Below are 120,456 nucleotides of genomic sequence, written 5' to 3' on the forward strand. Positions count from 1 at the left end.
GAGAGTAAATTAACTTGTGGACAGTTGTAACCAGTTTCCCTGACAGGTAAACAGACACTTGCAGGTGTTATATTCCTTCACTTCTCTTTCCAAAAAATGCCATAAATGCTTCAAACAGTATTTCTTATTTTCACTGTAACCCTAAAATCTATTCCTAAATCCCCAAATTCAGATCTTAATCCAAATCCTAAAGCTAACCCTTAAACTTAGCCTAACATTCCAACCCTTAATATGAACGTACTCATTATTTTGATGAAAATTGCATCATTGCTCTGATCCTAGCACCATAAAACGTATGTCAAGGGCGCTCAGAATGTCAGGACCAGATAGTATCTTTTTTGTATGGAAGAAGTAGTCTTCAAACACTAAGGCCGCGTACACACGTGGGGACTGTTCGCTCAACTTTGTCCGTCAAACAGTTTCAGCGGACAGTCCGCTCAAAATTAGCATGGACGGACTTGCCCACACACGACGAACGAACAGTCCGCTGAAACCGTGCGCGATGACGTGAACGGCACGTACGACGGGACTAGAAAACAACGTCCTATACACTGCAATGCAACCTTCGGCGTGAAAATCCTTTCTGAGCATTCGCGAGACTTAGTTTGACGAACAAGCCTACACACGGGCGGACTGTCCGCTCAAACCAAGTTTCAGTGGACAGTTTTTCGGAATTTCCGAAAAACTTTGTTCGTCAGACTGTCCGCTGAAACTGTCCGCTGAAAGCACACACACGAGCGGACTGTCCGCTGAAACACTGTTCAGCGGACAAAGTTGAGCGAACAGTCCCCGCGTGTGTACACGGCCTTAGGGCACTTTAATTCAGCACATAGAGGTGCCTTTTTTCTTTCATCTACATTGAAAATTGTTGGTGCTGAAAAGAAACCATAAAACAGCAAAAAAAATAAAAAATAGGTTCTGAAATGTTGGCACCTGTTGTACCTTAACCACTTTAGCCCCGGAAGACTTTACCCCCTTCCTGGCCAGAGCACTTTTTGCAATACGGCACTGCATCGCTTTAACTGACAATTGCGCGGTTGTGCGACGTTGTACCCAAACAAACTTGATGTGTTTTTTTTAACCACAAATAGAGCGTGCTTTTGGTGGTATTTGATCACCTCTGGGGTATATATTTTTTGCACTATAAACAAAAAAAGAGCAGCAATTTTGAAAAAAAAAGCAATACTTTAACTTTTTGCTATAATAAATATCCTTAAAAAATATATAAAAAAACAAATTGCTTTCTCAGTTTAGGCTGATATGTATTCTTCTACATATTAAAAAAAAAACGCAATAAGGGTATATTGATTGGTTTGTGCAACATTTATAGTGTCTATAAAATATGGGATAGATTTATAGCATTTTTATTCATTTTTTATTAGTAATGGCAGTGATCTGTGATTTTTATCGTGACTGCAACATTGCAACGGACACTTCGGACACTTTTGGGACCATTGACATTTATACAGCGATCAGTGCTAAAAAAAAAATGCTCTAATTACTGTATAAATGACACTGGCAAGGAAGGGTAAAATACTAGGGGGCGATCAAGGGGTTAAGTGTGTCCTAGGGAGTGATTCTAACTGTGAGGGGATGGGCTCACTATAACATGACAGAGATCACTGACCCGATGACAGGAAGCAGTAAATCCTTGTCATGTTGCTAGGCAGAACCGGGAAATGCCTTGTTTACATAGGAATCTCCCTGTTCTGCTGCATTGTGTCACGAGTGTGTGAATTTTACTCGGTGTAACTTCATCTTTTACATTATGCAAAAACATTGGTCTAAGTTTACTGGGGTTTTTTTTGTTTAACCACTTTCAGACCGGACAATTTTGCTGGTCAATGACCAGAGGTTTTTTTACAATTTGGCACTGCGCTGCTTTAACTGGTAATTGCACGGTCATGCAATGTTGTACCCAAACAAAATTTGCGTCTTTTTTTTCCACAAATAGAGCTTTCTTTTAAAGGTATTTGACTGACTCTACGATTTTTATTTTTTGCGATATAAACGTAAAAAGACCGCAAATTTTGAAAAAAAATGATATTTTCTACTTTTTGTTATTAGAAAAATCCAATAAACTCAATTTTAGTCATACATTTAGGCCAAAATGTATTCAGCCACATGTCTTTGGTAAAAAAAAAGTCAATAACTGTATATTTATTGGTTTGCGCAAAAGTTGTCACATCTACAAACTAAGGTACGTTTTCTGGAATTAACGCAGCTTTTAGTTTATGACTGCCTATCTCATTTCTTGAGGTGCTAAAATGGCAGGGCAGTACAAAACCCCCCCAAATGACCCCATTTTGGAAAGTAGACACCCTAAGGAAATTGATAAGAGGCATGTTGAGCCCATTGAATATTTTATTTTTTTGCCTCAAGCGATTGAATAATGACAAAAATAATTTTTTTTTTTTTTTTTTTACACAAAGTTGTCACTAAATGATATATTGCTCACACATGCCATGGTTATATGTGGAATTGTACCCCAAAATACATTCTGCTGCTTCTCCTGAGTACGGGGATACCACATGTGGTCGAGTTTTTGGAAGCCTAGCTGCGTACGGGGCCCCGAAAACCAAGCACCGCCTTCAGGATTTCTAAGGGCATACATTTGTAATTTCACTCCTCACTACCTATCACAGTTTTGAAGGCCATAAAATGCCAAGATGGCACAAAACACCCACAAATGGCCCCATTTTAGAAAGTAGACACCCCAAGCTATTTGCTGAGAGGCATGTTGAGTCCATGGAATATTTTATATTTTGCCACAAGTTGCGGGAAAGTTACAAACTTTTATTTATTTTTTATTTTTTTCACAAAGTTGTCACTAAATGATATATTGCTCACACATGCTATGGGCATATGTGAAATGACACCCCAAAATAAATTCTGCTGCTTCTCCTGAGTACGGGGATACCACATATGTGGGACTTTTTGGGAGCCTAGCCGCGTACGGGGCCCCGAAAACCAAGCACCGCCTTCAGGCTTTCTAAGGGCGTAAATTTTTGACTTCACTCCTCACTACCTATTACAGTTTTGAAGGCCATAAAATGCCAAGATGGCACAAAACCCCCACAAATGACCCCATTTTAGAAAGTAGACACCCCAAGCTATTTGCTGAGAGGCATGTTAAGTCCATGGAATATTTTATATTTTGTCACAAGTTGCGGGAAAATTACAAACTTTTATTTATTTTATTTTTTTGTTTCCCAAAGTTGTCACTAAATGATATATTGCTCATACATGCTATGTGCATATGTGAAATGACACCCCAAAATAAATTCTGCTTCTTCTCCTGAGTACGGGGATACCACATATGTGGGACTTTTTGGGAGCCTAGCCGCGTACGGGGCCCCGAAACCAAGCACCGCCTTCAGGCTTTCTAAGGGCGTAAATTTTTGACTTCACTCCTCACTACCTATTACAGTTTTGAAGGCCATAAAATGCCAAGATGGCACAAAACCCCCACAAATGACCCCATTTTAGAAAGTAGACACCCCAAGCTATTTGCTGAGAGGCATGTTGAGTCCATGGAATATTTTATATTTTGCCACAAGTTGCGGGAAAGTTACAAACTTTTATTTATTTTTTATTTTTTTCACAAAGTTGTCACTAAATGATATATTGCTCATACATGCTATGTGCATATGTGAAATGACACCCCAAAATAAATTCTGCTTCTTCTCCTGAGTACGGGGATACCACATATGTGGGACTTTTTGGGAGCCTAGCCGCGTACGGGGCCCCGAAACCAAGCACCGCCTTCAGGCTTTCTAAGGGCGTAAATTTTTGACTTCACTCCTCACTACCTATTACAGTTTTGAAGGCCATAAAATGCCAAGATGGCACAAAACCCCCACAAATGACCCCATTTTAGAAAGTAGACACCCCAAGCTATTTGCTGAGAGGCATGTTGAGTCCATGGAATATTTTATATTTTGCCACAAGTTGCGAGAATATTACAAACTTTTTATTTTATTTTTTTCACAAAGTTGTCACTAAATTATATATTGCTCACACATGCCATGGGCATATGTGAAATGACACCCCAAAATAAATTCTGCTGCTTCTCTGAGTACGGGGATACCACATATGTGGGACTTTTTGGGAGCCTAGCCGCGTACGGGGCCCCGAAATCCAAGCAAACCCCCCCAAATGACCCCATTTTGGAAAGTAGACACCCCTAAATTTAGGGATACACTAGTGAGACTCACAGGTAAAAAAGCACCTAGGCTGTCAGCGACTGTATCAAAACACTACAAAAAAAACTGTTAGCGATCGCAGGGATCAGGCCTGACTCTGCGAACGCTGCAGTTATGTGTGTTGTGTTTTGTAAGTGACAGTGATCGATCGATCGATCGATCGATCGATCGATACTGCACTTGGGTGGGCTGGGCTGGGCTTGGCGGAGAGGCTAAACGCAGGTGCTAGCAGGTATCTGGGCTGATCCTGCTAACAATGCGTTTTGGGAAACCTAAACTGCTGGGGACGCTAATATAGATCTGATCAGATACTATATTACTAAGGGAGGTGTATGCTTTGCGCGTGGGTGTTAGCGGTACTGGCACTAACCTGACGCTGCCTGGGGCGACGCAGACCTTATCTGACCCTCAAACTTATATCACCCGCCGAGTGATCAGGGGGTTAAACCTTTATTAGGTAATAAATGCCGGGTGCCCTGAAACTATAAAAAAAATAACTAACCAACCAGCGTCACCTGTAACAGTTATATGGTGATGACTGGTGAAAGGGTTAACTAGGGGGCAATCAGGGGGCTTTATGCGGTAGTATATGGGGGTCCCTGGCGCTATAAAAAGCTGCGGCGAACCTAAATACCTACCTGCCTAACTAGCGTCACCTGTGACACTAATACAGCGATCAGAAAAACGATCACTTATTAGGCTTGCTTCATACTGGAGCGATGCGGGAACGCCACGAATCCGCGGCAGGTTCCCGCATCACACTGCCCTATGCGAACTGCTGGGAGTGTCAGTGAAATGTTAATGACACCCCCAGATCAGTTCGCATATCGCAGTGCGATCTGCAAACTCGGACAGGAATCGGATCGCATGGTGTGAACACCCATGCGATCCGATTCTGCAGCGGACCAAAAAAAGGGTCCCGTGCGAGTTTGCGGCGGGTGCGGCGGGTGCGATGCGAATTCAGCCATACTATCTGTATGGCTGAACTCGAATCGCACAGAGATCGGATGTGATTTGCACTGCAGTGCGGTGCAAAATCACATCCGTTCTCATAAACCGCTGCAATGTGAACCCAGCATTAGTGACACTGGCGACGGGGGGTGATCACGGGGTTAAACCTTTATTGGGGGGGTAGGGGGTACCCTAGAACTAAAGGGGGCTAACCCTAACTGCCCTAACAGTTATTACAGTCAAAAATGACACCAATGCAAAAAAAAAAATGCAATTGGTGTCACTGTGACTGGGGGTGCAGGGGTGATTGGGGGGGGTGATCGGGGGGTGAAGGGGGGGTGAGAGTGTGCCTGGCATGTTCTACTGTAAGTGTAGTGTGTTGGTGCAACTCACCGATCCTCTCTCCTCGGTGCCGGAACGAAAAATACCGACACGGAGGAGAGATTACATCACTTCCTCTGCCTGTGTTTACATTACAGGAGAGGAAGTGATGTCACGCCTCACTTCCATTCGTCAGGAGCGATCGCGAGATTGTGGCCATGAACGAATGGCCGCCCCCTCATCCCGGATCGCTCCTGAACGGATACCGACCGCCGCTGGCACCGGGGGGGGGCCCGTTCGGGCCCCCCACCCGCGGGAAGGCAGGGACGTACATGTATGCCCATATGCCTGCCCGTGCCATTCTGTCGACGTACATCGTCGTGCTGCGGTCGGCAAGTGGTTAAAGCACAAAACTGTTTTTTTTTTAAAAATGCGTTTGAAAAATTTCTGCACAAATACCATGCAAGATAAAATGTTGCAACAACCACCATTGTATTCTATAGGGTCTTTGCTAAAAATATATATATATATATATATATATATATATATATATATATATATATATATATATATATATATATATATATATGTTTGGCCTCTGTATGTGGCCACGCTGTGTAAAAGTCTCACACATGTGGTATCGCCATATTCAGGAGTAATAACAGAATGTGTTTTGGGGTGTAATTTGTGGTATGCATATGCTGTGTGTGAGAAATAACCTGATAATATGACAATGACAAATCTTGATTTTGCAAAGAATTGTGGGAAAAAATGACAACAAATGAAAACTCACCATACATCTTTCTAAATACCTTAGAATGTTTTCTTTCCAAAAAGGGGTAATTTGGGGGGTATTTCTACTTTTCTGGCATGTTAGGGTCTCAAGAAATGAGATAGGCCGTCAGTACTTCAGGTGTGATCAATTTTCAGATATTGGCACCATAGCTTGTGGACTCTATAACTTTCACAAAGACCAAATAATATACAACAATTTGTACTTATTTTTACCAAAGATATGTAGTAGTATAAATTTTGGCCAAAATGTATGAAGAAAAATTACTAATTTGCTAAATTTTATAACAGAAACAAAGAAAATTTTATTTTTTTTACAGAATTTTCTGTCTTTTTTTCTTTTATAGCGCAAAAAAATTAAAAAAGCAGTGATTAAATACCACCAAAAGAAAACTCTATTTGTGTGACAAAAAGGACAAAAATGTCATATAGGTACAGTGTTACATGACTGAGTAATTGTCATTCAAAATGTGAGAGCACCGAAAGCTGAAAATTGGTCTGGTTATTAAGCGTATTGCCCAGTGGTCAAGTGGTTAATGTAACATTTTAGGACAATAATAGTGATAAACTGTAGGGCAAAGAAGTCCAAAATTTACAAAAATAACTGAATTCTTAAAGATATGTATACATGTTCTTGTTTAACTGTTTGGCAGTTGAAAGTTTTTTCCACCACAATTTAAAGTGGGAAATATCTCCATGTACTTGAATTCTCATGATTCCCTTTCCCAACAAATTTGAATTACCTTCCCTTCTACCCCATTTGATTTGCTAACCTCTATGCCAGTTTTTCTCAACTCCAGTCCCCAAGGGGCCCCAACAGGTCATGTTTTCAGGATTTCCCTCAGATGAAATGGCTGATGATGAAACTAAGATAATTACTAGGGATGAGCCAACACTGGGTGTAGGGCTGCAACTAAAGATTATTTTCATAATCGATTAGTTGGCCGATTATTGTTTAGATTAATCGATTAATCGGCTAATAACCCTTAAAAAAAAGTGGGGTGTATAATTTAGTTACTATGTCAAGTTTAAAAAAAAGGTACTTTATTCTTAAATGTCTCTATGCAGTAGTAAATATAAATAACCAACTATATGGTTAGGGAGCAAAATATCTAATCCACTCTTAGAATAACAGACAGAAGAGATATACTGTGTTAATACTAATAGAGGAGATATACTGTATATACTATTAGTAGAGATATACTGTATTTACTATTAGAGGAGATATACTGCATATACTATTAGAAGAGATATGCTGTATATACTATTAGAGGAGATATACTGTATATACTATTAGAGGAGATATACTGCATATACTATTAGAACAGGTATGCTGTATATACTATTAGAGAGTGAATCTGGTAAATATCATCAGACTCGGAGATCAATTTTTTATAATTAAAAACAAAGTCTTCCTTCAAAAAAAAATGTAATTTTAAGAACGGTCGCTCTTTTTTTTAATCATTAGCGGGGTCAAATTGAGGTTCATTTTCAACCACAGTGATGGGAAAATTTGGAAATAGAAAACCGCTTGGTCAAAGAAATTTTCAGCATATGTGGTTTTCATTCAGAAATTACATTCATTTTAAAAACAGAATGTTAAAACAAGTGAGAATTTCTAAAAAAAAATTATTCAGCGAATGTACAAAGATTTTTCCTCTGAATACTCCTGTCCGAAAATTGAGCCGTGTGTGGCCAGCATAAGGCTCAGTACACACCTATGCGGTTTGTGTTTTGATATGTTTCTGCTGTGCTTTTTGCTATACATTTTGATTTTTGCACGTGTGATTTTGCTGCGATTTTGCATATTTTTTCGCCCAATTTGTTGTTGGGCAGAAAAAAAACACAATTTGCTAAAAAAACGCATTACATGCTTCTCTGCAGCTTATCTATTGAAGTATAGCACTGTTTTGCGTGAACGTGTCCCATAGGAAATCATGTAGATAAACTGTAAAGCGTTTCTGCAAAAAACACATAGATGTGAACCAGGTCTAAAATGTTTAGTAACATAATGGTGTTAAAAAAACTAAAATTAGCTCTTTATAGTACAAAAAAGCAGATGATCACTACTGTAAGGGGGTTCATTTTATTTTTAACTATAGAACTGTGAAAGTAATATTTACAGTAGCAATTATTTGCTCTTTTTGTACTATAAAGGGTTCATTTTATATATTTTTTTAACCCCATTATGTTACTGGCCGATTAATCGATTATGAAAATAGTAATCAATTAATTTCATAATCTATTAGTTGTCGATTAATCAATTAGTTGTTTCAGCCCTGACTGGGTGTTCGCCGAATAGCGAACAATTTGGGGTGTTTGTGGCAAATTCGAAAGCCACGGAACACCCTTTAAAAGTCTATGGGAGAAATCAAAAGTGCTAATTTTAAAGGCTTATATGCAAGCTATTGTGATAAAAAGTGTTTGGGGACCTGGGTCCTGCCCCAGGGGACATGTATCAATGCAAAACAAAGTTTTAAAAACAGCAGTTTTTTTGGGAGCAGTGAATTTAATAATGCTTAAAGTGAAACAATAAAAGTAAAATATTCCTTTAAATGTCAAACCTGGGAGTGTCTATAGTATGCCTGTAAAGTGGTGCATGTTTCCCATGTTTAGAACAGTTTGAGAGCAAGATGACATTTCTAAAGGAAAAAAAGTAATTTTAAAGTACTAGCGCTAGCGGTAGTGCCTATAATGAATTGTCGGTCCTGGCAATACACATAAAAGTTCATTGATAAAAACGGCATGGGATTCCCCCACAGGGGATCCCCTAACCAAAATTTAAAAAAAAAATGCTTGGGGGTCCCCCCAAATTCTATACCAGTCCCTTCAGGTCTGGTATGGATATTAAGATGAACCACGTGCCAAAAAAAATAAAAAATGGCATGAAATCAAAATCCATATCAGAGTCTTCAGCTCTGGTATGGATATTAAGGGGAAACACGTGCCAAAATTTTTTAAAAAATGGCATGGGGTCCCCCAAAAATCTATACCAGACCCTTATCTAAGCATGCAACCTGGCAGGCCACAGGAAAAGAGGGGGTAGCCCCCCAAAACCCTTGCCCGGTGGTTGTGGGGGTCTGTAGGCAGGGGGCTTGTCGGAATCTGAAATCCCCCTTTAACAAGGAGACCTCCAGATCCCGGCCCCCCTGTGTGAAATGGTAATGGGGTACAAATTTACCCCTACCATTTCACAAAAAATGGGTGAAAACAAAAGACAATACACTCCTTGGGACAAGTCTTTTATTTAAAATAAATAAATAAATAAATAAATAAATAAAACTGTCCCACAGAGTCTTCTTCTTCTTCTCGTGCTCCGACAGACCTAAAAAGAAAAGAAAAAAGTCACACGCCGCCTACGATCTGCATCCATGGGAGGCACCCACCGTAATGACCAGCCTCTCTCAGTTGACAGCTCTTTTATAACTGAGGATGGGGCCACACGATGATGTTGCTGTAGCGGCAGAGGGAGGGGGCGGGGTCACTCGGTTACGTAACTAGTTTTTTTTACAATTTTCACACATTTTTTGTGAAATGATAGGGGTACATTTGTATCCCATTACCATTTCACACAGGGGTGGGTGGGATCTTGGGGTTCCCTTGTTAAAGGGGACTTCCAGATTCCGATAAGCCCCCCACCAGCAAACCCTGGCCAACGAGCAAGAGTTGTGGGGATGAGGCCCTTCTCCCCATCAACATGGGGACAAGGTGCTTTGTGGGGCTACCCCAAAGAACCCTCCCAATGTTGAGGGCATGTGGCCTGGTACGGTTCAGGAAAGGGGGTGCTCTCTCGTCCCCCCCTCTTTTCCTGTGGCCTGCCAGGTTGCGTGCTCAGATAAGGGTCTGGTATGGATTTTGAGGGGGACCCCATCCCATTTTTTTTCTATTTTGGCATGGGGTTCCCCTTAATATCCATACCAGACCTGAAGGGCCTGGTATGGAGTTTGGGGGGACCCCCACACATTTTTTTCTTTTAATTTTGGTTTGGGGTTCCCCTGTGGGGGAATAAAATGCTGTTTTTATCAGTGAACTTTTATGTGTATTGCCCGGACAGACAATTCCTTATAGCTGCTACCGCTAGTACTTTTAAATGACTTTTTTTTCCTTTTAGAAATGTAACTTTGCTCTCGGACTGTTCTAAACAGGGGAAACATGCGCCACTTTACAGGCATACTATAGCCACCCCCCAGGTATGAAATTTAAAGGAATATTAAACTTTTATTGTTTCACTGTAAGCTTTATTAAAATGATTGCTCCCGAAAAAACTGCTGTTTTAAAACTTTTTTTGCATTGATACATGTCCCCTGGGGCAGTACCCAGGTCCCCAAACACTTTTTAAGACAATATAAACCTTTAAAATTAGCACTTTTGATTTTTCATGTTCGTGTTCCATAGACTTTAACGGTGTTCGCGTATTCGAACAATATTTTTGCCTGTTCTCATGTTCTGGTGCGAACCGAACCAGGGAGGTGTTCGGCCCATCCCTAGTAATTACTGATCAAATCACCTGTGCAAAATAGTGGAAAGCCTGAAAACATGATCTGTTGGGGCGCCTTGAGGACTGGGGTTGGGAAACACTGCTCTATGCCAGTACACTTTGACTTAAGGACTAGAAGCAAAGCATTAATATTTTCTGATAGCAGCTTGGTCTAAGATATATGGTTAAAACATTCTGGTTAATAAGTTTGTACAAATGTTTAATCAAATATGATTTAAATGTCAAAATCTTGTTAAGTTAGTATCTTACTCCACATCGCATATCCAGATTTGCCCCAGGTGTGTCTCCCTTGTGCTGGAGAAATTGAGGGGAGCCCGGAGCTTTAATACACCTTCTGTGGTCTTGCCCAATTATAACCCTATACTTGTACCTAGTATTTAATCTCATAACGTAGCTCCTAAGACTCAAATTAAAGCAAACACTGGGTATGGCACTGTTATCCTTGGAGGTGGATTCTGTTCCTTCCCTTCTGAGGATAATGATACCCCACATCCTTTCGGCAGCCAGACTTAGCCTGATCAGGAACAGGAAAGACCACAAGACCCCCTGATATCCAGGTAACTATCCAGCTGATTAACACTCATGGTGCCTGTAAATTACTCTTTGCATCCAGTGTAGGTAGATACCTAATCACTGACAAATTCTGGCAACCATGGAGAGAGTGGTAAAAAAGTTCTCCAACTCTTGACCTAACCTCAATGTTTGATAAACTTACAAGGAAGTCACGACTATAGTATCTAACTGCAATTACTATTGTTACTGTTAATGTTTGTACAGTTTCTTACTGTCTTTCCTTTAACTTTGGGAGTTCATTTAATTATCAGTTTTGCAGAACAAATTCATGCACTGACCTCTCGTGGTCTGTATGACACCATAAATACTATCTGTTAATGGCAGACGTTGATTCAGGTATATTTACAGCATTAGGTACCTTTTGTTCCAATGTACTGTTAGGACTACAAAGTTTACTGCACTATCACTATGTTATGTATTCTTTACTCTATATTTGTAAAAATCCAATACAAACTTATTGAGGAAAACATCAATAAATGTAAATTTTGTTTCCTGTGAAATAATATGCATATTTTTTCACATTAACCGTAGCACTTTCTATTCCCACAATAGTACAAAACCAATCTAATAAATAATGAAATGAAATACAATTCACTACAGGGCTGAATTATAAGAGGGTAATGTTTACTCTGTCTCTAAATTATTTTGAGTTGATCATCATTATTCATTTAAAGTGAGTAAAGGCTAGGCAGATCATTTCTGTATTTGTAAATGATCCCCTATACAGTATGTGAAATAGTAATAAGAAGTACATTATGGTCTCTAAAGTCAACTTTTATAACTATCCAATTGTGAACAAGCAACAGCAGGTTCCTGAGTGTAGGGTTGGTATAAAAAAAGGAAATGCAAACTGCTAATAATATTAATAATAATAATTATTAATAAGGGATTTTTATTGGTCAAAAGCAGGGAATCCCAGCTACATACACATTGCAACCTACTGTATATATTAACTGTTTCATTGATTTTCTTCTATATTGCCAATATATAATTACAAATTGGGATTTTGGGGAAGTTTGCGATGTGTGCCTAAGTTTTAATATGACACATCAACCGGTGCCTATCATGCTTTCTCAGTAGCAGATGTGTTTGTTGCCCTTTTCACAGATCCTATCCAACAAGAGCCCACGCTAACCTTACTTGCTCCAGTCGCACAACAAAATGCAGATCCTAGGACAACGGTATTGCTCTGTATTGCACTCAACTGGTCCAACAAATGGAGTCTGCTTAAGTGGTCTATCGATGAAAAAGAACTTGGTGGTTGGCTAACTCTTGATCCAGATGGCAGTTTGAGAAATCTGATTTTTCTACCCACCAGCAGTGACATTGAAAAAGCTGTCTGTTACATTAAAAACCTTCAAGAAGGCAAAAATATCTCTGCCCGTTATTCCCCTACATTTGAGTATGTAACAACTGAAGGTAAGTGTTTCAAGATATTTTTGTCACAGATATTTTAAAACATTTGTTTGTTGGTAAACTTTTTTTCCAAATGACTGTGTACCAGAAGGTTTGGACTGAAGAAGGACTGTCTGTATGCTTTTTGGCATATTGTAAGTGGGATATTTTGTGGCATTTGCGTACTAATGGCTTTCTTCTGGCAACTTGACCATACAGCCCATCTTTCTTCAAGTGCCTCCTTATTGTGCATCTTGAAGCAGCCACACCACAAGTTTCTGTTTCACTTGAAGTTATTTGTGGGTTTTTCTTCGCATCCAGAACAATTTTCCTGGCAGTTGTTGCTGAAATTTTAATTGGTCCATGGACCATGGTTTGGTTTCAATAGAACCCCTCATTTTACACTTCTTGATTAGAGTATGAACACTACTGATTGGCATTCTCAATTCCTTGGATATCTTTTTATATCCCTGTCCTGTTTTATACAGTTCATCTACCTTTTCCCGCAGATCCTTTGACAATTGTTTTGCTTTCCCATGACTCAGAATCCAGAAACGTCAGTGTAGCACTGGATAAAAGATGCAAGGGTCTATCAGAGGTCTAGAAACGCATTGACCTTTTATACACACACACTTATTACAAGCAAACAGATCCCAGGTGAGGATGGTTACCTTTAATAGCCATTCAAACCCCTTTGTGCGTGCATGTTATCAGGTCAAAAGCACCAGGGTATGTAAACTTTTGATCAGGGTCATTTGCATAGTTTCTGTAGTAATTATGATTTAAAAAGAGTAAACACGGTTGATTGATAATAAATGGCTTCAGCCAAACACTAACCATAAGGAAAAGAAAAGTTTTTGCGTTATCATTCATATTCTCTGAAAAATGGCCAATAAATCATAAATTCTGGCAGGGTATGTAAACTTATGAGCACAACTGTGTGTGTGTGTGTATATATATATATATATATATACACACACACACACACACACACATACATACATACATACATACACATATATATATATATACACATATACACACACATATACACATATATATATATATATATACACACATATACATATATACATATATATATATATACACACATATACATATATACATATACACACACACACATATATATATATATATATATATATATACATATATATACATATATATTTATCATTTTAATCATGGTTTATATGATGTGATGTTGATTGTCTGATTTTTTATTTTACATTTTTATTATAATTTACATACACACTATACTCTATATCAGTGTAGGGTAATTAATTTTCCTAAGGGGGCTACGTGATGAACTAGGACTGTTGTGGAGGGCCAAATTTTTTCCTGTTCAATAATAATTTTGGGCCATGGAAGGTCTGTAAATATATAAACATATAGAAAACACCTGGCGGTAGGAATAATAGGTACTGAATAGGTCATGAAATAGGTCTCTTTCAGACAGGTGGTCGGGGTCATGGTTTTACCGGCATTCCTGTATTATACATAAAAAATGCGAATGAGAGATGGAAGACATTATCACTGTGTAAGCTCTAACATTATCCGACATGGACCTCATACTGGCTATGCACTCCCATCACTAATGTAGGAATAGAGAGTCGGGGGATTACAGAGAAGGTAAGTATCAGTGCTGAAGGGTATTCAATAGAATCCCCCACTTTGCTGGAATTTCTTTAATAATCTTTTAATGAAAATATAACTGAAATAAACAGCAATTGTTTATTTCTAGCTACAGTTTTATTTTATGGTACTTATTTATCAGCTACACAAGTGGCCGAACACCTGTAGAAAGTGGCAATGTCATTCAGTTTCCTGTTACTGAAATGACGGAAGCCAAATAGCGTTTGACTCGGTGTAAAGTACTTTATTACTGGACATGATGCAATGAATTTTTCCATTCTGTTAACCACAGACCACAGAGGCTGAACATCACAGTCTCCTTTTGCTTTTCTGTGTTTGAGTGTGTTACTTATTTGACTTATTTATTGCAAACGAATGAGCAAATTTTGCTATAGCATCTTGTTGAAGAGAATGTATAGTTTTATATACAGGTATATTTCTGTAGCAAGGTCCCGGGTCCCCTTTGGTCTAATAAGAACCTCCAGAGTCAGGGACAGATGGCATCTTTCTGTGTAGAGTAGGTTATAAGGCATTGTGGGTGTAATGCAAGATAGATTTATGGGCACCAGACACTTCTTGAATGCAAAGATTTATTTTCTCTTGAACAGAACTGTAGGAGAGAAGGTTTAGGGCCAGGACACCCTTTAGTAGTTGCAATGATAATTAGTAGACACCAAGACTTCTATAGATAGACAGCTATGCAGGGAATTGCACCAAGCAGGACACCAATCTACATATGTAGGATTGCTGTCTCCTATGGCAACAGTCTTATAACAGTTTCTAACACAAGTTGTAACAAACTTCTGTGCTTCCTCTACAATCACTTCTTGTAGATCTTCACTCCACTGAGCTCCCAGTCACTCTCACTAGACTTGCTGATCCACTGCTACTGGATCTCCTGAGCTCTTTCAACCTTCTCACTGAGTATCTTCCTCTAGCATCACCCCCTGCTGGGTCCCTAGCTTTGCACTTACGGTCACAGATACTCCTCAAGTGTCACCCCACTGGCCTGCTTGGTCCCTGGCTTGGCACACAAGGCTGCTCTTCAAGTGTCACCTCCGCTGTCTGGGTCTCTGGCTTGACACCTACTGAAGCTTCCCAATTCTTCACCATTCCCAGTTGGTGAGAATACTGCTCCGGTACTTGCTTCAGCTACTCACTGTGGTCCCTGGTAGTAAAGTGGTTGGTCCCTTAGTGGTGACAGCTTCCCCTTTACCTCCAACAAGGGCAGAACCATCACTTCTGGTTGGACTGCAAGCTGCAATCCCAACCCTACACTCCACTCTTGCTTCTGGATAGGCCCTCAGACAGCCTAGAAGCCAGATGTCCCAAGGATAGGCCTCAGACTCTGGCCTAGCAGCCTGGGCCAGCACAACACATGTCCACCCAGACAGCCGTCAATGTGGCACAGAACCCTGATTGCCTGACCTCACCCAAATAAATAGGCTCTACTAGCAGGCCAAGGGACCTAAGAAGATCCCTGCCCATTGGCTGAGATACCCCATCTATTCATAATCTGTCCTTGCTAGGGATGAGCCGAACATCCCTTGTTCGGTTCGCAACAGAACATGCGAATAGGAAAAAAAAATAGTTTGAACATGCAAACACCGTTAAAGTCTATGGGACAAGAACATGAATAATCAAAAGTGCTAATTTTAAAGGCTTATATGCATGGTATTGTCATAAAAAGTGTTTGGGAACCTAGTTCCTGCCCCAGGACACATGTATCATTGCAAAAAAAAAAGTTTTAAAAAAAGACACTTTGTTCGGGAGCAGTGAAAAAATAAAAGTGTAATATTCCTTTACATTTCATATCTGGGGGGTGTCTACAGTATGCCTGTAAAGGGGCACATGTTTCCCGTCTTTAGAACAGTCTGACAGCAAAATGACATTTATAAAGGAAAAATGTAATTTAAAACTACTCGCGGCTACAATGAATTGTCAGTCTGCAATACACATAAAAGTTCATTGATAAAAACTGCATGGAGATTTTCCCACAGGGGAACCCCGAACCAAAATAAAAAAAAGATGCATGGGGATCCCCCTAAATTCCACACCAGGCCCTTCAGGTCTGGTATGGATATTAAGGGGAACCCCACACCAAAATGTAAAAAAAATGGCGTGGGGTCCCCCCAAAAATCCATGCCAGACCCTTATCCAAGCATGCAAACTGGCAGGCCGCACGAAAAGAGGGGGGGCGAGAGAGCTCCTCCATCCTAAACCATACCAAGCCACATGCCCTCAACATTGGAAAGGTGCGTTGGAGTAGCCCTACAAGGGCCTCATCCCCACAACCCTTGCCCCGTGGTTGTGAGGGTATGCGGGTGGGGGACTTATCAGAATCCAGAAGCCCCCTTTAACAAGGGGAGCCCAGATTCTGGCCCCCCTCTATGTGAATTGGTAACAGGTACATTGTACCCCTACCATTTCACCAAATAAAGTGTCAAAAATAGTAAAAAAGACAGGAGACACTTTGAGACAAGTCCTTTATTAAAAAAAATCGCCATCTTGAGGATCCATGTTATCTGTAATTGCAGGATATAGAGACTAATATATTCCCCAACTGTACAAAGTTGGTCAGTGGGGATGAATGCTCCTCAGTTTCAGCAGTTCAAAAGCAGGCAAAATATTCCTGCAATAAGTATAAAAATTAAGTATAATATAAATGGACACATCAAGGAGCCATAATATGAATAGGTAGTGAGGTGAACCATAATAGATCCAATAAGTAATCACATACCTGGTTTGCAGATGTCATGAGTGAAACTGAGGCGCAGCAAAATTCCAATCCACCATATAGAGTGCAGACCCATAACTAGCGGTCAATCCAGACTGCTGTTATATGGGATCCCCAACAGGATGTGATGTCAGACAATCAACACACTGTCAACACCTCCACACTGAACAGGTGGACTCCAGGAAGGCGTCACACAGGAAGTGTGCTAGGGAAGGGGGGAAGACAACAGATGTACTGATGTCTAGCCCTTAGAACCTGCAAGCCAAAAGGGGAAAGAAACAAAGGTGACTGCCCCTCCTGGCCAGGAGGTGTACATGTCCGCCAGGGGGAGAAAGAGGAAGGAAACGAACGGCTAAAACAGAAAAAATGGGGAAAAAAAAAGAATTAAAAAAAAAAAAAAAAAAAAGGAAAGATATATCAAAAAAGTCTACGTAACAAAGACTCCAATAATACACTTATAATGAAACAAAGAATATAATAAACAACATAATAACCAAATTGTATAATTCATATACATATATGTATATATAATGGATGAAAAAAAGAAAAAAAAATTATTTTACATTATTACAAATTAGGGGTTGTCAACGATATCAACAAGGGGGGGGGGGAGGAGGGGAAGGGGCGATCCAGGAGGAGAACAAAAAGAAAAAAAAAAAAAAAAGGAAATTCTTAGATTTATTGTAAAAACGAAATTTTTGAAATAGCGCTAGGGTTATAAGGGAAATTGGGTTGTGGTACATCAGGAAATTGGGAAGGTGACGACAGTGGGGAAGGAGATTCCTCCACACTGCCCTCATCATATAGGAGCATGCGGTCGCAAAGTGCCCTAAATTCAGCTATAGTGAAATGTTTTTTTTTTTTTTCCAATTTTACCATGTTCCATCACGTGCATTATATCCCGCATGCCCGCCGGGGTGAGAAAATTTGAGGGGACTCGGACGTCTGCTTCCCCCTTCTTTCTTTTTTTTTTTTTTTTTCCGATTTTACCATGTTCCATCACGTGCATTATATCCCCCATGCCCGCCAGGGTGAGAAAATTTGAGGGGACTCAGACGTCTGCTTCCCCCTTCTTTTTTTTTTATTTTTATTTTTTATTTTTTTTTGCCCCTTTGTTCTTCGTAACAAATTCCCCTACAATCCCTTCTTTTTTGTAAATTTAATTGTATATTTCTTTTGATCTTGCTTATTTTGCGATATATATCTATATGACTGTATAAGTTTATGAATTTTCTAATGTATATTTTAATTCTCAGACTACCTCCAGATGAAGCGGATAAATTCCGTGAAACTAGTCGAGGAATCTCCAAAATGTACTCCTAGAACGGAACTCGATTATGAGTAACTGTACACAAGAAATCTGGGATACACTAGCTTTTTAAATATAATATGTTTCGCTGTATCAATATATTGTTTTTTGCTTGTGAAAAAATTCTTTCCTTGTATTAAAATTTGTACTATTTTATTATATATTTTCTGAGTTTTATGTATTGAATCAAGTACCGGTATAGTCCAACATGCTTTTGGTATGATTGAATTTGGAATTGGTATAGGGAGCTCTTTATCACATCTCCCCTACCTTCACAATTTTCAATCTACCTCCTTTCCCCTTGAATTATTACTGGATGATGGTACTTTCTATATGAATAGTTATTATATGGGAGGCTATACTTCATTATTTTTTGGCTATCAATTTGTTGTATGTTGAGAGAGGGGTCATTGTTGAGAAAGTGGGCTACTGCCCAGAGGCCAACTGTATGGGGTATCAAGGTGTATAAAGAGCAAACGTCCAGAGACACCCAAATATATCTTGGTTCCCAGGTATATGGGCTAAGTAGGTCTATCAAATGAGTCCCCTCTTGAATAAAAGAGGGGAGACCCTGGGCCAAGAGCTGGAGAAATGGTCTATGTAAAGTGAGTAGCTGGTAGTAATACTGTCCATAGAGGCTACTACAGGATTATGTGTCCTGTAAATTATATAAATAAGGTACTTGAAAAAATGGTTTCTGAAAAAAAGCAGCCTCAATTTTACTGAGTGTGCCTTCAGCAAGAGCATATGTGACTATAGCATTAGATTCCTCTATGAATCTCGGCAGGGGGTCTGGTTTCAGTTTCTCATAAGTGTTGCTATCATCAAGGAGTCGGTATGCCTCCATCATATAGTCAGCTTTATTTTGTAACATTATTCCTCCACCCTTATCCGCAGATCTTATAATAATGTCCTGATTGTTGCTGAGGGATTTCAAGGCTTGATATTCCAGGAGGCTAAGATTATTAGGGAAATGGTGAGAATAATTGGGCCTGGAGGATTCAGATGCACAAAGATCTGTAAGTTGTTGAAATATGACTTGATAAAAGGTGGATAGATAGGGGCCTTTAGACTGAGTGGGGTTAAAGATAAATTTTGGCCTAAACAAGGTATGTACTATAGAAGGCGTAAACTTGGAATATTGGGACCATATTAGAAGATCATCATCTTCATCTGAATTCCAAAGATTGCAAAGATCTTGAAATGTTTGTTGTTCAGCAGGCGTATCCATAAAACTGTTTTTTTTTTCCGGAAACCGCACTAGTGGTAGTATTAGATTGAACCTAATACCGCTTTGCACGCATGTTCTTTAGACTGAGTTCTTTCCCTTTATACATATTAACTAGGTCATATACAAGGCCCGAAAGCTTTTTCCATAATGTTTGTATATACAAGGCCTATGTACATATATAAATTATTTATTAAAAAAATGTCTATATATATTTTCTCCATATATTTTTTTTAAACTTGCTATATTTATAATTGGTTGTTCAGTTCCCCCCCCCCCCCCCCCGAACCCCCTCCCTCTCTCCCCCCCCCTTTTTCTCTTTACATATACATATACATTCCCATTAATTATGCATTTTCTTTTATACATATACACATAGTTTGTATGATTTATTGGAATACTAAATTACATTTTTTGGTGCTATTGCTCCCCTTGTTTAAAAAAAAAAAAAAAAAATTAAATTCATCTAGCAATTCCCTTACATCATTTTCCAATTACTAACCTCTATTCATTATCATCCCCTATTAATTTGCATATTACTAGCCTTTATTACTATATTAATTATCTTTTCCAATTAATTTGCATATAAACAATTTCTAAATAATATAGCTTCAATACACAATTTTCTCACCATCAATTTTATTATTTTACATATTCATATGGTTATTTATATTGAATTTCTTTATTAAGTTCATTTTCCATTTGATTTATATGAATTCTTCTGGTATTAATTCATTGTAATTACATGTGTCATCTGTTCCGCTATTTAAAACAATCCTGTGCTCGTCTATATATGTCTCACTTCCTTCATAACCTGATAGAACTGAGGAAACAATGGATATTGTGAAACGTGTCTTCTGATTGGTCGTTACGTCACCTCCGGTCTATGGAGCCTGCGTTCCACGCTGAGGCGCACTTCAGGTTCCGGCCTCTCGGAGCACCGGACGCTGAACGCATTACAAACCACTACAACCAGAGTATCCGCAAGGCGGCAAATTCAAAAACAATTGCAGAGGTTGTACTGCTTCTTCTCTTGGGCTTACCAGCGACTTATCATCTTCGCTTCTCCATGGACCAGGGACTCTGGATACCTCCCCTTTACTCTATAGATATGCCTGATTACAACCAGCTTTTGTGAGTAGCCATATGGCTGTGTGATTTTATTATATTAAAAGCTTTTTTATATATACTGCACTTAGTTTTGGCACACTTCTCCTTTCTTTGTATGACATCATTTGCCTAGGCCAGCAAACCAGGAAGTAACTAAAGAATGAGAAAAAAAAAAGTTTAAGACAAGTAAATAAGAGTAAATAAGATTTACTTTCTTATCTATTTACTAATGCTAGCAGCATAAGGATTAAAAATAGTCAGGGCTTTTTTTAGGGGAACTTGGTGGAACTCAGTTCTACCACTTCTGGCTTTGACCCTTTGGGGGAGGGGGGGTGGGGTGGCTGCTTACCACAATCACTTGTAAACACAGAAGTCCAGTTTCTGTGTTTACAAGTGACAGCTCTGCACTCTCGGTGTAACCTCCCTGAACTCTGCACTCTGTATGTAATGCAGTGCTGGTATTTAATGCCCCTTTAAGACCCTTCTACGGTTCATGAAATTTGACTGACCACACCCAATATTTGGTGTGATTTGGAGGGTTTGTGTGGGTGGAGCGGTTTTGGGGGGTCGTGGTTGAGTTCCAGCACCTATCGTTTGAGAAAAAAAGCCCTTAAAATAGTCATTGTTGATTGAGAGAGTGAAGTTCAACTTTACTTTAGGTTAGTATTGTTATTTATTTTTAGTATGTGGGTGATGATGCGTTTTATACATGTAGTTAATTTTTTTTATATGGAGTAGGGGGGAATTTCATTGTATAATGTATAATGGTCATATAAGTTGGAATCCTTTGCTCAAGTACCCTTAAATGCAAAGTTCCTGACTCACCACCCCAACAGTCTTTTTTCTGCCATTATCAAAAAATGTCTATGCACCCCTAACTTTACTGTTGCATACCCCAGGTTGGGAATCACTGATTTAGTGGATTAAACCCAGCTGGACATTTATGCACATGTTCTCTTAGGCTCCATGCACACTGGAGCTCATAAATGACCGTTTTTTGGAGTTTGGGCATTTTTTTTTAACAGCCCATAAACTTCACTCTATGTTTTCCTATGTGTCCGTGCCCACATGGATGTATTTTAGCTTTTATCAGCAGTGGAGCTTATGAACTGTTCTCTGAATGCCATAAAATCACATTCAAAGTGCAGTTTTTCTGACCACAAAAAAACGCAAAAAAATGGCAAACGCCGATAAACGCTTATAAACGTGCATAAACGCGTGTTAATTAGCGTTCTATTTTTTCAATGCATTATGGGCATTTGGGAATGCATTGTGGGATTTTTGGAGTGTCCTCTGTATTTTTATTAAAAACACCCATAAACGCTAATGCTAAAAAACGCTCATAAACACTCATAACCACTAGTACAAAACGCTGTTAAAATCTCGTTTTTCTACCAGCGTTTTCTGCCAGCAATCTGGTGTCCAGAAAAAGCTTTTTTGAGCTCCAGTGTGCATGGAGCCTAAGCTGATAAATGTGTGAATCAGCCCCTCTGTGACCAGCAAAGGACAGGATGTTCAATACACAGAAAATATATATATATATGTGAGACGGGCAGGAAGTCAAACACAGATCACACAAGTTGTCTAATCTACAACAGGTAACAAGCAAAGGAATCATGACAGCCAAAACGGTGATCGTGTTTTATATTTATCTTAATGGTAAGTAACCTGTTCCTTCATTCAGCAGTGTCCTTCATTCGGTGTCTATCAAGAATGTTTAATTAGCAGGTTGTATGAGATTCTTTTTGTGAATGTTCTTTAGTCAAAAAAAACAACTATGTGGTTGGGTTTGTATGTCAGACTTTTCATTAAAGTATTTATTTAGTATTTTCTTTCTTTTCTATCATTTAAAGGCGGATGATAGATAGCTAGATAGCTAGATAGATAGATAGATAGATAGATAGATAGATAGATAGATAGATAGATAGATAGATAGATAGATAGATAGATAGATAGATAGATAGATAGATAGATAGATAGACTATTGGGATTGGTTACCTAAAGGGGTTGAGAATGTTCATGATAAATGGTAGCTGTGTTAACATTTAATAACCCAATCTTGCAGAGGATTAGATACCTTTCCTAAGGGAGCATTCTCTCCTCCTTTAGTAAATCGGTAAGGGACTGATTTACTAAAAGATTTGAAGATGTATCCACCACAAAATGTGTAAAGATTTGCTTCAATTATCCAATCCTGTGCATTAAGTACTAAGAGATGTTCTATTCACATGGTTGGATAACTGAAGTAAATCTTTCCGCATTATTGTGTGTGAATATTCTCAAATCCTTTCAGTAAATCAGCCTAATGCCCCGTACACACGATCAGAAATTCCGTCAGAAAAAACTTGGATGGTTTTTCCGACGGAATTCCGCTCAAGCTTGTACACACGGTCACACACGGTCACACAAAAGTTCCCTGAACTGTCGACCATCAAGAACGCAGTGACATACAACACTACGACTAGCCGAGAAAATTAAGTTCAATGCTTCCAAGCATGTGTTGAATTGTTTCCGAGCATGCATGATTTTTTTGCGCATCGGAGTTGCATACAGACAAACGCATTTTCGGATAGGAACTTTTTCCGACTGAAAAATAGAGAACCAGCTCTCAATCTTTTGTTGGCTGGAATTCGGCCAGCAAAAGTCCGATGGAGCATACACATGGTCGCATTTTCTGACCAAAAGCTCACATCAGTCTTTTGCTGGCGGCATTTCCGATCATGTGTACTAAAATGTTTACTGGGCACATTACTTTTTTAAGCAATTTTACAATAGCCAACCAATTATTACAAAGCAAGCAAGTATATTTTCTAATCTTTTAGTTAGGTTGAATAAAGACACCAGTCCAACCTGAGTGAGTGTCTACAATTGTCCTTATCCCTGTATCGGTCCCTGCTCTCAAGGAGCCCACAATCCAAGGTCCCCATTCATATACTAGGGCCAATTTTGGACAGAAGCCAATTGGAGTGTGGGAGGAAACCCATGCAGGCACAGGAAGAACATGCAAGCTCCAGGCAGTTAGTGTTGTGGTTGGGATTTGAGCCAGTGACCCTTTTTACTGCTAGGTGAGAGTGCTAACGAGTATACCACTGTGTCCCCCCAATTTTGAATAAATCTTTTACTTTTTTTTATAACACTGGTGTTTTCCATTGCCTGAAATGGTGTGTATTGTGATCAGAGTCATCTTTAGGTTAACAAATATGTCTGTAATGCAAATGTATAGGTCAATTATAAGACAAACGGCAAGGTACAACTTTCTATTGAATGAATGCAGGATAACCGCACAAATCAAAGAAGATGGTAATAGGGGTTTGCAATAAACACAGAACAACTAACAGTCAATGCAACTATCAGAATAACAGGAGCTGCCTAAATACTGGGTGCTGCATAGTACAGTCAGACTGAATTTTACAACAGCCTTTATTAAATTAAAATGAAGTTAAAAAAGGCTATTGTTTTATGCATGTAAGTCCATACTCCTTAAATGAAAATCTCACCAGGCATCTACCTTAGTTTATTGGATGTCTATTGTTAAAAAAGTGGTCCCATTGTACAAATTTACTTACAAATCTAGGGGATGCCCACAACAATTCTCCTAGGTGTGGGATATTTGGACAAAGTCCAGGGATACTGTTGGGTTATCAGCAACGCCTCCATAGAATGCACTGTTTTACTCCTAAATGTAACCCTATTCGAGTTCTGTGCATTAAGGGAAAGATGTCTAATTCGCACTCCCCAGCTATGGCAAACAAAGTCCTCTTAGGCCTTAGTTACCAAATACCTTGTTTGATAGGTTTTATCATGTTTGGTTGTTCTTTTACCTTGTTTTCAATTCAAGCCATGGTATTCTCAATAGGCTTTGTTGATATAATTCTTATCTTTTAAGCTTAATAAAAAATACATTTCAAAAAAGGCACAAATGGCTACTTGGGTTTCCCTTGGAGAAACAGCTCTTCACAAGTAGGTAGGCTCTCTCTAATAGCCCAGGTGACCAGTTGAAGGAAATTTGTTCTACAGAAAAGTGGCATGAAGGGATTGTTATATGTCACATTTACTGCCACTGACTAAAAGATTCTTATTGGTACATTTCTCATTGTGATAATTCTTTGCTCAGTGATGATTATATTTCGTTTTTAGTGTTTGTTGGGTTATCTTATGTTAAAGGCCGTATTTAAGGTTTAAAGGTTAAATATAAAGATAGGTTTATGTTAAGGATTACATTTAGGGATTTGGCCTATGGATTAGAATTATTCCTCTTTATCACTATAACAATTAGCGGTTGATTGTATGATTGCTTGTTGAGCACATGGAATGATACAATGAATAACATTTTGTATGTTTCATGTCTCTTCCAGGTGTATTCACAAGTGAACTTGCCCAGAAGTTTCCTCATGTCCAATTTGTGAAAGCTGGAGAGACAGTCACCATTCTTTGTAACAAGACTTTAGACGATAAATTTGCTAACTGGCAGTGGTATAAAGAAAAGGAAGATGGAGGGTTACAGGATGTGGGACGAAGCACATGCTCATCATCATCAGCACCATCATCACCATCAGAAAAAATTGTACCAAACTGCAAAGAAAAACAGCTTGCTGTGGAAATTAAAAACGTGGACAAATCTGATTCCGGAGTATATTACTGCTCCGAGCCTGGACTGGACCAGACCTTTTATGCGGCCAACACATTAATTGTTACAGGTAAGAGATCATGTTCTACTCACCGCACATTGCCCGACTAGCATAAAATCTATTATTTTAGCAAAATCTTACCCTCAATCTTCCAACTACTATACAGAGGACCAATAAGTCCACCCATGCCAATACTCCCAAAATATATAGTATATGGTTGGTTGGAACTTCAAAGGTGACAAAATGTGTATCTCCCTGTGAGCGTCCTAAATGCTTTTATAATTATGTTTATTAAATATTCACAAAGACAAAAAAATGGTTGTAAGAAAGCACCAAGTACCTTCTGATAATAAGTGAGAAATAGAAGAACCTTGTGCTATGGAATAGCTAAATGAGCTAGTTCTAGAAAATTATAAATATATAGTGCTAACCTTATCTGATTTGGGGTGTATAGTAACAGGGGCCGCTGTGAACTTTGACATTTGGGAAATTATACTACATTTTGTGCATAAACAAATAAAGTACATGGTGATTAGCTAAATAGTAATTAATGATTAATTAATAATTCAGTTCTGAAATAACAGTGATTTAAAATATTTCTTTAAAACCAATATTTCATAAAAAGACAAATATGTCATAAAAAAATAAAAGTCCATGAATCTTTTGTGATGCAACTTCAATCTTTACACCATCACCAATGGCAAAAATTCATGAGAAAACACCCTGTGGATGTGAGTGAAATTCCTACTCGCCAGATCACAATGACCTCTTTAACTCTGTAATGCTGTGGGAATGGTGCGCAATAACTTATATAGCCATTGGACAGGGTCACGGGGGATGTCACCCGACATGCTGGAACTGTGATGTCATAAGGGGTGAGGTCACCCGGTGACATCAACCGGTGACCCTTCCCAATGCCTATATAAGTCGTTGCGCACGATGTCCACAGCATTACAGCGGGAGAAAGCGTTGTGTCAACATCGGAAGAACAGAAGAAGAAGAAGAATAGGCAGCACTGCTAGGTGGCACTAATGAAGCATTAATTGGCACCACTGGTGGGCATTGATAGGTGGCACTCGTGGGAATTGATATGTGGCACTGATATACACTGGTAGGCACTGAATGCACTGTGGGCACTGGCAGGTGGCGATGTCCCTTACATAGAAGCCTTTGAGCGGCTTTTTTTCTCCTCACGCTGTCAGTGTGAGGAAAAAAAAAAGAAGAGATTAGCGATCTTCTGTTTACATCACGTGATCAGCTGACAGCTGATCACATGATGTAATCAGAAGATTGGCCCCTTACTCTGATCGGTGATCATCTGGGTCTTATTGACTCGGTGATCACAGAGCGCGCAGTAACGCCCTGCAGAGGGCGCGCAGGGAATGTGCAAAGGGGAGGAAGTCTACTGATGGCTTCCTGGCAATGTAGGTCTGCGCTGTAGCCGTCATTTGGCTATAGTGTGGACAGGAAGACGTTAATCCCAACCCATAATCTAATTTTAAGAATAAAATGTGTATATAGCCACACTTTTTTTCAATTTGGATAACAGTAGGAAAGTTAAAGCCCTTGTCGTTTTTGCTTCCTGTGTCCCATTGTAGAGCTTTCCTTTCACTTCTGGTGCCAGAGATGAAATATTTAAAAAGTGAGAGTAAATTACCTCATAGACAGTTGTAACCAGTCTCCCCAACAGGGAAACAGACACTTGCAGGTGTTATATTCCTTCCCTTCTCTTTCCAAAAAATTCCATAAATACTTCAAACAGTATTTCTTATTTTAACTGTAATCCTAAAATCTATTCCTAAATCCCCAAATTCAGATCTTAATCCAAATCCTAAAGCTAACCCTTAAACTTAGCCTAACATTCCAACCCTTAATATGAACGTACTCATAATTTTGATGAAAATTGAATCATTGCTCTGATCCTGGCACCACAATCACATTGAAAATTGTTGATAAAACATATGTCAAGGGTGCTCAGAATGTCAGGATCAGGCAGATAGTGTCTTTATTGGACAGAAGAAGTAGTCTTCAAACACTTATGCCGCATACACAAGACCGGACTTTTCGACATCAAAGGTCCGACGGAACGATTCCGGCGGACCATTCGATCGTGTGTGGGCTGCAGCGGACTTTTGATTTGCAAAAATCCGACAGACTTTAGAAATGGAACATGTTTCAAATTTTTCTGCCAGAACTCCGCCTGACCCAGTTCCTACCGAGAAATCCGCTCGTGTGTATGCTAGTCCGACGGACAAAAACCGAAGCGAGGGCAGCTATTGGCTACTGGCTATGAACTTCCTTATTCTAGTCCGGTCGTACGTCATCACGTTCGAATCCGTCGGATTTTGGTGTGATTGTGTGTAGCCAAGTCCGTTCATTCGGAAAGTCCGTCAGAACTCGGCCGAAAGTCCGTCGGACCTAGTCCCTCGAAAAGTCCGGTCATGTGTACGCGGTATTAGGACACTTTAATTCAGCACTTAGAGGCGCCTTTTTTCTTTCATCTACATTGAAAATTGTTGGTGCTGAAAAGAAACCATAAAACAGCAAAAAAAATAAAAAAAATAGGTTCTGAAATGTTGGCACCTGCTGTACCTTAACCACTTCAGCCCCGGAAGACTTTTCCCCCTTCCTGACCAGAGAACTTTTTGCAATACGGCACTGCATCGCTTTAACTGACAATTGTGTGGTTGTGCGACGTTGTACCCAAACAAACTTGTGTTATTTTTAACCACAAATAGAGCGTTCTTTTGGTGGTATTTGATCACCTCTGCGGTTTATATTTTTACACTATAAACAAAAAAAGAGCGACAATTTTGAAAAAAAAAAACAATATTTAAACATTTTGCTATAATAAATATCCTCAAAAAATATATAAAAAAACAAATTTCTTTCTCAGTTTAGGCTGATATGTATTCTTCTACATATTAAAAAAAAAAAACATTTATACAGCAATCAGTGCTAAAAAAAATGCTCTGATTACTGTATAAATGACACTGGCAGGGAAGGGTTAAACACTAGGGGGCAATCAAGGGGTTAAGTGTGTTCTAGGGAGTGATTCTAACTGTGGGGGGGATGGGCTCACTATAACATGACAGAGATCACTGACCCGATGACAGGGAGCAGTAAATCCCTGTCATGTTGCTAGGCAGAACAGGGAAATGCCTTGTTTACATAGGCATCTCCCTGTTCTGCTGCTCTGTGTCACGAGTGTGTGAATTTTGAAGGGTGACATGTTAGGCATCTATTTACTCGGTGTAACTTCATCTTTTACATTATGCAAAAACATTAGTCTAAGTTTACTGGGGTTTTTTTTGTTTAAAGCACAAAACAGTTTTTTTCAAACTGCGTTTTGCGTTTGAAAATTTCTGCGCAAATACCGTGCAAGATAAAATGTTGCAACAACCACCACTGTATTCTATAGGGTCTTTGGTAAAAAAAAAAAATATATATATATATACATATATAATGTTTTGGGGTTCTATGTAATTTTCTAGCAAATAAATTTAGATTTTTACATGTAGGAGAGAAATGTCAGAATTGCTCTGGGTGGTTCCTGCATGTTGGGCCTCTGTATGTGGCCATGCTGTGTAAAAGTCTCACACATGTGGTATCGCCATATTCAGGAGTAATAACAGAATGTGTTTTGGGGTGCCCGGTGGTCAAGTGGTTAATGTAAAATTTTAGGACAATAATAGTGATAAACTGTAGGGCAAAGAAGTCCAAAATTTCCAAAAATAAGTGAATTCTTAAAGATATGTATACATGTTCTTGTTTAACTGTTTGGCAGTTGAAAGTTTTTTCCACCACAATTTAAAGTGGGAAATATCTCCATGTACTTGAATTCTTATGATTCCCTTTCCCAACAAATTTGCATTACCTTCCCTTCTACCCCATTTGATTTGCTAACCTCTATGGCAGTTTTTCCCAACTCCAGTCCCCAAGGGGCCCCAACAGGTCATGTTTTCAGGATTTCCCTCAGATGAAATGGCTGATGATGATGAAACTAAGATAATTACTAGGGATGAGCCAACACTGGGTGTAGGGCTGCAACTAACGATTATTTTCATAATCGATTAGTTGGCCGATTATTGTTTCGATTAATCGATTAATCGGTTAATACCCCTTAAAAAAAAGTGGGGTGTATAATTTAGTTACTATGTCAAGTTTAAAAAAAAGGTACTTTATTCTTAAATGTCTCTATGCAGTAGTAAATATAAATAACCAACTATATGGTTAGGTAGCAAAATATCTAATCCACTCTGAGAATAACAGACAGAAGAGATATACTGTGTTAATACTATTAGAGCAGATATACAGCATATACTATCAGAGGAGATATACTGTATATACTATTAGAGGAGATATGCTGTATATACTATTAGAGGAGATATACTGTATATACTATTAGAGGATATATACTGCATATACTATTAGAAGAGATATGCTGTATATACCATTAGAGAGAGAATCTGGTAAATATCATCAGACTCAGAGATCAATTTTTTATAATTAAAAACAAAGTCTTTAAAAACAAATGTAATTTTAAGAACGGTCGCTCTTTTTTTTAATCATTAGCGGGGTCAAATTGGGGTTCATTTTCAACCACAGTGATGGGAAAATCTGGAAATAGAAAACCGCTTGGTCAAAGAAATTTTCAGTGTATGTGGTTTTCATTCAGAAATTACATTCATTTTAAAAACAGAATGTTAAAAACAAGTGAGAATTTAAAAAAAATATATATTCAGCGAATGTACAAAGATTTTTCTTCTGAATATTCCTGTCCGAAAATTGATCCATGTGGCCAGCATAAGGCTCGGTACACACCTATGCGGTTTGTGTTTTGATCTGTTTCTGCTGTGCTTTTTGCTATGCATTTCGATTTTTGCACACGTGATTTTGCTGAGATTTTACATATTTTTTTTGCCAATTTGTTGTTGGGCAGAAAAAAAACACAATTTGCTAAAAAAAAACGCATTGCATGCTTCTCTGCAGCTTCTCTATTGAAGTATATTGAACCAAAAAAGCACTGTTTTGCGTGAACGTGTCCCATAGGAAATCATGTAGATAAACTGTAGAGCGTTTCTGCAAAAAACACATAGATGTGAACCAGGTCTAAAATGTTTAGTAACATAATGGGGTTAAAAAAAAAATAGCTCTTTATAGTACAAAAAAGCAGATGATCACTACTGTAAGGGGTTTATTTTTATTTTATTTATTTTTTTACTATAGAACTGTGAAAGTAATATTTACAGTAGCAATTATTTGCTCTTTTTGTACTATAAAGTGTTCATTTTATATTTTTTTTAACTCCATAATGTTACTGGCCGATTAATCGATTATGAAAATAGTAATCGATTAATTTCATAATTGATTAGTTGTTTCAGCCCTGACTGGGTGTTCGCCGAATAGCGAACAATTTGGGGTGTTTGGGCAAATTCGAAAGCCACGGAAAAAAACCTTTAAAAGTCTATGGGAGAAATCAAAAGTGCTAATTTTAAAGGCGTATATGCAAGCTATTGTGATAAAAAGTGTTTGGGGAACCGGGTCCTGCCCCAGGGGACATGTATCAATGCAAAACAAAGTTTTAAAGCAGCAGCTTTTTTTTCTGAAGAAGTGATTTTAATAATGCTTAAAGTGAAACAATAAAAGTGAAATATTCCTTTAAATGTCAAACCTGGGAGTGTCTATAGTATGCCTGTAAAGTGGCGCATGTTTCCCATGTTTAGAACAGTCCGAGAGCAAGATGACATTTCTAAAGGAAAAAAAGTCATTTAAAAGTACTAGCGCTAGCGGTAGTGGCTATAATGAATTGTCGGTCCCGGCAATACACATAAAAGTTCATTGATAAAAACGGCATGGGATTCCCCCACAGGGGAACTCTTAACCAAAATTTTAAAAAAATGCTTGGGGGCCCCCCCAAAATCTATACCAGTCCCTTCAGGTCTGGTATGGATTTAAAGGGGAACCAGGTGCCCAAAAAAATAAAAAATGGCATGGGGGTCCCCCTCAAAATCCATATCAGAGCCTTCAACTCTGGTATGGATATTAAGGGGAACCACACGCCAACATTTTTTTTAAAAATGGCGTGGGGTCCCCCCAAAAATCCATACCAGACCCTTATCTGAGCATGCAACCTGGCAGGCCACAGGAAAAGAGGGGGTAGCCCCCCAAAACCCTTGCCCGGTGGTTGTGGGGGTCTGTAGGCAGGGGGCTTATCGGAATCCGAAAGCCCCCTTTAACAAGGAGACCTCCAGATCCCGGCCCCCCTGTGTGAAATGGTAATGGGGTACAAATGTACCCCTACCATTTCACAAAAAATGGGTGAAAACAAAAGACAATACACTCCTTGGGACAAGTCTTTTATTTAAAAAAATTAAAAAAATAAAACTGTCCCACAGAGTCTTCTTCTTCTTCTTCTCGTGCTCCGACAGACCGAAAAAGAAAAGAAAAAAGCCACACGCCACCTACGATCTGCATCCATGGGAGGCACCCGCCGTAATGACTGGCCTCTCTCAGTTGACAGCTCTTTTATAACTGAGGATGGGGCCACACGATGATGTTGCTATAGCATCAGAGGGGGGCGGGTCACTCGGTTACGTAACTATTTTTTTTTACCATTTTCACACATTTTTTGTGAAACGATAGGGGTACATTTGTATCCCATTACCATTTCACACAGGGGTGGGTGGGATCTTGGGGTCCCCTTGTTAAAGGGGACTTCCAGATTCCGATAAGCCCCCACCAGCAAACCCTGGCCACCGATGCAAGGGTTGTGAGGATGAGGCTCTTCTCCCCATCAACACGGGGACAAGGTGCTTTGGGGGGCTACCCCAAAGAACACTCTCAATGTTGAGGGCATGTGGCCTGGTACAGTTCAGGAAAGGGGGTGCTCTCTCGTCCCCCCCTCTTTTCCTGTGGCCTGCCAGGTTGCATGCTCAGATAAGGGTCTGGTATGGATTTTGAGGGGGACCCCATCCCATTTTTTTTCTATTTTGGCTTGGGGTTCCCCTTAATATCCATACCAGACCTGAAGTTCCTGGTATGGAGTTTGGGGGGACCCCCACGCATTTTTTGCTTTTCATTTTGGTTTGGGGTTCCCCTGTGGGGGAATAACATGCTGTTTTTATCAGTGAACTTTTATGTGTATTGCCCGGACCGACAATTAATTATAGCTGCTACCGCTAGTACTTTTAAATGACTTTTTTTCCTTTTAGAAATGTAATTTTGCTCTCAGACTGTTCTAAACAGGGGAAACATGTGCCACTTTACAGGCATACTATAGCCATCCCCCAGGCACGAAATTTAAAGGAATATTAAACTTTTATTGTTTCACTGTAAGCTTTATTAAAATTATTGCTCCCGAAAAAACTGCTGTTTTAAAACTTTTTTTTGCATTGATACATGTCCCCTGTGGCAGTACCCAGGTCCCCAAACACTTTTTAAGACAATAGCGTGCATATAAACCTTTAAAATTAGCACTTTTGATTTTTCATGTTCGTGTCCCATAGACTTTAACGGTGTTCGCGTATTCAAACAATTATTTTGCCTGTTCTCATGTTCTGGTGCAAACCGAACCGGGGAGGTGTTCGGCCCATCCCTAGTAATTACTGATCAAATCACCTGTGCAAAATAGTGGAAAGCCTGAAAACATGATCTGTTGGGGCGCCTTGAGGACTGGGGTTGGGAAACACTGCTCTATGCCAGTACACTTTGACTTAAGGACTAGAAGCAAAGCATTAATATTTTCTGATAGCAGTTTGGTCTAAGATATATGGTTAAAACATTCTGGTTAATATATTTGTACAAATGTTTAATCAAAAATTGTTTAAATGTCAAAAGATCTTGTTAAGTTGGTATCTTACTCCACATCGCATATTTAGATTTGCCCCAGGTGTGTCTCCCTTGTGCTGGAGAAATTGAGGGGAGCCCGGAGCTTTAATACACCTTCTGTAGTCTTGCCCAATTATAACCCAATACTTGTACCTAGTATTTAATCTCATAACGTAGCTCCTAAGACTCAAATTAAAGCAAACACTGGGTATGGCACTGTTATCCTTACAGGTGGATTCTGTTCCTACCCTTCTGAGGATAATGATATCCCACATCCTTTTGGCAGCCAGACTTAACCTGATCAGGAACTGGAAAGACCACAAGACCCCCTGATATCCAGGTAACTATCCAGCTGATTAACACTCATGGTGCCTGTAAATTACTCTTTGCATCCAGTGTAGGTAGATACCTAATCACTGACAAATTCTGGCAACCATGGACAGAGTGGTACAAAAAGTTCTCCAGCTCTTGACCTAACCTCAATGTTTGATAAACTTACAAGGAAGTCACGACTATAGTATCTAACTGCAATTACTATAGTTACTGTTAATGTTTGTACAGTTTCTTACTGTCTTTCCTCTAACTTTGGGAGTTCATTGAACTATCAGTTTTGCAGAACAAATTCATGCACTGACCTCTCGTGGTCTGTATGACACCATAAATACTATCTGTTAATGGTAGATGTTGATTCAGGTATATTTACAGCATTAGGTACCTTTTGTTCCAATGTACTGTTAGGACTACAAAGTTTACTGCACTATCACTATGTTATGTATTCTTTACTCTATATTTGTAAAAATCCAATACAAACTTATTGAGGAAAACATCAATAAATGTAAATTTTGTTTCCTGTGAAATAATATGCATATTTTTTTACATTAACCGTAGCACTTTCTATTCCCACAATAGTACAAACCAATCTAATAAATAATTAAATGAAATACAATTCACTACAGGGCTGAATTATAAGGGGGTCATTTTTACACTGTCTCTAAATTATTTTGAGTTGATCATCATTATTCATTTAAAATGAGTAAAGGCTAGGCAGATAATTTCTGTATTTGTAAATGATCCCCTATACAGTATGTGAAATAGTAATAAAAAGTATATTATGGTCTCTAAAGTCAACTTTTATAACTATCCAATTGTGAACAAGCAACAGCAGGTTCCTGAGTGTAGGGTTGGTATAAAAAAAAGGAAATGAAAACTGCTAATAATATTATTAATAATAATAATAATAATTAATAATAAGGGATTTTTGTTAGTCAAAAGGAGGGAATCCCAGCTACATACACATTGCAACCTACTGTATATATTAACTGTTTCATTGATTTTCTTCTATATTGCCAATATATAATTACAAATTGGGATTTTGGGGAAGTTTGTGATGTGTGCCTAAGTTTTAATATGATACGTCAACTGGTGCCTATGATGCTGTCTCAGTAGCAAATGTGTTTGTGGCCCTTTTCACAGATTCTAACCAACAAGAGCCCACGCTAACCTTACTTGCTCCAGTCAAACAACAAAATGCAGATCCTGGGACAACGGTATTGCTCTGTATTGCACTCAACTGGTCCAACAAATGGAGTCTGCTTAAGTGGTCTATCGATGAAAAAGAACTTGGCGGTTGGCTAACTCTTGATCCAGATGGCAGTTTGAGAAATCTGATTTTTCTACCCACCAGCAGTGACATTGAAAAAGCTGTCTGTTACATTAAAAACCTTCAAGAAGGCAAAAATATCTCTGCCCGTTATTCCCCTGTATTTGAGTATGTAACAACTGAAGGTAAGTGTTTCAAGATATTTTTGTCACAGATATTTTAAAACATTTGTTTGTTGGTAAACTTTTTTTTTGACAATCATTACGGTAACCAAGAGTATATTAAAGTGGTTGTAAACCCCATTCATAATATCTGGCCTAGACACATACATCTGTAGTGTTTACTTATCTCTTTCCAAGTGCCATGTCTTTCTGCTGTTCTGTTCCTCCAGCATGAGTCACTGCTGAATGAATGAATGAAATACTTGTATAGCGCACAATGCGAACTGAATGGCCTCTAGCGAAAAACCCCGCAATAAGCTGACAAGTTCTCCAACAAATGAGATAACATGCGCTGAAAATTTGTGTCGGGGAGGCAGCTTAGAGGTAGATAAGCAGAGAGCTTGTCTATTCAGACTGCAGCTCTGCATGTTCCTTTGTTCTTCTGCCTATGTGGAGTGGAGGTGTGTTCCTTTGCTCCAATCAGCTTTCACACAGTGTAAACCCAGACTCCACACCTACTGCTGACAGAGGAAACAAGATTTCTAACATGATCTGCACTTTCCAAAGAGTGTAGAAAGTAGGGCTGTTACTGAATAAAATTGTCGTGTTCGATTAATCAATTTTTTTTTATTGATTAATTGACTAATTTCGATTAATTATAACTCACATATAGATCCAACTACTTTTAGCTGATCTCCTTGCATTGCAACTATGCATTAGTCAGTGGTAAATGTGGTATACACAATATACAATCACCCGACAGTGACCCGATTAGTTAGTTAGTTTCCACAAGCCATGACTTAACTTCACAGTTCACACCAATACGTTTTAAATTCAAACTGTAGCACTGATGTAATTTTTTTTCCCACAGTACCTCCACCACCGGTCTAACTAATCTCACCTTATGGCACGGACCCCTGTACAAACAGGTGGTCATGCAAGCAGGTATCAAAAGAGTTAACACGGACCATAAACTTCTCTCACGTCTCCTTAGATCTCAGCAAGGACGCCAGGTCATGGGTAGAAAGAAAAGATCTCACCGCTTAAGTATAAGATTTTATTTTTGTGTTCAAACACAAACTACTCACATAAAGATGATAAAAACACAGCATGTAAAGCCGACAATCGTGTTAGTTCCGTAGGGCAGCAGCGGGTGACGTCATGCGTAGCTCCTCCCCCATATGCGCTACGTTCAATCAGAACTTCAACGTCACCGGAGTAGTCCAGTGACGTTGATGTCCGTGACGTCACCGGATCTCCGATGGAACTCCCTGAAGACCTGGAAGCTGGCGTAGAGGTGAGTACCGATCAAAAGAATTTTGATCGATCAAAAAAAGTATTGATTAATTGAGGAATTCATCTTTAATTTCCACAGCCCTAGTAGAAAGGGAAATACAGCAGATATACAAATAAAACGTATGTAGGGAGATTTGTTTCATATCTGTGTATCATCTGAGGCTGTTCACTTCATTGGGTATAGGAGAGGGTTTACATCCACTTTAGCTTTGACCAGACCATATTTTACGATATAAAGCACTGTGTTACTTTAACTGACAGTTACGCTGTACCAAAAAAAAATGTATATTGTTTTTTTTCCCCCACAAATAGAGCTTACTTTTGGTGGTATTTAATCACCTCCAGACCTGGAAGTGTCAGATCATGTACTAGGCATGTGATCTGGTGCAGAGTGGTGCCCTGCCTCAGTATATCTATGGTGGGCTGTCCGCAAGTGGTTAACCACTTCAGCCGCGGACCATTTTGTTGGTCAAAGACCAGACCACTTTTTGCAATTCGGCACTGCGTCTCTTTAACTGACAATTGCACGGTCATGTGCCGTGGCTCCAAAACAAATTTGGTGTCCTTTTTTTCCCACATATAGAGCTTTCTTTTGGTGGTATTTGATCACCCCTGCCGTTTTTATTTTTTGCGCTATAAACAAAAATAGAGCGTCAATTTTGAAAAAAACGCATTATTTTTTACTTGTTATAATAAATATCCCCAAAAATATATAAAAAAAATTTTTTTCCCTCAGTTTAGGCCGATACGTATTCTTCTACATATTTTTGGTAAAAAAAAAACGCAATAAGCGATTATTGATTGGTTTGCGCAAAAGTTATAGCGTTTACAAAATAGGGATAGTTTTATAGCATTTTTATTAATAATTTTTTTTTTTTTTTACTAGTAATGGCGGCGATCAGCGATTTTTATTGTGACTGCGACATTGTCTGGGACCCATCGGACATTTTAGACACATTTTTGGGACCATTGTCATTTATACAGTAATCACTGCTATATAAATGCAGTGATTCCTGTGTAAATGACACTGGCAGTGAAAGGGTTAACCAGTGGGTGGCAGTGTAGGGGTTAAGTGTTCCTAGGGGAGTGTTACTAACTGTGGGGGGGTTGGGCTTTCATTTAGTGTACACTGATCTCTGCTCCAATCACATGGAGCAGAGATCAGCGTCACTAGTTGCTAGGCAGAATAGACAAATGTTGTTTACACAGCATTTGCTCTATTCGGCCGCTCCGTGAGACGATCGCGGGGATGCCCGCGGCGATCGAGTCCGCAGGTCCCGCGACCGGACTCACGGGGGTCCCGACCAGCGCGGGAGCGCGCCGCCGGTGGCGCGCTCCCGATGGCAGGGCGGCATCGAATATTGGACGTACCTGTACGCCAATATGCCTGCCCGTGCCATTCTGTCGACGTACATCGTCGTGCGCTGGTCGGGAAGTGGTTAAAACCTTTTTAGAAACTTTATTTTGTAATATGTTTATACTGTTTTGTCAAATTCAAGTACTGTTTACATACCTAATACATAGTGCACATAGATAGTACCCCACTCCTTCAGACTACCCCTCTCAACTGCTTCTAACATGAAAGAACCATTGAAATAATTTTTTGGTCTTAAAGAACAATTGTAATAATGAATATAGGTACAGCTCATGGTACACTAGTTTGGAAGTCAGTGGGAAATATGGAGTTTACATTTGTGGTCAATTGGAAGCATTGCCCCCCTCACAGATTGCTAAAAATATCTTTAATGTCAGTGGGAAACTCACCTTAGAGGCAGAAATTGCTCATTGCTCAGGGAACACCTAGAAACCTCAAAAGGAACCTTAGAGTTTTACAGAACCCCTTTTGAGAGAGGCTTCCCTTGGGTCACATTTATAAAATGGTAAGTGACTGGCTCTCTGAATATTTTCTAGTTATACACTACTGAATGGCTAGCCCAATCATTTCAGATATCTGGCACATTTGCTATCTGTGTGATCACCTGATTCAAATTATTTCCCACATATCTGGATTTACTATTCTGAGAATAGAAATTCATGGCACAATTAAATGTGTCTTCTGTATAGTGGGTATTACAGCCATAGGTCCCCATATGGGTTTGGACAAGGGTAATTGTCAATTGTATAATGTATTCCTATTCAGAAATGGGCCAATGTACTTTACAAATAAGAATATTAGTCTTAAGCCCTGATTAGGATTGTTAGGTTCCACTTTTAGGAACTGCCAATGATTTTCACTATCATGGTGGTGAACGGCTAGCAAATGAACATACTTTTAAGCCCTACAAATGGCCATATTTATCTGCTATACATAAACATGCTGTTTTCTGTAAAAGCATAGTATATTTTTGACCTTTATATTTTTTAATAGATTTGAGCTGATAAATATGGCCTCACTTACACCTCTAACTTATGTTTGTTTTGTTTTTTTTATATTGTTTGTATGCTAATCCAAAAACTCTTTAAAAGCAATTATTGTTGTAGTGCATCATCTAACTCCATCCTGTGTCTTTACTTTTCAAGATGACCAAAGTCAGTGTTATATTGTCCTGTATGTGGGATTAGGCTTTGTGGTCCTTCTTCTAGTGATACATCAGATCATTCTTGCCAAAAGACGAGGAAGCATGTGTAAAAAGCATCCAAACAAGCAAACTCGTCCTGGTAAGTTTATGCCAAATATTGATAGTAAATTGCCTAAATTTATCTTAATGCAGCCATTGAGACTAAAGTCATTTGATAAAAAAGTGCCTATTTTCTCACCATACTCAGATGCAGGTAGAGGCCTCTTTATTTCCTTTCCCCCGATGCTGAACATACTCAGGGTTTCTCTGCTTCAGAGTAAGGAAATATTTGATTCGGGGGATCAGGAAGGAATTTTTTCCCCTGCTGGAGCAAATTGGATTATGCTTTGCTGTTTTTGCCTTCCTCTGGATCAACTGTGGGTATAGAATTGCGTATATGGGATTGTATGATTTTTTTAACCCCCTTTTAATGGTTGCACTAGATGGACTTATGTCTTTTTTCAACATGACTAACTATGTAACTATGCTTCCCTCTCTCAGCAGCTCAGGCCAAATCAAATGAGGCAGAGGTAGTTGGGCAAATGAGATGCAACCAGGCAATAGGGCCTCCACTGTCATAACTGGCATGCGGGCAGGAGACTAATAGCACCAAGCTTCTCCAAAAGACCCAGTTACCGCTCTTCAATTGCTACCAAAATCCTCTAGTTTCAGTATCATTGGGCCAAACCATGTACTTCATTGAGAGGGTTGCTTTTTTTTAGAAGAATAACTGTTAAGAATAACTGAATAAACTGTTTTACTGAAGTTGTGGTTTCCATTTATACTCTGTGTAGGTAAATACAGACTGAGAACAAAGTTCAGGTTATGCATACATTTAACACCCCTTTCCTCCAAGCTATCACTTATCCCTAACAGTTGTCCCCTTATCACATAAGACATCCTTTCCCCTAACCTTAACACCTAACCTAAATTACCCCATAAAAAAGGAAGTCAATGTAAAGCCAAAATGTTTTCATTTTGAAAAGAGTGAAGATCTCCCAAAGTTAGGATATGCCTCTTAAATAACTGTCCCTAGAACAAGTTTCATCATTAGATTCTTTTCCTTCAACTCCTGTGACAACTTGGGGTATTTCTTTGCTTTCTGAACTTGTCACCATGTCAAATGTAGAGAGAGAATCTTCCCCATGAGGCCATAGTATAAAATACCCAACATAGGTTCCACCCCTTCTATATTCTAACAAAAAAAAAAAGCTAACTCAGATCCTTGACATTATTCTTAGGATTTACCACTTTAAGCTATCCTAATTCTGAAATGCAATCCTTCACAGCTATTTAACCTTAAGCTAAGCTTTACATTTATAGTAATACTCTGCTTTGCTCATATGGGCATACTGAAGTCCCCCTATATACAGTACTCTATCTTTTGTTCCTCAGCATTTCCATTTTGTTCCTGGGAGGGAAGAGAGAGGTAAACCAGTTCTTCTGGTATGGAAAGATATGGTGATTGGGCCATCACATGGGGTGGAGGGAGAAACCTCAGCACTCTGTAAGCTCAACTGCAATTTGGAGCTTGCAAAGGGCTTTCTTTCCTCACTCCAAGACCTCAATATAATTTAAGCTTTAACCCAGATAGTGCCATAACCATACCCAACACTCAAATGTTTGAGTCAACATCTTATTAGGTTAATATTTTCCATATGTACTGTAAGTGTCCACATCCCAGTAAAGCTCCTGGTATGCCCTAAGTGTGAGCATACCATTGGCAGTTGGCACCCTGCATTGTATGCTCCTTCAATGTGTAAAGTGTGAGAAAAATGCTTTTGATCTTGACTACTTAACACTTGAGAGTCACCAGTCCTTTCATTTTAGAACTTCAAGTGTAAGTCCACCTTTACAGAAAATCTGTAAGGTAGACTTACACTATACCCTTCCCCATCCCCCCGTCCCGCTGACCTGAAGTCCCATGATCACCCGCTGTGAGACATTGGATTGGTGCTTTACCGGTCCAGGGATCCCACGTGACCTGATGAGTGCTCAGTCAGCACTGAACTGCAGGGGGGGGGGGGTAGGAGAGAGTCATGTGTCAAATGCTCCTTCCATACCTGGAAACACCAAATGTGGGGGGGGAAATTAAATTAGACCTTGCACTATAATGCAAGGTCTTGTTATATCAGGCCTCTACCATCTTATATAGTCACATGATAGTGTAAAAAAACTGGGAAACAAGAAAATATACCTAATTTACAGCTGGCTTCCGCAATGCCGAGAGTGACTTCACAATCCTTCCTACATGGTCATTGGAAACCCAGGTATGCAGAATCTCATAAACAATGCTTCAATACAGCGAGGAGATTTAGTATTCTAAGTACTCTCAGAATCTTGCAAGAAGGATTGTGATATCACCCCTGCCTTGGTACCACAGGAAGCTGAGTGGGAGGAAGGTAAGTATATTTCCTTTTTTTTCACAGGCCTAAAAAAGTCACACAACAATTGGATTTGGGGCTGATATAATAAGCATTCCTTGCATTTTAGTGCAAGTTCTACTTTAAGTGAATATAAGGGCGCACTGTATAATAGAGAGTGAGCACCTAGACCAGATGATTTTTACTAAACAGGATTGTAGAAAGATGGAAAGGATGCTTTTAAGGTTCTATACTTATATATTATGACTTATTTAACTAATGTTACTCTTTATTTTTGTCTCTAGAGCGAGCAGTGAGATTTCGTCCAGAGGATGAGATGGTAAGTCAAGAAGCATCTCTAAATTAAGGTGACCAGATTTTTTTATTTGAAATCTGAAGGAACCTATTGACCATGTCCACTTTGAATGGGGTGGCACAGTGGTAAAGCAACAACAAGGCCAATAGCTGCACACAAAGCACTCTATGTCGAATGGCAAGTTTGACCATATTGTGCTGACTGTGAGAGGTTTTAAAGGGGTATGTTAAATAAAATCTGAGCCCACTCTGCTTTAGGTCAAGAGTGCATTAAGTACAGAGTTCAGGGGTGAGAAGTGTGTAAGGTAGATTACCTTACAAACAAAAATTCCCCTACCATCCCTGCTCCCCTTTACCTGGCAATGCTTATTTACAAACACACATGTCCACAAGGAAGGACCAGACAGCATCTACTTCATGCCATATTTGAAAAAAGGTTAAAGATATTTAAAATAAGGACCAAATCAGGGACACTTGGCAGGTGTGGAAAGCATCCTCAAATCAGGGACTGTGCCCAGAAACTGGTGATTTCTGGTTACCCTGCTCTAAATGGTATTAATTTACTAAGCAGAAAAAAATTAGGCTGGCATCTCTATACTTTCTTGTTCTCTGTTTTCTTTTTCTGACTCTTTTTTTACTCTCCCCCATCCCTCCTTTTCTTCTGTGTGTCTTTTTTAGACTAGTTCCTTCTCTCTCTTTCTTTCTTTTGCTCTTTCTCTCCTCTACCTCCTTTTCTTTCTCTACCAGAAAAACATGAACATAAGTCTAGTGCACACCATTTGGCACATTAGTTATATTTTGCTGTGTTTATTTTGCAGGTCACTTATGCTCCTGTAAAAGGATGATCAACCACTTGAAGCCTCTACAAGTTCCTTTGGGGTTGCAGGGTTTAATTGAAGGGAAATTTTCAGACTTGTATTGCCATTCTTTCTTTCAAAAGTGACAAATTGTAGACCTGTGTGAATCGTTTCGTACGAATCTCAAATTCGTACGAATTTCTCTAAAATCGTACGTTCGGGAGGATCCGAAATACGAAATGCCATGCGTCCGAATTTTGTATGAAATATGAACTTTTGTTTACGAATCCCCAGGAGGAAGTCAGAACAGCACAGGGATGGTGGGAGCCCCTCATCTAACGAAAATTCGTATTTCAGATAGGAAATTCTTCAACGGAATTTCGTATTTTGGATAAAAACCAAACTTCCATCAGCATTGACTGCCATGTTGAGGTATATTTTTGCCTTTAAATTCATCGTAACGAACGTTCGTACAAGTTAACGAACCTAACGACAATTCATATTTTGTACGAATTGAAATTGAATTTCGGATCTGAAATACGAAGTACGAATTCATTTAAATACGAACCGTAATGGAACAGAACAAAACAAATTTATTGACGGCGCCCATGTCTAACAAATTGTGGAGAAATTCAACCTCCAAATTCAATCTGTACTAAAAAGCTGGAAGTAAGGATATTGTTTACTCACCAGGTGTAAAACTGGAAAACCTATGAAAGAATTAAGAAGCATTTTGTTTGGTAGACATTTGAATGGTAACCACTTTTGTACCCAGAGATGCTTAACTCCCAATCTTGATCCGGATGAGGAAGCACTGTGCTGAAGTAATGCCCAGTGAAAATGACATGGCATTAGGGCAAAGCAGAGGAAACTGAAAGCTGGTATAAATCTGAGTGCCCGCACGCCATACTTGTTAGAAGCCTTCAGAGTCTCTGTAAACAATGCAGCTTAGTTCCCTCACTGCCCCTAGCTTGTGGTTGGCCAGTCAGCACCAAACTGATAAGGTCATCCCTCCCTTCTCTCCACGTTTCAATATGCTCCTTGTTAGCACATGTACATTCAGCAAACCTGATCGGCCCATAGCCAATTCCTTCTCTAGTCTATCAAGTTCTATCAAATGGAGGATTATAAAAACCCACTGATTATAAAATCATAGACTTTAACCACTTCAGCCCCAGACCATTTTGCTGGTCAAAGATCAGACCACTTCTTGCGATTCGGCACTGCGTCATTTTAACTGACAATTGCGCGGCCATGCGACGTGGCTCCCAAACAAAATTGACGTCCTTTTTTTCCCACAAATAGAGCTTTATTTTGGTGGTATTTGATCACCTCTGTGGTTTTTATTTTTTGCGCTATAAACAAAAATAGAGCAACAATTTTGAAAAAAAACGCATTATTTTTTACTTTTTGTTATAATAAATATCCCCCAAAAATATATAAAAAAACATTTTTTTCCCTCAGTTTAAACCAATATGTATTCTTCTACATATTTTTGGCAAACAAAATTGCAATAAGCGATTATTGATTGGTTTGCGCAAAATGAAAAGCGTTTACAAAATAGGGGATAGTTTTATAGCATTTTTATTAATAATTTTTTTTCACTAGTAATGGTGGCGATCAACGATTTTTATTGTGACTGCGGCATTATGGAGGACACATCGGACATTTTTGATACATTTTTGGGACCACTGTCATTTATACAGCAATCAGTGCTTTATAAATGCAGTGATTCCTGTGTAAATGACACTGGCAGTGAAGGGGTTAACCAGTGGGTGACAGTGTAGTGGTTAAGTGTTCCTAGGGGTGTGTTACTAACTGTGGGGGGCTGGGCTTTCATTTAGTGAACACTGATCTCTGCTCCAATCACATGGAGCAGAGATCAGCGTCATTAGTTGCTAGGCAGAACGGGGAAATGCTGTTTACAACGGCATTTCTCCGTTCAGCTGCCCCGTGAGATGATCGTGGATATGCCCATGGCGATCGAGTCCGCAGGACCCACAACCGTACTCACGGGGGTCCCGACCGGCACGCGAGCGATGGCAGGGCGGCATTAAAGATTGGATGTACTTGTATGCCAATATGCCTGCCCGTGCCATTCTGCCGACGTACATCGGCATGCGCCGGTCGGGAACCGGTTAAAGTAGTTCAATTTATTAATTTAGCAGTATTAAAAAAATAAAAAAAAACATTTTTTGGTGTTTTAATGACCATTTGGAGTTTAGCGTTTATAAAAAATATACAACAAATATATATTTTTCAAGTGGTAAAATTATACAACATGCATCTACAACATTGCATGTGTGTTTATTTGGTTAGATTTGTGGTCAATTGAACTATATGTTCAATATGTTACAGGATTTACAGAACCTTTGCAATCTATTTTAACCTTTTTTTTGTTTCCATACATGTTTATAATGCCATTACAGTATAATGCCCCATATACATGATCGGACTTTTCAACGGAAAATGTGCGATCGGATTATGTTGTCTTAATGTCCGACCGTGTGTACGGGGCATGAGAAGTTGTAGCAGTCATGATAGATTGAACATTAAAACACCAAGAAATTATTTTGAATACTCTTTTTATTGCATTCTAAAACTTTTAATGTTTAACATTTTAGTAACAACATTTCAAATAATTTTCACTCCCCAAGCTCATTATCCAGCTAATATGTGTAATTGTATTTCTCTGTTTGCTATAGTCTACAATGAATGTAATCTATTACAGCAGATCCCTTTAGGTTAAATTAGCCATATAAAGAAAACAAAGACTAGAACTTTGCGAAAGGAAAAACAATGAAAAAAATAAAGCCAGACATAGTTGCTATTCTATATTCTTTGCATTTTATGACTTATGGTTGGGCTCTTCCACTGCTTCTCCTGCAACTTTAGAAATTAAAGCCTAACAAGTGTTATAACCCTTTCCTTTCTCTAAAGTGAAAAAAAATATTTGTCTTTAGATCCATTTTTATTATTATTTAAGGTACTTATATAGTGCATATTGTACATTCACATCAGTCCCTACCCTCAAGAAGCTTACAATCTAAGGTCCCTAACTCACATTCATATACTAGGGTCAATTTAGACAGAAGCCAATCAACCTACCAGCATGCCTTCGGAGTGTGGGAGGAAACCGGAGTACCTGGAGAAAACCCACGCAGGCACAGGGAGAACATGTAAATTCCAGGCAGGTGGTGTCAACAAACATTCTAATGGTAAAGTCTCCATAAGCAGTTTGGTGGTTGGGATTTGAACCAGTGAACCTTTTTACTGCTAGGTGAGATTGCTACCCACTACGCCATCCAAAATTGTAATTCTTGATCCGGATCAAGATGTGGCATGACCTCTGAAATGTATGGGCTGTGTTACAAATAAATCAGAGGGTAAAACTTCAAGGTACGGTAACCAAAGCTCCTAAACTGCTTATGGAGACTTTACCATTAGAATGTTTGTAAAGGCAGAAGGTTTTCTGCATGCAGCTCCCCTAAATACGTACCTGAGCTCAATCCAGCTATCTGTATGAGAGCCGGGGCTCTCTCAGCTCTCTCCCTCCTCATTGGCTCATTTAGTGGAAGCCATTGGTTCTTGCTGCTGTCAATCACAGCCAGTAACGAGGGAGTGAGAGGTGGTCCTGAGCCCCGCTCTGTGTGTCTTATGGACACACAGAGTGGAGCTCGGGAACAGGAAAGCATGAGTTCCCCTATAGAAAGGGGCTTGCTATTAGGGCACTTAGTGGGGGGCAGATCCAAGAGTGCCAGTGGGGGGTCCCCAGAAGAGGAGAATAGCAGCTGCTGTGTGCAAAAACACTGCACAGAGCAGCTAAGTATTACATGTTTGTTATTTTAAAAAAATTAAAAACAAGCTTTTGCAATTACTTTAATATATAAATGGAGCCAGGGGCTTATCGTACCTACTAAATATTAAACTGTATATTAGGTTTGGGTTCAAAGCCCTTTAAAAAGAGTCCCTCTTTCATATGATGAATTCTCTTCAGTTTTTTTTCCAGTTAATGATATTGTCACTCCTATTATGCTTTGCGTATGGTGGGTAGTGCCAATGCTAAGTATATAGAGTCAGCCCTGTATACCCTCAATGTCCTGTAAATGGTCATTAGTGGTATATAGCTTCACTACATTAGATACTACAACTGATGAATAAAATTATATTGAAGTTCCCTGCAACAGTATTTACATTTTCTTTATTTGTGGACCGTATTTACTAAAAAACAGTAAAGGGGAGCAACAGATAATTATTATTGTCAGGTCCTGGGTCACCCGCTGACGGAACTGTGCTTCCCAGAGCGGAAAGTTGTAGTTCCAGTGTCCACCAGAGGGTGTCTCCCAGAAGCCAGCAGTTGCTAATAATTAGTCTCCTCCTGATGCTGGTTTCTGGGAGGGTATTTAGTCTCTCCTCTGCTTGCATATATTGCACGTACAGTATCTCACGAAAATGAGTACACCTCTCACATTTTTGTAAATATTTTATTATATTTTTTCATGTGACAACACTGAAAAAATGACACTTGTCTAATATGTAAAGTAGTGAGTGTACAGCTTGTATAACAGTGTCAATTTGCTGTTTCCTCAAAATAACTCAACACACAGCCATTAATGTTTAAACCGCTGGCAACAAAAGCGAGGATGAGGACACCCTTAAGTGAAAATGTCCAAATTGGGACCAATTAGCCATTTTCCCTCCCTGGTGTCATGTGACTCATTATTGTTACAATGTCTCAGGTGTGAATGGGGAGCAGGTGTGTTAAATTCAGTGTTATCGCTCTCACTCTCTCATACTGGTCACTGGAAGTTCAACATGGCACCTCATGGCAAAGAACTCTCTGAGGATCTGAAAAAAAGAATTGTTGCTGTACATAAAAATGGCCTAGGCTATAAGAAGATTGCCATGACTAGGGATGAGCTTCGAGTTTGAGTCAAACTCATGTTCGACTCGAAAATTGCCTGTTTAAACAATTTGGGGTGTTTGCGGCAAATTCGAAAAGCCGCGGAACACCCTGTACAAGTCTATGGGAGAAATCTAAAGTGCTAATTTTAAAGGCTAATTTGCAAGTTACTGTCCTAAAAAGTGTTTGGGGACCCGGGTCCTGCCCCAGGGGACATGTATCAATGGAAAAAAAAGTTTTAAAAACGGCCGTTTTTTTTGGGAGCAGTAATTTTAATAATGCTTAAAGTGAAACAATAAAAGTGTAATATTCCTTTAAATTTCGTACGGGGGGGGGGTGTCTATAGTATGCCTGTAAAGGGGCGCATGTTTCCTGTGCTTAGAACTGTCCCTGCACAGTGTAATTTCTGCAGGAAAAAAGTAATTTAAAATCACTTGCAGGTATAATGAATTGTCGGCTCCCCGTGATATAGAGAACAGTCATTGAAAGTCATTGATAAAAAAAAAAAAAAAGCGTGGGGTTCCCCAAAATTCAATTACCAGGCCCTTCAGGTCTGGTATGAATATTAAGGGGAACCCCGCATCAAATAAAAAAAAATGACGCGGGTTTCCCCCAAATAACCATACCAGACCTGGAGGGATTTTAAGGGGAACTCCACGCCAAATTTAAAAAATAGAATGGTTCTTTTCTTACAGTAAAGAACCCTCTATGTAGTTTAAGGTTAAACCTCTTTTCTTCTAATTTTAATGAGTGAGTCTTGTTAAACACCCTATTGCGAAAAAGTTTTATCCCTATTGTGGGGTCACCAGTATGGTACCTTCTCTATCCTTGCGATAAAGCGTATACCCTTGACTGTTTGCCAGCCAATCATGAGAGCTGTTGAACCAGGTCTCTGAAATTCCCACAAAATCCAAATCCTCCTTGTACAATAGTATCCCTAGTTCACCTATCTTGTCCGCTAGGCTCCTGGTATTGGTGAACATGCCACGTAGTTTAAACTGGTCACATATTATCTCTCTTATTAGGTATTCTGAGATTGCAACTAGGACTTGCTACTATACTTACCTTGGGTTTATGTGCTTTGGTCAACCTACCACTAATGCCCCCAATACTACCCTCTAAAATATATTCTGCGTTGACTATCTCGGCCTCTGGACCCTCCCCCATCGCATTTTTTAAAAACCCCTCTACCTTTTCAGCCTTCTTCATTCCCAGCTGATCTGCACCCTCCTCATTTAGGTGCAGTCTATCCCTTCTATAGTACTGGTTATCGACTGAGAAGTCGTCCCAGTCCTCCAGAAACACCAACCCCTCCTTAGTACACAAGCTCTTCAGCCACTTGTTTACTTCCCTAATCTCCCTCTGCCTTTCTAGTGTGGCTCGATGTACCGAAAAATACTACCTTGGAGTTCCTTTTCCTCAATTTAGCTCCTAAGTCTCTAAAATCGTTCTTTAGGACACTCCATCTGACTCTGACTTTGTCATTGGTGCCAACATGCACCATGACAGCTGGGTCTTCCCCAGTCCCTCCCAGTAATCTGTCCACCAGATCCATGATGTGCTGAACCCGAGCCCCCGGTAGACAACATACTGTTCGGTGCTTCAGGTCTTTGTTACAGATTGGCCTCTCTGTCCTTCTAAGAATTGAGTCCCCTACCACCAGAATAAGTCTTTCCCTTCACTTCCCCCCCACTCTCACTGGAGGAGTTCTTCCCCTGGCAGCTAGGAGAGTCACTCAGCTCCAGCAGCGCTGGTCCCTGACTGGTTTCACCAATGTAACTCAATGGAGCGTACTTATTAGGATGCTCCAGCCCTGGATCGGCCTCCCTGATACTTCCCTCTCTACTCTTCCTGACTGTCACCCATATACTCTTTGCTAGTGCTAGCACCTCTTTGCCTACACCTGCATCTGTGCTGGCCCCTGCCGTGTACATTCCTGGCTCTCTTTTAGTATGGAGGGACTTCTCAGTGCTGACAGGTGCTTCCCCATATTCAGAAACTGTGTTTCCAGGGAAACAATGCACTTACATTTTGCACAGCAGTATTCATCCTCGATCGGATGGTCAAGGAATGCATACATGCCGCAAGATGTACAAGTTGCCTCTCCAAACCCGCCGGGCATCGTATTTATTAAATTTAATGAGGATTGGGGATTATACCATGTCCAAAAGACCTAACAACTAGCTTCCTGACAATACTCAAGACAATACACAGTTACTGAACAAGACAACACGCAGGTACTCAAAGACCCCTCGCAGACCACTCACAGAACTACGTGCACTCGAAGACCACTCGCAGACCTATGTGTACTCGCAGACCTACGTGCACTCGCAGAACACTCGCAGACCTACGTACACCCGCAGATCTATGTGCACTCACAGACCTATGTGCACTCGCAGACCTACGTGCATTCGCAGAACACTCGCAGACCTATGTGCAGATATACGTGCACTCACAGACCACTCGCAGACCTACGTGTACTCGCAGACCTATGTGCACTCGCAGACCTACGTGCATTCGCAGAACACTCGCAGACTTACGTACACTCGCAGACCTATGTGCACTCGCAGACCCACGTGCATTCGCAGAACACTCGCAGACCTATGTACACTCGCACGCGCACTCACAGACCGCTCGCAGACCTACGTGTACTCGTAGACCCACATGCACTCGGAGACCGCTCGCAGACCTATGTGCACTCCAGATAAACCAGATAAACTTATTTGGTTCAGATGGTGTCAAGTGTGTGGTGGTGGTAACCAGGTGAGGAGTACAAAGACAAGTGTGTCTTGCCTATAGTGAAGCGTGGGGGTGAGAGCATGATCACCTCCCTTCGGAGACTGGGCCTCAGGGCTGTATTCCAACATGATAACGACCCCAAACACACCTCCTAGATGACCACTGCCTTGCTAAAGAAGCTGAGGGTAAAGGTGATGGACTAACCAAGCATGTCTCCAGACCTAACCCCTATTGAGCATCTGTGGGGCATCCTCAAATGGAAGGTGGAGGAGCACAAGGTTTCTAAAATGTACCAGCTCTGTGATGTCATCATGGAGGAGTGAAAGAGGTCTCCAGTGGCAACCTGTGAAGCTCTGGTGAACTCCATGCCCAGGGGGGTTAAGGCAGTGCTCGAAAATATTGGTGTCCACACAAAATATTGACACTTGGGGCCCAATTTGGAAATTTTTACTTAGGGGTGTACTCACTTTTGTTGCCAGTGGTTTAGACATTAATGGCTGTGTGTTGAGTTATTTTGAGGGGACAACAAATTTAAACTGTTATACAAGCTGTACACTCACTACTTTACATTGTAGCAAAGGGTCATTTCTTCAGTGTAGTCACATGAAAAGATATAATAAAATATTTACAAAAATGTGAGTGTTGTACTCACCTTTGTGACATACTGTAAGTGTTTTTCTTTGCTGTACTAAGTCAGATGCTACAGTACTTGCCATTTGTCCTGCTCCTGATCTTGCTCTTGCTCTGCATCCTGTATCCTGTATCCTGCAACCCTGATGCTTTTTATATCTGTTCCCCTTGTTCCTGATTCCAGTCCTGGTTTCACCCTTCCTTACATCTCTGGTATTCCCTGTGACTTGTGTTCCTCATTTTGTATATATTTTATTATTGTTAGGTATTTAGCCATTTTGTCATTCTGATAATTGTTCACTTATATCTTTATGTTAGCTGATTGTTGGTGTTCGGATGTCTTTTGTTTTACTATTAATAAACTCACTTTAATACATACTGTATATATGGTTTGGTCTCATGTTTCTAAGTGTAGCCACACAGATCTGACCACCTCTGCTGCTGATTCCTGACGATTATATTGATCCATGAATGTCCTGCAGAAACAATGCAGTGGACAATGATGCTTTCCATCCTATACTAGGTTTGGGGTCTGCTGTTTATACTAGTTATCAAAATGATACTGTAAATAATATAAAAAAACACTCCTAAGGCCACATCTGTATAAAGTTAACTTGGGGGGAAAAATGGGAGTAAGTTCCAAAAGGCCCTTGTTCGGACTTTACAGGCAAAATGGACAAGAGTATCAATTTTACTATACTCTTGTGCATTTTGCCTGTAAAGTCCGAACTAGGGTCTTTTGGCTCTTACTCCCAAAATTAGACTTTGTTCTGCTTCCAAAAGTCAGGAATCCTAAACGGAGTTGAAACTTTAAAAAGCTGAACCCTAACATACCACACGCACTACACCAACTGCTTGCCAACATATTTATAATTCTGTAAAGTTAGTCTCATAATTCGAGCATCCCTTCTAGAAGGCCTAGCTAGAATGGTGACCTCATGCTTTTATACTGCTGTTAAGTTATACAGCCGGTCTCATCCCTACCCCCAGCTGCTGACTCAACAGTAAGAAAAATAAGCACACTAATAGGCCTCATTTACGCAGGCGGTTGGGACAGTGGTAAAAATAAGCTATTGTAATTTTACTGCGCTTTGACCACCCAGCTGCACATTAAAAAAGCTTCCAGCCATGTTTGTGCTGCAGCCTTCAAGGGTAAAACAAGCAATAAGAAACAGACATTTTGCCTCTGAGTTGCCTGTGTAATGCCTTTAAAGTGGTTGTAAACCCTTACAAACCACTTTGACCTACAGGTAAGCCTAGATTAAGGCTTACCTGTAGGTCCAAGAAATATCTCCTAAACCTACACGGTTTAGGAGATATTTGGCGAAAGACAGGCACCACTGTCTAGGGCGCATGTGCTGTAGACAGCGGCGCGCAGGCACGGGAGTGACGTCATCGCGGCTTCGCCGAACGACAGCAGCGGAGCAGCGAGACACACCAAGAAGATGGAGGCTCCGGACTACAGGGGACAGCGGTGACTTCGCTTGCTCTTGTGTCAGGTAAGTGACACATAATGGACTACTGCATAGTAGTCCATTATGCTTTACCTTTGCAGGGAATCAAAGAGGAAGTAAACCCATCAGGGTTTACTTCCTCTTTAAAAAGCAATCCAATGTGGATGTCCCATCTTCCGACACAGCATGATCCCATTTGGGGTGTCGGGGGTGGGGCCCGGTGTTCCCCCGAGGACGGGCCAACTCTCCAGAACCAAGTACCTTTCACCCCTGGCGGCTTCCTCAGCCTGGAGTGTCATATGTACAAGTCTTTCATAGTACGCCAACGGCTGGTGGACAAAATTGCTCAATCTTCTGACTTCTAGCCAAATCCCATCTCTTATACGTCTACTGACAATACATGACTTGTATACTACATATCCTTACTATACTTTATGAAAGAGTTTAGTTGTTATGATTTTTTCTGAAAAATAAAATACTTTGACAGATAAAAAGCAATCCAACATTACTTATTTAATTAAGTAATGTTAATTAATTAAGTAACCGGTTCTCTTTAATGCTTCTCTTTAGCTTTGAATATTCATGCTTGTTTTAATTCAATTTTAACTGTCACAAGTGTAAATGAGCCCCTAAGCCCTTCCTTTCATGCATTACACATGTTCTCCTAACCTGCAAAATGGCTAGCTGAACTGTATTTAACCAGTTGCCGACCGCCGCACGACGATGTACGTCGATAGCATGGCACGGGCAGGCATATTGGCGTACATGTACGTCCCTTGCCTCCCGCGGGTCGGGGGCCCGATCGGGCCCCCGCCCGGTGCCTGCGGCGGTCGGTATTCGTGCGGGAGCGATCCCGGACGAGGGGACGGCCATTCGTTCATGGCCACCCCCTCGCGATCGCTCCCGACGAATAGGAATCCCCCGTGACATCACTTCCTCTCCTGTAATGTAAACACAGGAGAGGAAGTGATGTATTCTCTCCTCCGTGTCGGTATTTTTCGTTCCGACACGGAGGAGAGCGGATCGGTGAGTTGCACCAACACTCTACACACACAGTAGAACATGCCAGGCACACTCACACCCCCCCTTTACCCCCCGATCACCCCCCCAATTACCCCTGCCCCCCAGTCACAGTGACACCAATGTCATTTTTTTTTTTTTTTTTTTTTTTTTTGCATTGGTGTCATTTGTGACTGTAATAACTGTTAGGGCAGTTAGAGTTAGCCCCCTTTAGTTCTAATGTACCCCCCTAACCCCCCCAATAAAGGTTTAACCCCGTGATCACCCCCCGTCGCCAGTGTCACTAAGGCTGGGTTCACATTGCAGCGGTTTATGAGAACGAATGTGATTCGCACCGCACTGCAGTGCAAATCACATCCGATCTCTGTGCGATTCGAGTTCAGCCATTCGCCGCACCCGCCGCACCCGCCACACCCGCCGCACCCACCGCAAATTCGCACGGGACCCTTTTTTTGGCCCGCAGCAGAATCGGATCGCATGGGTGTTCACACCATGCGATCCGAGTTTGCAGATCGCACTGCGATATGCGAACTGATCTGGGGGTGTCAGTAACATTTCACTGACACTCCCAGCAGTTCGCATAGGGCAGTGTGAACTGCCGCCGGGAGGCATGCGATGCGGGAACCCGCCGCGCATTCGTGGCGTTTCCGCATCGCTCCAGTGTGAACCCAGCCTAATAAGCGATCATTTTTCTGATCGCCGTATTAGTGTCACAGGTGACGCTAGTTAGGCAGGTAGGTATTTAGGTTCGCCGCAGCTTTTTATAGCGCCAGGGACCCCCATATACTACCGCATAAAGCCCCCTGATTGCCCCCTAGTTAACCCTTTCACCAGTGATCACCATATAACTGTTACAGGTGACGCTGGTTGGTTAGTTATTTTTTATAGTTTCAGGGCACCCGCCATTTATTACCTAATAAAGGTTTAACCCCCTGATCACCCGGCGGGTGTCATTTGTGACTAATAACTGTTAGGGCAGTTAGGGTTAGCCCCCTTTAGTTCTAAGGTACCCCCCTAACCCCCCCAATAAAGGTTTAACCCCGTGATCACCCCCCGTCGCCAGTGTCACTAAGGCTGGGTTCACATTGCAGCGGTTTATGAGAACGGATGTGATTCGCACCGCACTGCAGTGCAAATCACATCCGATCTCTGTGCGATTCGAGTTCAGCCATTCGCCGCACCCGCCGCACCCGCCACACCCGCCGCACCCGCCGCAAATTCGCACGGGACCCTTTTTTTGGCCCGCAGCAGAATCGGATCGCATGGGTGTTCACACCATGCGATCCGAGTTTGCAGATCGCACTGCGATATGCGAACTGATCTGGGGGTGTCAGTAACATTTCACTGACACTCCCAGCAGTTCGCATAGGGCAGTGTGAACTGCCGCCGGGAGGCATGCGATGCGGGAACCCGCCGCGCATTCGTGGCGTTCCCGCATCGCTCCAGTGTGAACCCAGCCTAATAAGCGATCGTTTTTCTGATCGCTGTATTAGTGTCACAGGTGACGCTAGTTAGGCAGGTAGGTATTTAGGTTCGCCGCAGCTTTTTATAGCGCCAGGGACCCCCATATACTACCGCATAAAGCCCCCTGATTGCCCCCTAGTTAACCCTTTCACCAGTGATCACCATATAACTGTTACAGGTGACGCTGGTTGGTTAGTTATTTTTTTATAGTTTCAGGGCACCCGCCATTTATTACCTAGTCTCACTAGTGTACCCCTAAATTTAGGGGTGTCTACTTTCCAAAATGGGGTCATTTGGGGGGGGTTTGTGCCATCTTGGCATTTTATGGCCTTCAAAACTGTAACGCCCTTAGAAAGCCTGAAGGCGGTGCTTGGTTTTCGGGGCCCCGTACGCGGCTAGGCTCCCAAAAAGTCCCACATATGTGGTATCCCCGTACTCAGGAGAAGCAGCAGAATTTATTTTGGGGTGTCATTTCACATATGCCCATGGCATGCGTGAGCAATATATCATTTAGTGACAACTTTGTGAAAAAAAAAAAAAAAAAAAAAAAGTTTGTAATTTTCCCGCAACTTGTGGCAAAATATAAAATATTCCATGGACTCAACATGCCTCTCAGCAAATAGCTTGGGGTGTCTACTTTCTAAAATGGGGTCATTTGTGGGGGTTTTGTGCCATCTTGGCATTTTATGGCCTTCAAAACTGTAATAGGTAGTGAGAAGTGAACTCAAAAATTTACGCCCTTAGAAAGCCTGAAGGCGGTGCTTGGTTTTCGGGGCCCCGTACGCGGCTAGGCTCCCAAAAAGTCCCACATATGTGGTATCCCCGTACTCAGGAGAAGCAGCAGAATTTATTTTGGGGTGTCATTTCACATATGCCCATGGCATGTGTGAGCAATATATCATTTAGTGACAACTTTGTGAAAAAAAAAAAAAAAAAAAAAAAGTTTGTAATTTTCCCGCAACTTGTGGCAAAATATAAAATATTCCATGAACTCAACATGCCTCTCAGCAAATAGCTTGGGGTGTCTACTTTCTAAAATGGGGTCATTTGTGGGGGTTTTGTGCCATCTTGGCATTTTATGGCCTTCAAAACTGTAATAGGTAGTGAGAAGTGAACTCAAAAATGTACGCCCTTAGAAAGCCTGAAGGCGGTGCTTGGTTTTCGGGGCCCCGTACGCGGCTAGGCTCCCAAAAAGTCCCACATATGTGGTATCCCCGTACTCAGGAGAAGCAGCAGAATTTATTTTGGGGTGTTATTTCACATACGCCCATAGCATGTGTGAGCAATATATCATTTAGTGACAACTTTGTGTAAAAAAAAAAAAAAATTTTTTTTTTTGTCATTATTCAATCGCTTGAGGCAAAAAAATAAAATATTCAATGGGCTCAACATGCCTCTTATCAATTTCCTTAGGGGGTCTACTTTCCAAAATGGGGTCATTTGGGGGGGTTTTGTACTGCCCTGCCATTTTAGCACCTCAAGAAATGAGATAGGCAGTCGTAAACTAAAAGCTGCGTAAATTGCAGAAAACGTACCTTAGTTTGTAGATGTGACAACTTTTGCGCAAACCAATAAATATACAATTATTGACTTTTTTTTTACCAAAGACATGTGGCTGAATACATTTTGGCCTAAATGTATGACTAAAATTGAGTTTATTGGATTTTTCTAATAACAAAAAGTAGAAAATATCATTTTTTTTCAAAATTTGCGGTCTTTTTACGTTTATATCGCAAAAAATAAAAATCGCAGAGGCCATCAAATACCATCAAAAGAAAGCTCTATTTGTGGGAAGAAAAGGACGCAAATTTTGTTTGGGTACAACATTGCATGACCGCGCAATTACCAGTTAAAGCAGCGCAGTGCCAAAGTGTAAAAAGACCTCTGGTCATTTACCAGCAAAATGGTCCGGTCTGAAAGTGGTTAAGTAACCGGTTCTCTTTACCTTTGGATATTCATGCTTGTTTTAATGCAATTTTAACTGTAGTCACATGATGTGTGGTTGCAAACTATAGAAATAGTGGATGTTAAGCACAACATCCTGTTTGCTGATACAATGATATGATTTTTTCTGAAAAATAAAATACTTTGACAAATAAAAAGCAATCCAACATTACTTTTTAAAGGAGTGGCAATGACTGCCACAAGTGTAAATGAGCCCCTAAGCCCTTCCTCCCATGCGTTACACATGTTCTCGAATGGAATGCAATGCTGTAGAGACTTTTTGATCCCTTCCCCAAATGAGTCCTAGAAACTTTTGGGTAGAACTATCACATAGTTTAAATTGAATACAATTAAAGAGAATTCATCTGATTCACCACCCATGACAAAGACATTTCCCCTGGGGTGAGCTACTCTTTAAATATTGTCTTAGCCTGTAAAATGGCTAGCTGAACTGTATTTAAGTCTCCGGTTTTCTTTAATGCTTCTCTTTAGCTTTGAATATTCATGCTTTTTTTAATGCAATTTTAACTGTAGTCACATGATGTGTGGTTGCAAACTATAGAAATAGTGGACGTTAAGTGCAACATCCTGTTTGTTGATACAGGTCCTTTGCAATCAGAGGTGTTAGCCAAAAACAGTAAACACATTGCTAAAATAGAAGAGGCATAGAAGAGTGACAGCAGAAAAAGACTAAGTGGACCATCAAGTCTGACCCTATTTTAATGTTGTTTTTTTATTTTTTTATTTGCTCTGCATTAAAACTGTAGTTACATACTATGCAAGATTCTCACATATAGCCGATGAACTGGTAAATGTATTCATTCTAGACCAGGGATATGCAATTAGCGGACCTCCACCTGTTGCAGAACTACAAATCCCATGAGGCATAGCAAGATTCTGATAGCCACAAGTATGACACCCAGAGGCAGAGCATGATGGGACTTGTAGTTTATCACAATTGGTTAATCATTGGCGCACTTTATGCACTTTATGCACACGTTCACTTTACTTCACGCTATATAGTACTATTCTAGGTACTCAATATTAACATTGTTACATGTTTTGCACGTCACTTTATTCCATGTTATATGGCCTTAATCAAGGTATATATTAGAATCACATAAGCACACCCTATCACACATTTGTTCATGAATAAAGAATGTTACAAAAACATCCTCAGAAAGCAACTTCTCCCAACTATCCAAGAACAGTTTGGTGATGGACAATGCCTTTTCCAGCATGATGGAGCACCTTGCCATAAGGCAAAAGTGATAACTAAGTGGCTTGGGGAACAAAACGTCAACATTTTGGGCCCATGGCAAGGAAACTCCTGAGACTTTAATCCTATTGAGAACTTGTGGTACTTCCCGAATTTTGGACTATTTTTTGGGCTAAAAGGGCCATGCGTGCGATTTTGGTCATTTTGGACCCATTTTGGGATAAAAGGGCCGGGGGTGAAATTTTGGGTCGTTTTGGACCCATTTTGGGATAAAAGGGCCGGGGGGTGCGATTGTGTCATTTTGGACCCATTTCAATATAAAAGGGCCGGGAGTGCAATTTTGGACCCATTTTGGGATAAAAGGGAAGGGGGTGCAATTGGTCATTTTGCACCCATTTTAGGAAAAAAGGGCCGGGGGTGCAATTTTGGTCATTTGACCCATTTTGAGATAAAAGGGCCGGAGATGCAATTTTCTTCATTTTGGGGTAAAAGGGCAGGGGTGCGATTTGTCATTTTGCACCCATTTCGTGGTAAAAGGACCAGGGGTGCAATTTTAGTAATTTAACCCATTTTGGGGTAAAAGGGCCGGGGGTGCAATTTTGGACCCATTTCTTGGTAAAGGGTCCGGGGGTGTTATTTTGCACACAATTCAGGATAAAAGGGCCAGGGGGGCAATTTTGGACCCTTTTTGGGATAAAAGGGCTAGGGGTGCGTTTTTTTGTCATTTTAGACCCATTTTAGGAGAAAAGGGCCAGGGGTGCGATTTTGTGTCATTTTGAACCCATTTCGGGGTAAAAGAGGTGGGGGTGCAATTTGTCATTTTGGACCCATTTTGGGGTGCGATTGTGTCATTTTGGACCCAATTTCAGGAGAAAAAGGGCCGGGGTGTGATTGTGTCATTTTGGACCCGTTTCGGGGTAAAAGGGCAGGGGGTGCAATTGTGTCATTGGACCCATTTGAGTAAAAGGGCAGAGGGAGACATTTGGACCCTTTTCGGGGAAAGAGGGCAGGGGGTGCAATTGGTCATTTTGTCCCATTTTGAGGTAAAAGGGCAGGGCTGCGATTTTGTGTGTTTTGACTCATTTTTGGATAAAAGGGCCGGTGGTGCAATTTTGTACATTTTAAACCCATTTCGGTATAGAGGGGCCGGGGTGCGATTTTGTGTCATTTTGGGATTAAAGGGCCGTGGGTGTAATTTGACATTTTAAACCCATTTCAGGATAAAAGGGGCGGGGGTGTAATTTGTCATTTTGGACCCATTTCATGGTTAAAGAGCCAGGGTTGTGATTTTGTGCCATTTAGGAGCCATCTCGTGATAAAAGGGCCGGGGGTGTGATTTTGTATCATTTGGGACCCATTTCAGGCTAAAAGGGAAGGCGGTACAATTGGTCATTTTGGACCCATTTCGTGGTAAAAGGGCCGGGGGTGCAATTTTGCTCATTTTGGACCTATTTCGCGATCTCTAGACACAAAAGAGGGCAAGCAGGCTCTATCGGCTCGTGCCTGTCTGCCTTTCCTTGTTGGCCTTCCAGACCTGGTAATGGCCTGAAGGGAGATTGGAAAACCAGCAATTGGGTAGTGTATACTGTGCTGGAGGCACACAACACCCACTAACTCCTGCAGATGGCTCAATTAGATAAGAGCAAAAGAGGTAGATACAGGTGTATACTGCACTCAGGTCACAGACAACACCCAGAAACTCCTGTGCAGATGGCTGAAAGCTCAATTACAGAAGAGCAAGAACGCTAAATCTGTGGATAACGGACGGTGTAGACTGAGTTGAAGATACAGAGAACACCCGCTAACTCCTGCAGACACCAACACACTACACCAGGCCACCGCGCGGGCGGTCTTATATAGTGTGGGGCCTGTACTACACACAGCCTGAAATACGATTAGCCACAGGCATCCTGTGCATCCATGTGGCCAATCATGGCTCTCCTCGCTGCCGGCGCTGTGATTGGCCAAGCATGCAGCGTCACAATGCATGCTTGGCCAATCACGAGCCAGCAATCCACTGCAATGGTGCAGTGCATTGTGGGCCGTGAGCGCCACACGAATTTGGCGTGAACGGCCCACAGAGTTCTGGCTTCACTGAACACCAAGCTCATCCCTATTGGAGAGTAATGTGGCAGAAATCGGACACTGTTGCCGTCTCACACTGGTGGGTTTAGAGACTGATGTGGCAGCTCTGGTATTGTATTTCTATGGTGGTGATCAGACAATGGTTGGCAGCACTGGCATCGGAGTAGACAGCAATCACATAATTTCAAGGTCAATCAGTGGCCCAGTACAATGGATCAGTAATCTGTCCCCAGCAGTGATCTCACTGCACATCAACACCAGAAACAGGCTGCACTGGTGTGTCCTTTTAGAATGATGCCCGTCCTACACGGGCACATGAGGTAGTCAATGAACATTCATGAATTTGTATGTCATCTGGTTGTACATTGATCCTATGAGCTTTATTAGGATTTGTTACCTGCCTGTATGATCCTTAACCAGTCTTGCTAATTGACAAAACACATTGACTTTAAGGGATCCCCCATAACCAGGCCATATGAGAATACTTGGCCTATGTATTGTATGTTAGGTTATCCTGCAGGGTAGTTGATATAAAATTTAAGGTCATGCAAATGTGAATTTTAACCAAACTGGAATAAAATGATGTTTTAATATGTGCATGCTCTCATTCTGTACCAGTGAAGTCTAATGAAAGTGTAAAAAAAAAAAAAAAACTATGTTAAAGTTGTACATTTTACAAAGTTAAGCAAAGGTGGTTCCTTCCCCCCCCCCTCAATTGTCTTTATAGGATTTAATTACCATGTAATCTAAGTACAAGCACACTACACATCTAGTTATAAAACATAGTAAAGGATGGACGACATTTCTCATGTTTAATAATCATGTCAACATTTATTCTTTAGCCATGTACAATTGTTTTTATTTCACATTGCAATCAGAAGACGCTGGCCCTTTAAGCAATCAGAAAGGCTACTGCCCAATAGTGATTGGGAACCTTTGCATTTCAGATGTTTTGGAACTACATTTCCCATAATGCTCAACTACACAAGCATCATGGGAAATGTAGTCACATCTGGGGTGCCAAGGTTCACCATCACTGGCCCAATACCACCAATAGAAAATAAAAATAAAAAGCAAGTTAAAAAAGAAGAAATCAGATTAATTGATAAAATGAGGTCTCTGGGATAATTGAAGTTCACCTCGGCCTTGCTTGCAAACGAACACTCCAAGTATAGTAGCAAAAGTTGTAGACAACAGCTAAAAAACAAAAAGGAGGAAAGGTATAGTGTTAGAGACAAAAGATTTGAAAGTACATTTCCAGCCATATTTGCATTACACCTACTTTTAAATTCGTTAAATGTTGCCATTAATATAGCATAGCTTAGGAAGGTAAACCAGTAATATTTAAAAGCCACCCAACTTTCTTAATTCCTACATGCTCTCCCCACTTTGGTACAGTGTATATTCAGACCCCTCCTAAACATAACAGTTCCTGGACATCTCCATCAACTTATCAAGGATAGGCAAAGTGTAAAAAAGGTTCATTATACCAGATGCTGATGGAAATTGAATAGAGCCAATGTTGGCTTAGCCCTTCTATAGTCTGTATGCAATCAGTTTCCAGCCATAGGGTTTCCATAAATGACCTGCAGAAAGACAGTATTGACCATTTATAAAGATTCTGAATGGAAGAGAGCATATGGACCAGACACTTGCCAAAAAAAACCCAACTCTCTGCCCCCCCCATGCTTTTGTTAAGCTTATGCGCATTGTCTAAAGGACAGATCAAAAGATAAATTAATTTACCATTGTACCCTTTACAAAGATTTCCTGGAAATATTGTGTATGGATGCTTACCAATCTCCCACACCAGTCTTGCCAGAACCTAGCAGTGTTGCTCAGCCAGCCATCTGAATGAAATGGAGGTACCGTTAAAAACACAAAGGATAAAAGGCCTCTAAAACAAGTAAACAAACTCCACTGCAAGGCCTGGCTCACATGGATGTGACAGACATTGTAAAACCACAATATGCATTCCTGGCTGGGCTCTTGAAGAACCAGCAGTGAATCAACCAATATTTTTAAAATCCCTTTAACTGCTCCAGTGTCTCAGATTAAATAAATAGCTGCGCTAATGGGACCAAAGCCTGCAACCAACAGAACATTTGCATTCTTCACTGCATCAGGGTGGGCATAAAATGACCAGCAAAGGGGAATCATTGGCATTGTATACAACCACCACTAGAATGAGCTTCAGGGATCTACAAGAAAATACTCCACATGAGGACAAGGTGCGCAGAGGACAAGGTGCGCAGAGGACAAGGTGCGCAGAGGACAAGGTGCGCAGAGGACAAGGTGCGCAGAGGACAAGGTGCGCAGAGGACAAAGTGCGCAGAGGACAAAGTGCGCAGAGGACAAAGTGCGCAGAGAACAAAGTGCGCAGAGAACAAAGTGCGCAATCTGTTTAACTGCCTTCGTGTAGTTTCACAGCAAGACCAACCATTTAAACCTATTTGTTAGATGGGAATGGCACATGTTAGAACACTTATGCCCTTAAGGGAAAAGGTCTAACACAATACCAAAAAGTCTGACCCAAGAATAAGAGTATTGATGTTGGCTTGGTCCAAAGTGTTCCTTGACTCTAGTATGGTGCCCTCACACTTTAACCAAAAAACACCATGGAGCATTCCAAATCAACACTCTGTATTCCCAGGAAGAAAGAATGTGCAGTCAAAGAATTCCCCCAGTCGCATCATGAGCTATGATTGAGTCCCTAGACCAACTTCCAAGCCGCACTGCAGCAGAGGGCAAGAAGACTGAATCAGCCCTAGAACTGACCTTCATGAAGAGCTGGGCACTCGCCCTCAATCAAGCAAGGACTGAGACTGGCCCAGTCTCCAAGCCCTCTGCTACAGAGAAGCCCATCGACCAGCCCAGTTTCCCAATCATAGCTCACAATAGGAAAGGCAAGACAGTCTCAGAACAGCAGACCCTTTTACTTGCAGAGAGCAGGGGCTCTCTGGAGACTTTCCCAAGAGGTTTTAGAGTAAAATAAATGCTCAGCCATCTATCCCCGTATATGGCAGAAAGAAGCTTCTAGAAACCGATAACCTGCAAGGTAAGCACAAAAGGTGGATTAAAGAGGCCAACAGAGTCTGAAGGAGCAGTGTTGCAGTGCCCTGCCCTGCTCCAACAAAGCTCAACCCACAACCTAGGAGCAAATTTCTACCCAGGGACTTCCAACTGAACAAGTACTTTGCTCTTAGACCCCAACATCTAAGGGTTATGATTAAAAGCTCATAACCCTGCTGAAACCTAGCAAACCAAGCTAGACTAGTATCCTAAATTCATTTGTGGGTCCACAGTGTGGCTAACTCAAGCCAAGAGTTCGAATAAAAGCTCAGAACTCTGGTGAAACCTAGCAAACCAAGCTAGGCTAGTATCCTGAATTCATTTGTGGGTCCACAGTGTGGCTAACCCAAGCCAAGAGTTCGAATAAAAGCTCAGAACTCTGGTAAAACCTAGCAAACCAAGGTAGACTCGTATCCTAAATTCATTTGTGGGTCCACAGTGTGGCTAACCCAAGCCAAGAGTTCGAATAAAAGCTCAGAACTCTGGTGAAACCTAGCAAACCAAGCTAGGCTAGTATCCTGAATTCATTTGTGGGTCCACAGTGTGGCTAACCCAAGCCAAGAGTTCGAATAAAAGCTCAGAACTCTGGTAAAACCTAGCAAACCAAGGTAGACTCGTATCCTAAATTCATTTGTGGGTCCACAGTGTGGCTAACCCAAGCCAAGAGTTCGAATAAAAGCTCAGAACTCTGGTGAAACCTAGCAAACCAAGCTAGGCTAGTATCCTGAATTCATTTGTGGGTCCACAGTGTGGCTAACCCAAGCCAAGAGTTCGAATAAAAGCTCAGAACTCTGGTAAAACCTAGCAAACCAAGGTAGACTCGTATCCTAAATTCATTTGTGGGTCCACAGTGTGGCTAACCCAAGCCAAGAGTTCGAACAAAAGCTCAGAACTCTGGTGAAACCTAGCAAACCAAGGTAGGCCTTCATCCTTAATGAGTTTTGGTACCCACCATCCACAAATGCTGCAGGACAATAGAAGGGATTCCATCATGCTTGAAGTGTTCAGCCGTCAACTTGAAGTGGTCAAGGCTTCCAATAGAAACCAAGTTGTTAATGTCAACATGTCTACAAAAGATAGAAGTTTGAGGTTAAGGTTAAATATAAAAAGGTTAATAAAGTTTATAAAAACTAATGAAAGGGGCTCACTGACTACCCAAATTGACCTGCTGTTCTGCTCAACACCTGGCTTCATGTGTTTCAGGTCACCCTCAAGTGGGCAGATCATGAAAGTCTAGAAGTCTCTGCATACTTGTGTAGAGTATTAGTATGACAGCCAAGCAACTGAAATTTTCAGGAGAAAACCACAATAGAAGCCTCTATGGCTTCCTATGCCTAGTCCCAAAAACACACAAATAAAACCACCCTAGATAATTCCATACTGGGAGCATAGTGAAGATGTTTTGCTTCACTTTGCTATGGCTTACTGAACAGTACAGGAACTAATGGACTTGTTACCTGGCTAATGTGGCTTTACAATGTTAATCAAAAAGAAAGCATTCTGCAATTGTCAGAATCTTCTATTTCTCAGGTCACACTCAGTGTTGAGGCCAAAGCACCAGAGAGACAGAACAAACCCACAGACTTGAGCAATGGCAGCCTCCATACTTCATGATTAAGGGAACCCCAGGCGTCAGGTAGAAATAAAAAACCCACCCCCACTGAATCCTGGTGCTTGAGCTGCCACAAAAATGCTCAACACCACACATACCCCAGGCTCCATTTGATGATCTGTGGGCCTGAGACTGGCATAGATGAACATCTGCTGTCCCCTTCTTGCTGCTGACCCATAAGTGACATCACTCTTCCAGGCCCCACTGACAATTTACCTAGCCGTCAAGGCCAGGGCAATGTGCATTGCTTTACATTCAGTGGAGCACAGGACAACATGCAGGGTCTCAGACCCTGGGTGCCTCATTTAAAGAGAAACTTAAAACATAGGCGATTGTTCCGCCTATGATTGGCTTTTGTAAAAAAATTAATTGGGTAACTTTTTTTAAGGCGTTTTTTAACTCAAATTGGGATTTCCTAGTCTCCTGCAGCATTATCGTGTGACAAATTGAGGAACATGTTACACCCATAATCTTGACTGGCAACTAACTTTATCTCCTACAGAATTGCACACAGTGAGTGTGGTGTTAACAAGCTGTACTAAAGCCAAAAAAGCTCACCAATTTTTTCCCAAAGTGGTGGCTGCATTAGTTTAGGTTTTTATTCCTATACAGATTAGTTTTATCAAGACTGAAGTTATAGCTGGCTATTGTAGCAATATATGTTAATACATTTGAAGCAAACTTTCATACCCATGCAATAGGTCTACGCACTTTCTAAAATTACAGTAAATTGACCTTTAGAATCTAGGGCCTGGAATGTGCCCACTGAGAATAAACCATGCCAAATAGTTAGGTATTAGGGGAGAAATTGTTGGTGTCATGGGAGAAATAGTGTCCCATGTTTGTGAGTGAAGAGATACTGCCTCATGGCCTTGAGGCATAATTTATGACACTGACAAAGGCAAGCAAAAGGAGCACATCTGGCCCCAGGCTGCAGCGAGAGCGCTGGTCTATTGTAACCCACTAGTTTGAGAAACTGCTTCAGGATAGACTTTCTAGTAGTGTTAAAGATGTATATAATACCAGGATTTGGTACCTAAAAACTATCAAAACACAGTTCACTTAAACTGTCCAATAGATTACTGCATTTATAAGCCAAATTTGACCCATACCTCCAATTTTTCATCTGTTCACCATTTTCATATTTCACCCTTGATGGGCACCTCACCAGCTACAAAACAAAGGCAGTCATTAGAACCCCATAAAACACAATTTAAAAAAAACATTTTGCAAGTACTATAAACTTGTCAACTACTTACCAAACTTGCAGTAGACAATTAAGTCTTTTAAAGAGACGCTAGAAAAGCAAAAAAGGTAAAGAGAAAAAAAAAAAAACACACACACACCACCACCTCCTTATTTCCTCCAATAAAGCCTCAAAAAGGTGCATTTCAGTATGGTGAGCACAGTTACAGAGGTGAAAGGAGCAGCAAATTTAATTAATTAGAGTTCCACTTGTACTCCTCCCCCTCTGGAGCCACATTTGGCACCTTTTGGTTAGGGGGTGTGGTAGGGTTCCTTTACTTGCAATAGAGGTTCCATGCACTTGACATTGTTGGACTCCAGGACAGGCAAGTGTACAAAATTAAAAGTCAGCAGCTGTAGTATGTGCAGCTGCTGGCTTAAATTTTTTTGCAGCGGTGGGCAGACTGCTGCTTTAAAACAAGATATTTCAAAATGGCAGTCTCCAAACTTTCTAAAATGTCAATTTACTGTCCATGAGAATCTAAGGTGGCTAAAATGAGCCCGAGCATAAACCATGCCAGATCTTTAGGCATTATGGGAGAAAAAAAGTGCCCCAGGTTTGCGAGTGGAAGGAATACTGCCCCAGTGTCAGTAATTATGCCTCAAGGCCCAGATAAGGAAAGCAAAGGATCACATCTGGTCCCAGTGAGACCACTGGTCTATTAGTAACCCAACTAGTTTGAGGAACTGCTTCAGGATAGCCTTTCTAGTAGTGTTAATCATGGAAAGGAGGGGGGGGCCTCCACAGGATTTGGTACCTAAACTATATCAAAACATATTTTCACTTAAAATGTCCTATAGATTGCATTTATAACCCCAATTTGATACATACCTCTAATTTTTCATCTGTTTACAGTGTTGCCATAGTTCACCCTTGAAGGGCACCTCAGCTACAAAATAAGGTAGGCATTAGAACCCCATAAAACAATTTATAAACCATTTTGCAAGCATTTTATATTAAAGCAGAAAGGCTTCATGAGATCTTTGAGTGAAGTTAGCCAATGAAAAGGTTGATATTTTGCCATTTTGTGGGAATGGCACGTGCTAGACCCTTATCCCTTAAGAGGATAAGGCATCTAACCCAATACCAAAAAGTCTGACCCAAGAATAGAGTGCCAGTGTTAGCCTGGCCAAAGTATCTGTTGACTCTAGTATGGTGCCCTCATACTCTAACCAAGAAAGACCAAGAACCATTCCAAGACCGACACTGTATTCCCAGGAAGAAAGGATGTGCAGTCAAAGATGACCCTCCCATTCCCATGATGTCCATGATTGACCTCCTAAACCAGCTTCCAAGCCGCACTGCAGCAGAGGGCAAGAAGACTGAATCGGTCCTAGCCCCGACCTTCACAAAGGACTGGGCACTAGCCCCCCGATCCAGCAAGGACTGAGATTGACCCAGTCTCCAAGCCCTCTGCTACAGAGAAGCCCATCAACTAGCCAGTTAGCCAAACACAGTACAAAATAGGAAGCTCAGACCATTTAAGAACAGCAGACCCTTCACTTCCAGAGAGCGAGACCCAGGGCCCAAGCTCTCCGTAGACTTCCCAAGAGGGATCAGGGAGTTAAAAGCCTAGCAGCCGGCTATAACTTGCAGAAGGATCCAGAGGAGAGCAAAAGAGACGAATCGGGACTCTCGGTAGGACAGGCCGGGGCAAGCAACACTGCCAAACCGAACTGCAAGACAAGCTCAGTCATTCAGCCTAGGAGTGCAATCTGAAGAGATATCAAACTGAACTAGGACTCGTCACTCCTAGACCCCAGAACCTGGGGACCACCAACAAGTGGTTAAACCCAAGCCCATGAGTTACGATAACAGTTCATAACTCAATTAGCAGTTTAACACTGGGTCCACATAAATGTGTGGCTAAACCCAAACGACAGTGTTTGTATGGGAACCTACCATTTGATGCTGCGGGGCCACAGAGGAAATTCCACGTTGCTTTGAGCTTTTCGTTCTCAGTAGTACCTAAACAAATAAATAAATGGCATCATGCCCACTGAAATCAAATGCTTAGCTCAAAATAGCTACTATAAACTTATGATAAATGTGGGCTCTAGCATTGCCGACAACGCTGGCTTCCTAGAGCTCATTATCACTTATCAAGTATGCAGATCTTGGATAAAAGCCCCAATCTGCATACTTGACTGGAATTAAACACCAGCATGACAGCCTGGTAACTAGTCTTGTCATATCAAATCATTTCATATACAAATATCGCTTTAGCAAAAAATGAAAAGATAATGCATTCAAAAAGGCAAAACAAAGTTGTGCTTTGAGTCATGCGTACACAGCCTTGCAACACAAAGTAATAACCACTGCCACACCTGCATGATATTGCAGCTTAGCCCATTATATTGGTCTGGCCAGTAAGGATGAGCTCAGGCATGTTCATAACCCGCACATGCAGAGCCCGCCAGGAAGTCAGCACTGCACAGAGATAATCACAGGCAGCGAGACATATTCCCACTCTACGGCTGTAGAGTTGGAGAAAGGTCTCACTGCCTATGATTAGCACTGTGCAGTGCCAATTTCCTGGCGGACTCTGCACATGTGGGTTGTGAACATGCCTGAACTCATCCTTACTGGCCAGCAGCCATCACAGATCCTTCCCCTTATGTCAGTGCTGCCAGTCCTACTTCAGACACCAGGAGGCTCAGGAGGGCAGGAGTCTGGTCATATGTTCATGTTAAGTGGCCAATTAGTTGCTAGGATAAGAGATAGTCCTAGAAACGAGCCACTAGCAACATGAAAAGTTGGCCAGTTTCTGCACCCCATCCAGACCCACTATGTGCCCTGCTGTGTAACATAGGACTATAAAAAAGAAAAAAAAAAAAAAACTGGGGGGGCGAGCATGCGTCCCACAAATTCACAATGATGGTGGGGGGGGGGGGGTGCAGAGCATGCATCCCACATTCAAAATGAGGGTGGTGGTGGGGGGGGGGGGGGGGCGCAGAGAGCATGCATCCCATATTCACATCCTTGATGCAAAGCCTGTTTCCATGTGTTCATCTCTAGAAACTCTCTAGAGATGAACACATGGAAACAGGCTTTGCATCAAGGATAAAGGCTGTGTGGCTCATGTGACAGTTCATCCAGAACTTCTGTGCTTTTGCCCTGTTGATCTCATTGACACAGATCTATAATTCTGGTAAGCGGCCCCCCTTCTCACTGGTGGAGGTGATTGCTTGGATTCCCTTTAACACAGAGCATTGTGGGTGTCAATTCCATATTTTCACTTTGGAAGAATCAACACTATCCTTTGGATATTATTTCTGGGACTCTTTCTGATTTTTTTCTCTAAAAATTTTTTATGTTCATTTATTACAACTAATTGGTGGTGTGTCGGTTTATTTTCTTTAATACTGACAATTTATGTGATTTATATATAAGGGATATGTAATTTATGCTAACTATATTATGGGCACTGATTACATTTTTTGTCCCTTGTATGTTTAAAAGATATTACCCACTAATTTAATTTATTTTCTTAAATTTTTCAAGCTAATTGTTTGTATCCCTTTTTGTCACTATTTTTCCTTGTGATTAGAATTTTTTTTTTGATTAGAGTTTTTTTAAGCGCAGCTCACTTTTTTCATCTATTCAGTCTATTATCGGAGTATTACAATTAGGGTTGCTGCTTGTAGGGAATTTTATATTTTTTAAACTTTTTTGAATAGCGCGGTTTACTCTTTATATCGTGTTTATGATTCCATATTATAAATAGTAGAGGACAGTCATTAAAGTGATCAGAAAGAGGCTACATCTTCATGCACACAAATCGAAAAATTGGGAAGGAAGTCCGGTAAAAATCAATGAAGACATCTTTGGGTTGATTGCTTTTCTTCGACCTTGCTGGCACACCAACACTGCTAGAAGTTCAGTTGAGCAAACTCATTGAAACGTAGGCAGGAGCTAAAAAAAGAGGATAAAGGGTTAGAGATGAGACATTGATAAGCAATCCTTAAAGCCCATTTCCACATTGGCAGCTAAATTGTGTGATTTAGGAGGGGCACTGTGGAGACCATTAACGAAGTGGTGGTCAACTTTGACACCGAGGGCCTCAAGTGCATATGTATTGCCCATAAAACTCTGCTCTGTTGGGACCACAAAGCCCGCAATCAAAAGGGAAATCCTTTGCAACTACATTCTACTCTCCTCCAAGGTGGACATTAAATGAGGTTATACCCTGTCCAAACTAACAACTAGCTTCCTGACACCAATACATCCGGTGTGAACTTGCAGACTTATTCCAATAAATTAAATTCGGGAAGATTAAACCTATTAGTGTGGGAACGACATGTGTCATACCTTATCCCCTTAAGGGGACAAGGCATCCTGACTCCATATCTTAAGCCTGACCCAAGAATAGGGAGCGTTGATTTTGGCCTGGCTGAAGTGTTTGTTGACTGTAATATAGTGCCCTCATACTCCAACCAAGAAAAACAAAGAACCAATCCAAAGAACACCACTCCGTATTCCCAGGAAGAAAGGATGAACAGTTATAAGAGAATCCGCCATTCCCACTGTAAGCCATAGTTAAACTTCTAGACTAACTGCCAGGATGCACTAGAGCAGCAGACAAGGAGACTGAATACAAACTAGCCTCGGCCTTCTCGAAGGAGTGGGCACTCCTCCCCCAATCCAGCAAAGACTGAGATTGACCCAGTCCCCAAAGCTGCCACTACAGAACAGCCTGGCAACCAGTCCAGATGCCCAACTACAGCTCACAGTAAAAATTTAAGACCGTCTTGCAACAGCTGACCCTTTACTTGCAGAGAGCGGGGGCTCCCTGTAGACTTTCCCAATAAAATTCATAAACTCAGCCATAGAATATATTGACTCCCTGTATACTTTTCCCAAAGGGATCAGATTAACATTCTTGCTCAGCCCTGCAGAAACCAAATCCTTGAAACCGATGACCTTCAGGGTAAAGCACAAGCTGTGAGTGAATGAGGCAAAGACTCGGGTGAAGCAGTGTTGCAATGCCCTGCCCTGCTCCATCAAAGCTCCTTAACGCCCCAATAACCCACAACCCAAGGAGGAAGAGACTTCAGACTGAACAAGAAGCTCTGAGCCCAAAACTTAAGAGCTATGATAAAATTCAATGCACCCGCAGAGACTTACAGAGAGCGGGGAGCTCCCTGTAGACTTTCCCAATAAAATTCATAAACTCAGCCATAGACTATAGTGGCTAAAATAGTATAAGCCAATATAAAGCTTTGGGTCCACAAAAAAACTGAGTGGCTAAACCCATGCAGCAAGTTAGGATGAAAGCTCATAACTCTGCTTTAGACCTATCCTACTTGGCTATCTCCTTCCTAACTCAGAGTAACAAAGTAGTACATTCATTTTTGGGTCCACAACATTGAGTGGTTAAACCCAAGCAATGAGTTATGATGAAAAACTCACAACTAAGACAGATGATTGAGCTCTAGATTCTCGCTCTACTTCCTAATCCTGCGTAACCAAGTACATTCATTTTTGGGTCCACAACATTGAGTGGTTAAACCCAAGCAATGAGTTATGATGAAAAACTCACAACTCAGACAGATGATTGAGCTCTAGATTCTCGCTCTACTTCCTAATCCTGCGTAACCAAGTACATTCATTTTTGGGTCCACAACATTGAGTGGTTAAACCCAAGCAATGAGTTATGATGAAAAACTCACAACTCAGACAGATGATTGAGCTCTAGATTCTCGCTCTACTTCCTAATCCTGCGTAACCAAGTACATTCATTTTTGGGTCCACAACATTGAGTGGTTAAACCCAAGCAATGAGTTATGATGAAAAACTCACAACTCAGACAGATGATTGAGCTCTAGATTCTCCCTCTACTTCCTAATCCTGCGTAACCAAGTACATTCATTTTTGGGTCCACAACATTGAGTGGTTAAACCCAAGCAATGAGTTATGATGAAAAACTCACAACTAAGACAGATGATTGAGCTCTAGATTCTCGCTCTACTTCCTAATCCTGCGTAACCAAGTACATTCATTTTTGGGTCCACAACATTGAGTGGTTAAACCCAAGCAATGAGTTATGATGAAAAACTCACAACTCAGACAGATGATTGAGCTCTAGATTCTCGCTCTACTTCCTAATCCTGCGTAACCAAGTACATTCATTTTTGGGTCCACAACATTGAGTGGTTAAACCCAAGCAATGAGTTATGATGAAAAACTCACAACTCAGACAGATGATTGAGCTCTAGATTCTCGCTCTACTTCCTAATCCTGCGTAACCAAGTACATTCATTTTTGGGTCCACAAAATTGTGTGGCTAACCCAAGCCATGCTACCTACCATTTGCCAGTACTGCAGGAGCAGAAAGGGGATTTCATCTTGCTTTGACTGTTCATGGCCTTCCAACTAGTCATGGAAAAGAAAATTTTTTTACAATGGAGTCATGCCTATGTATTCAGAGATAATGAAATCTGAGGTCCAATCTAAACCATGTCATGCAATACAGACTTTTACTGTGAACCCAAAATGCTTGCTGTATGAAGCCAGGTTTAACCAATGTGTTCCAGGGTCACTTAGCCCTGAATCTCTAGAGCCGTTAAAGCAGAAGTCAGTTTACGTTTAACCAGTGGGTTAAATGAAAAAATAAAAAATAAATAATTGGATTCCTCCATCCAAATGCGGGAAGCCTCCCCGCTCATTTTATTTTGACAGCAGGGAGACTCCCTTGCTGTGAGGCTAGGTTCACACAATGCGATGCGAACAGCGTGATTCTTGTGCGAGTTCCCCCATCGCATGTCTCACAGGCAGGTCACAATTCCCTCTGCGAACCTCTGTGGGTGTCAATACAAAGTTAAAGTGGAAGTAAACTCATGGATTTAAACAGTTAAAAAAATTTAAAAAAAAGCATGCCAGGAATGCCAACTGCACATTGGCTGTGCTCTCAGCCAAACTATCAAACCATCCAATGGCTGGTGTCATAACAAATCACATGTGCAGCACCATAGCAGTTGAAGATTAAAACAGAGGCAAAGAAGGCAGCTTCCTTGGCTGAAAACGATAGGGGAGTTTACTTCCACTTTAATGACACCCCCAGTTCGGTTGTCAGTACGCGCTGTGAAATGGTGCAGGAATCGGATCGCATTTGATCCGATTCAATTCCAGTGCGGAGCAAAAAAGGGTCCTGCACCCTTTCGATCCAAATGCGATGCAAATTCAGCCATATATAATCTGTATGGTTGAATTCACATCGCACAGACATCATATGTGATCTGCACAGCAATACAGTGCGAAATCGCACGTGGATGTCCAATGCCGAGATCGTGTGAACCCAGCCACAAAATATACAAATCAGATTTGAATCCTACTGCCTCTGCAGCACTTATCGAGCCGGGATAAACCGACTTCTGTCCAGCCACAGTGGTCACACATTTAATTTGATACATACCTCTCAGTTTACTCTGACAGCATTGTGTTGCCATAATTCAGCCTTGGTGGGCATCTCGCCAGCTACAATATAAAACGTAAGCCTTAGGATCACATGAAAACATAAGCGGTTGATTTTGTATAGAAAAAAGGAAGGGGTTTATCAGAACATCAATATTAAATACATTAGCAATACTGGTTCAACACTGAACTAGGGGGAAGGCTCGCGCACCTCATCCACACCCCCAGGAGCTCAATCCATGCCAGACACTACCAACTGAACCATAACATCTCACTCTTAGGCACCAGGAACCTGGTCAGCACCAGATCGCGTGGTTAAATCCAAGCCCATGAGTCACGAGAAAGGCTCATAACTCAGTTTAGCAATGAAATTAGCAACTCTGGTCCACAAAAACCATGTGGCCAAACTCAAAACTCAAGTAACGATAAAAGTTCATAAACTCGTCCCGTGTTTATAAAAAAAAAAAAAAAAAAAAAAAAAAAAAAAAAAAAACTTACCATTTGCTGAAGTGGCAGGGCCAAAAGGAAATTCCGTATTGCTTTGGGCTTTTTTTCTCCCGCTAGAAAATTTAAAAAGATCATAAAATGATTACAGTAAGCTTGATCGCGCAACATGCCATTTGCATTTCACAGGAGGTCAGTGCGCAGAGGCCTCAGAAACAGAAGTAGCGTGAGCAGAGACAGCGTGAGCAGAGACAGCGTGAGCAGAGACCTCATACGCAGGCGCAGCGTGTGTCCCAGCACGCTTGTTGCCGCATGCGTCCCGACTTGTATGTGGCCTGCATACATCCCGACTCGCAAGGGTCAACATGCGCCCGACACAAAGGCCAGTGTTGGGGAAGCTCTCCGCAGACTTCCCCCAAGTGGGATCAGAGTGAAATTCGCCACCTGCATCTCTTTACAGAGAAGGAGCTCCTAGGAACCGGTAACCTTCATGGAATGCTGAACACTGATGTGAATGAAAGCCAACCAAGTTCTCCGCTGTGACAGGGCAGGGCATGCAACACTGTCGACTTTGAACTTGGGGGGGAAGGCTCGCGCACTTCATCCACACCCCCGGGAGCTCAATCCCTGCCAGATGCTTCCAACCGAACCGTAACAGCTCACTCCTAGATCCCCAGAACCTGGCCACCTCCTGTGCTTTCTCATCTTACCATTTGCTGAAGCTGCAGGGCCACCAAGGAAATTCCACATTGCTTTGAGCTTTTTTTCCTCCCACTGGAATTTGAAAAAAAGATCATAAAATGAACGATGGGGTCAATTTCACCAAAGTCGATTAAACCAAAATAGATACCATAAACCTACCAAGAAATAAGGAATCTAGCATTACCGACCTACCGAAAGATGCTTCCTAAATCCCTTATCTCCCCAGAAAAGTATCCATATTGGGGGAATGCCTAAACCTGCATACTTGTCTGGGGTTAAAGAACAGCATGACGGCAAACTGGTCATCCACCAAAATATTCCATGACTGGAGTAAACAGACATAAAACACTCCCGTCCCCTCTGAGGAATTACCCACAACTACAGCCCCACTTAATCCAACCATACAAGAACAGACGTCTGGAGTGAAAATTGGCTGTAGCGGCCATTTATTAACATATAACCAATAAAACACATTCCTTGAACGTGGAGTGGAGGCAACTTGGGGGCGCTCAAGCTGGTGCAGAACTACAAGTCCCATCATGCCTCTTGGAGTCATTTTAAGTGCCAGCAATGCCTCATGGGAAATGTAGTTCCACAACAGCTGGAGGGCCTACCCCTGCTTTAACAGAAACATAATAATCACAATGATACATAATTACAAAGATACCCAGAGAAAATGGAGGCTGGACTGGAGGTAATAGAAGGCATTACAATGACATTTAAAGTAAACTTTTACCAGTATTTTACATATTTAAAATGATAAAACACACAACACAAAAACACACAACACAAAATCAGCCTTTACTACTACTTTAATCTAAAAGATTTATATCTCCCTTCATGTCTGACCCCTAGTTAAAATGCCCATATATCCTACTTCACTATATATTACTTTTACTGTTCTACAGTATAAATGAGCCCCTTATAGTAGCGATTTTCTGCTATAAAAAAGGACTCCATTTTAGTTTTGTTTTTTTTAAACACATGACAAAAAAAAAAAAAAAAACATGCTGCTGCTACTAATCGTCTTAGGCCTGGTTAACACCAATGCATTTTTGGTGCTTTTTTTTTTGCAGAAACGCACTACAGTTAATTTATCGCTGTTTCCTATGGGACACGTTCACATATTAATTAATCAATTACCATTTTCATAATCGATTAATCGGCCAGTAACAAAATGGGGATAAAGTTCATGACTCTAATGATATTTACCAGATTGACCCTTTAGTAGTATATGCAAAATTATATATATATATCTATCCCCTCTAATGGTATATGCACTACATATGTCCCCTCTAATGGTATATGCACTACATATAGCCCCTCTAATGGTATATGCACTACATATAGCCCCTCTAATGGTATATGCACTACATATAGCCCCTCTAATGGTATATGCACTACATATAGCCTCTCTAATGGTATATGCACTACATATAGCCCCTCTAATGGTATATGCACTATATATATCCCCTCTAGTGGTATATGCACTATATACATCCCCTCTAATGGTATATGCACTATATATATCCCCTCTAATAGTGTATATAGCTTCTAATAGTATATACAGTATATTGTTCCTCTAATGGTATATACAGTATCTCTCTCCTCTAATGGAATATACAGTATATCTTCAATAGTGTAAATACAGTATATCTCCTCTAATAGTATATATCCCCTCTAATATATACAGTATATCTCTTCTGTGTTATTCTCAGAGTGGATTAGATATTTTGCTCCCTAACATAGTTGGTTATTTATATTCACCACTGCATATAGAGATTTTTAAAAATAAATTGACTTTTTTTAAACTTTACACATTAACTAAATTATACGCCATCTTTTATTTATTTTTTTTTTTTTTTTAGGTCATTAGCCGATCAAAACAATAATCGGCCAACTAATCGATTATGAAAATAATCGTTAGTTGCAGTCCTAGTTTATAGTGCGGCCGACTGCTCAGTATACATCGGGGTTTGGAAACAAAAATAAATAAACGGTCCTATAGGAAAGTGCGATAACCAGAGCAGCCAATCAGCAACTGACCGCCATACGGTTTTACAGCAGTCATGTGATTGTTTGCTAGAAGGACATTATCCATTGATAATTGGGGCTTATTTAATATTCAGTACACTGAGCTATTAATGCAACAATCCCCCTCTAAAATTAATTCAATCGATGGCCCATGGCCAAGGCCAGCGCCATGCCTGCCATCGATCGCCAGCGGCCAGAGCCATCAATCGCCAGCGGCCAAGGGCCAGAGCCATGCTTGCCATCGATCACCAGCGGCCAAGGGCCATGCTTGCCATCGATCGCCAGCGGCCAAGGGCCAGAGCCATGCTTGCCATCAATAGCCAACGGCCAAGGGCCAGAGCCATGCTTGCCATCGATCGCCAGCGGCCAAGGGCCAGAGCCATGCTTGCCATCGATCGCCAGCGGCCAAGGGCCAGAGCCATGCTTGCCATCGATCGCCAGCGGCCAAGGGCCAGAGCCATGCTTGCCATCGATCGCCAGCGGCCAAGGGCCAGAGCCATGCTTGCCATCGGCCAAGGGCCAGAGCCATGCTTGCCATCGATCGCCAGCGGCCAAGGGCCAGAGCCATGCTTGCCATCGATCGCCAGCGGCCAAGGGCCAGAGCCATGCTTGCCATCAATAGCCAGCAGCCAAGGACCAGAGCCATGCTTGCCATCGATCACCAGCGGCCAAGGGCCATGCTTGCCATCGATCGCCAACGGCCAAGGGCCAGAGCCATGCTTGCCATCGATCGCCAGCGGCCAAGGGCCATGCTTGCCATCGATCGCCAGCAGCCAAGGGCCAGAGCCATGCTTGCCATCGATCACCAGCGGCCAAGGGCCATGCTTGCCATCGATCGCCAACGACCAAGGGCCAGAGCCATGCTTGCCATCGATCGCCAGCGGCCAAGGGCCATGCTTGCCATCGATCGCCAACGGCCAAGGGCCAGAGCCATGCTTGCCATCGATCGCCAGCGGCCAAGGGCCAGAGCCATGCTTGCCATCGATCGCCAGCGGCCAAGGGCCATGCTTGCCATCGATCGCCAGCGGCCAAGGGCCATGCTTGCCATCGATCGCCAGCGGCCAAGGGCCATGCTTGCCATCGATCGCCAGCGGCAAAGGGCCATGCTTGCCATCGATCGCCAGCGGCAAAGGGCCATGCTTGCCATCGATCGCCAGCGGCCAAGGGCCATGCTTGCCATCGATCGCCAGCGGCCAAGAGCCATGCTTGCCATCGATCGCCAGCGGCCAAGGGCCATGCTTGCCATCGATCGCCAGCGGCCAAGGGCCAGAGCCATGCTTGCCATCGATCGCCAGCGGCCAAGGGCCAGAGCCATGCTTGCCATCGATCGCCAGCGGCCAAGGGCCAGAGCCATGCTTGCCATCGATCGCCTGCGGCCAAGGGCCAGAGCCATGCTTGCCATCGATCGCCTGCGGCCAAGGGCCAGAGCCATGCTTGCCATCGATCGCCTGCGGCCAAGGGCCAGAGCCATGCTTGCCATCGATCGCCTGCGGCCAAGGGCCAGAGCCATGCTTGCCATCGATCGCCAGCGGCCAAGGGCCAGAGCCATGCTTGCCATCGATCGCCAGCGGCCAAGGGCCAGAGCCATGCTTGCCATCGATCGCCAGCGGCCAAGGGCCAGAGCCATGCTTGCCATCGATCGCCAGCGGCCAAGGGCCAGAGCCATGCTTGCCATCGATCGCCAGCGGCCAAGGGCCAGAGCCATGCTTGCCATCGATCGCCAGCGGCCAAGGGCCAGAGCCATGCTTGCCATCGATCGCCAGCGGCCAAGGGCCAGAGCCATGCTTGCCATCGATCGCCAGCGGCCAAGGGCCAGAGCCATGCTTGCCATCGATCGCCAGCGGCCAAGGGCCAGAGCCATGCTTGCCATCAATCGCCAGCAGCCAAGGGCCAGAGCCATGCTTGCCATCGATCGCCAGCAGCCAAGGGCCAGAGCCATGCTTGCCATCAATAGCCAGCGGCCAAGGGCCAGAGATATGCTTGCCATGAATAGCCAGCGGCCAAGGGCCAGAGAAATGCTTGCCATCAATAGCCACGTGCCAGATCTATCTATCACCAGTGACAAAGGGCCAGAGCCATGCTTGCCATCAATCGCCAGTGGCAAAGGGGAGGCATGCTTCCTAATCACCAGCAGTGGCAAGAGGAATGCATGCTTCCCATTGATCAGCAGTAGATTTTAGCATGGATTCCCCTGGAGTTGAGCTCTGCAGCTTTGTGTTCAGGCTTGAATACAATTCATAGGGAAGATTGGACATTCAGATTGGAACATTTAAACAAAGTGCAGTAAAAATGAATGTAACCCAGAGCTTCTAACCCAACATATCAAACATCACTTACCAAACAAACATGGCAGCAGCAAGCCATGTGCTCCATCTGTAGACCAACAGGGCAGACTGCTCCAAAAGTGGGCGTATTTATATGGAAAGCAGACATTTTTTTTTTCAACTTTATTTGTGACAGCACATACCTGACAAATCTAACAAACTCTCCAAATAAGTTCAAATAACTCTTATTTTCTTTTGCAAGCAGAGTTGGGACTTGTAGCTGTTCCTGGACAGCTGCAGATAAGAGGAAATAAAGTAAAAATGATACAAAAATAAAAAATAAACTGCAAACTGCATGGGGGACTAGAAAAGGTCAGCTGACACAGCCATGCCCTCTTCAACTTTAACCCCTGATTGCCCAGATTCAGTGTTGCTTTTGCAAAAAAAAAAAAAAAAAAAGGCAAAATAAAAAATAAAAAATAAAGAAGAAAAATTTAAATAGAAAAATAAAGAACAAATAAAGAAGAAAAAAGAAAATAAAAAAAAAGAAGAAAATAAAGAAAAAAAAAAGTTTGTCCTTTTTATCCGGTAAAAATTCAGCAACCAAATTATACAAATAGTTTCATTCAGTAATGCAGAGTGCGTTATGGGGCCCTGTTGTGAGACGCACATTGCCTTTTTAGTGCGTTTTTTTTTTTAATCTGTTGTGTAAAAAAACAAAACAAAAAAAGAAAAAACGCATAATGCGTTCTTCATGCTTTTTTTCTCCATGGTGGGGGGGGGATGGATATGTGACTCAAAAAGCACGCTCAAAAACAAGTCATGTTGCTTTTTTTTCATTGCGTTAACATAGTGTCAAGTAGTCAAGTATACTACTACAACTATAGTGGAAGATGTATTTTTTTGGTGCGTTTTTCACAAAACGCGCTAAAGACGCAAAGCACACAGGGCTTTTCAAAAGGAGAGCCCACAGGTTCACATCAAATACATAGTATTTAAAGGGGATTGGCACCTCTGGCACACTGGAAAGCTGCCGGAGCTCAGCAAAGGCCTTAAACTTATAGAATTAAGTCATACCGAGGTCTCTATAGTAACATCAAATGTGATTGGTCGGTATGGGTTGGCTGCCAAGCATCCCAGATCACACGGGACAGCCCAGGGATTGTGGACGCGGTTTGAAAAGGTCGGTGTCCTGCAGGGTGTCCGGATTATGGGGTGGCGGTGGGGTGATAGTGTAGGGAATGCAGGGTGCCTGGCACTGTAGCCGAGGTTTAGTTGCAGCTTCAATAAAGAGGCAAAACACCATGATAAGGAAAGCCACCACTGACACTAATGATATGGAGCGTCTTTATATCAGTCACCAACCATATGGTTTATTTTATCTCACATACACCAATAATGGGGCTAATTTCTACTCCCAATGGCACCAGGTGCCAGTCAAGGGGAACGGTTGGTTGTAACATGGGGATGTGATGGGCCTGAGCTCAGGGAACGTGTGCCCCAGGGAATTCTGGGGTCTTTCAGAGGAGTCGGTTGGAAGAGCTGCTGTGGACACTGCACCTCTGGCCATGGACACTAACATTTTGTTGGCCAGGGTCCACAAGCTGGCCCTCCAAGGTCAGGCTGAATGGCTTTTCTGTCTCCTTACACTTGAGATGTCCCCCCCTCCACTGCCACCTACAGGGGCCCCCGGATGCTAGGGCCAGCAGACGCACCCATCCTCCTTCCCGTCTGAGCCCCATTCCTTCAAGGCCTTCCTATTCCCCTTCCACCACCCACGTCCCCCTGGAGCTGCTGTGGCTACTGATCCTGGCTCTCCCCCCCCCGCTGCCACCCGCCGCAGAAACTCTCCCCGGCGGGTCCCCCCACCATTTGAACACAGCCCGGGCCGGGGCTCCTCTTGCCCAGCCCGCTCCCAGAGCCCAAGAGTCCTCCGGCGGTCCGTTCGGGCTCCTCTGACTGTCCCTCCACGTGGGTGCCCCGCCCCTGCTCACTGCTTGTGGGTGCCGGTTACCGCTGTCCTTGGTTCCCCCCGGGGGGTGGGAGGGCCACCCGGAGATTGTCCCTCGGCACCAGACCCCAGGAATGCCAGCCCAGAGCTGCTGCATGGGCCTCACATCTTTCTTCCTCCACGCTACTTGGATCTGCTGGCGTGTCACTGCCAGCGTCTCTGCTTGCGCCCAGCAGGGTTGGAGAGTCAAATTTTGATGCTCTCCACTCTTCCTATGCCAGATCCACTGTGCATCCACATATCCCTGTGGCATGTACATCCCTGCCATCCCCTGTACCCGGCTGGGTGGGGGATGGCAGGGATGTACATGACACTCACCCCCTGCAGTGTACCCACCTGGGTGAGGGATGTTAGAGCTGCCCATGCCGCTCACCCCCTGCTGCTGATCCCCACCTTCCCACATCCCCCTGCACCCAGCTCACTGACCTCTGACCATCAGCAGCTACCTGCACCCGGCTGGGCTGGAGCTTCCTTCCAGACGCCTGCTGCCACAGCCTCGCCCCACCATCTCCCTGCGCCCGGCAGGGTGGGAGATTCCCATTGTGGGCATGCCAATGAGACCTTGCCCCTGCCTGCTGCGCGGCAGCTTCCTTGGACATTCGGGAACTGGCTGCAGGGGTTCTGTGCTTATGCTGGGAGTGCTTTGTGAGCATTTTCCGGAGTTAGCTGCACCACTTTGTTGCTACCTTGATCTCATTTGTGGTGCCTACAAAGTGTATGGGGGCCAGTGTTGGTTCCACTATGACACGCAGTTCCATCAAAAAAGTCATCAAGTAAGGAGTTCCGCTTTGATTGCCCGGACGGTAGCCTGTGGTTATAGCTCATGTGCCCCCACAGGCCTTCCTCCTTTCAGTCCCCAGCTTGGCGATCCCTCCGGAGCATCGGCTGCCCCCCAAAAAGGTCTATGCTGGCTATTCAATGAGAGCCACTTGAAGTGGTACACTGTGTGCGGTTTTAAACACGACTGCTTACTTTGCGGGGCTGCTCACCCAGCCAGCCGGTGCTTCCAAAAGGGAAAACAACCTATTTCCCGGCTGGGGCCAAGCCTGAAATTTCTAAACCGGAGGACCCCGGTGATTGTCTCAGAGAAGCTTCCCTGGCTAGACTGGTACTCCATAGCGAAGCCTTGATCTTAAGGGATGGTTTAAACCGTGGTTTTTGGATGCCCTTTACTCCTTCGGATGTGCCGACCATGGCACCCAATTTGAAAACGGGCGTTCAATTGAAGTCTGTGGTGGCCGAGAATCTCCAGAAGGAATTGGACTTGGGGCCCTTTTGATCTCCCCCCCTTTCCACAACCTGAGTTGTTTCCCCCCTCGGTGTGGTCCCCAAAAGGGCTGAGGGAAAATTCCACCTTATCCACCACTTGCCCTATCCTTCTGGCTCCTCGGTCAATGATGGCATCGACAAGGCGCTCCACTTGATCAGAGTGGCTGGTCCTTCGGCCTTGCTGGCCAAGGCGGACATTGAGTCCGCCTCTTCCCGGTCCACCTGCTGGGATACTATTTTCAGGGAAGCTACTTTTTTGACATGTGCCTTCCCATGGGCTGTGCCATTTCTTGCTATTTATTTTTTTTTACTTTTCAGTAGTTTACTTGAATGGGTAGTTGTCCAGGCAGCTGGTTTGCATTCTGTATTACACCATTTGGATGGCTTCCTCTTTGTGGGCCCAGCTGACAGCAGCAAATGGTTTTCTATCCCGCTGTCAGCTGACAAGACTGAATGCCCTGTGAAGGTTCTGGCCTTCTTGGGTATTGAAATCAACACCATGGAGATGGTTTTCTGGCTGCCCAGTGACAAGCTGGCTAGGCTACTCACCCTGATCTGCTTGGCAAAAGGGGCTAAAAAACTGCAGTTAAAACAACTTCAGTCTTTGCTGGATCACGTGGTCTTTGCATGCCGCATCATCTGCATGGGGGGGGGGCTTTCTGTAGACGCCTGCATAGGCCACAAAGGGAGTAGCTGCCCCCCCACCACCATGTGGGATGACTTGGGGATGTGGCTATCCTTTCTCCAGTCCTACAACGGGCAGTCTTGTTGGTTGCTGGAGTAGGTACCGAACTTACAGCTGGAGCTATACACTGATGAGGCAGGCTCCTGTGGTTTCGGTGCCTTTTTCCAAGGGGAGCGGTCTGCTGGCCGCTCCCCTTGTTGGCTGGCCTCATGGGCCTGCATGGATCTTTTGGGCAACCTCACACTGCTGGAGCTTTTTCTGATTATTGTCACCATTGAGTGTTGGGGGGAAGCAGATGCGTAATCACCAGATGGTTTTCTGGTCCGATAACATGAACGTGGTGCAGGTGGTCAGTCAACAGTCTGCCAGATCCCCTCCTGTCATGTCGTTGCTGCATTTTTTGGTTTTAAAGTGCCTTCAGTTTAACGTTTGCTTTAGAGCTAGGCATGTCCCTGGAACTGCTAATAATATTGCTGATCCTCTCTCTCACAGCTCGATCGTTTCCACGCCCTCGCCCTGTCTGCTTCCTTGGAGGGCCTCCCCTGTATGGCCTACTTGTGGAACCTTGTTTCCGAAGTTTGCTTGATATCCTACTGGCGTCACTGTCCCCTTGGATGCAGGCGTCGTACTGTCATGCGTGGGACAAATGGGTCCAGGTGTAGTGAGATTTCCATCCTGTCTTTACAGGAAAGATGTGTGGCTTTATTTTCTTACCTTGTTTATTTACTACAAAAAGGTTCTTCTGGTTCCACGGTTTAGTCGGCCATGTCTGCTTTGTTGTTCTGGTTTCAGATCCTTGGGTGAGGGGACACCACAAAGATGTTTCCCACCCGTTGGGTTCTGCGGGGTTGGAGATGTACAACTCATTCCCTCCATTTCCAGCGTCCAGTTTGCCTCCCTATTCTCTTTGGTATCCTTTACCTCTTGCTGTCCATTTGCTTTTCCTTGTTCGAGACCCTCCTCTTCCAAGTGGCTTTCTCATGGGCATTTTTCGGGGGGCCTTTCGCATCAGCGAACTGGTTTTGAAATCCACGTCCTCGGTGGGCGGAGTCCGGGAAAAGGACATTACCTTCTCTGAGCGCTGCATGTAGGTTCTGTTGCACACATCAAAAACCAACAGCTTTGGCAGGGGCAGAAGGGTTGTTTTGTACCCTTGCAGGGGCCCCTACATTCGCGTGACTTTGCTACCCGCTCTTTTCTAATCAGCGCTGCCAGTGAGGCTTTGGGCATGGATTTCTCTGATATGGAACTCCAGCGTTTGGGTAGGTGGGAATCTGGCCAACTACCCTCTCTGCAGTAGTGCGATGGGCATCACGGGAGAGCCGGGAGCCAAGAGAGCAGAGAGATTATTATCTGTCAATTTCCGCCCTCTCTCTGGAGCTGTGTGAAGTTGGCACCCCATGTTTGTAAAACCTAAATAAAAATATACCATTCCTTTGTGCCGTGTTTGTGAGAGGTTTCTGAGATATTAAACATTCAATGTAATGCAAGCCCCGCCCATTTTGCACCCCATGTTCTTGAATTTTAAAAACGACCGCGCCATTCGTTTGTGCCGCGTTTGTGCTGATTTGTGCTGCAAAAATAAACGTTTGTGCCGCTTTGGTTGCGGAGACATTGTGTGTTATAGTTTCTGAAACCCTGCCCACTTTGCACCCCATGTTCTTGAATTTTAAAAACAAACGCGCCATTCGTTTGTGCTGCGTTTGTGCTGCAAAAATAAACGTTTGTGCCGTTTTGGTTGCGGAGATATTGTGAGTTATAGATGCTGAAACCCCGTCCCATATTGCTGAATTAAAAATAAAATGTGGCACAAACGAATGGCGTGTTTGTTTTTAATATTCAGCTGGTTTGTGCAGATTTGGTGGATATTGTACATGTTTTACTCCACATGGATCCCCCCCTTCCGATTCTCTAGTGCTGACTGGAAGAACAGACGGAGGAGGAAATCTGGGGAGGGGGAGGGTCAGCTGTCAATCAGGCGGCAGGATGGATCTCAACAGTATTGTCAGGATCTGTCCCGGCTGCATCGCGGCTCTGTGCTGTCAGGATATAGTGGGCCATAGCCCGCCACATGCACATGAGTTTTTTTTTTGTCACGGGAGAACATCCTATATGTCATCTTGTGAACAAAAACAACCTAAGGCCAAAAAAGGTTGGGCCATAGTTCTCTTTTTAAACCAGGTCTTAACCAAGCAAAACAGCACTCCAGCAAATTCTCTTATATAAGTCCCTTCTTTTTTTTTATTGCTTTTTTGAAAAACATCTATGTCAGTAAACATTCTTTTCCTGACAACCCACATATAGTCTGCCATGGAATCTAACACCGCCTCCTCTCCAATGCTATAGGACCCCACATAAAATTTGAGCTCCCCACTAGAGACTGCGTTCCGTAATTAGCCAACTCATCAGCAAAGGGTGGGAACTCCGTCTGCCATGGAGTCCATCAGGAAAGTAAAATTACTGTAAGTATTTGATAATAATAAATTTTCCATTTTCCTGACAGCCAAACCACACGGGTGGGTATGCTGATAAAAAGAAGTTTAGTTCTCCCCGCTAGGGATGAGCCGAACACCCCCCTGTTCGGTTCGCACCAGAACCTGCGAACAGACCTAAACTTTGTGTGAACTTTAGAACCCTATTAAAGTCTATGGGACTCGAACGTTCACAATCTAAAGTGCTAATTTTAAAGGGTAATATGCAGGTTACTGTCCTAAAAAGTGTTTGGGGACCCTGGTCCTGCCCCAGGGGACATGGATCAATGCAAAAAAAGTTTTAAAAACGGACGTTTTTTCAGGAGCACTGATTTTAATAATGATTAAAGTGAAACAATAAAAGTGTAATGTTCCTTTAAATTTCATAGCAGGGGGGTATCTATAGTATGCCTGTGAAGGGGCGCATGTTTCTGGTGCTTAGAACTGTCCCTGCACAAAGTGTCATTTGTGCAGGAAAAAAAGTATTTTAAAATCACTTGCGGCTAAATTGTCGGCTCCCCGTAATACAGAGAACACTCAATGAGTGTTCTCTGTATTAGCCGACAATTCATTCATTCATTGATTTAAAAAAAAAAAAAAAAAAATAACACGTGGGGGTTCCCCTAAATTCAATTACCAGGCCCTTCAGGTCTGACATGGATATTAAGGGGAACCCCGTGTCAAATTAAAAAAAAAATTGACGTGGGGGTCCCCCTAAAAATCCATACCAGACCCTTTATCCGAGCACGCAACCTGGCAGGCCGCAGGAAAAGAGGGGGGGACGAGAGAGCGGCCCCCCCTCCCTCCTGAACCGTACCAGGCCACATACCCTCAACATTGGGAGGATGCTTTGGGGGTCTGTGACCCCTCAAAGCACCTTGTCCCCATGTTGATGAGGACAAGGGCCTCATCCTCACAACCCTAGCCGGTGGTTGTGAGGGTCTGCGGGCGGGGGGCTTATCAGAATCTGGAAGACCCCTTTAACAAGAGGACCCCCAGATCCCGCCCCCCTACAAAAGTATCCCTACCATTTCACAAAGAAAGTGTCAAAATGGTTAAATAAGACAAACACACTTTTGAAAAATTATTTTATTAAAAATAAAAAAAATAAAAAATAGATTCCAGCGGTGCTAATCCACTCTTGCTATCCAGCGACGAATTTTTTTTAATCAATGAATGAATGGTCGGCTAATACAGAGAACACTCATTGAGTTTTCTCTGTATTACGGGGAGCCGACAATTTAGCCGCAAGTGATTTTAAAAGACTTTTTTTTCCTGCACAAATGACACTTTGTGCAGGGACAGTTCTAAGCACCAGAAACATGCGCCCCTTCACAGGCATACTATAGATACCCCCCAGCTACGAAATTTAAAGAAATATTACACTTTTATTGTTTCACTTTAATCATTATTAAAATCACTGCTCCTGAAAAAAAGACCGTTTTTAAAACTTTTTTTTGCATTGATCCATGTCCCCTGGGGCAGGACCCGGGTCCCCAAACACTTTTTAGGACAGTAACTTGCATATTACCCTTTAAAATGAGCACTTTAGATTACTAGTGGGTCCTTTTTGTGATATTCGAAGTCTGATGGGCTTGTAAGATTTCTCGGGATTCCTCAAGCGCATCGCCAAAAAAGTATCGGGCTTGTTGGCTTTGGTGTAGGCAGTGTGGGAAGATCTACGTATTTGCTTGTCAGCCTCTTCAGTCAAAAGTAGGTCCAACTCTAATTTCGTTTTCTCAAACGCCAACCTATTAGGGACCGTGGGGTCAGATTGGAAAGAGAGATAGTGTTGGTGGAGGGTAGCCTCTAGTTGGCAGGATCTCTCTTGTCCAATCTTCTTGAGGTGCGAGGCGACAGAGATACATGTGCCCCTGATGACCGGTTTATGGGCCTCCCAGAGGAGAGTGGGGGAGATATCTGGGGTGGTGTTATGGGTGAGATATTCCGTGAGGACTACCTGGACATCCAAGCAATATGATTGATTGGAAAGGAGAGTTTCGTTCATGCTCCATTCTCTACCAGCGGGTGAAGGGATAATGGAAGAAACAGTCGTGATTGTAGCACAGTGGTCTGACCAAGTGATGGGATATATACGTGAGTGAAGGAGAGTGGGGCAGATGCTATGGGTATAAAAATATGGTCTATTCTGGAGAAAGACTTATGGGGGTTGGAGTAGAAGGTAAAGTTTTTCTTAAGGGGATTGCATTCTCTCCAGGTGTCCACCAATGCCGCCTTTTGGAATTGTTTGCGGAGTTTCATAGTGGGGGCGAGTTGTTCTGGGGAGTAGGGTGACCTATCCAAGTGTGGGTACAGGACTAGGTTGGAGTCGCCGCACATGAATAGGGTACCGACTTGGTGTGTTTGAATGATCTGAAGGAGGTGGGAGAAAAACGGGTTGGGATTTGTGTTAGGAGCATAGTAGGAGACTATTGTGACATCCGTGTCCTGGAGTAGACCTGTGACAGTAAGGTACCGACCCTCAGGGTCTTTAATTTCAGTTCTGGGGGTGAAAAGAAGGGTATGATGGAAGGCAAGAAGGACCCCTCTGTGTTTTGTGTCTGCAGAGGCCGTAAAGACTTGGGGATATTTGGAGTGGAAGAATTTGGGGGTAGTGTGCGAGGAGAAATGGGTTTCCTGGAGAGCCACTATACCGGCTTTCAAAGTAAGAAACGTGCGAAATGCCTTGACCCGTTTCTGCGGCGAGTTGAGTCCTTTAACATTCAAGGACAAAATATTTAGGGGGGCCATAGTGTGGAAGAGAGGGTATGCCCAAGAGACCACTTAGGGCCCGGGCGGGCCGACCAGCCAAGGGGAAAGAGAGGGAAGGGAGGGGCAGGGTAAAGGGAAAGAAAATGTAAGAGGAAGGGAAGTTTGTGTGGGGGGGGGGGGGGAAGAGAGGTGTGAGGCGGTGTGAGCAAGGGCGCACCGCCCAACAAGTTGGTGTTGCAGTCCGCCCAACCAAAGGCCAGACAGGCGGAGTGTGCATCAACAAATGGGGGGGGGGGGGGGGAGCAGTGACGGCTCACCGTCGCATGCCCGTAAAACTATAAACAATATAAAAAAGAAATTAAAAAACTTAACATCAACAAACTACCAGATAGATGCGGCAGTATAAGTGCAAATAAAGGGGGTGTCAAGGAGTTTCGGTCACAGTAGAAAAATTTACTGTGAAGAAACAGTATGGGAGATAAAAATAGATCAAAGAATATTTAGATAATAAAAAAAAAAAAAAAAACAGGGGGGGGGGGGTATATAATTTCCTTTGTGATATAGCTTTAGTAAAGCTGTCGGAAAAGTCGTATGACGGGTAGAGATGTCTATGCTAGAACAAAAAAAACATGAAATAAACAAAGTTCTGTGGGGAGATCAGGATTTGCAAGTCCCAAGAACTGGCGGCTCAAAAAAGAGAAGACGCCAGAGCAAAAAACAGAACAAAAAAAACTGTAAACGGCGTTCGTCAGCGGGGGATAAAAACCTTCGGGCTAGGGAAGCCTATGCTGGAGGAGCGTTTAGGGGTGTCCCGCTTGACAGAAGAGGAGCTTGGAGTAGTTTGGTGATTCCGCCGTGGTGTGGCTGCGTAAGAGTAGGGAGCAGGACGAGCTGGTGTGCGGGGAACAGATGTATCTTGAGGTTCAGGTGCGACAAGGTGGAGAGTCTCCAATAGATTTTGTAAGGCCTCGGATGAGGAACAGGTATGTTGTTGACCTTGGTAGGAGAAGTGGAGCGCAAAAAGGGAAGCACCAAGCATATTTTATCTGGTGTTGCATCAATATTTGGAGCTGCGTTTTCATGGCACGTCTCTTCGCAATCGTCGAGGGTGCAAGATCGGTGAAGAGCTGATATGCGTGGCCTTGGAACAGTAGGTCTTGCTTGTTTCGTGCGGCCGAGATCAATTGCTCTTTCGTTCGGAAGTAGTGAAGTTGCACGATTATATCTCGTGGGGGACCTTCGGGTTGACGACGCGTTAGTGCTCTATGGATCCGATCGAATTCAAGTCGTTCGATCGGAATCGACGGGGACAGTTCCTGGAAAAGAGCTGTAGTGAAAGATTGCAGATCGTCCACGGTCTCGGGGATGCCCCGAAGGCGAAGGTTTGACCTCCGTGAGCGATTTTCCGCATCCTCCAAACGGGATAGGAGGACCGCGTTGTCGTCGCGGAGGCTTGCTTGATCACGGGCCAGTTCTTGTATAGTGAGCTCCGTGTCATCCGCCCTTGTTTCGAGGTCGGCCGTGCGCTGGCCTAGGTCACGGATCTCGCGGGTGAGTCTGTCTGTTATTTGGTCAGATGTGGCTTTGAGGGCCTTGTGTAGCATGGTCTCCATGTGTTTCAGAAAGTCAGCCTGAGACATACCTGTCGGTGAGTTAGATTGTGCTACGTCTGTGCACTCTGCTGGAGGTGTCCTCCTCCTCGCTGCTCTCATGATGTTGCGGGTTAGTGGTGAGCTGGGCCGCCGCTGAGGCCTTCGCCGCCATCTTGGAGGAAGCATGCGCCAGTGCTTCTTTGATCGGTTTCGGCTTATTTTTGCCCCGGTGGCCGGTCAAAAACATTCCGGGAGAAGCGTAGGTCGATCCGCTACGGGGATCCACAACGGTGGAGGTGATGGTCGCCTGGGATTGCAAATTTATAGCTCGGGATCGCGGCGTGAGAGCGGAGCTCTAACGGGATGTGTCCGTCATGGTGAGCTTCGCGCATGCGCCCCCGGGGATGGCCTTCATCTTCAGACTTCTGTCAGGTCTGAAGATTCTCCATGGCAGCAGTTCTTGTATGTAAAAGCTCCCTGTTTGTTTTTCCCTCATGTGCCTTGCTGTCTTTTTTTTTTTTTGCTTCTATGGCACCTGGAACTCAAGTGCATCTTCCAGGTGGCAGCTCCGGCTTGCTACTGTGCATGTGTGATCCTCGGATGAAGCCGAGGCTTGGTTTTCCGCATGCGCTGTGTGGCAGGGACCCGGCGGCCATGCAGGCACTCTATGGCAGGTCACCACTGCGCAGGCGCAGTCCAGGCATGGCAGTGATGTCATTCCGGGGGGATGTTTGAATCCCTGAGAGCCCTGTCATTACACTACAGGCAGTTTGCATCCGATCCTCAGGCCCCAGGTTCCCAGCTCATGGTTAGCTTCAGCCTGGGGCTATGGTAAAAGATGGAAGGGGGGCTAAGATGCCTTTTAAAGGGGAAGCTGCACTGCTATTTCTACTCCTTTGTTCCAGGACGTGTGAGTGTTCCTACAATGCTGCAGAATCACCTCCTATTTGTCCGCCAGGGTGCCATGGACAGATCACCGCCTCAGTACGGCCAGCCCTCGTGCTTCAGGTATGTGGGGCATGAGAAGGGGTATGACGGCTTCGTGGGCAGCAGCCCGGCATGTAGCTCCTGATCTCATCTACTAGGCGGCCTCATGGACCTCCATTAATACATTTATCTCACACTATTGCAATCTTTGCATCTTTCGATCTTTGGTTTAAGAATCCAGTCGGTTGACGGGGAGAACTAAACTTATTTTTTATCAGCATACCCACCCGTGTGGTTTGGGTGTCAGGAAAATTGAAAATTTATTATCAAATACTTACAGTAATTTTACTTTCCTGATGGACTCCATGGCAGACGGAGTTTCCACCCTTTGCTGATGAGTTGGCTAATTACGGAACGCAGTCTCTAGTGGGGAGCTCAAATTTATGGGAGTGGGGTCCTATAGCATTGGAGAGGAGGCGGTGTTAGATTCCATGGCAGTCTATATGTGGGGTGTCAGGAAAAGAATGTTTACTGACATAGATGTTTTTCAAAAAAGCAATAAAAAATAAAAATAAAAAAATAAAGTGCTGTTTTGCTTGGTTAAGACCTGGTTTAAAAGAGAACTATGGCCCAACCTTTTTTGGCCTTAGTTTTTTTTTTTGTTCACAAGATGACATATAGGATGTTCTCCCGTCACAAAAAAAAAAAACTCATGTGCATGTGGCGGGCTATGGCCCACTATATCCTGACGGCACAGAGCCGCAATGCAGCCGGGACAGATCCTGACAATACTGTTGAGATCCATCCTGCCGCCTGATTGACAGCTGACTCTGCCTCACTAGAGCTAGAGCCAGCGCCAGCTGTGCCCTCCCCCTCCCCAAATATCCTCCTCCGTCTGTTCTTCCAGTCAGCGCTAGAGAATCGGAAGGGGGGGGATCCATGTGGAGTAAAACATGTATAATATCCACCAAATCTGCACAAACCACTAACAAACCAGCTGAATATTAAAAACAAACACGCTATTCGTTTGTGTCACATTTTTTTTTTTTAATTCAGCAATATGGGACGGGGTTTCAGCATCTATAAACGCACAATATCTCCGCAACCAAAAACGCCACAAATGTTTATTTTTGCAGCACAAACCAGCACAAATGAATGGCGTGTTTGTTATTAAAATTCAGCACCATGGGGTACAAAGTGGGCGGGGTTGCAGCAACTATAACGCACAATATCTCCGAAACCAAAGCGGCACAAACGCGGCACAAACGCGGCACAAACATATGGCGCGTTTGTTTTTAAAATTCAAGAACATGGGGGTGCAAAGTGGGCAGGGTTTCAGCAACTATAACGCACAATATCTCCGCAACCAAAGCGGCACAAACGTTTATTTTTGCGGCACAAACCAGCACAAACGAATGGCGCGTTCGTTTTTAAAATTCAAGAACATGGGGTGCAAAGTGGGCGGGGCTTGCATTACATTGAATGTTTAATGGGGCACTTCTCGGATAGCAAACAGGAGAGCTGGTAACAGGCAGTCCCAGTCTTTCCCATCCCTTTGTACCACTCTCTTGAGCATAGACTTAAAGGTCTTATTAAAACGTTCTACCAATCCATCTGTTTGGGGATGGTAGACCGATGTGCACAGCTGTTTAATCCGGAACAGTTTGCATACATCAGCCATAACCTTTGACATAAACAGGGTGCACTGATCTGTGAGTATTTCCTTGGGAAAACCTGTCCGTGTAAACAACTGGAATAGTTCCCGGGCAATTGCCTTAGAGGAGGTATTCCACAGGGGTAGCGCCTCAGGATATCGAGTGGCATTTTCGAGGATCACCAGTATGTAAAAATGACCTTGAGCCGACTTTACCAAGGGACCCACTATATCCATGGCTATCCTCTCGAATGGGACCTCAATTATGGGCAGAGGGACCAACGGGCTCCGGAAATGGGTCGCCAGAGCGGTCAACTGACAGGTGGGACAAGAGGTACAGTATCCCCTTACTTCTGCTTTCAAGCCTGGCCAGTAAAACTGGTCGGCGATCCGTGCCTCCGTCTTTTCAACTCCCAGGTGTCCCCCTAAAACATCATCATGGGCCAGGTCCAGGACCTTGCGTCTATACTGTTGGGGTACCAATAATTGTTCTACCACATTTTCTCTCACTTTAGTAACCTGATAAAGCAATTCATTACATATTGCAAAATGTGGCCACTGCTCATTATCACCTGGCTCTTGGGGCTCCCCATTTATTACTACAACCTGTTCCCGTGCCCTGGCCAAAGTGGGGTCCTGCATCTGAGCAGTACCAAATGCCCCCTGGGGGACACACAAATCTGGCAAGGCAGGGGTAGAGGCCACGTCCTCATCCTCTTCCCCCAGCATTACCTGAAGCGGGGGAAGGTTCCCCCCCTTAGTGTTCAGGTAGGTCTGTGAACCCCACATTTTGGCATCCTTAACAGTATCAGCACTACTTTCATCACCATTAACCAAATCCTTGGCATTTTTATCAACTGGGTCCATATTACGAACATGCGGCATCTCAGGGTTATTACCCTCAACAACAGGAACAGAGGGACTAATTTCTTCCCAGTCTCTGGACCTTTCAGATAGTTCTCCTTGTCCCCACAGTTTTGCAAATAACGGACAGTCTCGTCCTATGATAACGTCATGTACCAAGTTCTTTACCACCCCCACCTCTTGAGTACCAGTGCCACATGCTGTGGAGATGGACACCGAGATGAGAGGGTACTCTCTAGTGTCCCCATGAATCCACCCAACCCGAAAAATTTTGCTTACCGGACCGATCTTCCCAATTACTCTAGGGTGAACCAGGGTTACCATGCTTCCAGAGTCCAGCAAAGCCCGTGCAGGGTGGTGGTTCACTTGGACTTCACACTCAAATTTCCCCTCTCCAAGTTCAAGATGTGTTGTACAGGCTTTATGGGCATAAAAAGACCCCCTTCAAAGAATCCCGCATTCCATGGGCTCTTCCTGCAATGGGCAGTGGGCCCGGGTATGGCCCCAGGCATGACATCGCCAACATTGTACATCCCCTCCTCTCCGAACAGGAACAGGTCCCTGAGGGGGTAACGGGTGTGACTCTTGGCCTTCCGGGGTGTTGGTTCCAGGGCTCCTGGGGACATCCTTTCGAAGGGCGGCAGTTGGTCGGAAAGGCCGTGGCAGACTGGGCCCTTGACGCTTGGTAGGGCCAAGCAGATCCTCCACCACTGTATATCGTTCCACCATCTCAACAAGGAGGTTCACCGTTTTGGGGTCTCCATGGCTGACCCACCGTTGAAGGTAGTCTGGCAGTGACCTCAAGTATCGGTCCAGCACGACCCGCTCCACAATTTGGGGGCCAGACAACACTTCGGGCTGCAGCCATTTTTTTACTAGTTGCACCAGGTCATGCATTTGAGATCGCGGTGGTCGGTCTGAACGATACTTCCATTGGTGCACTCGTTGGGCCTGAACAGCCGTAGTCACCCCCAACCGAGCCAATATTTCTGCCTTTAGTTTTTGATAGTCTTTAGCATCTTCTGGTGGTAGGTCGAAATAGGCTTTTTGAGGATCTCCGGTGAGGAAAGGAGCAATTAAGCCGGCACACTGGTCCTGGGGCCACCCTTCTCTCTCTCTGCCGTCCTCTCAAATGTAGCCAGAAACGCCTCTACATCATCACTCAGGGACAATTTCTGCAGAAAATGGCTTGCCCTTATGGTCACCTGGTTGCCAGGGGCAACGGCCACTTGTTCACGGCCCTGAGAAAGCTGCTGCACTGCTTCTTTTAAGGCAGCCATCTGAGCCTGCATAACCCCTTGTTGGGTCGCTTGCTGGGCTGCTAATTGGGCCACCAACAGGCGAGTATTTTCTTGCTGCAGAGCCAGCGCCTCATTGTGCTGCGTTTTTTGTACCTCCAGCTGGGTTGCTAAGCGCTGATTAGCTTCCTCATGGCGAGTCTGCGCTTGCATATTAGCCAAGGACAGCTGTTTAATTAGCTCCTCCATTGTTTCAGCTTTCAACAGTTGTGCAGCTTTAACCCAGGACATAAAGTCACTGTACTGTCCCTTTAAATGTCAGTTTAAATCCAATGCAAAAAAAAAATAAAACATAGCAAGAAAAACGCCCGTTACTTTGTCCTGCCCCCATTCGAGCGCCACTTGTAATGTTCGGGGGGACCAGCAAGATCGCAGGACACAGGCTTTTCACACAACAAGGGGTTTATTAAACTTAAACAGCTTTACAGCAGCCCAAAAACAAAAGAAAAGGTTTTTAGTCTCACCGACTTGCAAAGTCCAGAATAGCTGTCTCAATCAAACAGTACTTGATTTTTTATGGCAGGTAGCTTCCCCTGCCAGGAGGCTTCCAGGCAGGACACTGCTGTCCACTTCTGTTGCTGCAACCCAAAAACCAAACACCATCCACCATGTCCTCTACACTCCTCCACACCCATCTACCACTTCCTGTCTTGTTTTTAAACCCACTTCCTCTGACAGGTGGGTTAATCAATTTTATTCCCTTAAAGGGACCACAAACCAAACAGAGGGGAAACATAGCATCCTTCCAGGACCCAGCCACGTCGTCCTGTACAATATATAAAGATAGGGGAGCTCCCTGGGGGCCCTGATGTAAGAAGAGGCTCTCTGGGGACCCAAATGTAAGGGGGGGCTCTCTGTGAACCCTGTTGTAAGTGGGGGGGCTCTCTGGGGATCCTGGTGGAAGTGAGAAGCTCTATGAGGACCTTGATTTTAAGGGTGAGGATCTCTGGGGACCCTGATTTAAGGGGGAGGCTCTCTGGGGACCCTGATGTAAGGGGGGCTCTCTGGGAACCCTGATGTAAGTGGGGGGGGCTCTCTGGGGACCCTGGTGGAAGTGGGAAGCTCTCTGGGGACCCTGATGGAAGTGGGAAGCTCCCTGGGGACCCTGATGTAAGGGGGGCTCTCTGGGAACCCTGATTTAAGTGGGGGGGCTCTCTGGGGATCCTGGTGGAAGTGAGAAGCTCTCTGAGGACCTTGATTTTAAGGGGGAGGCTCTCTGGGGACCCTGATTTAAGGGGGAGGCTCTCTGGGGACCCTGATGTAATGGGGGCTCTCTGGGAACCCTGATGTAGTGGGGGGGGGGCTCTCTGGGGACCCTGGTGGAAGTGGGAAGCTCTCTGGGGACCCTGATTTTAAGGGGGAGGCTCTCTGGGGACCCTTACATAAGGGGCAGCTCTCTGGGGACCCTAATGTAAGGTTGACCCTAATGTAAGGGGGGCTCTCTGGGGACCCTGATTTTAAGGGGGAGGCTCTCTGGGGACCCTGATTTTAAGGGGGGGCTCTCTGGGGACCCTGATTTTAAGGGGGAGGCTCTCTGCGGACCCTGATTTAAGGGACAGCTCCATTGGGACCCTAATGTAAGGGGGCTCTCTGGGGACCCTGCTGGGAGTGGGAAGCTCTCTGGGGACCCTGATTTTAAGTGGGAAGCTCTCTGGGGACCCTGATTTTAAGGGGGAGGCTCTCTGGGGACCCTGATTTTAAGGGGGAGGCTCTCTGGGGACCCTGATTTAAGGGGCAGCTCCCTTGGGACCCTAATGTAAGGGTGCTCTCTGGGAACCCTGATGTAAGTGCGGGTGGGGGGCTCTCTGGGGACCCTGGTGGAAGTGGGAAGCTCTCTGGGGACCCTGATTTTAAGGGGGAGGCTCTCTGGGGACCCTGATTTTAAGGGGGAGGCTCTCTGGGGACCCTGATTTTAAGGGGGAGGCTCTCTGCGGACAATGATTTAAGGGGCAGCTCCCTTGGGACCCTAATGTAAGGGGGCTCTCTGGGGACCCTGGTGGGAGTGGGAAGCTCTCTGGGGACCCTGATTTTAAGTGGGAAGCTCTCTGGGGACCCTGATTTTAAGGGGGAGGCTCTCTGGGGATCCTAATGTAAGGGGGCTCTCTGGGGACCTTGATGTAAGGGGAGGCTCTCTGGGGACCCTGGTTTAAGGGGGCAGCTCTCTGGAAACCCTTATGTAAGTGGGGGGGCTCTCTGGGGACCCTGGTGGAAGTGGGAAGCTCTCTGGGGACCCTGATTTCAAGGGGGAGGCTCTCTGGGGACCCTGATTTTAAGGGGGAGGTTCTCTGGGGACCCTGATTTAAGGGGCAGCTCTCTAAGAACCCTAATATAAGGGGGGCTCTCTGGGGACCCTGATGGAAGTGGGGGGCTCTCTGGGGACCCTGATTTTAATTGGGAAGCTCTCTGGGGACCCTGATTTTAAGGGGAGGCTCTCTGGAGACCCTAATGTAAGCTCTCTGGGGACCCTGATGTAAGGGGGCTCTCTGGGGACCTTGATGTAAGGGGAGGCTCTCTGGGGACCCTGATATAAGGGGACAGCTCTCTGGGGACCCTGGTGTAAGGGGGGCTCTCTGGAACCCTGATGTAAGTGGGGGGAGGGCATTTTGGACCCTTTTTAGGATAAAAGGGCCGGGGTGCAATTTTGTAGCATTTTGGACACTTTTACAAAAAAAGGGCCGGGGGTGCGATTTTGTGTCATTTTGGGCCCATTTTGGGATAAAAGGACTAGGGGTGCGATTCTGTAGCATTTTAGTCCCTTTCTAGGATAAAAGGACCGGGGTGCAATTTTGTATCATTTTAGACCCATTTTGGGGTAATAGGGCCGGGGGTGCAATTTTGGTAATTTTTTACCCATTTTGGGGTAAAAGGGCCGAGGGTGCAATTTTGGTCATTTTGGACCCTTTTTGTGGTAAAAGGGCCGGGGGGTGTGATTTTGTGTCATTTTGGACCCATTTTGGGGTAAAAGGGTCGAGGGTGCAATTTTGGTCATTTTTGACCCATTTTAGGATAAAAGGGATGGGGTGCAAATTTGGACCCATTTTGGGGAAAAAGGGCCGGGGTTGCAATTTTGGTCATTTTAGACCCTTTTTGGGGTAAAAGGGACGAGGGTGCGATTTTGTGTCATTTTGGACCCATTTTGGGATAAAAGGACCTGGGGTGAAATTTTGGTCATTTTAGACCCTTTTTGGGGTAAAAGGGGAGGGGGTGCGATTTTGTAGCATTTTGGACCCTTTTTAGGATAAAAGGGCCAGGGTGCAATTTTGTAGCATTTTGGACACTTTTTACGATAAAAGGGCCAGGGGTGCGATTTTGTCTCATTTTGGACCCATTTTGGGATAAAAGGGGCGGCGGTGCGTTTTTGTATCATTTTGGACCCTTTTCGGGGTAAAAGGGCCGGGGGTGCGATGTTGTGTCATTTTGGACCCATTTTGGGGTAAAAGGGTCGAGGGTGCAATTTTGGTCATGTTTGACCCATTTTGGGATAAAAGGGCCGGGGGTGCAATTTCGGTAATTTTGGACCCTTTTTGGGGTTAAAGGGCCAGGGGTGCAACTTCAGTCATTTTGGACCCTCTTCGGGGTAAAAGGGCCAGGGGTGCGATTTTGTGTCATTTTGGACCCATTTTGGGGTAAAAGGGCAGAAGGTGCAATTTTGGTCATTTTTGACCCATTTTAGGATAAAAGGGATGGGGTGCAAATTTGGACCCATTTTGGGGAAAAGGGGCAGGGGTTGCAATTTTGGTCATTTTAGACCCTTTCTGGGGTAAAAGGGCCGGGGGTGCGATTTTATAGCATTTTGGACCCTTTTTAGGATAAAAGGGCCGGGGTGCAGTTTTGTGTCATTTTGGACCCATTATTTTGTGTCATTTTGGACCCATTTTGGGATAAAAGGGCCGGGGGTGCAATTTCGGTCATTTTGGACCCTTTTTGGGATAAAAGGGCCGGGGGGTGCGATTTTGTGTCATTTTAGACCCATTTTGGGGTAATAGGGCCGGGGGTGCAATTTTGGTCATTTTTGACCCATTTTGGGATAAAATGGCCGGGGGTGCAATTTCGGTAATTTTGGACCCTTTTTGGGGTAAAAGGGCCAGGGGTGCAACTTCAGTCATTTTGGACCCTTTTCGGGGTAAAAGGGCAGAAGGTGCAATTTTGGTCATTTTTGACCCATTTTAGGATAAAAGGGATGGGATGCAAATTTGGACCCATTTTGGGGAAAATGGGCTGGGGTTGCAATTTTGGTCATTTTAGACCCTTTTTGGGGTAAAAGGGCCGGGGGTGCGATTTTGTGTCATTTTGGACCCATTTTGTGATAAAAGGACCTGGGGTGAAATTTTGGTCATTTTAGACCCTTTTTGGGGTAAAAGGTGCGGGGGTGCGATTTTGTAGCATTTTGGACCCTTTTTAGGATAAAAGGGCTAGGGTGCAATTTTGTAGCATTTTGGACACTTTTTACGATAAAAGGGCCAGGGGTGTGATTTTGTGTCATTTTAGACCCATTTTGGGGTAATAGGGCCGGGGGTGCAATTTTGGTCATTTTTGACCCATTTTGGGATAAAATGGCCGTGAGTGCAATTTCGGTCATTTTGGACCCTTTTTGGGATAAAAGGGCCGGGGGTGCGATTTTGTGTCACTTTGGACCCATTTCAGGATAAAAGGGCCAGGGGTGCAATTTTGGTCATTTTGGACTCATTTCAGCATAAAAGGGCCAGGGGTGTGATTTTATGTAATTTTGCACCCATTTTGAGATACAAGGACCGGGGGTGCGATTTAGGTCATTTTGGACCCATTTCAGGATAAAAGGGACGGGGTACAATTTTGGACCCATTTTGGGGAAAAATGGCCGGGGTTGCAATTTTGGTCATTTTAGACCCTTTTTCGGGTAAAAGGGGCGGGGGTGCGATTTTGTATCATTTTGGACCCATTTTGGGATAAAAGAGCCGGGGGTGCGATTTTGTGTCATTTTGGGCCCATTTTGGGATAAAAGGGCCGGGGGCGCGATTTTGTGTCGTTTTGGACCCATTTTGGGGTAAAAGGGCCGGGGGTGTGATTTTGTATCATTTTCGACCCATTTTGGGATAAAAGAGCCGGGGCTGCGATTTTGTGTCGTTTTGGACCCATTTTAGGATAAAAGGGGCGGGGTGCGATTTTGTATCATTTTGGACCCATTTTGGGATAAAAGAGCCGGGGGCGTGATTTTGTGTCATTTTGGACCCATTTTGGAATAAAAGGGGCGGGGTGCGATTTTGTATCATTTTGGACCCATTTTGGGATAAAAGAGCCGGGGCTGCGATTTTGTGTCGTTTTGGGCCCATTTTGGGATAAAAGGGCCGGGGGCGCGATTTTGTGTCGTTTTGGACCCATTTTAGGATAAAAGGGCCGGGGGTGCGATTTTGTGTCATTTTGGACCCATTTTGGGATAAAGGGGGGCGGGTGCGATTTTGTATTATTTTGGACCCTTTTCGAGGTAAAAGGGCCAGGGGGTGTGATTTTGTGTCATTTTGGACCCATTTTGGGGTAAAAGGGCCGGGGGTGCAATTTTGGTCATTTTTGACCCATTTTAGGAAAAAAGGGACGGGGTGCAAATTTGGACCCATTTTGGGGTAAAAGGACCGGGGGTGCAATTTTGGTCATTTTAGACCCTTTTTGGGGTAAAAGGGCCGGGGGTGCGATTTTGTGTCATTTTGGACCCATTTTGGGGTAAAAGGGCCAGGTGTGCAATTTTGGTATTTTTTGACCCATTTTGGGATAAAAGGCCCGGGGGTGCAAATTCGGTCATTTTGGACCCTTTTTGGGGTAAAAGGGCTGGGGGTGCAATTTTGGTCATTTTAGACCCTTTTCGGGGTAAAAGGCCAGGGGGTGCGATTTTGTGTCATTTTGGACCCATTTTGGGGTAAAAGGGCCGGGGGTGCAATTTTGGTCATTTTTGACCCATTTTAGGAAAAAAGGGACGGGGTGCAAATTTGGACCCATTTTGGGGTAAAAGAACCGGGGGTGCAATTTTGGTCATTTTAGACCCTTTTTGGGGTAAAAGGGCCGGGGGTGCGATTTTGTGTCATTTTGGACCCATTTTGGGGTAAAAGGGCCAGGGGTGCAATTTTGGTATTTTTTGACCCATTTTGGGATAAAAGGGCCGGGGGTGCAATTTCGGTAATTTTGGACCCTTTTTGGGGTAAAAAGGCTGGGGGTGCAATTTTGGTCATTTTGGACCCTTTTCGGGGTAAAAGGCCCGGGGGTGCGATTTTGTGTCATTTTGGACCCATTTTGGGGTTAAAGGGCCGGGGGTGCAATTTTGGTAATTTTTGACCCATTTTAGGATAAAAGGGATGGGGTGCAAATTTTGACCCATTTTGGGGAAAAAGGGCCGGGGTTGCAATTTTGGTCATATTAGACCCTTTTTGGGATAATAGGGCCGGGGTGCAATTTTGGTCATTTTTCACCCATTTTGGGATAAAAGGGCCGGGGGTGCAATTTCGGTCATTTTGGACCCTTTTTGGGGTAAAAGGGCCGGGGGTGCAATTTCGGTCATTTTGGACCCTTTTTGGGGTAAAAGGGCCGGGGTTGCAATTTTGGGCATTTTGGACCCTTTTCGGGGTAAAAGGGCCAGGGGTGCGATTTTGTGTCATTTTGGACTCATTTTAGGATAAAAGGGATGGGGTGCAAATTTGGACCCATTTTGGGGAAAAAGGGCTGGGGTTGCAATTTTGGTCATTTTAGACCCTTTGGGGTAAAAGGGGTGGTGGGTGCGATTTTGTAGCATTTTGGACCCTTTTTAGGATAAAAGGGCGGGTGCATTATTGTAGCATTTTGGACACTTTTTACGATAAAAGGGCCGGGGTGCAGTATCGGTCATTTTGGACCCTATTTGGGATAAACGGGCCGGCGGGTGCGATTTTGTGTCATTTTGGACCCATTTTGGGGTAATAGGGCCGGGGGTGCAATTTTGGTCATTTTTTGACCCATTTTGGGATAAAATGGCCGTGGGTGCAATTTCGGTCATTTTGGACCCTTTTTGGGATAAAAGGGCCGGGGGTGCGATTTTGTGTCATTTTGGGATAAAAGGGCCGGGGTGTTATTTTGTGTCATTTTGGACCCATTTTGGAGTAAAAGTGGCAGAGGTTCAATTTTTGTCATTTTGGACCCATTGTGGGGTAAAAGGGCCGGGGGTGCAATTTTGGTCATTTTAGACCCTTTTTGGGGTAAAAGGGCCGGGGGTGCAATTTTTGTCATTTTAGACCCTTTTTGGGGTAAAAGGGCCGGGGGTGCGATTTTGTGTCATTTTGGACCCATTTTGTGATAAAAGGACCTGGGGTGAAATTTTGGTCATTTTCGACCCTTTTTGGGATAAAAGGGGAGGGGGTGCGATTTTGTAGCATTTTGGACCCTTTTTAGGAGAAAAGGGCCAGGGTGCAATTTTGTAGCATTTTGGACACTTTTTACGATAAAAGGGCCAGGGGTGCGATTTTGTGTCATTTTAGACCCATTTTGGGGTTATAGGGCCGAGGGTGCAATTTTGGTCATTTTTGACCCATTTTGGGGTAAAATGGCTGGGGGTGAGATTTTGTTGCATTTTGGACCCTTTTTGGGATAAAAGGGCCAGGGGTGCAATTTTGGTCATTATTGACCCATTTTGGGATAAAAGGGCCGGGGTGCGATTTTGTGTCATTTTTGAACCCATTTGGGGATAAAAGGGCCGGGGGTTCAATTTTGGTAATTATTGACCCATTTTGAGATAAAAGGGCCAGGGGTGCAATTTTGGTCATTTCTTGGCCTTCCGGGGTGTTGGTTCCAGGGCTCCTGGGGACATCCTTTCGAAGGGCGGCAGTTGGTCGGAAAGGCCGTGGCAGACTGGGCCCTTGACGCTTGGTAGGGCCAAGCAGATCCTCCACCACTGTATATCGTTCCACCATCTCGACAAGGAGGTTCACTGTTTTGGGGTCTCCATGGCTGACCCACCATTGAAGGTCGTCTGGCAGTGATCTCAAGTATCGGTCCAGCACGACCCGCTCCACAATTTGGGACCAGACAAAACTTCGGGCTGCAGCCATTTTTTTACTAGTTGCACCAGGTCATGCATTTGAGATCGCGGTGGTTGGTCTGAACGATACTTCCATTGGTGCACTCGTTGGGCCTGAACAGCCGTAGTCACCCCCAACCGAGCCAATATTTCTGCCTTTAGTTTTTGATAGTCTTTTGCATCTTCTGGTGGTAGGTCGAAATAGGCTTTTTGAGGATCTCCGGTGAGGAAAGGCGCAATTAAGCCAGCCCACTGGTCCTGGGGCCACCCTTCTCTCTCTGCCGTCCTCTCAAATGTAGTCAGAAACCCCTCTACATCATCACTTAGGGACAATTTATGCAGAAAATGGCTTGCCCTTATGGTCACCTGGTTGCCAGGGGCAACGGCCACTTGTTCACGGTTGTTGCTGCTGCACTGCTTCTTTTAAGGCAGCCATCTGAGCCTGCATAACCCCTTGTTGGGTCGCTTGCTGGGCTGCTAACTGGGCCACCAACAGGCGAGTATTTTCTTGCTGCAGAGCCAGCGCCTCATTGTGGTGCGTTTTTTTGTACCTCCAGCTGGGTTGCTTAGCGCTGATTAGCTTCCTCATGGCGAGTCTGCGCTTGCATATTAGCCAAGGACAGCGGTTTAATTAGCTCCTCCATTGTTTCAGCTTTCAACAGTTGTGCAGCTTTAACCCAGGACATAAAGTCACTGGCCTGTCCCTTTAAATGTCAGTTTAAATCCAATGCAAAAAAGCAAAAAAAAAAAAAAAAGCCTGTTACTTTGTCCTGCCCGCATTCGAGCGCCACTTGTAATGTTCAGGGGACCAGCAAGATCGCAGGACACAGGCTTTTCACACAACAAGGGGTTTATTAAACTTAAACAGCTTTACAGCAGCCCAAAAACAAAAGGAAAAGGTTTTTAGTCTCACCGACTTGCAAAGTCCAGAATAGCTGTCTCAATCAAACAGTACTTGATTATTTTTATGGCAGGTAGCTTCCCCTGCCAGGAGGCTTCCAGGCAGGACACTGCTGTCCACTTCTGTTGCTGCAACCCAAAAACCAAACACCATCCACCATGTCCTCTACACTCTTCCACACCCATCTACCACTTCCTGTCTTGTTTTTCCTGTTTTTTCCTCTGACAGGTGGGTTAATCAACTTTATTCCCTTAAAGGGACCACAAACCAAACAGAGGGGAAACATAGCGTCCTTCCAGGACCCAGCCACGGCGTCCTGTACAATATATAAAGATAGGGGAGCTCTCTGGGGACCCTAATGTAAGAAGAGGCTCTCTGGGGACCCTAATGTAAGGGGGGCTCTCTGGGAACCCTGATATGAGTGGGGGGGCTCTCTGGGGACCCAGATGGAAGTGGGAAGCTCTCTGGGGACCCTGATTTTAAGGGGGAGGCTCTCTGGGGACCCTGATTTAAGGGGGCAGCTCCCTGGGGACCCTGATGTAAGGGGGGCACTCTGGGAACCCTGATTTAAGTGGGGGGGGCTCTCTGGGGATCCTGGTGGAAGTGAGAAGCTCTCTGAGGACCTTGATTTTAAGGGGGAAGCTCTCTGGGGACCCTGATTTAAGGGGGAGGCTCTCTGGGGACCCTGATGTAAGGGGGCCCTCTGGGGACCCTGATGTAAGTGGGGGGTGCTCTCTGGGACCCTGATGTAAGTGGGAAGCTCTCTGGGGACCCTGATGTAAGGAGATGGTCTCTGGGGACCCTGATTTAAGGGGGGCTCTCTGGGAACCTGATGTAAGTGGGGGGGCTCTCTGGGGACACTGATGGAAGTGGGAATCTCTCTGGGGACCCTGATTTTAAGGGGGAAGCTCTCTGGGGACCCTGATTTCAAGGGGGAAGCTCTCTGGGGACCCTGATTTTAAGAGGGAGGCTCTTTGGGGACCCTTATTTAAGGGGGCAGCTCTCTGGGGACCCTATTGTAAGGTGGGCTCTCTGGGGACCCTGATGTAAGGGGCACTCTCTGGGGACCCTGATGTAAGGAGAGGCTCTCTGGGGACCCTGATTTAAGGGGGGCTCTCTGGGAACCCTGATGTAAGTGGTGGGGCTCTCTGGGGACCCTGATGGAAGTGGGAATCTCTCTGAGGACCCTGATTTTTAAGGGGAGGCTATCTGGGAACCCTGATGTAAGTGGGGGTGGGGGGCTCTCTGGGGACCCTGGTGGAAGTGGGAAGCTCTCTGGGACCCTGATTTTAAGGGGGAGGCTCTCTGGGGACCCTGATTTTAAGGGGGAGGCTCTCTGTGGACCCTGATTTAAGGGGGCAGCTCCCTGGGGACCCTAATGTAAGGGGGCTCTCTGGGAACCCTGATGTAAGTGGTGGGGCTCTCTGGGGACCCTGATTTTAAGGGGGAGGTTCTCTGGGGACCCTGATTTAAGGGGGCAGCTCTCTAAGGGCCCTAATATAAGGGGGACCCCAATATAAGGGGGCTCTCTGGGGACCCTGATTTAAAGGAGCAGCTCTCTGGGGATGACTTTCTTTACTACGCTGCTATGGGCTCTAGCCCCAGATCTTTTGTAGACCCTGCAACGCCCCTGCTTTGGGTGATTTCCACTAACTTTCCTGTTGCATCTCTGGCACAGAAAAGGAAGGTAATTCCCCCCCTCCCCCCCCTGGCGCACAGATAGTAAAAACAAACTGGCAGCAGTTTTAACCCTACCCTACTCAATCCAAAACAAATTCTGATTTTGGCTACACATACACCTTCATGACATTGTTATAGGAACAACTGAAGACATCCTTCTTAGGCTCGGTTCACACAGGGGTGACTGCGATCCGACTTCAGGTCGCCCCTAGTCGCCTCAGGTCGGACAACATTTAAAAATCAATGTAAGTGAATGAGAGCCGTCTTAATGCACGCTACTGAAGTCGCCTCCGACTTCAAAAGAAGTTCCTGTACTACTTCAATCCGACTTGTAGGGGACTGGTACCCATTGATTTCAATGGAGGTCGCCTCCAAGTCAGATCTCCGTCTATACGGAGGCGACTTTGACAGAATTATTAGCTCTGAAGGGGGAACTCCACGCCAAATTTCTGAAAAAAATTTGGCGTGGGTTCCCCCTCCGAGAGCATACCAGGACCTTAGGTCTGGTATGGATTCCAAGGGGAACACCCTACGCCAAAAAAACGGCGTGGGGGTCCCCCCCAGATCCACACCAGACCCTTATCCGAGCATGCTTCCCGGCCGGCCAGGAAAGGGGGTGGGGACGAGCAGGCGGCCCCCCCACCCCAAAGCACCTTGTCCCCATGTTGATGAGGACAAGGGCCTCTTCCCGACAACCCTGGCCGTTGGTTGTCGGGGTCTGGGGACGGGGGGCTTATCGGAATCCGGGAGCCCCCTTTAATAAGGGGGCCCCCACCCTATGTGAATGAGTATGGGGTACAATGTACCCATTCACCTGTGAAAAAAAATGTACAAAAAAACACAACACACAAGGGTTAAAATAGTTTATTGCACAGCTCTGGGGGTCTTCCGTCTTCGGGGGTCTTCTCGCCGGACTCCTCCGCTATCTTCTTGTAGCTCTTTTACTAGCGGAGGAGCCCGGCATTCTTCTTCGTCGCCGCGGCCTCTTTTTCCGACTTCGGGGGTCTTGTCCCCCTCTTCGGTTCTTCTGCTGGGCCACCGCGCCTTCTTATAGCTCTTTTACAGGTGGTGGCCCGGTCTTCTGTCGCCGCCGTCGCCGCCTTCCGTTCTTCTTCTCCTGAAGATGTTGACTCAACGCTCTCTCCGGCCGCAATGCCAGGGACGCGCTGCGCGGCGACTTATATAGGGACAAGGGGCGGGGTCATCGGTTGATGTCACATGGGTGGATGTCACATGGGTTGAGGTCACATGGTGACCCCGCCCCTTACGATGTCACAGTCCCGGAGGATGCTGGGACTGTCGCCATGTGACCTCAACCCATGCGGCCGGAGAGAGCGTCGAGTCAACATCTTCAGGAGAAGGAGAAGAAGAATGGAAGGCGGCGACGGCGGCGACAGAAGACCGGGCCACAGGCAGATTGGCCCGGCAGATTGATATGAAATTAAACTTTGTAACTTAGTGCAGGGCAAATAAAAGAGGTGATTTGTATTTAGTTTCATTTTGGGTGATGGTCGATATGAAAACGAAACTCTGTAACTTTAGTAAAGGTGAATCAGGTTTATTGCATACAAAACAATTTTATCCTATGAATGTATGTAGAATTTGTTATTTCTGAACTTACAAAGAATTAAAAAAAATGCAATTGTGTCTTTATATCTGCCTGGAGTTCCGCTTTAAGATGATATAATTTTCCTTTAATATTTATGTGAATATGGATATACAGGATGGCTGCAATATAAGCCCTACCCCCCAAATAAGCCCTAGTAAAAGTCATTGTAGGTCTTATTTTCAGGGTAGGGCTTATTTCTGAGGAAACAGGGTAGGGCTCATTTGGGGGGTAGGGCTTATATTGCAGCCATCACCGACAATCACGCTAGGTCTAATTTTTGGGGAAACAGGGTAGCTCATTATGAGTAACTTATCTGAGAACGAAGCCCCCGAAGTGGTCCTCCTCCTTCTTCATCTTCACCGCTGCCATGTATCCCGGAGTGACTTCCGGGTCTCGCTGCTCCGGCGCTGTGATTTGCCGAAGCCGCAATGACGTCACTCCCGCGTGTGCGCATGGGAGCCGCCACAAGCGGCATATCGGCGTTGTCTGCGGCGTGCTCAGTCTACGGCGCAGCGGTACCTGTCTTTTTGTAAATATCTCCTAAACCGTCTAGGTTTGGGAGATGTTTCTTGGACCTACAGGTAAGCCTTAATCTAGGCTTATCTGTAGGTCAAAGTGGTTTGTAAGGGTTTACAATGACTTTAAGGCCCTGAATCCCAGGCTTAGCGCACATTTTTCATGTGGATAGTGTAGGGACAGGTCGCCTCTCTGACAGGGACTGTGATTAGCTGCAGGGAGAAGTTCCAGGCGAGTAGGGAAAGGATATGGAGACACCATCCTTCTGGAGACCTCCCCATTTGGGCTCAAACCAGGTCCCATTCCGCCCCTGAAGACAGACGCTGTCGGCACATATGAGTAGTGATGGACGTACTTCCGACGGGACGTTTCGCAAACGCGGATCGCAAACGCGGACCGCGTACGCGGCCGATAGTTCGCGAACCGTAATGTTCGCGGCGGGCCCCATTGACTTCAATGGGAGGCGAACTTTGCAAACCTACAGGTCAAATTTGCAGCCACAAAATAATTACTAGCTGTGCAAACATAGTCCCACCACATGGCCAATGACATCACACATGTATGAGGTGAATCTGGGATCGACAACTACAAGCATTCTTTTTTTATATGTGAAATTGTTGTGACAATTCAGGACTGTGGAGCGCATGAAGGCAATGGAGGAGAGGGAAGATCAGGGTAGGCAAAGAAGAGGGTGCAGGAGATGATCACCAGCAGCGTGACATACAGCAATGACACCTGCACCGTGATAGAGTCATCTGACAGCAGCACCGTGATAGAGAGCACTGACATCAGCAGCGTGACATACAGCAATGACACCTGCACCGTGATAGAGTGATCTGACACCAGCACCGTGATAGAGAGCACTGACATCAGCAACCTGACATAAAGCACTGATACCAGCACCGTGATAGAGAGCACTGACATCAGCACAGTGATAGAGAGCACTGACATCAGCAGCGTGACATAAAGCACTCACACAGCACCGTGACAGAGAGCAGTGACATCAGCAGTGTGATATACAGCACTGACACCAGCACCGTGATATACAGCACTCACACCAGCACCGTGATATACGGCACTGACACCAGCACCGTGATATACGGCACTGACACCTGCACCGTAAGCAGCCCCAGGAGGAAGTCAGCATAGCACAGGAATGGTGGGAGCCCCTCATAATATGCACAGCAGAGGTACAGCCCCAGGAGGAAGTCAGCACAGCACAGGGATGTTGGGAGCCCCTCATAATAAGCAGCCCCAGTAGACCCAGTTGGGGTAAAAGGGCCGGGGGTGCGATTTTGTAGCATGTTGGACCCTTTTTAGGATAAAAGGGCCGGGGGTGCAATTTTGTGTCATTTTAGACGCATTTTGGGAAAAAAGGGCCGGGGGTGCGATTTTGTGTCATTTTGGACCCATTTTGGGATAAAAGGGCCGGGGGTGCAATTTTGGTCATTTTAGACCCTTTTTGGGGTAAAAGGGCCGGAGATGCGATATTATTGGAATTTTGGACCCTTTTTAGGGTAAAAGGGCCGGGGGTGCAATTTTGGTCATTTTGGACCCATTTTGGGATAAAAGGGCTGGGGGTGCAATTTTGGTTATTTTAGACACTTTTTGGGGTAAACGGGCCAGGGGGTGCGATTTTGTAGCATTTTGGACCCTTTTTAAGATAAAAGGGCCGGGTGCAATTTTGTAGGATTTTGGAAACTTTTTAGGATAAAAGGGCCGGGGGTGCGATTTTGTGTCATTTTGGACCCATTTTGGGATAAAAGGGCTGGGGGCGCGATTTTGTAGCATTTTAGACCCTTTCTAGGATAAAAGGGCCGAGGGTGCAATTTTGTGTCATTTTGGACACATTTTGGGGTAATAGGGGCGGGGGTGCAATTTTGGTAATTTTTGACCCATTTTGGGATAAAAGGGCCGGGGGTGCAAATTCGGTCATTTTGGACCCTTTTTGGGGTAAAATGGCCGGGGGTGTGATTTTGTAGCATTTTGGACCCTTTTTGTGATAAAAGGGCCGGGGGTGTGATTTTGTAGCATTTTGGACCCTTTTTGTGATAAAAGGGCCGGGGGTGCGATTTTGTAGCATTTTGGACCCTTTTTATGTTAAGAGGGCTGGGGTCCAATTTTGTAGCATTTTGGACACTTTCTAGGATAAAAGGGCCGGGGGTGCGATTTTGTGTCATTTTGCACCAATTTTGAGATGCAAGGGCTGGGGTTGCGATTTAGGTCATTTTGGACACATTTCAGGATAAAAGGGACGAGGTGCAATTTTGGACCCATTTTGGGGTAAAAGGGCCGGGGTTGCAATTTTGGTCATTTTAGACCCTTTTTGGGGTAAAAGGGCCCGTGGGTGTGATTTTGTAGCATTTTGGACCATTTTTAGGATAAAAGGGCCGGGGTGCAATTTTGTAGCATTTTGGATCCTTTTTGGGGACAAAAGGGTCGGGGGTGCAATTTTGGTCATTTTAGACCCATTTTGGGATAACAGGGCCGGGGGTGCAATTTCGGTCATTTTGGACCCTTTTTGGGGTAAAAGGGCCGGGGGTGCAAGTTCGGTCATTTTGGACCCTTTTTGGGGTAAAAGGGCCGGGGGTGCAATTTTGGTCATTTTGGACCCTTTTTGGGGTAAAAGGGCCGGGGGGGTGATTTTGTGTCATTTTGCACCCATTTTGAGATGCAAGGGCCGGGGGTGCGATTTAGGTCATTTTGGACCCATTTCAGGATAAAAGGGACGAGGTGCAATTTTGGACCCATTTTGGGGTAAAAGGGCCGGGGTTGCAATTTTGGTAATTTTAGACCCTTTTGGGGTAAAAGGGCCCGTGGGTGTGATTTCGGTCATTTTGGACCCTTTTTGGGGTAAAAGGGCCGGAGGGCAATTTTGGTCATTTTGGACCCCTTTTGGGGTAAAACGGCCGGGGGTGCGATTTTTTGTCATTTTGCACCTATTTTGAGATGCAAGGGCCGGGGGTGCGATTTAGGTCATTTTGGACCCATTTCAGGATAAAAGGGACGAGGTGCAATTTTGGACCCATTTTGGGGTAAAAGGGCCGGGGTTGCAATTTTGGTCATTTTAGACCTTTTTTGGGGTAAAAGGGCCTGTGGGTGTGATTTTGTAGCATTTTGGACCGTTTTTAGGATAAAAGGGCCGGGGTGCAATTTTGTAGCATTTTGGATCCTTTTTGGGGTAAAAGGGCCGGCGTGCGATTTTTTGTACTTTTGGACCCATTTTGGGATAAAAGTGCAGAGGGTGCAATTTCGGTCATTTTGGACCCTTTTTGGGGTAAAAGGGCCGGGGGTGCGATTTTGTGTCATTTTGGACCCATTTTGGGGTAAAAGGGCCGGGGGTGCAATTTTCATCATTTTGCACCCATTTTGGGATAAAAGGGCTGGGGGTGCAATTTTGGTCATTTTGGACCCATTTCGGAGTAAAAGGGCCGGGGGTGCGATTTTGTGTCATTTTGGACTCATTTTGGGATAAAAGGACCTGGGTTGCGATTTCGGTCACTTTCGACCCATTTTGGGATAAAAGGTCCGGGGGAGCAATTTTCGTCATTTTACACCCTTTTCGGGGTAAAAGGGCTGGGGGTACAATTTTTTGTCATTTTGGAGCCTTTTCGGGGTAAACGTGCCGGGGGTGCGATTTTGTGTCATTTTGCACCCATTTTGGGATACAAGGGCTGGGGGTGCAATTTTGTTCATTTTAGAAACTTTTTGGGGTAAAAGGGCCCGAGGGTGCGATTTTGTAGGATTTTGGATCCTTTCTAGGATAAAAGGGCCGGGGTGCAATTTTGTAGGATTTTGGAAACTTTTTAGGATAAAAGGGCCGGGGGTGCGATTTTGTGTCATTTTGGACCCATTTTGGGATAAAAGGGTTGGGGGTGCGATTTTGTAGCATTTTAGACCCTTTCTAGGATAAAAGGGCCGGGGGTGCGATTTTGTGTAATTTTATACCCATTTTGGGGTAATAGGGCCGGGGGGTGCAATTTTGGTCATTTTTGACCCACTTTGGGATAAAAGGGCTGGGGGTGCAAATTCGGTCATTTTGGACCCTTTTCGGGGTAAAAGGGCTGGGGGTACAATTTTTTGTCATTTTGGAGCCTTTTCGGGGGGAAAAGGGGCTGGGGTGCAATTTTGGTCATTTTAGACCCATTTTGGGGTAAAAGGGCTGGGGGTGCAATTTTGTAGCATTTTAGACCCTTTCTAGGATAAAAGGGCCGGGTGCGATTTTGTGTCATTTTAGACCCATTTTGGGATAAAAGGGCCGGGGGTGCAATTTCGGTCATTTTGGACCCATTTTGGGATAAAAGAGCCAGGGGTACGATTTTGTGTCATTTTGGACCCTTTTTGGGGTAAAAGGCCTGGGGGTGCGATTTTGTGTCATTTTGGACCCATTTTGGGATAAAAGTGCCGGGGTGCAATTTTGGTCATTTTAGACCCTTTTCGGGGTAAAAGGGCTGGGGGTGCAATTTTGGTCATTTTAGACCCTTTTTGGGGTAAAAGGGCCAGGGGTGTAATCTTGGTCACTTTTTGGACCCATTTTGGGGTAAAAAGGCCGGGGGTGCAATTTTGTGTCATTTTGGACCCATTTTGGGGTAAAAAGGCCGGGGGTGCAATTTTGTGTCATTTTGGACCCATTTCAGGATAAAAGGGCCGGGGGTGCAATTTTGGATATTTTTGTACCCATTTTGGGATAAAAGATCCGGGAAGCAATTTTGGATATTTTTGTACCCATTTTGGGATAAAAGATCCGGGAAGCAATTTTGGACATTTTGGACCCATTTTGGGATAAAAGGGCCGGGGGTGCGTTTTTATGTCATTTTGGACCCTTTTTGGGATAAAAGGGCAGAGGGTGCGATTTTGTGTCATTTTGGACCCTTTTTGGGGTAAAAGGGCCGGGGGTGCAATTTTGGTCATTTTGGACCCTTTTTGGGGTAAAAGGGCCGAGGGTGCGATTTTGTGTCATTTTGGTCCCATTGTGGGGTAAAAGGGCCGGGGGTGCAATTTTGGTCATTTTAGACCCATTTTGGGATAAAAGGGCCAGGGGTTCAATTTTGGTCATTTTAGACCCTTTTCGGGGTAAAAGGGTCGGGGGTGCGATTTTGTTTCATTTTGGACCCTTTTTGGGGTAAAAGGGCCGGGGGTGCGATTTTGTGTCATTTTGGACCCATTTTGGGATAAAAAGGCCGGGGGTTCAAATTTGGTCTTTATGGACCCATTTTGGGATAAAAGAGCTGTGGGTGCAATTTTGGTCATTTTAGACCCTTTTTGGGGTTAAAGGGCCGGGGGTGCGATTTTGCAGCATTTTGGACGCTTTTTTGGATAAAAGGTTCGGGGGTGCGATTTTGTTTCATTTTAGACCCTTTTTGGGGTAAAAGGGCCGGGGGTGCGAGTTTGTGTAATTTTGGACCCATTTTAGGGTAAAAGGGGTGGTGGATCAATTTTTGTCATTTTGGTCCCATTGTGGGGTAAAAGGACCGGGGGTGCAATTTTGGTCATTTTAGACCCATTTTGGGATAAAAGGGCCGGGGGTTCAATTTTGGTCATTTTAGACCTTTTTGGGGTAAAAGGGTCGGGGGTGCGATTTTGTTTCATTTTGGACCCTTTTTGGGGTAAAAGGGCTGGGGGTGCGATTTTGTGTCATTTTGGACCCATTTTGGGATAAAAGGGCCGGGGTGCAATTTTGGTCATTTTAGACCCTTTTTGGGGTAAAAGGGCCAGGGGTGCGATTTTTTGTCATTTTGGACCCATTTCAGGATAAAAGGGACGAGGTGCAATTTTGGACCCATTTTGGGGTAAAAGGGCCGGGGTTGCAATTTTGGTCATTTTAGACCTTTTTTGGGGTAAAAGGGCCTGTGGGTGTGATTTTGTAGCATTTTGGACCGTTTTTAGGATAAAAGGGCCGGGGTGCAATTTTGTAGCATTTTGGATCCTTTTTGGGGTAAAAGGGCCGGCGTGCGATTTTTTGTACTTTTGGACCCATTTTGGGATAAAAGTGCAGAGGGTGCAATTTCGGTCATTTTGGACCCTTTTTTGGAGTTAAAGGGCCGGGGGTGCAATTTTGGTCACTTTGGACCCTTTTTGGGGTAAAAGGGCCGGGGGTGCGATTTTGTGTCATTTTGGACCCATTTTGGGGTAAAAGGGCCGGGGGTGCAATTTTCATCATTTTGCACCCATTTTGGGATAAAAGGGCTGGGGGTGCAATTTTGGTCATTTTGGACCCATTTCGGAGTAAAAGGGCCGGGGGTGCGATTTTGTGTCATTTTGGACTCATTTTGGGATAAAAGGACCTGGGTTGCGATTTCGGTCACTTTCGACCCATTTTGGGATAAAAGGTCCGGGGGAGCAATTTTCGTCATTTTACACCCTTTTCGGGGTAAAAGGGCTGGGGGTACAATTTTTTGTCATTTTGGAGCCTTTTCGGGGTAAACATGCCGGGGGTGCGATTTTGTGTCATTTTGCACCCATTTTGGGATACAAGGGCCGGGGGTGCAATTTTGTTCATTTTAGAAACTTTTTGGGGTAAAAGGGCCCGAGGGTGCGATTTTGTAGGATTTTGGATCCTTTCTAGGATAAAAGGGCCGGGGTGCAATTTTGTAGGATTTTGGAAACTTTTTAGGATAAAAGGGCCGGGGGTGCGATTTTGTGTCATTTTGGACCCATTTTGGGATAAAAGGGTTGGGGGTGCGATTTTGTAGCATTTTAGACCCTTTCTAGGATAAAAGGGCCGGGGGTGCGATTTTGTGTAATTTTATACCCATTTTGGGGTAATAGGGCCGGGGGGTGCAATTTTGGTCATTTTTGACCCATTTTGGGATAAAAGGGCTGGGGGTGCAAATTCGGTCATTTTGGACCCTTTTCGGGGTAAAAGGGCTGGGGGTACAATTTTTTGTCATTTTGGAGCCTTTTCGGGGGGAAAAGGGGCTGGGGTGCAATTTTGGTCATTTTAGACCCATTTTGGGGTAAAAGGGCTGGGGGTGCAATTTTGTAGCATTTTAGACCCTTTCTAGGATAAAAGGGCCGGGTGCGATTTTGTGTCATTTTAGACCCATTTTGGGATAAAAGGGCCGGGGGTGCAATTTCGGTCATTTTGGACCCATTTTGGGATAAAAGAGCCAGGGGTACGATTTTGTGTCATTTTGGACCCTTTTTGGGGTAAAAGGCCTGGGGGTGCGATTTTGTGTCATTTTGGACCCATTTTGGGATAAAAGTGCCGGGGTGCAATTTTGGTCATTTTAGACCCTTTTCGGGGTAAAAGGGCTGGGGGTGCAATTTTGGTCATTTTAGACCCTTTTTGGGGTAAAAGGGCCAGGGGTGTAATCTTGGTCACTTTTTGGACCCATTTTGGGGTAAAAAGGCCGGGGGTGCAATTTTGTGTCATTTTGGACCCATTTTGGGGTAAAAAGGCCGGGGGTGCAATTTTGTGTCATTTTGGACCCATTTCAGGATAAAAGGGCCGGGGGTGCAATTTTGGATATTTTTGTACCCATTTTGGGATAAAAGATCCGGGAAGCAATTTTGGATATTTTTGTACCCATTTTGGGATAAAAGATCCGGGAAGCAATTTTGGACATTTTGGACCCATTTTGGGATAAAAGGGCCGGGGGTGCGTTTTTATGTCATTTTGGACCCTTTTTGGGATAAAAGGGCAGAGGGTGCGATTTTGTGTCATTTTGGACCCTTTTTGGGGTAAAAGGGCCGGGGGTGCAATTTTGGTCATTTTGGACCCTTTTTGGGGTAAAAGGGCCGAGGGTGCGATTTTGTGTCATTTTGGTCCCATTGTGGGGTAAAAGGGCCGGGGGTGCAATTTTGGTCATTTTAGACCCATTTTGGGATAAAAGGGCCAGGGGTTCAATTTTGGTCATTTTAGACCCTTTTCGGGGTAAAAGGGTCGGGGGTGCGATTTTGTTTCATTTTGGACCCTTTTTGGGGTAAAAGGGCCGGGGGTGCGATTTTGTGTCATTTTGGACCCATTTTGGGATAAAAAGGCCGGGGGTTCAAATTTGGTCTTTATGGACCCATTTTGGGATAAAAGAGCTGTGGGTGCAATTTTGGTCATTTTAGACCCTTTTTGGGGTTAAAGGGCCGGGGGTGCGATTTTGCAGCATTTTGGACGCTTTTTTGGATAAAAGGTTCGGGGGTGCGATTTTGTTTCATTTTAGACCCTTTTTGGGGTAAAAGGGCCGGGGGTGCGAGTTTGTGTCATTTTGGACCCATTTTAGGGTAAAAGGGGTGGTGGATCAATTTTTGTCATTTTGGTCCCATTGTGGGGTAAAAGGACCGGGGGTGCAATTTTGGTCATTTTAGACCCATTTTGGGATAAAAGGGCCGGGGGTTCAATTTTGGTCATTTTAGACCTTTTTGGGGTAAAAGGGTCGGGGGTGCGATTTTGTTTCATTTTGGACCCTTTTTGGGGTAAAAGGGCTGGGGGTGCGATTTTGTGTCATTTTGGACCCATTTTGGGATAAAAGGGCCGGGGTGCAATTTTGGTCATTTTAGACCCTTTTTGGGGTAAAAGGGCCAGGGGTGCGATTTTTTGTCATTTTGGACCCATTTCAGGATAAAAGGGACGAGGTGCAATTTTGGACCCATTTTGGGGTAAAAGGGCCGGGGTTGCAATTTTGGTCATTTTAGACCTTTTTTGGGGTAAAAGGGCCTGTGGGTGTGATTTTGTAGCATTTTGGACCGTTTTTAGGATAAAAGGGCCGGGGTGCAATTTTGTAGCATTTTGGATCCTTTTTGGGGTAAAAGGGCCGGCGTGCGATTTTTTGTACTTTTGGACCCATTTTGGGATAAAAGTGCAGAGGGTGCAATTTCGGTCATTTTGGACCCTTTTTGGGGTAAAAGGGCCGGGGGTGCAATTTTCATCATTTTGCACCCATTTTGGGATAAAAGGGCTGGGGGTGCAATTTTGGTCATTTTGGACCCATTTCGGAGTAAAAGGGCCGGGGGTGCGATTTTGTGTCATTTTGGACTCATTTTGGGATAAAAGGACCTGGGTTGCGATTTCGGTCACTTTCGACCCATTTTGGGATAAAAGGTCCGGGGGAGCAATTTTCGTCATTTTACACCCTTTTCGGGGTAAAAGGGCTGGGGGTACAATTTTTTGTCATTTTGGAGCCTTTTCGGGGTAAACGTGCCGGGGGTGCGATTTTGTGTCATTTTGCACCCATTTTGGGATACAAGGGCCGGGGGTGCAATTTTGTTCATTTTAGAAACTTTTTGGGGTAAAAGGGCCCGAGGGTGCGATTTTGTAGGATTTTGGATCCTTTCTAGGATAAAAGGGCCGGGGTGCAATTTTGTAGGATTTTGGAAACTTTTTAGGATAAAAGGGCCGGGGGTGCGATTTTGTGTCATTTTGGACCCATTTTGGGATAAAAGGGTTGGGGGTGCGATTTTGTAGCATTTTAGACCCTTTCTAGGATAAAAGGGCCGGGGGTGCGATTTTGTGTAATTTTATACCCATTTTGGGGTAATAGGGCCGGGGGGTGCAATTTTGGTCATTTTTGACCCATTTTGGGATAAAAGGGCTGGGGGTGCAAATTCGGTCATTTTGGACCCTTTTCGGGGTAAAAGGGCTGGGGGTACAATTTTTTGTCATTTTGGAGCCTTTTCGGGGGGAAAAGGGGCTGGGGTGCAATTTTGGTCATTTTAGACCCATTTTGGGGTAAAAGGGCTGGGGGTGCAATTTTGTAGCATTTTAGACCCTTTCTAGGATAAAAGGGCCGGGTGCGATTTTGTGTCATTTTGGACCCATTTTGGGATAAAAGGGCCGGGGTGCAATTTTGGTCATTTTAGACCCTTTTTGGGGTAAAAGGGCCAGGGGTGCGATTTTTTGTCATTTTGGACCCATTTCAGGATAAAAGGGACGAGGTGCAATTTTGGACCCATTTTGGGGTAAAAGGGCCGGGGTTGCAATTTTGGTCATTTTAGACCTTTTTTGGGGTAAAAGGGCCTGTGGGTGTGATTTTGTAGCATTTTGGACCGTTTTTAGGATAAAAGGGCCGGGGTGCAATTTTGTAGCATTTTGGATCCTTTTTGGGGTAAAAGGGCCGGCGTGCGATTTTTTGTACTTTTGGACCCATTTTGGGATAAAAGTGCAGAGGGTGCAATTTCGGTCATTTTGGACCCTTTTTTGGGGTTAAAGGGCCGGGGGTGAAATTTTGGTCATTTTAGACCTTTTTTGGGGTAAAAGGGCCTGTGGGTGTGATTTTGTAGCATTTTGGACCGTTTTTAGGATAAAAGGGCCGGGGTGCAATTTTGTAGCATTTTGGATCCTTTTTGGGGTAAAAGGGCCGGCGTGCGATTTTTTGTACTTTTGGACCCATTTTGGGATAAAAGTGCAGAGGGTGCAATTTCGGTCATTTTGGACCCTTTTTGGGGTAAAAGGGCCGGGGGTGCAATTTTCATCATTTTGCACCCATTTTGGGATAAAAGGGCTGGGGGTGCAATTTTGGTCATTTTGGACCCATTTCGGAGTAAAAGGGCCGGGGGTGCGATTTTGTGTCATTTTGGACCCATTTTGGGATAAAAGGGTTGGGGGTGCGATTTTGTAGCATTTTAGACCCTTTCTAGGATAAAAGGGCCGGGGGTGCGATTTTGTGTAATTTTATACCCATTTTGGGGTAATAGGGCCGGGGGGTGCAATTTTGGTCATTTTTGACCCATTTTGGGATAAAAGGGCTGGGGGTGCAAATTCGGTCATTTTGGACCCTTTTCGGGGTAAAAGGGCTGGGGGTACAATTTTTTGTCATTTTGGAGCCTTTTCGGGGGGAAAAGGGGCTGGGGTGCAATTTTGGTCATTTTAGACCCATTTTGGGGTAAAAGGGCTGGGGGTGCAATTTTGTAGCATTTTAGACCCTTTCTAGGATAAAAGGGCCGGGTGCGATTTTGTGTCATTTTAGACCCATTTTGGGATAAAAGGGCCGGGGGTGCAATTTCGGTCATTTTGGACCCATTTTGGGATAAAAGAGCCAGGGGTACGATTTTGTGTCATTTTGGACCCTTTTTGGGGTAAAAGGCCTGGGGGTGCGATTTTGTGTCATTTTGGACCCATTTTGGGATAAAAGTGCCGGGGTGCAATTTTGGTCATTTTAGACCCTTTTCGGGGTAAAAGGGCTGGGGGTGCAATTTTGGTCATTTTAGACCCTTTTTGGGGTAAAAGGGCCAGGGGTGTAATCTTGGTCACTTTTTGGACCCATTTTGGGGTAAAAAGGCCGGGGGTGCAATTTTGTGTCATTTTGGACCCATTTTGGGGTAAAAAGGCCGGGGGTGCAATTTTTGTGTCATTTTGGACCCATTTCAGGATAAAAGGGCCGGGGGTGCAATTTTGGATATTTTTGTACCCATTTTGGGATAAAAGATCCGGGAAGCAATTTTGGATATTTTTGTACCCATTTTGGGATAAAAGATCCGGGAAGCAATTTTGGACATTTTGGACCCATTTTGGGATAAAAGGGCCGGGGGTGCGTTTTTATGTCATTTTGGACCCTTTTTGGGATAAAAGGGCAGAGGGTGCGATTTTGTGTCATTTTGGACCCTTTTTGGGGTAAAAGGGCCGGGGGTGCAATTTTGGTCATTTTGGACCCTTTTTGGGGTAAAAGGGCCGAGGGTGCGATTTTGTGTCATTTTGGTCCCATTGTGGGGTAAAAGGGCCGGGGTGCAATTTTGGTCATTTTAGACCCATTTTGGGATAAAAGGGCCAGGGGTTCAATTTTGGTCATTTTAGACCCTTTTCGGGGTAAAAGGGTCGGGGGTGCGATTTTGTTTCATTTTGGACCCTTTTTGGGGTAAAAGGGCCGGGGGTGCGATTTTGTGTCATTTTGGACCCATTTTGGGATAAAAAGGCCGGGGGTTCAAATTTGGTCTTTATGGACCCATTTTGGGATAAAAGAGCTGTGGGTGCAATTTTGGTCATTTTAGACCCTTTTTGGGGTTAAAGGGCCGGGGGTGCGATTTTGCAGCATTTTGGACGCTTTTTTGGATAAAAGGTTCGGGGGTGCGATTTTGTTTCATTTTAGACCCTTTTTGGGGTAAAAGGGCCGGGGGTGCGAGTTTGTGTCATTTTGGACCCATTTTAGGGTAAAAGGGGTGGTGGATCAATTTTTGTCATTTTGGTCCCATTGTGGGGTAAAAGGACCGGGGGTGCAATTTTGGTCATTTTAGACCCATTTTGGGATAAAAGGGCCGGGGGTTCAATTTTGGTCATTTTAGACCTTTTTGGGGTAAAAGGGTCGGGGGTGCGATTTTGTTTCATTTTGGACCCTTTTTGGGGTAAAAGGGCTGGGGGTGCGATTTTGTGTCATTTTGGACCCATTTTGGGATAAAAGGGCCGGGGTGCAATTTTGGTCATTTTAGACCCTTTTTGGGGTAAAAGGGCCAGGGGTGCGATTTTTTGTCATTTTGGACCCATTTCAGGATAAAAGGGACGAGGTGCAATTTTGGACCCATTTTGGGGTAAAAGGGCCGGGGTTGCAATTTTGGTCATTTTAGACCTTTTTTGGGGTAAAAGGGCCTGTGGGTGTGATTTTGTAGCATTTTGGACCGTTTTTAGGATAAAAGGGCCGGGGTGCAATTTTGTAGCATTTTGGATCCTTTTTGGGGTAAAAGGGCCGGCGTGCGATTTTTTGTACTTTTGGACCCATTTTGGGATAAAAGTGCAGAGGGTGCAATTTCGGTCATTTTGGACCCTTTTTGGGGTAAAAGGGCCGGGGGTGCAATTTTCATCATTTTGCACCCATTTTGGGATAAAAGGGCTGGGGGTGCAATTTTGGTCATTTTGGACCCATTTCGGAGTAAAAGGGCCGGGGGTGCGATTTTGTGTCATTTTGGACTCATTTTGGGATAAAAGGACCTGGGTTGCGATTTCGGTCACTTTCGACCCATTTTGGGATAAAAGGTCCGGGGGAGCAATTTTCGTCATTTTACACCCTTTTCGGGGTAAAAGGGCTGGGGGTACAATTTTTTGTCATTTTGGAGCCTTTTCGGGGTAAACGTGCCGGGGGTGCGATTTTGTGTCATTTTGCACCCATTTTGGGATACAAGGGCCGGGGGTGCAATTTTGTTCATTTTAGAAACTTTTTGGGGTAAAAGGGCCCGAGGGTGCGATTTTGTAGGATTTTGGATCCTTTCTAGGATAAAAGGGCCGGGGTGCAATTTTGTAGGATTTTGGAAACTTTTTAGGATAAAAGGGCCGGGGGTGCGATTTTGTGTCATTTTGGACCCATTTTGGGATAAAAGGGTTGGGGGTGCGATTTTGTAGCATTTTAGACCCTTTCTAGGATAAAAGGGCCGGGGGTGCGATTTTGTGTAATTTTATACCCATTTTGGGGTAATAGGGCCGGGGGGTGCAATTTTGGTCATTTTTGACCCATTTTGGGATAAAAGGGCTGGGGGTGCAAATTCGGTCATTTTGGACCCTTTTCGGGGTAAAAGGGCTGGGGGTACAATTTTTTGTCATTTTGGAGCCTTTTCGGGGGGAAAAGGGGCTGGGGTGCAATTTTGGTCATTTTAGACCCATTTTGGGGTAAAAGGGCTGGGGGTGCAATTTTGTAGCATTTTAGACCCTTTCTAGGATAAAAGGGCCGGGTGCGATTTTGTGTCATTTTGGACCCATTTTGGGATAAAAGGGCCGGGGTGCAATTTTGGTCATTTTAGACCCCTTTTTGGGGTAAAAGGGCCAGGGGGTGCGATTTTTT

At 43.9% G+C, this 120,456-nt stretch overlaps 1 protein-coding gene and 1 long non-coding RNA gene across 2 annotated transcripts; one reads left to right on the forward strand and one right to left on the reverse strand.

The window, feature by feature from the left end:
- The first annotated feature begins 22,337 nt into the window (after positions 1 to 22,337).
- Positions 22,338 to 50,975, forward strand: LOC143942911 (uncharacterized). The gene is made up of 6 exons (XM_077464330.1): positions 22,338 to 22,431; positions 25,128 to 25,469; positions 34,704 to 35,015; positions 38,808 to 38,945; positions 41,514 to 41,548; positions 42,342 to 50,975. Exons 1-6 carry the CDS (start codon positions 22,389 to 22,391, stop codon positions 42,366 to 42,368), a joined length of 897 nt encoding a protein of 298 aa, XP_077320456.1. The 5' UTR covers positions 22,338 to 22,388; the 3' UTR covers positions 42,369 to 50,975.
- A 9,611-nt stretch (positions 50,976 to 60,586) lies between these two features.
- Positions 60,587 to 94,671, reverse strand: LOC143942912 (uncharacterized). The gene is made up of 9 exons (XR_013264859.1): positions 94,513 to 94,671; positions 74,276 to 74,339; positions 73,620 to 73,681; positions 72,018 to 72,083; positions 67,611 to 69,623; positions 66,540 to 66,597; positions 65,575 to 65,633; positions 63,803 to 63,917; positions 60,587 to 60,975 (listed from the first exon to the last, which is right to left on the reverse strand). It is a non-coding gene; the product is annotated as an uncharacterized LOC143942912 (long non-coding RNA).
- Positions 94,672 to 120,456: the final 25,785 nt, after the last annotated feature.

Source organism: Lithobates pipiens, unplaced genomic scaffold (assembly GCF_037356315.1).
Source record: "Lithobates pipiens isolate NorthernLeopardFrog02 unplaced genomic scaffold, aLitPip1_a1.2 Scaffold_30, whole genome shotgun sequence".
In the NCBI taxonomy this organism is placed as follows: domain Eukaryota; kingdom Metazoa; phylum Chordata; class Amphibia; order Anura; family Ranidae; genus Lithobates; species Lithobates pipiens.

Coding starts and splice junctions, on each gene's coding strand:
- LOC143942911 (XM_077464330.1), top strand. CDS start 22,389: ATGACAGCCAAAACGGTGATCGTGTTTTATATTTATCTTAATG. Junction 22,432..25,127: donor GTTTTATATTTATCTTAATG/GTAAGTAACCTG, acceptor TGTCTCTTCCAG/GTGTATTCACAAGTGAACTT. Junction 25,470..34,703: donor CAACACATTAATTGTTACAG/GTAAGAGATCAT, acceptor CCCTTTTCACAG/ATTCTAACCAACAAGAGCCC.